General features: G+C 40.2%; 6 protein-coding genes and 1 pseudogene across 11 annotated transcripts; 4 read left to right on the top strand and 3 right to left on the bottom strand.

The window, feature by feature from the left end:
• Positions 1–47311: 47311 nt before the first annotated feature.
• On the top strand, positions 47312–48344 carry LOC135933706 (aldo-keto reductase family 1 member A1-B-like; annotated as a pseudogene).
• Positions 48345–77711: 29367 nt separating this feature from the next.
• Positions 77712–81774, bottom strand: cdca8 (cell division cycle associated 8). The gene is made up of 11 exons (XM_065471842.1): positions 81700–81774; positions 81275–81367; positions 80617–80745; positions 80295–80335; positions 80103–80178; positions 79948–80015; positions 79751–79833; positions 79515–79613; positions 78760–78889; positions 78301–78387; positions 77712–78158 (listed from the first exon to the last, which is right to left on the bottom strand). The coding sequence occupies exons 2-11, from the start codon at positions 81363–81365 to the stop codon at positions 78123–78125; spliced, it is 840 nt and encodes a 279-aa protein (XP_065327914.1). The 5' UTR covers positions 81366–81367; positions 81700–81774; the 3' UTR covers positions 77712–78122.
• Positions 81775–81896: 122 nt separating this feature from the next.
• Positions 81897–84145, top strand: airim (AFG2 interacting ribosome maturation factor). The gene is made up of 4 exons (XM_065470555.1): positions 81897–82329; positions 82584–82763; positions 82839–82957; positions 83729–84145. Exons 1-4 carry the CDS (start codon positions 82061–82063, stop codon positions 83767–83769), a joined length of 609 nt encoding a protein of 202 aa, XP_065326627.1. The 5' UTR covers positions 81897–82060; the 3' UTR covers positions 83770–84145.
• A 1797-nt stretch (positions 84146–85942) lies between these two features.
• cldn35 (claudin 35) lies at positions 85943–86679 on the bottom strand. The gene has a single exon (XM_065471840.1). It carries the CDS (start codon positions 86636–86638, stop codon positions 85949–85951), a length of 690 nt encoding a protein of 229 aa, XP_065327912.1. The 5' UTR covers positions 86639–86679; the 3' UTR covers positions 85943–85948.
• A 4392-nt stretch (positions 86680–91071) lies between these two features.
• On the bottom strand, positions 91072–114278 carry ago4 (argonaute RISC component 4). 4 transcript variants are annotated; one of them, XM_065470549.1, is made up of 19 exons: positions 114094–114278; positions 107688–107859; positions 107449–107569; positions 106546–106727; positions 106006–106142; positions 104388–104522; positions 103716–103803; positions 103398–103545; positions 103115–103234; positions 102673–102834; positions 97991–98139; positions 97233–97417; positions 96978–97137; positions 96571–96742; positions 96270–96413; positions 96020–96154; positions 95833–95934; positions 95410–95609; positions 91072–95115 (listed from the first exon to the last, which is right to left on the bottom strand). In XM_065470549.1, exons 1-19 carry the CDS (start codon positions 114110–114112, stop codon positions 95007–95009), a joined length of 2640 nt encoding a protein of 879 aa, XP_065326621.1. In that variant the 5' UTR covers positions 114113–114278; the 3' UTR covers positions 91072–95006. The 4 variants fall into 4 exon arrangements, with proteins under 4 accessions (XP_065326621.1, XP_065326622.1, XP_065326623.1 ...); XM_065470550.1 differs by having other exon boundaries at positions 97991–98124; XM_065470551.1 differs by having other exon boundaries at positions 102706–102834.
• Positions 114279–116637: 2359 nt separating this feature from the next.
• Positions 116638–131845, top strand: LOC135933702 (claspin). Its single transcript, XM_065471839.1, has 24 exons — positions 116638–116745; positions 117497–117614; positions 118713–119146; positions 119968–120111; positions 120378–120434; positions 120514–120586; positions 121122–121224; positions 121386–121981; positions 122479–122667; positions 122860–123023; positions 123108–123307; positions 123428–123480; positions 123601–123794; positions 124098–124629; positions 124749–124782; positions 124977–125073; positions 125194–125342; positions 125870–126031; positions 126174–126295; positions 126684–126814; positions 127041–127167; positions 127994–128079; positions 128400–128558; positions 131290–131845. The coding sequence occupies exons 1-24, from the start codon at positions 116722–116724 to the stop codon at positions 131413–131415; spliced, it is 4074 nt and encodes a 1357-aa protein (XP_065327911.1). The 5' UTR covers positions 116638–116721; the 3' UTR covers positions 131416–131845.
• A 5592-nt stretch (positions 131846–137437) lies between these two features.
• LOC135933701 (uncharacterized protein DDB_G0290685) lies at positions 137438–140644 on the top strand. 3 transcript variants are annotated; one of them, XM_065471830.1, is made up of 2 exons: positions 137438–137625; positions 139107–140644. In XM_065471830.1, exons 1-2 carry the CDS (start codon positions 137453–137455, stop codon positions 140176–140178), a joined length of 1245 nt encoding a protein of 414 aa, XP_065327902.1. In that variant the 5' UTR covers positions 137438–137452; the 3' UTR covers positions 140179–140644. The 3 variants fall into 3 exon arrangements, with proteins under 3 accessions (XP_065327902.1, XP_065327909.1, XP_065327907.1); XM_065471837.1 differs by lacking the exon at positions 137438–137625 and adding an exon at positions 137640–137759; XM_065471835.1 differs by lacking the exon at positions 137438–137625 and adding an exon at positions 137933–138067.
• Positions 140645–144179: the final 3535 nt, after the last annotated feature.

The raw sequence follows: 144179 nt of genomic DNA, 5'->3' as shown, positions 1-144179 counted from the left end.
TTCTCCGGCACGCCACATAAAAGCCTCTTCTGCTCTGATGTCGCTATCAGCAGGATTTGTTTCAGTTTTAATACAATTACACTGTTGAAAGATGAAAAGGGTTTCTGAAGTGATAGTATTAAAAGCTACGGTTGAGTTTCCATAGGACTGAAGCACAAAGGTTAGGTTTAAGAAAACATTTTACTCTTATTATTGTCAGCTTTAAACCAGGACCTGAATTTTTTTTGAAGACTCAGTCTGGTCAGGTTTGTGCAATATGTGCAGCATATCATGTAATAATGTGATAACGAAATAAAGTGTGACTGTTGTTATCATTATGCTCTATAGGTTATTTTTCCTTTGTAGTTCTTCAAGTGCATGCTACTTGTCTTTAAATACCTTTGAGTTGAGAGTTGATTTGAATATAATTTGGTCTTGAATTGCTAGTTGGGTTTTTTTGATGATGAGCGAGTCCTACACGGAGAAAATTGACTAGTGTTTTGTTGACCTATCTACTGACCCCAATCACCTCCTTATGCAGACATTGCCACTCTAAAACAAGCCAATCTGATGTCTTCCTATCAGCATTTGTATAGCAAATGTCTCATCTTTTTGCCGTCTTGACCAGTAGGTCTCCAGACTTTCTGAAGGTCTTACATCATTGCAATATATAAGCTCTTTGACCCATTTTCTGTCCAGTTCTTGTACCTGGCCTTTTTCAGAAGAATGCTTTGTTGTTTGTTTAGCCACTTAATTTTGGCCTGTTTATCATTCAAACAATGAAAAAAAGAGCCCAACTCAACAGATATACATAAAATGTGTTTACACATAACTGACAAATTAGCAAAGAACCAATTGTATCTTTGGGCACTTAAAATAACAGAGGAAACTGGACAACGCCCATTTCCAATTTTCCTAGCAAAGCATAAAGAAAGATAGGGTGGCTCAAGAGTTTTGCACAGTACTTTACTAAACTTTACTAAACAGTAGTTTGCTACTACTTAACTCACATGATCATTTCCACCTAGTAAACAGCTTAAACACCTTAATGATTAGAAAATATATTTGAAATTAGATGTGCAGTTCTCAAGTGATTGTTAATGGCACAACATCATTTACAATGACAAAGTCATACTTAACTTGATAAATGCTAGGCAGGCAGTAATCATGGTATGAAGTATGACAGGCTGTTTGGACAGACTTAGCCTGCATTGCAGAGGGGTCCCTGGGGTGATACTGGGCAGAGAAAAGTGATATGTGATGAATCCGTTGTTAAAAGGTCAATACAAAATATCAGCTGGCCAGATTGCTTGCATTGATTTGAAGGGGAATGTTTTGCAGAGAGGCATTTGGCAGCGGCCAGAGAAAGGCACTAGAGATGAAATACTTTGCTGAAAGGCCACACTGACAATGATACAGATTTTCAAGAATAAAACAGCCATAAATGAAACTTTCCGGGGAAAGAAGACTGTCACATTACATGACCATTATGTCCGCGGTATGTAATGTGACCAGCAAGGGCCCCATGTACTTTAGATCAGTGGTTTATAACCTTTTTGGCTTATAAAACAAGAGCTGTCTACTTCTGAGCTTTCATTATGGGTTTCATAACAGTTGACAATTCGACTCTAACTTTTAACTTGATCTTCGTGACTTTAAAGTCTCAGCTAAAGAGAGACATTTAAGTCAAAGTATTTAAGCATGTCTAAATATTTTTGTTTTTGTCATTTTTGTCATGTAGCTTGACCTAATCCCTTTTGATTTGCTGCTTGCTACTTGTTTTATTTCATCCTCATCATTGTGTAAGAGTAGTTTTGTTTTCAAAGCTATATTTTAACTATCACCCCCTAATGGGCTCACCGCCTGCAAAAGGCACCGTAGGAGTTGGGGCAATCTATGTCAGGCAGTAGTCAGCAGAATCTGAAACTCACTTGTGCAACATGGGAGGGCACCTCACCCTTCTCCCCCTTGAAATTTTGAGGGGTTTTTTTTTTTTCTACAGAGCATAACGGCTCGTCCTAACATCCTAACACTGCTAGTCCAGGTTAAAGAAATGCCAACATAACCCCTTCCCTAATAAACCATTATTAAATGTAGTATTTAGTGCCAGATGATAACTATAATCCATGCAGCACATACAGCATACTGCAGAAATTTATTCTATGCTGGGTATCCCATGGTAAAAGGGAAAAAAACTACCCTGCTCTTAATTTTGATTTCGGGGTTTGAGCATGTCTCAGCCGGTAGTGCTATGAATTTAAAATGGAAATTTTACTCTTGCACTGCTTTTACATGCATATAGGTTTTGATATTGGTGTATGTATGTGTCTTGGCATGCACTGAGGCATGTGTGAAAATGTGCAGGAGCATATGAGAAAGGAGAGTAAGAGAGAGAATGAATAAGAACGAATCGGTGTTGACCCCTGGACCACCAGAGCGGCTGATGAAATTTCTCTAGAGATGAATATTGTTTTGAATATAGCCAACTGTGAGATGGCTTAAAGACACACATGGCCGGGCTACTTCTCTCTCACACACACCTTCAGTGCACTTACAGGGCATACCTGTGAAAGAAACGGTCCAATCTCACATGAGAAAAATCATGAAAGCTGAATTCATAGACTAGTAAGAGAAATTCAAAGAGGAAAATTGAGAAGCTAAGAAGGGGGTAAAAGAGAGAAGCAAGTAATGTATATAAAGTGAAAAGAGAAATGTATATGAGGAGGGAAAAAATGAAACAGTCATCCAAAATGAAAAGAGAGGCAAGGACATGCACTGAAGAGGGTGAAATAGAGTGCAGCTTATTTGAATGGCTCTCAGTTTCAAGTCTTTGACTCTCTTTCCCCTGGTTCTGCTTTGACTGTGCCTGAGCCTACTAATGTATCGATCTGGGACAGGAGCTGACTGAGAAGAATATGGAGTCATTTAAAGTTTATTCTGACTCGCTCCCACGAAGTAAGCGTTAGACACGACAGCTTTAACTTAGTAGTTCTTTCCCACTCGCTGTCTGATTTTTCACAATGTTCCTTTCTTTTTCTTCCCTTCTCCTTTCTCTTTGTTTGTTTTAGATGCACTTGTCACTTCATCTTCAGTGATCTGACATTATGAGACCACAGTGGGCGTCCTGCTTTGGCCTGAAAATGTCCTTACAAGTCTCCTGCGGCTCTGTTTATTTTCAAACTGCAGGCTCTTTGCATTTTCTTCCTTTGTCTTTCCACAGCTCGTGTCTTCATATGCATTCCCACTTTGTCCACAAAAAAGAGATAAAGCCCTCAAATCAGGTCATGGAGCTCAAAAATGAGTAAATTATGTCAGTGTCGTCATGATATCACGCTTTTATCATGGAAGCTAAGCTAATTAGTCAATTAGTAGACTAATGAAATTTTTAAAGCCAAGTAATATATGATATTTCTTAATGTTAGATTTGCTGATTTCGTCATACATTAAATTAAATTGGATATCTTTTGGTTGCTGTTTCTTACTTTGGCAGCATAAGGACTGCTACAACCATCACCTTAGGCTTTGGAAAATTAGAATAGATCGTGTTTCACCCTTTTTTCTATTATTCAAGATTATAATCAGCACAGTTTGGCCCTTAGCGGCAAAAATCTCCACTTGAATAGTAAACATAACCCCTTACAAAACACTGTTACAACCCAGTGTTCCTTAAGTATTAATATCAACTTAGTGTAATCCTATTAAATGCAGCCTATTACAGCTCATGCAGTTAGACTTAAAGCTTCAGTGGGCAAGATTTTCACCCTGCATGGAAAAAAAACATCAATCAACAGGAACTAAAGCTCAATTATTTTTTTATATAAGATTTTCATTTCTAAAGCCTTTTGCTCATCCGTGACAATGTAGACAGTGCGGCAGACAACACCTGTTTTGTTGAAGCAGATTTCAGTGACTGTTTCAGGTTATAGAAATTGTATTACATGTAACTGCTAACATGTCATCCATCCAATCCATACTCTGCAGTCCATCTTGGGGACAGAAACACTCTCAGGATTTCAGAGGCATAAAGAGAACATCACAGAGACAATAGGAACCATGGCAGGGAATCATCGTTCTGTGTTTTGATGCTATCTCGGTGAACAATGAAGCATTTCCTCCCCTGAGGCTCGGTGGTGAGATACTATGAGAAACGACAGGACTAATGCCGAGAACATCCCCAAAGGATGGCGAAGAAGACAAACGTGTTGGTCTGCTAATGGAAGCGTTTTATACGACAGCACAATAACACACACACACACAACTAATAGACTTGGCTGATAAGTGGAACAATAAATGAAATAATTTCTTTCCTGCCAAATCCTAAAATAAACACGCAGAAAAAACCCATCCAGCAAACTCCTGTGTATCTAGAACAATAGTAAATGGACTGCATTTAAATAGCCCTGATTAGACAAATTGCTTTACAGATGGCTTTTAATTCACACTGAGAAACTCGTACGCTGAGGGTGGTGGTGATGTCATGCCAGGTAAACAAACATATGGACAAGGAGGATCTGGGGATTGACCAGCAATCCTGCGAGAACTGGAAAGTATGCTTTACTTTCAGAATCTTAGCCAGATACTCTTATATTACTTATAATTACAACTTATACTTATATATTACTGATACTTACAATGTAACCTTATTTAAGTAAAATGCATGATTAGTTTCTTAATGTATCCGTAATTTTTGTTAAAACAAGGGGGTAATCAGCTCTGTATTGATCGGCTGGTTCCTCTCCAGGAGTATATGATTCTTGAAATATGTTCATAGACTTTCTCTCTGTTTGAATCACGAAAAAAAAAAGGTTAATTTTTTTCCAGAAATTACGATCCACTACCTTGCCAAAGTAGTCAGCAGAATTTAATATACCAGCACATTAACTATTTCAATGAAACTTGGTAAAGCTGCAGGATTATCGTAATCATGGCGATCAGCTCTGAGATTCATTGATTTTAGCGACAAAAGTGTTTTTATTGCACTGTCATACAAAAAAAATCTCAACACTTCTTTCATATCTCATGCACATCTGTACAAATCTCTGCATCAAAATAAAATTAGTCTGCATTATTCATCTGAATTCAGTGGAGCTCTTTAACATAGACACTGGAGTTTTGCCTGAGTTTTGAGTTTTTGTATTAATGTTTGCTTTTATGTTTTGTGGTGTTTAAACAACTCAAAAGGACTTAATTTTCTTTGTTACAGACATTTCCTGGCTGGTTTCTTTACAATCACTCTCTCAGTTTAATCGTTAGGATTAATTTTAGCCATTCCACCTTTTGCAATCTAGTTTCTGTTTGTGGTTAGAGTTTATCTTTAACTCCTAGAGTTTCACTTTATCCTGCCTCCCGTGTGTCCCTTTGTATCTTATTGTTAAGTCTGTCTTTATTTTATGTTTTCTTGCTGTGTCTTATTTTGAAAGCTGTTGTCTTCTGTGTCTTGTTCCTGATTTTACTTCTTCTGTGATTAATTTCAGCTGTCTTTAGTTCCCCATCTGTTTCCTCTTCCCTCGTTAGCACTTTTTTATTTAAACTTTCAGTTTGCTTCTTTTCTTTGTTGTGTTGTACCACTTATTTGTTTCCTGTTCCTTCCCATCATGCATACCTTGTGCCTTGTTTAGTTTTTGCTTCACTGCATTTGGGTTCACAGACTTTCACTCTCCAAAAGATGACACTATTCGAAGAAAAATGTTTTTACATTTACATTGCACTACATCCTGTTAATTAAGCTTTAGAAATGAATCTTTGCAAACTAAATGTATCTCCAGAAGCAACATAACATATTTTGCTCTATTTATTCTACCTGCATGATGGATATGAATAAAACTTAGCAAAAGCAGTCTCAGCTGTGCGATCCCTTTCTTTTTTCCCTATGATCTTTGCATACAGTGTAGGTATTTCCACTTTGGAAAAATAAATGTGTGAGGGAATCGCATATCTTTCCTCCATTAAGCTGACCATTTTCCTGAAACTTTCATTACTTAGCATGTTTATCAGACACGCGTTTGGCCAAATGGATTGCATCTGCGTTGGTGATTTCAGTGCATATTTGTGAGCTGGATGGATTCACTGATGTGCCGTACAGGCTCACTTTTATGGAGGTGTCTAAATAAGTCAGTTATATTGCTTTGCAGTGAATGTCACAGCACTACATGCGATTTTTTCTTAATTAACATGAGCCCTAAATCCAAAGTATTCCCAAACAATGGATGATGATCCGCTTCGAGGGAAAAGCTCCTTCTGGGCATCTATATTGAATATCTTTTAAGGTAATGTTTTTGTCCAATGTAATCAATGAAACTTTTACAATTTATTCCTGTATGTTGAACTGGACAGCTATCACTGGGACATGACATGCAGGTGCGACACCAGGCAGCAACTTTGGGAGCGCTTGATTTGCTTGTGCTTTGGGTTTTAGTAGCGAGTATGCACTTAATAATCACAACCTGCACAATATATAATGCTCAAGATTATTTTGGTCAATGTTTGCTTCTATGAATACACACTGACTTTTGAAACATCGTACACTTGCTGAAAATCTTTTCCCTTATAATTTTAACGCTGGTTTGTGTTGTTACTTCTCGCACCCTTTGAAGCATGTGTGTTTCAATACAGCTGAATTGCTTTTACCTTTCTTATTGCCTTTCTTTCATCTTGGTTTTGACTTGAATCTGCATGCCACGTGGTTTAGGAGGAGGGTGAAGGCCCACACACTTGTAAAACTAAGGGATGTCCTGGATTCATATCACAAGAGAAAATAAGATCATCAATGCAAAACAGTATGCAGCACAATAATCTTCTGTCACAATTATTCTGCTGTTAGTGAGAATAAACAAAGCCAAAATAAGAAGCCAAACACGCCAGCGGTGTGCAAAATGCAGAATCAGGTCTTTTTGTCCCCTTGATGAATATGTAGTACCACTAAAAAAATGACACTCCTGACACATGTTTCATTCATCCCGCATCTATGGCACTGATACAATACATCAAGTCAAGTCTTATCTCAGCTTTATATTGCCTGCATGCCGCTACATGCATCCTGTACTTCACTGTTTAACTGCTAAAGCTGTGAACACTACCACTTTTGTCCTGTTAGTCTTCCTCCTTGTGTGTCACTGCTGGCAGGAGATAAAGTGGAAGTGACACTTGTGTGGGTAAGATGATATTTATGTAGTATGTGGGGGTCATTTATTAAAAGAAAAATGGCTTATTACTGGCCCTGTATGATGACTTGATTTATCCTCTCCTCAGCTTTTTACCTGTAAAAATCCTCTCCCTGTAAAACAACTGGGATTCACGCTTGTTTCTATTCCCCACGTAATAAATCTATACATTTTTTCAGACTTTCACCTCCCTCAGACACGCCGCTGATTAACTCAGAGGACAAATTACAGCCTTGTATCTATTAGTGCCGTCCAGGTGCTCTGCCCTATTGAGCGATCAGAACTAAAAAGGTCTGCAAAATACACCACACCGCCAAGCCCCTTAGATTTAGATGGAGTTTCTTTATGCACCAGAGGACAAAGGAGCATGACTGACTGGAGATTACATCATTTTGGTTTCGCACCAGCTATCTGCCCTGCACTCAGGTTCGACGGCAGATTTACGATCTATTCATATTATTCTGACTGGTCGCTCTCTCTGTCCTTCTAAAATAAATTATTGTACACAGGGAGTTCATTTAATTTGTGCCATGCTGAGTCCCCAGTCAAATTAAACGGAGTGTTTACTAAGGATAAATGCAAAATGGCCCCTACACAAAAGACCTACAAACTGTAGGAGCTTTGGCAGCAAATTAATCTAAAAGGAAACAGTGTGAACTCCACTTCCTCTCAGTTGGGGATTTGTTAGGACAAAACAGTTACTTTCTCTTTCTCTGATGAAAGAAATAGAAAGACTGCTATCCAATATGATGCCACAAACAGTACACATAATAGCTGAAACATTTAACAACTCTGTCCTACTGATCTCTTAAGCAAGATCCTCTCATTTAAACAATAAATTGCATCACTTGTAGCTGCCCTTGAAAGACGCACATCAGTATGTTCTGGTCTTCTATCAGCAGCACATCATTTGGCACTGCTGAGAAAAACTATAAAACATTACACTTTCTGAAGAGCACACATTGTGACCGAGGTCATCATCACAGTAAAAAGAAAGCAAAAGTTCAAAGACAAAACAGCCAACTCATTGTCAAAGTCCAGCCTTTTTATGTTGTATAGCAATCTCATCCCTTTTACTCTCTTATTCCCTACAGACAAAAATTAGGATTCTTCCGGCTGCTGGAGAGCTTTGTCTCTTGAACTTCAACAAAAGTCATGTTATTGGTCATTTGCTGAAATGAATAATGTCATTTTTCCTGGAAGAACAATTTCCCCTCGGGGGAGAGTGATCTATGTAGCATCTCCTATTAAAGCATACATTTTAAACTATGAATGAAAAAAAAAGTCAAGGTGGTTGCCTTGACTTACAAAACTACTTTTGTAAAAACACATTAAAGCACAGGATGCTGCAAACCATTCTAACAATATGTGGGCTAAAAAAGATGATGGCTAGAAGTCCATTCACCATCTGTTCGATTTCATTGTCCTCCATCTCTTTGGTCTGAGCTGGAAAGGGGCTTTTCAAGATGGAGTTATATAACTTTAGGAGTATGTCTAGCAGACTGTCAGGCTGTGCAGTGAAGGGAGACAGAGCTCCTGATTTCAGGTAAGGTATTTGAACTTGTGATTTAACAGTGACATTGAGTTATCATTTTACACTGAATTGTTTGCAGTAAGCCAGTGACTACAATGCTTGAAAATTAGGCATTTTATTACACAGTTATGCATACATGTAATATTTATATTACACTGTACAACCGCAGATAATGTACAGTCCTGTGAAAACTCTCTTTTAAGGTACATTCTTACTACTTCCACAGGAATTAAGAGGGTAAGTTGATTAAATGATAATCAGCATGTGTGACGGCTATGTTAAATGTTCATGATGGCACAATTAGAAAAAAAAACAGTGTGGCAAGGTTGACAGGGAAAAGCATATTCTCTTTAAAATAAACAAATCACAAAACTTCTGGTTCTTCCCCAGTGACAGATGAGAGCACAGTGGAGATGTTTGGCCAAAATGCACAGTGTCAAACCAAACACAGCATATCAGCACAAAAACCTCATACCAACTGTGGGGGTGATGGTTCCAGCTTGTTTTGCAGCCACAGGACCTGGGCACATTGGAGTCAGTGAGTCGACCACAAACCCCTCTGTTTACCAAAGTAAACTAGAGTCAAATGTGAGGCCATCTGTCCAAAAGCTAATGCTTGGCCAAAACTGGCTCATGCAACAGGACAACCGAACCAGAATCAGAATACTTGATCGGTCCCAGGGGGGAATTGTTTTCCCACAGATGTTCAGTTAAAATACAAATATAAAAGATAGAAATTTTAACCTCTCTATTTTAAAATAAATGAAATTAAGGCACTCAAAGTGCAATGTTATATTAAATATTCCAGTGTTAAACAAAACTATGTATAATGTGGACAAATTACTATTGCAAGTAAAAATGTATCACTGGGAGGAGTTTTAAAGTTTGACTTCCACAGGTAGGAATGATTTCCTGTGGTGTGGGGCATCGTGGTGGAATGAGTCTTTTGTTGAACGTGCTCCTGTGGCTGTCCAGCATGAGATGAAAAGGGTGTGAAGGATTGTCCAATATTGTCCGTAACTTGGACAGAATCCTTCTTTCCGAAACCTCTGTCAGCGACTCAAGCTGATCTAACACTACATTACTGCCCTTGCAGATCAGTTTATTACATTTTTTGGTATCTGCTACCCTTAGTTTGCTGCCCGAGCACACCACAGTGATGATGACCATCATCTTCCAGGTATTAAAGGACAATGCAAATCTACCAGGCTGGAACAGAAAAGATTCAAGTTGTTGCAAAGGCCCAGTTAAAGTCCAGAAGTCAACAAAATTAAAATGCTGTGGTGGTACCTTAAGAGATCTTTGGATAAATGAATCCCCACAAACCCTCAATGAACTGAAGCAGGGATTTAAAAAAGAGCAAGGCACAATTCCTCCACAGTGATGGGAGAGACTGATAAAGTTCTCTCACATGTTGAGCTCAAAGTTTGCTGTTGTGTCAGTCCTGTATCCAAAGATGACCATTTAATGAATTCTGTCATGTCAACAACTAATACTAATGCAGTATGAAATGATGTCATAATAAATTCTTACTACCATTACTTTATATCAAAAACACATGCACACATATAGAATTGATGGAGGTGAACTTGCAAAACAGATCTTTTGGCATTTAAAAAAATGTAGTTGACGTTCAGCAGAAGAAAGCTTGTTATCATGGCCAGATATTGAAACGGCAGAATTGCAGCCAACAATTCATCATCATCGTCATACAGCTTATTTATCCTTCATTAGATTCATGCTACACAGTCTGCCTTGGATAAACTTAAAAGACTGGTGAACTTTTATAGCACATCCTAATAACCTTGTACAATAAATTTACTAAAATTTGAATACTTAATAAGATGGTGAATGGACTTGACTTCCATAGAACTTTTTAAGTCTTAGTTTTCAAAGTTCTTTACATACAGTTTTTCTCTCTTGTTCACATGATCACACACCACTGGTGACAAAGCTTCCACGCAGAGTGCTCAAGTACCCGCAGGATAAAATTGGTTCTATTCAGATATTAAAGGGAAAATCATATTTATTAAGTGTAACTATTTTGGGTGGCATCTTCTAATTAAATTGGTCACAAGGAGACACGGATCAAGATGTGTTTACCATCTCAACACAGTAGTTTCTGGAAAAAGCTAAAAGTACCTGACAATCATATTAAGAGTAATCGAAGTGTCTGACCTCACAGTTTGAGTTTTCTTGGCACAAGCAGTGCTACTTACGATTGGCTTACATTTTTAATTACATAAACCTACTAATTAAATAAACCTACTAACTCCTTTCCGAGAAAAAGTTTTTGAAGCTGGCAGAGAAGGACAAATCATAAAGATATTCACATTAAGAACATGACATTTACACAGGCATCTCACACACACACACACACCATATAAAACATAATTAAATATTTGAGTTCATTCACCTGAATGTCACATGAGCTAATGAACACATCACAAAAAGTATAAAATCCAATTAGATGGAAGATATCTTCATGAGTACTATCAAACTAAATCACAGACCTCAAGCAACACACTCTCACGCCTATTACACATGAAATCACTATTATTTAAAACACACACAGACACAGACAAGGTTGTTAAAACCCCAATAAATATGACATGAAACATCTAATGCTAGTCAGTAATTGGTGACTTTGGGGCGTTTTACAGCATCTGACTTACACTATTGCCTGCTTTTGGTTTTAATAATCAGCTAATATCCACAGTCTATGCTGTTCCAGATCCGAAACAATTTCCTTCCCTCCACTGAGTCCCAAATTAAATAAAATGTTCAAGGCTGGTCTCCTGGTCTAACCTCTACAGACCTCTCCTTGCTTCTTTGTACTTCCTGCATGATGCAGCCTTCCCTGCCATCTGCTCCAACTCACTACTAGATGGTAATCAGCTGACAGCTCCTCTCGCTACCTGAATTTCCAAGACATACGGTCACAGGTCAGATAATAAGACAACAAAAGGTTGATCATTTGACTTTGTTCTAAGATTATCTGGTACCTTGCAGATTTATGACCCACCTAATGCTTAAACGTGATATTTGTTACATACAAGCCATGTCTGCCACAGAAGTCCAATAAGAAAAGACTGCTCTGGTTTAGTTCAGTGCAGTAAGCTATTCCTCCCATCCAACCCTCCCCACGTTTCTCCATAGTATCCCATGTGAGCACTGATGTTTTACAGGAGAACTATAGAGTCCCCTTCCAGGATCCTACCCAGAGGTCCCAAGAAGGGCAGGTATTCTGATAACAGTCAGAGATTTATCTTCTGTGACTCAGTCATAGAGGTGGCTATCTGGCTCTCAGAGTAAAGATCAAATCACAAGGGCACATAAATTCATAAAGGTGGAGGCTGGCAGCCATTAAATTTTAAAAATTCTGATGGTTCTCACATTGCTGAAAATAAGGACCTGGCAACAAGTAGATGTCATTTATCAATTTAAAAAACCTCTGAAAAGCCTGTGGCTGGATGTTGCCATTGAAAGGAGGCCACACACAGAGAGCAAGAAGGCCACCAGCTCCTCAAGGATCTGTAGGCAAAAAGGTCAATAATGTACCTCAACTTGCATTAATATAAAGTGAAAGTTGACAAACTCAGCGAGGTTGCAGCATCTTAGAAAGATAACCATGACAAGCTGACTGTACTGCTCAAGACAGAAAGGGAAAAAAAATGAACTAGCGGGTGGATCAGGTCTATTTAGATGCTTTGAAAAAGTCCAGCGACTTCTAGCAGGAGGTGAACAACCTGAGTAGTTGAAGGATCAGCTCAGGCAGAGAGACAACAAGCCTGAAGCCAGAGAAGAGGAGTCTCTATGCCAATCTCATTGAAAAGCTTCAAACTGACGAGGCCTTGATGAACAAATACAGCAAAACAGCACACTGGAGGAGATTCTGAAAGTGGTGGCCCAGAAAGAGAAACCTGAGCAACAAAAGAAAGCTCTGAAGGAAGAAAATAAAAAACTGACGAGACAAAAGAAAGAAACCATGAAAAAACTGCAGGAAGAAAACAAAGACCTAAAAAAGGAAAATAAAGAACTGAAGGAGGGAAAGAAAGACCTACACACAGAGGTATCTGATAAGGATAAAGAAAGTCCGGAAAAGCAAGAAACCGAACAGTCAAATAAAGAATCAAAGGAAGTGCGAAAAGAACTGAAAGAAAAGAAGAAACAAATGGAAGACGCAAAAATAGAGGAAAACACGAAACTCTTGAAGAAAGAGTTTTTGAAGTCTGAACAATCGGAGGAAACAGTGCAAAAAAGTACAGAAAGAGCTGAAAAAGCAAAAAAAGGAGGAAAGAAGGTGAAAGAGTAGATAGAGAAAGTGAAAAAGAAGAGGGGCCTCTTGCGTTGGCTACAAAAGAACAAATGTGCCCATAACAGAAAGCTGGAGTTCATCACTTCTCTCACACTTTTACCTCCTTTTTCTTTTCTTGCTTTCCTCTTTTTCTTCCTCTCTTTCATCGACATTCCTTTAACCTCCCACCAACCCTCCTGCTCCCCGACCCAGCTGTTACCCTTCTTCCTCCTCAATCTTCCATTACCCCTCTACCCTCCCCTCGCACCCCCGCTCCTTTCTGTCACCCCATAAAGTCAAATAAAATCATAATAATAATACTTAACATAAAACAATAATAAAAACAAATCACTCAAAATCATTTGAAATTATTACATATTTAATAAACAGACAATTAATATCTGCATGTGTTTGCCTCCCTGATTAAACAGAATTAACACTGTGGCCGTTGGTGGTTGTGGAAAATGCTGGTGGTTATGATTTAAAAAGGAGTAAAGGTCTGGAAGTCATTACTGTACAAAATAAATATATAAATTGTGGCAATCAAACAATTAATCACTTGCTTATTTCACTGGATGAATTTTTTTGAGTGGATAGAATATTTTTTTACCTTGCTGACTTGAGTTCATGTGGTGGGAAAAGAAAAACAGACCAGTCATCCATATTTGAGGAGCGGAGATACAACGATGACTTTCACTGTTAAAGGTTTATTAAAGGCCAGATGAAGCAGCACCCTCTCCCAAATCCAAAACACATCTACAGAATCAGATTAAACTACTGCATCTAGAGTTCAAATGATGATAGCGCACGTGCAGGTGCTATTTCATTGGTGGCGAAACAGCAGGGAGCTAACATTTGTTAAGCTAGCAACTGGATATTAAGAACGTGATGAAGAATTCATCAATGTGAAAAAGTGAATGAATACTTGGACCTGCATTAGGTAAGACCAATTTTTCAGGTTCTGCCACCAAACAGTCAGCATAAATGATCATTAGCCTGTTTTTACTGGTAAGTTGATGATATGACGCCCTTGCTCTTCCCGTGAATATAGCAGCGGTTATGCTCTCAAGATATTTTATAATCAGCATAGCTGCGCTTGTAGTGTTTGTGTACTTTGTGCTATCAGATCGCTGTTGGCTTTATCCAGAAAAAAACCTGTTTGACAGACGTTTGCTAAAGACTAAGGTGAAGGTGTGGTGTTGTCATTGCTGTCAGCTTTGATAGTAAATTTCTACACTTGTCGTTTTATTGTTAACATTTATTGTGTGGCTTTGAGAGCTCAGTCACTGGATATGTGTGTAACCTCTATTTTTCTGTATATTTTCTTTGAAGATTGCTCTTTCAGAGACCAATATTATTCTTAATGTATTTTACTCATCTTTAAGACCACAATTTTTAAATGATGCACTTAACATTTTATAGCGGATACAATTTATACAGTTCTTAATTATATGGCTACTGAGGATGCTATCCAGCTTATAGTGCCATTTTCACAGCACCGTGTGTGTAAAACTAATTCTCACAGCTATGTTGTTATTATATGAAAGAACAAAGAACGTGATGGTGAAGTGTAAACTGCACCAAAGCCAAAAGCATCTATAAGGTGTTACTAACGCCACCTCAACTTATGGCAACAGAAAGCTAGTATCAAAAACCCAGTTATGTTAAAGCTGAGTGTATGTAAAGTTCTATGTAAGCTGGATTTTAACTTTGTTGTTGACTATGTGTTCATACTTAAAAACGGTTTGCCTCATCGTTCTGGGCTACATAGACAGAAGCCACAAGCCGAAACACCTTGTTCAGTTAATAAGGTTGGTTCTGTTTACCTTTAAGTGTTGCTGGAGTTCATGCATTCCTACTGGACAGAAGACCACTTCTCCTTCGAGGTTTGACCTCTTGTGCATTCTGTGAAAGATGCTGTGTGACCTCACTGACATAAAACTATAAGTTGGTGTCACAGCTGGGATGGGCGGTGTGTTTGAGAAGCAGACCCAAAAGCACGAGGGACAGAATTGAAGTTAAACAAAAAGCAGGCCTTTTATTCTGGCTGTTAGAAAACGTAGGTACAAAATGGCAATGGTGAAAACTAAATTATAACCTAAACTGGGAATGCTAAAGCTAGACATGGAAAACATACAATCATAAACATGAACCTGAGAAACCTAAGACTTGAGATGAAATGATTTTAAAGAACATGAGGTGCACTAAACAGACTACCTGACAATTAACAGAGGAAGACAGAGGACAAATACACAGAAGGGTAATGAGGGTAGTAGAAACACCTGGGAAAACACAGCTGACACAAATGAACCTGACGCCACAGGGGAAGCAAAACTAAACACACTGAACATAGAAACACAAGACTTTCAAAATAAAACAGGAAACACGAAGAGACGTAGACATGATAACACAATCTTGACAATATGAAACATGCAGACAAGAAACACATGACAGACTGGGGAGACACGGAACACAGGGAGAGACACATGAGAACAGATAAGGGATAATTAAACATTAAACAAAGAGGACAAGATAGACTAACACAGAAGACAGGAAAAGACCCGCAAACACGGAGACATAGGTGAAACATAAACTAGACGAAAACTCAGCTAAACTCTAACTAAATAATAGCACAGCAACTTACCATTACTGCAATGCCACCTGGTATGGTCTTCTGCTACTATAGCCCATGTGCTTCAGGATTTGTAATGCTGTTCATTAAGAGATGCTCTTCTGCATACCAAGGCTGCAACAAGTGTTTATTTAAATTAAATTACTATTTCCTTTCCGTTTGCTCAAAGCTGCCTGGCTGTTCTCCTCTGCCCACTGGCATCAACAAGGCTTTTTTACCCACCAGTCTGGCTGATTAGATATTTTGATTAAAAAAAGGAAAAAGGAAACAAACATGTTATCTGCCTCGAAAACCACTGTGCTCTACATGTTTTGCATAAATGGTAGAAAAATACAGACCAGCTGGCCAAATCAGATCTTTCATCAAGTGAAATATTTTATGCCAAAATATTGAAATAATGTCTCATAAATATACTTCAGGTAACAAAATACTGCATACACACACACACTGACATCCCTCCATGCATTCACAAAGTTCTACTGCTTCATTGCTTATTAATGCTTTCAGACAACCTTAGTAACTGGAGAGCTATTTCGGGGGCAGAATGATCTTCAAATCATCTGCCAGCGAGCCAATCTCTCCCTGTGCTCATCACTCTCCTACCCGATTCTCATCACTTTTTCTCCCCCTGCTCATCACTTCTTTCCTGAGAGCAGGAGGCTGGCTACAGCCAGGGCACGACAGGTTGGAGGCCGTGTGTGTGTGTAAGAAAGAGATAGAGACACAGAAAGAGTGCACTGTGTGGTTAGATAATGCCAGGTCATGCTTTTCTGACACTGTGCAGTCAAAGGGCGTCCTCTATAGGTCACTCGGCTAACTACATCCTGCTAAGGGTCAAAAAGGTCAAAGAAAATCATACAGATTTAAAAAAAAATCTGCAAATTGTCCAGTCTGACTCCTGCATTTCTGCCTATATATATCTTCCAGTTAGAGATTTATTTTGGGAGATAGATCCTCTGTGGAACAATATAACTGTCCAATGCCCATTTTCTCCCTCTTTTACCTTGTACTTGGTTATTATTCACAAAAATCTTTTTCATTTTAGACAGCTCCTCAAAGGAAAGATTTAACGTTTCCTTCCTGCATCTACTGATCATCTTTGAGACACTGATCCTGACACTAATCCTTATGACTGACAGTGAAAATGAGGCAAAAAAGGGAACATAAACAGATGGATATGTAAAAATTGCATTCAAAAGGCATAGAAACAGAAGGATGAGGTGCAGCAGTGATAGAGAAATGAAATGAGCTGGATGAAAAGAGAGGAATTAGACGTTTGTTTTTCAGGACACTTCTGCTGTTGCATAAGCTATTCTGTCAAATCACATAAACAAGCTAAAACGAGGAAAGACGTAAAGGACAAAAGAAGGTATATAAAGCTGGACTAGAAAGAAATGGAAGAAATAAAGTAGCTTAAAGGGGGGAAGGCGAAGAGCAAACCAAAGAGTGTTTAATGAAAGTCAAATTCGATCCGTTTCAAAGAACACCGTTCCCTTAAGTTTCGTTTACACCTCCCTGCAGCTACTGTACCACTGCACCACCAACACCGCATCATCATCGCACAGTCCCTATCTTTCAGTCACACACACACACAAACTCATAACTGTCAAGCTGCTTACCTGCTGAGCCTTTCACAATGAGAAACTATAGCGCTGCAACAAAAACAAAAATACCGACGAGCATATGATTCCATCCCATCCTGCTTGAGTTCGTTTTTACCCTCCCTTGATTTGTGAAATAGAGTTTACCCGACTTTGAAGTGACAGTAAAAAAACTTTTCACAGTATCTTGCAAGATACTGAAAGTTCATAAAGAGCTACATGTAATTTCAGTAACATCATGTTTGTATTTGTTATGCGTCGTTATTTTAAATTAATGACATCACACTACAAAGTTCACAGTGCTTTCATACAATGTAATAGAGACTGAGCTCATACAGTACTGTGGAGAATTCTTTAGCCACCCCTCATTTCTTTATATTTTGCTTCCAAGGAACAAGATCTAATGTGTCATTTCTTTAAATAGTTCTTAAGTCTTTCTGAAGGATTTTGTTTTTTATGATGCAGAAACAATCTTTTGCTCCCATTTCTTCTGGAAAAAATGAATCTATAAAAAAGAGGTGACACAGATTAACAGGCATTGAAATAGTATTTATGCACCAACAAAGTGATTCCCAAAGAGTTTGGCATATCTCAGCATGGTGTCCACCATATCCTTAAAAAAATCAGAGTAAACCATATAAGTAGAAGAAAAAATAAGAGGTTATAGGCCTACAAAACTATCTGTAGTATCTGAATGTCATGTACTTAAGCAAAAAACTGAAACAAGGTCTAAGTACATCTGGTCGTTCAGTTGATCCATCTACTGTTCACTGAAGACTCATCAGAAAGGAGCTCAGTGGAAGGGTGGCTGTCAAGAAGCTGTTCTTATGGAAGGGAAATGGGGATAAAAACCCGAGGTATGACAAAATACACAAGAAAAGAAAAGAAAATGTAGAAGAAACATCTGTTGGAGATGTTGGGGACACTAGCAGTCATGGATTGACCTCTCCAGAGACTTCAAAACTGTATGAGATCATCTTGACACAAAACAAAACAAAAAGCAGCCAACATCCAATGAAGAGCTTTGAATGTCCTTCAGGTAGCCTGGAGAACTACTCTAACATAAAGAAATTACAGGGCAGCCATGCTAAGTGCAACTTTCAACCCATTAGAATTGGACAATCCCTGTTTTCTAGCAAAATAAGAAAAGTGGGGTGACTTGAGACTTTTGCATAGTAATGAAAACTCATATGATAGTACTATTCATACTTCTTAAATAATCACTTCTAAATAAGATGAAAAAATAGCAGATTTTGTTGGAAGAAGTGAGTATTCATTTGAATGAAGTGAATAACATTTTTAATAGTTTACGGAAAGAATATGCTGCCGGTAAAAGCTGAAACAGCACTAAACTCTAATGTGAATTTTGCCTCTCAGAAAATGCAAGCGCAACAGAATAGTTTAAAAATGAAGACAGCAGAATCCTACAGAAGCCAAAAAGTGACTGATATCCCATGGGACAAGCAGCAACACTTATTCTTTGCCCACCTGTAGCCTAGGTTGCACTGGCCTGTCATGTTTGATGCAATGCAGAAAAATTGGGGAAGCTGAAGTACCGATCGCTGTGTCAGAATCAGCTACAATGCTCATCAAATGAAGTGGCAATCATAATCTTTTGTGAGAAAGAAAGCCTCACCATCTTCATGATTAGCCCCAATCATCCAGGCCAAAGTACAGGAGCACTCATAGCTATTTGACAATAACCTCCAGTGATTACTGAGATAAAAGTTGACTTTGGTGGCCATGAGACAGATCTTTGGTCCTTCAATGCAAGTTTTTTTGTCACGCAAGTCAGAGAAAAACTTTTCTGTGGGTATGTGGTGAGGGTCACACTGATTTAAAATAAAAGAACATAAGAATTCAGCATACTATTTTACATATTTAGTCTGCAGCAAAGAACAGCATCAGCAGATTCAGCTCCACTGGAAGGCAAAGTTACTGAGATGCATTTTAGCCCCTGCCTATGTTGACGATCTCAGGACAGCAGAACTCGTGAAAAAAGCATGTGGTGTGATTGCAGTGCCTGAGTCCAGCTGAACTGCAAATCTCTCCACCTTTTCAAGCAGGCATGGACACAGTTTATTAAACAGCACCCAGGCTCAGCACACAGCAATCAAACTAATCACAGAAACTTGACTTTGAAGGTCAATTACACTGAGTAAGAGTACAGTGATAGTGTACTGTTAGTAGGGCCTCAGAGAGAGGGTGAAGAGTTCATACACCCATTGGGAGCTTGGAGTAGAACCACTCTTCCTTGTGGTGAAAAGAAGCCAGCTGAGGTGGTTCGGGCATCCAGATGCCTTCTGGGTGCCTCATCTTGGAAATATTCTGCCAAGCTGGGAAAAGAGCCCGAGGCAGAGCCAGAACTCAGTGGAGAGATTATACAGTATGTCTCATATGTCCTGGGAGAAGCCTAGGATATCCTAGGATGAACTGCAAAATGTTGCTTGGAAAAAGAACAACTGGAATACCCTGTTTAGCCTGCTGCCACCACATCCACCATGACTTCAGATAAGTGGAAGAAAAGAAATCGATGGATATACATCATATGATGCACACTGAAAGTATTAGGAAGAATGATTCTCTTCTGTCTGCTGGGAAACTCCTATATATTATAGTAAATTGTGTTGGCGATGTATAAGACTGGGCCCATTTGAATTTTTCTGTGGCTTAACTGCATTGTCTTGATTTATGTTTACAGTTTTTTTGTTTTTCTTCTTGTAAATCATCGTGAGAACACTGCAGACATAAAACGAAACTGTTTATGCTCTATTGAATCACATCATTCCACATTATGTCACATAACATACAGAAACTGAGTAGTAGTATCGCTTCAGTTTAAATTGTCATTTTTCTGTCTATCATGTGTATCATGACATCCTCACAAGGAAAGGCACTTGAATGCATTCTGTAATAGGAAAAAACAGAAGCTAGTTTTAGCTAGTACCATTGCTGTACAAAGCCTGCAGCTCAAACACACACATACACAAACTTACTTCGCTCTGACCATAAAATTCTTAAATATGCAACAAGTACAAGCATGTAAAGCCCAATTAGCTTTCTACATGAAGTAGAAAAAAGATCTCACTAACGACCTAATTAGACCGTGGGGTTGTGGGTCACGTTAAAAAAGAAAAATCCTAGTTAATTACAAGTACATCTTCTGTGTAGCATGATCTGAGTGGAGTCCTGGAAGCCCTTCTAATGCTATCAATGCTGACCTGCTAACCTGCTATTCTTTAGAAGACTACATTACAGCACATCTAGTAAAGAGGGTGTTAATTTGCCAAGCATGACTGTTTTCCCTCACCCTATGCCCTTTTGTTTTGTAGCATTAAAAGTAGAAACCAAAATCTGAACAAGTCAAGCAGAAAAACATGGTTATTTTAGAAACATAGCCATAATTTTGTTATGTACTGCATTTTTTTTATTTCACTATAGCTCTTAATTCAATATTGAAGATCCCTTTAGTCTTATTATTTCATTTGAAAGACTGAAATGCCAACTGAAAGCAGCTTTTTCAGTTTTAACAATGACTTTGCCTTGCGAAAATATTTGAGCTGATAAATTCTGTCAGAAGAATTAAAAATCAATTTCCATTCATCTGGAAAGAAAATTACAATTTGAATCATTGCTTGAATCAACTCCATACTTGTCACGAGGGAACAATGAAGTGAAGTTTAACAAGAGTTGCTATGGTATCTAAAGTTGCAGCGCATAAAGTAAGGTCAAATATAGTAAAACAGAAGTGGGGCCTCACTACAGGTTTGAACAACAAGAGACTTCTAACTGACATCACAGAGAGCTCTGACTAAAGCAGCACCGTCTACAAAAAGTGTTTAGAGCAATCTGAAGCCTGACCTTATTACTCACAGGGTTCATTTGTACATACACCAGATTTATTTTAGCCTTGTTTATTTAAAAATCATCGCTGTAACAGTATATATGACACAAATTAAAATTGAAAGTATAACAAATGCTATGTTAAAATAGTTTTAGTATTGAAGTTTGAGCTTGAGTAAACCAGGTGGAAACTATCACATGCCTCAGTCTCACAGTGACACTCATGAGCAGTCACAATCAATTTACAAACAGGCCTTCAGCCCTTCGCTCACTGTCAGCGCGACACAAGAGGTATGAAAGCACTGCTGACTACCTGTTGCTTTTCTCTTTCTTCATCCCGCTCTTCCTCCTGACTTCTTCCTCATCAAACCCAATTCACAGGAAATTGGTCATTCCAGTGCTACCTTTTCAAGCCTGTGATTAACAAGCTATTTGGCCTCCAGTCAGAGAGAAAGAATGGGACAAGGGGAAGAATCAGAGAGGCAAAAGCACATCAGAGATTTCTGATATATGTCTGCCTATGGCTCACTTCAGTCACATTTCTACAGATTTACAATGTCTTAGCTCTATGAGGGCAAGACCTCTGGTATTTAGTTTTGTTCGCTAGAAGGCAGCTTCACTGCCAGATCTAAAAGGGCACTGCAGGGCAACAATAATCCAGAGCAAGAGAGCGAGCTGTGCTGTGAAAGAGTGGACAAAATGAAAAACAAGAGCAAGGCTCTCAAAAGACAGGGACAAAAGAGCTTTCCCCCTGCTGCCTGTTCCTCTGACACGACTAATAAATCACCTTTACACCATCCATCAAGTGCGAGACTCACATGATCGATCAGGATGCCTTCAAACTGAGGTAAAACATGGACTAGATACAGAGGTCAGGCTCTGTCATGTATGCAGCAGAGCACATAAGCAGAACGTATACATATAGACAACAGTTTAAAAGCACATGACAGCTACCACTCTGGATACTACATCTGAGCTATCTAAACGTACCTGGCCCTATGTGAAAAAGAAATTGCCCCCTAAACTTAACAACTGGTTGTGAAATTGAGCTGAGTTCAATGTCAACATCCACACTCACGCCTGATTATTGCCAGACCTGTTGAACCAAGAAGTCACTTAAATAGAACCTCACCACCAAAGTGAAGCAGGTTAAGAAATCTAAAACAGCAACACATCATGTTACAATCTACAGAAACTCAAGAACTGCTGAGAAACAAAGTCATCTGTCAGCCTGGAAAGGGTTACAAAGTCATTTCTAAGGTTATGGGATGCCAGCAAGGCAGAGTGAGAGCCATTATCCTCAAGAAGAGAAAACTTGTAACAGGGGTCAACCTTCCCAAGAGTGCCCAGCTGTCCAAAATTACTCCAAGAGTGACTCAGCGACTCATCCAAGAGGTCACAAAAGAACCAAGAATAACACCGAAGAACTGCAGGCCTCACTTGCCTCAGTTAAGGTCAGAGTTCATGATTCAACAAAAATAAAGAGACTGGGCAAAAATGGCATCTATGGGAGATGCCATTTTTGACCAAAAAGAACCAAAAAGAACAGAAATGCTCGTCTCACATTTGCAAAAACATCTTGATGATTCTGAAGACTTTTGGGAAAATATTCTGTTGACTGAGGAGACAAAATTCAAACATTTTAAAAGGTTTGAGTATCATTACAGCTGTGATGGTGTGAGGCAGCTTTGTTGCTTCATGATCTGAATAACTTGCTGTAATTGATGGAAACATGAATTCTGATCTCTAAAGAAGAATGTCCATCAGTTCATGCTCTGAAGCTCAAGAGCACTTGAGCACACTTGAAAATGATCTGATTTGGAGTGGCCTAGTCAAAGTCCGGACTTAAATCAAATTGAGATGCTTTGGCATGACCTTAAATAGGCCAATAATCCTCAAAAACCCTCAATGTGGCTAAAACAATTCTCCAAAGAGTGGGCCAAAATTCCTCCACAGCGATATGAAAGACTCATTCATTCAATCATTGTGAACACTTGACTGCAGTTTTGCTGCCAAGAGCAACACAACCAGTTGCCGGATTCATAATGCAATTATTTCTCACATAGGGCCAGGTAGGTTTGGATAGATTTTTTTCCCCTTAATGACTTAAATCATTATTTAAAAACTGCACTTCATATTTACTCAGGGTTATCTTTGTTTGATGATTTAAAAAATTAAGTGTGACAAATATTTCCCCCCAAAAAAGAAAGAAATAGAGATGAAACACAGTACTGCAAGTCTTTTTCATGAGATTTTTAGCATAAGAAAAGTTCTGCTCTTTGTCATTCTGGGTCCCACTGAGTCTTTTTTTAATATTGTGCTTGAGAAGACAATACTCACCACCTCTGCTGCAACAATTTGGGGAACGCACACTTGGGAAGCAAACATCAATCAAAGGGAAAAAAATCTTTGATTCAAAAGCAAAATACTCAAACAAAGTACTCTCCTTATAGCAACATCTCTGGTGTCTCTTTATCACAAAGCACAAGACACAAGCACCAGAGTCTTTTCCTGTTTTCTGACATTTACTATTCTTATGCTGTCCTGGTGGCCAAGAGGTTCTAACACAGAGATAACAGTCAATCTAGATTTACTCTTGTTGAAATGTTAATATAAACTCTCAGTGCCCCCGAGTTCCCTTATATTGCTTATACATTCAAATGAAACCAATCCTTATGTTACCAAAAAACAGTCAATTGCATTCTATAAACAGATGCAGTCTGTATCCACAAACACATGTGACTAGAAAACTGGGAAGCAACTGTGATACACGTGTGTTATAGCTTTTTGAATATCTAACATATCAGCAAAGTCCAATCAAAAAAAGCAGCTTTGGCCCCATTATTTATGATATAGTTATTACAATATAAAATGTTAACCCTAATAACCCAAATCCTATCATAGCAGCTAGGCTAGTGATAGCCTAAACTAAAACTAAAGCATAACTAAAGTTAGTTAAAGCAGAGGTTGGTAAGCAGTATTTCAGTGATGCAAGGTGATGTTTTCTTCAGTGCATATGTAAATTACCTTAAGATAAAAAAATCAGTGGTTAAAATTAATAGTTATCATTATTCCAGCTCCAACTTTTCCCCTTTATTGCCTTTCATTCTTTTTCAAATAAATGCTTCCTGAACCAGAAACAGTGAAATGCTTGATTTGTGCAAAGCTACGCCCGAAGCTCAGCTAACTGGATAGTGACATCATTGTTTTTAAATGGTTCTGGAAATCGACTGTAGGCCTACATCTTGAACAGCATTTACAAATGGCTGGAAAAAAAAACATATTTTTCCGCTAATAATTTCTTTTTGACATGTTTAACTCCAAAATGAGTGACAACAAAACTTTTTCCTGATGAAGAAACTGAAACAGCCACAGCTTTAGACAAACAAGAGCTGGTTTAGCCTCAGTAAATATGATACACTGAGATAAAAAAATAAAATAAAATACAGCATGACAAGGACAGAAAGTGGCTGCAGAGGACACTTTTTATTGTTTTTAATACTCAGGTTGACTTCAGCTCTTTGTATGGTAGAACTTTGAGCTTCTCCCCAGATGGCGGATGGACCAACAACAGCATGAGCAAGAGCAGCGTGCAGACAGGTTGTACCACATATTTTGTACACTGTCTCCGTCAAGAACCAGCCTCTCGGCAGGTAGATGGGTAGTGTGTGACTGCCCTCAGAGTGCCTTTGCATTAAACAAACATAAGCTGTGACACTGAAGGGCAAATGCAACCAACTTCTGTAAATACTTAAATATTTATTAAATACACAATATTTAACTAACCTGGCCTGAAGTGAAAAGAGACAGAAACTATTCGTTTTATTTATTTTATTTTTTACAAAAAGCTTTAGAAGGGTCTGACTCACTGTGACTATTATTTTAAATTACTCCAATACTTTTAAGGCAGTAAAAAACTGTGGGTTCAATGAATCTGTTGTTGCAAGCGGTGCTGGCTGTAGTAACTTGTACAAAGTAAATCATACAAAAACATCAGATTACATTTTTCTGTAACACAGTATTGTAATGTAACTACATTCATAAAGTTTGGAAATTAATCATGAAAGGAGACAAATGTAACACTAAAGTGCCTGAAACAAACCCTGTAGCTAGCAAAACATGAACTCTTTGCAAGCATCTGTAAACCCATGCATGCTAACGCAAAGCTAGTAGCGATGAACCCCAGACCCAGAGAGATGTCAAGTAGCCATATCTTGATTTTTGGCACGTAATAAAAGCAGAGACAAACAGTCAAGTTTGTAGCATTGAAGCCTCCACTTCACCTGTTTCTACAGGAGAATCTCACTGGCCACAACATTTATCTGTGTGCTCTTTAGATTGTTAATACTGATGCACTAAAACAATAGACGTCTCACTTGCTGTCAGATATGATCGAAATTCCTTTCCTCGCGGCGATACGTATTCACTTTGAGACTACCCCCTTAAAAAAAATGTGGACTTTTTTTTCCCAATTGTGACCTTTTTGATTTTCTAATGAAAACCAACCGAACATTCTCTGTGAAATGAAGCTCCTCTCAAGCATCATTCTCCCTGCGGCAAAAGGATAAGAGAAGGTTGAGCAGAAGGAGAAGACGGAGCGACACTTTGGTGGCCTCGATGGATGTCGCCTTCAAATGCCACATATAGCCATCGAGGCAAAAGTGCTGAGAAACATGAGAGACTTTTATTTTTAACGCAGCCTTCCCTAATCTAATTACCTCAGCAATTAGACTGCAGTGACATGAAAATGAACTCGCAGAAGGCAATGCGGGAGTTGTGACATGCTCTGTTTGCCTTGGCCAGCCCAAAGACGGGGGAAAAAAAGCTTCTGAGAGTTGGCATAAAATTTCATCAGTTTTTCTGCCTGTGGCAAGTGTGTGGCCAGTGCCTGTGTCCATGCCAGTAAGTGTCTGCTAAAAAAAGGACATATCGGGGTGTCTTTATGTTCATGTCTCCTCTCTGGTATTTGAGATGAGTGATCTGCTATGAGCTAAAAAGAGTAATGTTCTTCCAGCGCAAGTGACAGTTTTTGGCTCGGTTTCACAGCTAGTCACAGTCTCCATCAGGAGACATCGAGTCACATTGTGCCGTCATAAACAAGGCTTTTAGGAACAGATCCATACCTCCTCAGTGTTGTGAGTCACATGGTTGGACACTAGCCTGTGCTTGTTGGCAAAAGAAAGAGTCACACACAGATGGAGAGATGAGAGGCAGCACACGGATCGGTTTAAGTACAGGCGTGGACAAACAAGGTAGAGCAATGAGCAGCAAAGATTGGAGAGAAAATAAGAAAGAACTAGAAAAAAATAGATATCGACTTCAAACCCAAACAAAATATAGAAATACTGCATTTCTTTCATCTTCTGCCGCATGTATATGTATGCGTTTGCATGTGTGTAAGTGTGCATCGGCCCATCTCTTTACCACCCAGTCTCTCAGAGTGTGTCTCACTTCAAAGTCAAACCAAAACTGATTTATTAAGTACTTCAGCTGACAGGATATTATAGCTGCTCGTTAGCATAATGGTAAAGATCCAGATCACACACACACACATATATATATGTATATATACACATACACACAAAGACGTGCATATAAAAAAGAACAACTGATTTGTTGTTCAGTTGACAACATTGGCTGTCAAACAACTTAAAAGACATTCTCCCTGATGGATGTGTTGTGTTGAGGCAAAAATGAAGTTATTTTCAGATACAGTGGGCTGTTCACCAATTAGAAGGTAGGTGGTTTAATCCCCAGTTCCTCCAGTCCTTATGTCCATCCACATGTCCCGATTCATCATCATCTCATTGGCATGAGATGGTAGTAGACACGAGCGCTGCATGCATAGAATAATGTATGAGTGAATGTGTGTGTTAGGCTAATTGGAGATCCTATTTGACCATAGGTGTGATTGTGAGCGTAAATTGTTGGCTGTCTCTCTGTGTTGGCCCTGAAGAACTACCCAGGGTGTACCCTGGCAGCTGGGATAGTTTCCAGCCCCCCGTCGACAATGAATTGGATAAGCAGTTAAGAAAATAGATGAACGTGTGTGTGATTGGGTGAATGTGGTGTACAGTGCAAAAAGCAGTTTAAGTTGCCAAGAAAGTAAAATACTTTAGTGTCAATTTACCATTTACACAGTAATCACCAAACATACAATACACACAATGCACATACAGAGTACAGTATGTATGCACTGTGTTAGATCACAACTACTGACAAGACGTGAAAAATACTAAAAGCTGCAAAACTCTCTGTACAGCACATAGCTTTCACGCTGTGCTATCACGCTGTGTTACACTGAATCTTCTCTATGAGGTAAATGTAAATTCAAATACACAAAACAGCAAATTGCTTACAAAAGGCATAATTTGCAGTCTCACCTGCCCATTTGTTGTTCTTAGGAAATTTGGTGGCTATCATGACACTCAGTGCTCAGTATATGTCTACATAAAACACACACACACGTTTTGGTCTACAGTAGTATTTTTTTAGACTGCAGAAACCTTGATAACAGATACTGTCGGCATTTGCACATGGACTGTGTGCACATCGCAAAAGGGTTACTGCTGACTTTAAGCAAGGAAGACATATTGCGGGAATATCAAGGAAGATCTTAATATAAGGAACTCATTGTACTTGCAAAACCGAGGTATGGAGAGCACAAAAACTCTTTGTTGTCAGTCAGTAAATAACATATTCATGCGGAAAGAAAATGCTTAAAATATGCACACACTCACCCTTTTTCTTTAGATTTTCCTTTTTTTAAGAAGATCACATATCTTATCAGTATTGTTCCTCCTTTGGCACACTATAGGTAAACAGGTGGTTAAGCAGACATTTTCTGTACTGTCTTTTTAAAGGGATATACAGCATGTAATCTGTAGGGCTAAAATTCATCTTTTTATTCCATCTTATCTCATCTGCAACCGTTGACAGTGGGCTATATATCAAAGATTTGACGCCACGCTAAAATATGCAAACTACACCATTATTTCAAACTGCATGTGGAGACATAAAAACTCATCTGAGGATAAAATCTAAAAAAAAAAAAAAAAACCTAAACTCTGTGTTTCATGCTGGCAGATGTCCAGGTTCTGACTGAACATTGGCTTCTAGGTATTGTAAATGCTGGGGCAATTTTTCATCAGCCCGAAATGAATTCCACTGGCCTGACTACAAAGCAATAAAAGGATGTTAAACTTAGATTCTCTGTCGGTCTGCACCATCAAACATGAGCAGACACAGCAACAACAAAAGATTAGAGATCAAAACTGGTACCAGAGCAATAAATCAGCTGGAAAACTCCTTTACCTGGCATACCGGAGGAACAAATGTCCCCTGAAAACAGCACTCTTGGCCTTGATAGGTTACTGTGCTTTCCCACAAAATGTTACTGCGCCACAGCCCCGCGTGCCGCGTACTGTTTCATATTCAATGAGTCTGTGGTGAGTTTTCTCAAATGCATTCCATCACCTCAATCACTGCTTCCTCCATCTTTTAATTAAATCAATGTCACCCTCCTTCTCTCTACCTCTGTCTGTCTGTCTCCTCTTCTTTCGTTCTCATTCTTTTCCATCTCTCTCGCTCTCTCTCTCCCGCTCTCAATCTCTCTCGCCCGCTCTCTGGCCCGTGTTACTCCCCTGCCGCAGTTGATTGATGATGAGAAAAATCTCCCAAGGACAGGCGCCTTGTTAAAGACAGGCCAGTGTGTTCTGTCTGTGGGCGCCAACAGAGATGGGTGAGGGGAGGGAGAGTTGAGGGGATTACTAAGACAGGATCGCCCTGATATCCAGCTGCTCCACTTCTGCTTTTCCTTTCGTTTCCCGATTTTATCTTTCGCCATAAATTCTCACTTCCTGCTCTTCCTTGTATTTTCTTTTATGGTCTCATCTTGATTTTATACCCTACAACTCTGCGGCTTCACCGCAAGGTCCTTTTTTTGGGGAACTCCACTGAGAAGAGGATAGTCACCAGAGGGGCTGCTGGATGGGGGTGATAGCCGTCAGGTGGAGGAGGATGGAAATGGAGTAAAACAGGAAGATGGTGGTGAGGGGTGGGGAGTCTGAGCCCCCTTTGAGGTCCCCAAGAGGGGGGGGCATTCCAGAGAGAGACAAGCGGCGGTCTGATTAATGACAGGGAAGTCGTCGAATTCATCACTGCCCTACATCAGCCCAGAGAGAATAGCTGTTTGTTGCCAAGACTGGTGGTTTTTCTGCCTCTAGATGTTTTTTTTCCCTCTCTCTAGTTTTTCTGAAATTAATGTACAATGAGACAAACAGAACCAGAATACATTGAGGAAAATAGCAAATGAATGAAAAAGAAAAGAAAACGAATAAATCCAATTCCTGAAAGTTTTTTTTTTTTATTGGCTCCGTATAAAACAAAAGGACAGATAACAACAGAGGGAGATGGAGGAGGAAAGATAAAGGCACAGGGAAGGAAAAATGAAACCAGGGCCCAAACGTTTAGCTGACTGATTGGCTTGTATCTGAAAATAATCTGCATCTATTGTGAAAAATTATTTACTCAACTGTGTTTCTTTTCTAAGCTTCTAAATTTGCTGTTTTTGCTGCTTCCATGCCTGCCTAGGGAGAGAATGAATATGTTTAATCGACAATGAAAATCAACTGATTACTGCCTCGGACCAAAGCAAGAAAGCATCAAAAGCATCAACTGCATTGGAAACAAGAGCACTCAGAGAGCGTGACTCCCGCTGAAGGACAAGGACTAAACTAAACAGTTTATTACAACATGCTGATGTCAGCCTGTTTTTATTTTCTAATTCATGTGACCCTGACCTTTGACCTATGACCTTGATGTATCACATACTAAAATCTCTTGTTTTTTTTATCTTTATGATTTCAGCTGAATTGACTGAATCCTTTAGCTTCTATAAGTTATAAAAACGTAAGATTTTAAGATATATTTGTGCAGTGTGTGATTTTGCAAAACTTTATGGCTTCATTGTGATGTGATACGGTAATAAGAAAATAAGATGTGCTGTACAGCTCTCTGCATGTCCTTTCATATGATATTTTACATGACTTTTGAACTTGGGTGCTAATCAACATGGTCCCTGAAACCTAATAATGTTTTGAAGTTTGAAGATGATCCATAAATAAATGTGGGCAATATCAAGTTTTTATTGATTTTCACACTTGGTGTGACCTTGACCTTGCCCCTATTTTCACAAAAACTAAATCAACTGTCACACAAAATTTGAAAATGATATCCTGAAAACTGTAGATGCTACATTGCTAACAACCAGACAGACAGACAGACAGACAAACAAACAGAACTGATTACATTCGCGCTCCTTCCAGGGCTTAAACATGAAATACGGGAATATCATAGAGCCAATGAGATGTTTCTGTCAACAAATTGTTGGGTCCCCAAAAAACACATTACCAGATTTGCAAGCAGGTGTTTATCCAGACAGATTTCAGGGATTCTCCAAATATATTACACTTCCAGGAAGAAAAGCAGTGACCGCTCGGTGCCAGGTTTCCAGCACTTGAGCAAATTATGATAAAGTGGTGGCTTCCGTGGAAAACCACAGGGCTTGTTGTGAAATCCATGAGCTGAGAGTAAAAAGCTTTGTTTTCATTTACAGGCAGAATTCAGTGACTCTCTGAATAAACCTGCAGCACTCAGTTTACATGGTCAAGAGAGGCAGATCATTATCTTACCTTATGCATGTAAAGGCAAGGTTTCTCAAGTACAAGCAATCATTACAGTAGTCTACAGCTGAAAGACACTGTGACTGTTACTGTTTGGATCCTTCTACACATTTCCATAATGAGTGTGAAAAAAGGTAATTATGAACTGAGATTAAGATCAGTCAGAAGTCCTTTAATCCCACAGAACTGTTGTTACAGCGTATGCTCCCTAGAATTGCTGAGGACATTAAAAGTACTGTGAATTCAGTAAAAAAAGAAAAACTTCCTGGCCTTGAATTTGTTCAGCCATGTGTATTCCTCTCTACTGCAACCACTGCCATCTAGTTTACAGTTGTTCCCTATCCTCCTACTCTTTTCCTCCCTCTTCCTCTTCATTTTCAATCCTCTTTTTCTCTACTTCCTCTCCTCTTCCTCCCTCCCCAAGCCCTCCACAGACTCATACAACATTTATGACTGTCTGGAACATACGCTTGCAGCAGAAAACTGAAGGGCATATATCGCTGTCTTCATACCAATACTAACACCGCCTAACAGCCTTTTTGTTGTCTGATTTTCTTTTTCACCGGACAGAATTACACCAACTCTCTGGAGGCAGTGACCTGCTTCAAACTCGTGCTGGAGAAAATGTAGTTTGGAGTCGGAGACAAATTTTCCTGCTTCCCATGTAAATGTAAGCCTGAATGCTTTTTATTTGCCGTGAATCCCAGATAGAAGAAAAAACATGACGGGCAGCAGCGCAGCACATCAGTGCAATCTCTAACCGTACTTTTTATTAGTTTGCTCTTATTTTTTGCATCCCCAGTAAAGTTTGAATTCTCAGAGACTCGTTAAAGAAGGGATGGGCATTTCAAGCAAACACAGTTCAATTTTACTTTGAACTATTCAACTATAAAACTGACCTCAAACAACCGTGCACAGTAGTAGACGTGTGACGTACTAGTTTTACCTAAAGCAGGCTTAACACACACAGGATATCTTCCTGTTAGCTGGTTTTCTTTAGCCTAACATCAGCAGGCTGTAGGTCACAAGAAGGTGTTTATCAACTCGATAATTAAAACAAGGTTCATCAAACTAGGTGCTAGCACATTCAGATGAAAAGGGTGGCATTTGCAACATCGACCAGTCACAAACATAACTGTAGGATGTCTACTGGCAGCAGAACGGCTGATAAAACTAAGACATTGGAGAAATGTCTTAGTTTTATCTTAGAAATATCTTAGAAATTGAAGAGGTTAAACATATAATGCAGACTGAAAACAACGCAGTGTGAGTGTGTGTGTGAGAGGAAAAGTGTAACGTTAAACATGCTGTACAAATGTATGTGTGCTATACATGCTTTGGCACCGCTGATTAAACCATTAAAAGTGAGAAAACAGCATTTAATGATTTATGGCATTACATATGATACACTAGCTTTACATAATTATTGCTGTAGTTTTCGGTTTTTGTTCACACTGGTAAACACCAGTTTCCACCACAAGAAAAGAAAAAAGTGAGTATTACAGGATGTATGGCCCTCTAAAAATCTTTAAAGAGACGTCTTCATTACCCAACAGACAAGCTGCCCGAAAGAATTCAAAAAAAGGTAAAAAAAAAAAAAAACTGTTTTAGAATTTCATTCAGAATAATACAATAAACATGCCTTGAGCAGCTATTTATGCAACAAAAGAAGAGTTGTTTTAGTTATACATTTATTTGTTTGCATAGCAATCAAAATAGCCATAGGCTGAGAAGATGTGCACTGAATCATTTTCATAAAAGAAGATTGAGACTGAAGCCGTGCTTTTTTTTTTCCTAGCAGAAAAGGCTTTTGTCACTCGCATCACATCCCTGCGCTGTTTCCTGGAAATTCCTGCATATACTTGTAAAAGTCAAACTCTGAAAACTACAAGCAGCCCGAGAGGCAGTTACAGAATGCAAATGTATTGAATCAGTTAGATCAAAACTGAAGTCTGATAGATTTCTTCAACTTTAAACACTATGAAGATATTGAAGGCCTGTGGTACCACAGGGCACCAGGTGTGCGAGAGAACGGCTGAGCAGCTTTAGCTCCTTGCAGAAGTGTGGAAAGACTGAAGTAACTAACCTCAGTGGGCAATTTTTACAACGACCATTTTATTGGACCTCACACTCTTTTTATGTGGTGCAGAGCCATAATAGACCACTACTGAAGTCCTAAGTGAGCGCACTGGTGGTGCCGAAATGGAGTTTAAGGAGATTCCACCAGTTCATATTTCAGAGCTTCTTTTGATTTCACGCCTTTGCTCTGCCCATTACCTTCAATCATCTGCGTTAATAATGAAATAGGTGGTTTTCTTTTGTTGCTAATCTATCTTATTTGCTATTCAGCCACTTAAGGCCATTTCACTAGAACTCATATTAGAATACTGGGCCCAGTGGGCATTAATATTGGATGAAGTGGGAATATAATAATGTGAGCTCCCCTCACTGGAGGCAAATCATTCTCAGTGCCTTTCTCTCCTTCTCTGCGGCAATATATATGGAGGAATATTAATTACTGTCGAAGCATTATGGTTATTATTATGATTTCACATTATGCAGCTTCTAGGGGCAATCTGTGGTGCGATGCTAAACAGGTACAAGCTACTTAAGATGATGAGAGGAAATGAAAACGGGTTACAAAAAAAGAAAAAGCTCTTTCTAAGACCTGCTACTTTTCTTTCTCACACTTTCTCTGGTTGTTTTACTTACATCCATGTTCTCCACTTCCTGTCCTCCTTCTCTGCAGCTTGCTTCTTGGACCTACTGGCAACATTGTTTTTTTTCCTCCTCGACCTCTTCCCGCCTCTCACTCTTTGACCATCCCTCTCTCACTCCCTCTTTCCCAAAGGCACAGTGGATCAGAGGGTTTTAGGTGATAAATACCCTGGACCAAGGGCTCACCAGCCACCGATTCCTGCCACTTTACTGTGTCACATTGTGGCCGAGGCCTCATTAAAAAGGCATTAGCCTCCTCTTGGTCCCATGATGGAGGCTGGCTCTGCCACTGCCGCAGGGATCTATTTAAAAGTGGCAGCAGGAACGGATAAGGACGAGAGCGATAGGGAAACCGAGAGCGAGACACAGAGAAAGAGAGATGGCAATGTAATGAAGGGAGGATTTGCCTATAGAGAGGGAGCAAGAGGCATCAATCCCGTGTCTTAGGATGAGCCGAGGTCCAGGAGTCCGAGTAGGCGAAAGAGGAGGAAGCAGAGATAACTAGCTGGAACAAGTCCACTTACTTGTCCCCTGTGACTTCGTGTGCTTTCAGAATTTAATTGATACTGGCCAATTAAAGCTGCTCAGTTTTCACCTTGAGGAGGTCAAGAGAGGTGAAGTCAGGGGTTGAGAACAGGATGAAGGGGGTGTCGGGGGATGATGACAATGAGAGGAGTGAGGTGAAGAGTGCAGAGCGAAAACACAGGAGTAAGCGTTTGCTGAACATCATTAGTAAATAAGTAGTCTAGAGGTGAAGATGGAGAGGGAGGGAAAGTGGGAAAAGAGGGCAGGAAAGGAAGACGAATAAGGAAAACTGTGCCGGTGGATATAAAAAGAATGTTTGGGAATTAGGATAAATCGAGGGCGCTATAGGGAAAACCATCAGACATTACATCATCTACATATATCAAATATTGCAAAACAGATTTAGTGTGAGGTGTGCAAATATTCCTGAATTCCCTCATTCGGATAAGGTACTCTCTAATCTCTAGCCTACAGCTCAGCTTTCTGACCTTCAGACTGTGCAGATACAAGTCGACATAATATAGACGGATGTCAAAGAAAGACTTCAAGGCCACCCATTATGTTACAGAGCAATGCTCCTCTCCTCTTCTAATCCTTTCTCTAAAGTTCAATAAACCATAAATGACACCGTGACCACATGAGTGATGCTATGAGAGACATTTTAACAGCCCCTGCTGTAGCCTTTACAATCAGTAACCTAAACACAGCAATTTGTTTGATTGTACCCCATTATAGGTGGAGAGAGCTACCCGGCGGATTAAATACAAGGCAAGAAAGTCAAATAGAAGACTTTTGGCCTTAGAAGTACATTTCTGGGGGGTTTTTCTTTTCTTTTTTCATTTGGCACATCATAAAACTACTAGACTTGTGCCTGACTATGCTAACTGCAGCACTGCAGAACCACTGTGCATGTTTTTACACCGACTCCTACTCAAGGAGGTGCTCACAATGATGAACCCAGAGAGAATCAGTGTCTGAGGCTGAAGTTCCTCTTGGCAATACTAAGCCTTGCACTGTAGGCTTTTCGCATTTCTCTGTTTTGTGCCTCTTCATCTCATCTCCTCTCCATTCCCCTGTATCTGAGCTGGAAATGTATCTCAGTAAAGCATCTTGTAGGATGTCTCAATCCCTAAAATGCTCTCTCGGAAGGAGAGCGAAGCCTTGCCTGTTAAAACACACTTCTGCAATACAGAACTCTTTGACAGGAGAACGACTACAAATAAGAGTTTCCTTTTTATTGTTTTATTAGTTATATTAAAGTTGTATTAAGACTATATTAAATATGATCAAATGCATGAACAAAAACTTCTGTATACCATTTGTGAGTGTATGTATGCATGACTTCCTTTGGTTTATTAATGTTATGCTCCGTTTTGTGTCGGTAGTACTAATAATAGTGATACTATTATGTGATTTGTGTCGTAATGTCACATGTGATCCTCATGTAGGGGCATTCATGTACATTTAGGGAAGTCCACTTAAACTAGTTAGTGAGAACTGTATGTGGTGACCTATAGTTAAACACTCATGGTGTCCTGTGGTGACTCAAGCTTGTTTGCAAGGTTGCCTCTTGCTTCAGCTGCTGATTGGTCTGTTGGGGAAACTTGATTTGTGGCTGCTGCACGCCACACTTGTTTTGCAGCTTTTCTCATTTTGTTTTTCAGCTCTGGGAGATCAAGGACCAGAAAAGACTCAAGAGGGGCTTATTCTTAATTTATTTCGGGCTCCTAGAGGAACACTTTTGAGGTGGGAGGTGTTATTCCCTCTCTATAACCCCTACTCTCCTCACAGTGGCAGTGCAAAAGTTTTTGGGTGTTGTTTGGACTTAATTGTCGATTGTCTGTTTCAGCTTAGAAGTGAGACACAGGATCTTGCCAGACCACATCATGCTCTCCTGGCTGTCATTCTGTGAGTTGAAAATATTTTAAAAACGTAAAATAAAAATGTCACTTTACTGCCGTAACAGGTGTTAGTTATTAAAAGCAAAGGAAAGAAGACACGACCAAATAGAAAATAACATTAACTGTATAATGCACCAGACCATAAGGGAAAAATGGCACAAATATAAGGAATTACAACACCATTAGACAACAATGCCGTACCTTTTTGAGGTTAAAGTAAAAATTGCCTTAATGAGATAGTTGTGTCACAGAAGTATGGCTGAAGTGGGCTTGCAGATTAAGACTGACATTGGAAGGTTTCATTAAAAAGCATAAATGAAGCCACATTCATGCCAATTTAGCTCAGTTTACCATATTCCTTGTTTAACGCCCTTTACCTTAAACTCACTTTGTTGTAACGCCTCCTGGCTGACAGCTTCTTGATTCCTTTAATTTGAATTATTTTCTTGATATAATTACTATCACTTGTTAAAAATTCAGACAACAATTTACCACAAATCCACTTTGTCAATTATTTATTGAGGTTTCAGGGTACAGCTTAGCTAAACAGGTCAAGAAGGCACTGAGTCCACTCTGGGCCATTTGTTGAGCGTCTTCCCCTCTCCTGTCTCCCTGCCTACCTGCCATGTCCTCAGCTGTTCCCATCATGATTAAGGTGAAAAAGTCATGTGCACATTGCTCAAGCGTTGTCACTACCACGCTAGTGACCAAAGGAATCTTAAGGAGGTTTTTGCCAGCCTGTTGTGGAATACATGTTTTTCCCTAGCAATGGGTATTTGCCAGGGGGTCACTGACCAGTCTTTTAGCCCGTGTGCTGGGACTTTACAAGTCATTTTTGGTTGTTGCCAGATAGTCGCAGACTCTTATTCACTTGATCCTACATTGTCACCATGACTGTCACTCATCCAAAAGGCAGACAAGTTAGCGTCACATATCTACACATATCTGCAAAAGCTTAATAGAAGTTGTCATAACTCTGTTATATTCATCTGACAGAGATCATAAAATACCAGGTTTAACTGACCTTGCTTCAATTATTCGCTTGGACTGATAAAAGTCCCAAAAATATGAAATATTTTGACAAGCAGATAAGCAGATCAAACTTCAGGTGGACTGCAGCAAACAGAGAGAAAGTAACAGACAGGCAATCCAACAGTATGCCTCCTTATGTATTGACAGAGCAGATTCCTATCAAATTGCCCTCTGCCCTCTGTATGGAAGGAAGAATAAATGAGCAGATAGCTGTCACCACCAACACCTGCGTGTCTGTCCATCCACTGACAGGCTGAATAAGAAAGATGTGGTGTGTATGTGTGTGTTTGCATGTGTAGGCAGCTCAATGAAAGAGGATGGGGTCAGACAGGCAAGCATTACTCAGATGCAGAAGAATGTAATAGCTCTAAAGGAATACTGGGTAAAATAGCCACAGACAGAAAGGTAGGAAGTCGTTCGTGGAAAGTCGAGCCACAGGTGAGGAGTTTGTCTAGTAGCCAGACAGAGAGAAAGAGATCATACTGCAAGCAGCTAAAAGGGGAGACAACCATTGCTCTTGTAACGATGCAGATCAAAAGGAGAAGGTCAGATAGAGAGGATTCAGGTGGAAGGAAGTGGATAAAGCTGTGATTTTTTTTTTAGTATCATTTTCTTCTTTTGAACTGTAACAGACAGATGGGCCGTCTGAGGTAATTTAGCAGGAAATAAAGTCTTTGTTCAGATGAAGAAGAAGACAATCTGACGTGAGGAAGGCTGCGTTGAGCCTTGTAGGGTACTGGACTGCTGTACAATGATAACCAATATGCTTGAATAATTCAGAGGATGGACAGGCAGCAAAGTTAAAGAAATAACAAAACTCAGCAGTCAAACGGAAAGAATATACTTTGTAATGATACAAATCAATACAGTGGAAAGACAGACTTTTGTTGTTTCTCCTCTCTAAGCCCTTTTGTGATGTTAGGCAGTTTGTTTACTTGTTCTTGTTCTGGTATGTATGGTCTTGTTTTTGTGGCAGTTGTCTTGTTTTTGTGTTTTATGACAGTTAATGAGTCTTCAAGCATTTGGTGCCTATTGTTTTTCCAGATACTGTCATAAAAGAGGCAAAAGCAGAGATGAGATGGTATATTTTTTCTGTATCTGTGCACAGTGGAAACCCCTTGAGAAAACGATTTCCTGCAATTCACATCTGTTGTTTACCAAGTCGCATTAGTATAATGAAGTTAAAGTTTTATTATTGTACAAAAAATGTAACTATAGCAATGAATCTTCATACTTTGGTTGCAAATTTTCATGCAACTCCCACAATCTGTTATGCTTTCTCGAGGAACTCCAACAACCCATGCTTTGTGCTTGTACTCTGTGCTCCTGACTGACTAATACTTTGAACTGGGGATGTCATGCTCTTAAGGATCTAGGCCAGATCAGTTCACACAGTCCTTTGTGTCTATGTAGTTTAAGTATTTGGTTGAGGTCTGGGCTGCCTCTCTTTATAAAAATACAAGACTTATAAATCTGTGCAACAACAAAAAACGTCAGCATATGGATCAGTAATCATTATGAGCCAAAACTCAGACTACAAACTGCTTTGCCCACACACTTCCTTTATGATTTCAAAAGATAACTAAGATAGTCATTTCAGGCACACAGCTGTGTCCCTGTGAGCAGAAACTCCAGCCACCCACTGTTCAAAGTACTGTTTATGAGGGGCAGCCAATCAGAAAAAAGCTGGCTTACACTGAGAGGAGCTAAAACTGTTTGTTTCAGGATAAAAGGAGGAGGATGAACCAAGGGGCTTCACCGATGTCCAGACTGATAAATAAAGGTTATTAAGAATGAGTTTCAGATCGAGAAAGAACTGAGGGATTGCTCTAATGCCCAATATAAAGTGAATAAAGATTATTCTCAACTGTGAATCATGCAAAGCTACTGTAAATACGCTAGTAGAGTCCAAGTGTCGTGATTTGTGTGGATGTGGACCCCAACTCCAGACTCAAACACTGACAAGCAAATTTAAATAAAAGCAAACCTTTAAAAGAACTTCCAGGAAACCACAAGAGCCAATAATAAATGCACTTCTCACAGGGTGGAAGTAAATTAAATTTTTCTGTTAGTCTTATTAGTTTGGTTTTACTGTTGCGTGTTTTTACGTTTCTTGCATGCCTTTATTTTGAAAAGTCCTTGCCTCCTACCCACGTTCTTCTAATCTAGAAAATTTTTGACACCTGCTCACTCACTGTATAAACAGAGCAGACAGAACAGAGCAGAACAGAGCAGGGACACAGCAGAGTTTCAGCAGAGCAAGTGGAAGCAACAAGATGGCCGTTACAGACAGATGCCAAGAATCCTGTGATTGGCCCAAGGAATTGCTTTGAAACTAGAGTTGGATGTGGAGGAGGAACCTGGCCCAGTAAAAGGGCTTTCCCAGTGAAAGACTGACTGCCATGATGGTTGGTTTTAGAGCATTTTTTGGAAGACTGAAGGTTTTACTGCTAGCCTGGTTTTAGTTTTTTTATTAAATGTCCCAGACCGAAGCAATTAACATGAAGCAATTAACAAAACGACTTGGGTCAATGACCCAGGACATAAATGGGAATATGGAGCAGGAAATGGGCAAACGTTAGTAAACCTGTGGGTTCAAGAGCTCAGGGAACACACTGGGGCCAGGTGGCCTTCGAGACAGGCCAGCTAATTTAGAATTTATTAGTTGCACGGTTCAGTACAAACACACCGACTGTGTGTGGCTGTGTGATTTTAAAACATTTAGGAACTCCAAGCACCATTCCTCTGCAGTGTAATACAACAGTTGTCCTAAAATTCCTGTAATAAGTTAAGTAAACTCCTCCGTATGACAATGCAAAATGGCAACTAATCACATGCTAGCAGTTTGATCCTCAAGCTGTCCATGCATTTAGATTTTCATTAAAGGCATTAAATCCCAAACTACTCATGATGTGAGACAAACATAAGTCAGTTTGGATAAATGTTCCTGCCCAAAGACACGTCAAACACCAACAACCTCAAAGCACACAAGTGGGATTTACATGCGATAATACAACTTCTCAGAAACATTTGCAGCACACCAGATCAATTTATGTTAATGTCACAAAGCATCAGTTCATTCATCAAACTACTTTTATCTGTTTTCCCAGCACACCAAAATCTCCCCTAAAGGCCTGATTAAAGTTACATTTTCATTATAATACTCATATTTTAAAGGAAGACGTAGATGTAAAAGAAGGAACTGCCAGAGTTTCATATTTTCCAGCAAGTAATAAAAACATTTTAAACAATATAATATGTACAATATGCAGTTTTTTCAGACCAAAAGCCACAAGTGTTTTACTGAGAAAGGAAAGTCCAATACTGAAACAAAACCAGCAGGCAAACAGGCGGAGGGTGAAATGTACTTAGTTTAGCTGACACTGGAGCACATTCTCCACCTGTATGTGGGTGAATTAAACCATTTCCATATCTCAAAATATCCCACAGGAAGCTGATGGCAGTGAAACAGTTTGCTGAAAAATGTGTTACTGAAAAACAAGGGAATTAACTCAGTGTTTCAGTGAAATTATGTGAAATTATACTGAAATAACTTTTTATTTCTTTGTTAGAATACAGATCTTTAATTTCTCACAGTGTCACAGTGGACTGCAGGTGGCTGCGTTTGATGATTGTTTTTTAATTAACTTCACCTGGATTCCCCTCACAGATTACAGGAAAATCAGCCATTAAAATGAGGAGTGCTGTGTCACACATTTGAAGACATCATTGAAAGCCATGCATTAGATAAAAGATGGGTTATATCTTTTAGCATTTTTTGCATACTTGTGACTTAGTTTTCTTTGATTCTTGAGAGAAAAAAGGGGCAAAATGGTCAGGACTTCTTGAGCAAGTCAGGGGGTTGGAGAGTGAATGAATAGTGGAATTGTAAAGCGCTTTGAGGGTCTCGAAAAGTGCTATATAAATGCAATCCATTATTATGATTATTAACAAGGTCGCCCACTATGGACCACCACTAGAATACCCTAGTGCCCCAGATGCCTCTGTCTAATACAAGAGCTCTGCAACAATAATTAATAACTCTTTTATGAGCTCCTCACCCAATCTCCCTTAGAGAAAGGGTGAGGAGTTTGGTCATTCAAGAGGGACTTGGAGTAGAGCTGCTCCTCCTCCACATAAAAAGGAGTCAGCTGAGGAAGTTCGGACGTCTGACTAGGATGCCACATGGATGCCTCCTAGGTGAAGTACCCTAACGGGATGATACCCCGGGGCACACCCATGACTCGCTGGAGAGATTACATGTCTCAGCTGGCTTGGTGTCCTCCTGAATGAGCTGCAGGACACTTGGATGGATTTCTTCATAAAAGATTTAAAGTTCACCTTTTAATTGCCCCTACTCCGAAAGGTGTTTAGCTGGTTCATTGGGAGGCTGTATAGTTTGTGGCGCTACTGAGTTGTGTCATACTAAGAGGGAATTCTAATAGCATTTTCCAAACCATATTATATTATTGAAATTTTATAATGGCCATAAAGTTGTAGCAGGAATGTTGTAATTAACTGCATTAGCTTTACCTATCTGTACCCGATAAACTGGCGAAGTACACCTCTAAAGACATTTCTCCAGAGTTAATTTAACAACTCTGTTACAGAGTCCAAGCTAAAAAAAAAAAAAAAAAAAAAGGTCATTAAAAGTTTCACTTGCAAGGCTGCATTTTATTGCTCGAGTATTAATGATGATACTGCACATCTAACCTGTGTGGATTATTCTCACTGGCATGGAAGACAAGCCTCTACTCTATCACCTGTTCTTATTAGAGATGAATGAGTTAATTTAGTGGTTAATGTAGAAAATAGTGAGAACTATCCATCATTGGATATGTGCACTGTGCTGGATATTGATACCCAGTAAGTTAAAAATGATGAACATTTTTTACTTGATAAATACTAATTATAAAAAATGTTCCTAATTAATTTTATTTTTGCTTATTTTCATCCGATCTGTGTTATTCATAAAATGCCCATTCCCAATAGCATGAATGTCAGGGTAGCACATTGTTGTATTAAGTTAATAGGTCTCGAGCTGAATGATTTATAGCAGGCAGTCAACATTTTGTTTGATGAACCAATCACATTAGAGATCCCACCCCCAATCCCCCGTTCCCATTAGGCTGAATGACACACAGTTTCACACCACACAGGGTTACTGTCATTCTCAGAGGTTAGTTGTAGTCACAAAAGTAAGTCAGAAAATGAAGAAAGTCCCTAGAGCTGTTTTAAAATACCCTGACATGCCCGCCAGATTCATGGACTTTTAGATAATTCAGAATTATTTACATCATGTTTACCCCCTCACAGCATTTTTGAGTCAGTATCTTAAGAAAGATTTTCTTCCCTGTTGTAAGGTAAAGACCTTATAATAATACAGAAGCTCAACAATGTCCATGGATCGAGTACTTGGGGACAGTAACTGTTCAGTCGATATTAATGCCTTCTCTTTTTCTTTATTTTACATATTTTTATTACTTTTCATATGAAGTGTACAGTCTGCCTACGTTCAAAAAGGAAGATCTGTAATCACACATCTGCCTGCTTCCCAGGTGTTTGGTGTCTAATCTATGCTTTACATCCCATGCTGTCAAGCTCATTGCTGACATAACTGGTCTAGTCCAATCATCTTTCTGCCTGCCTTCTTCAGACCAATCAGCTTCCACTCCACATACTTTAAATCTGACTGCTCATCTGTCATTCTCCCTTGCGACCACATTCTTGCACCTCCTCCCCATTTCCACCTCTCACATGTTGCTCAGGCTCCATCCAAGCCTCCAATTTTATCTCCACCACCAGCATCTGGACTGTGGATGGTGGACTGTGGATCACCACTGGGATCCCAATACTGTCTGCTATCAGAGTCTAATCACCAAATAACTTAATTGAATTGTGTATGTCAATAAACCATGTTCGATTCCTTCTAATTATCTCTCCTTACTGAAAAGATTTTAAAACTGCTTCTTTTAAAGATACTTCCATTCTTATGTCAAGTTTTTATCTGATTACATTCAGTCTTAACACATCTAATCTTCTCAGATTTCCTAGAATAATGCACATGCATGTACACGTTTATGAATGTGACTTTTCCCCTGCTTCAGATCAACTACAGAATCTTTTCAAGTATGATAAGCAGATTGCTTATCAGGTTTATCACAGGAGACTAGTGTGTGTTTTAATCAGCCTTAGTGCCCTCAACAACTCTGAATGCTAAGTGAGAAGTTTTCAGAAAAACTTTGTTGTAATTTATTCTAGTTTCGGTGAGCCATCGTTTTAATCTTCTCCAGTAAACTTAGTAAAAGCAGTAAAAGAAGTAAGAGAACACGATGAAACTTTCCAGCATCTGGAGGAAGTTGCTGAAATAGCTGGACAGTAATGAGACGACAACATAGACATTTTGCTGAGGCAGGTAGGAATCTTCACACCAATTAATAATAAAATCACACACGCACACACCTACACACCCAACCCTGCATATCCCATGCTCTTCTTATTATGAAACTGATTTTAATTCATGCTCAGAGGGTGTTGAGCTCTCATAAGAAAACCTACAACAGTTGCCAAAAAAAGGTCAAAGAAACTTGAAAGGGCATCAGTCCCCAACCTTATCCACTCACACATGATTTAGTTCCTGTGTCTGCATGCAGGGGCTACTCCACAGATCAAAGTGGGACAAGGGTAAAGGTCCTGTGGCAATAAAGTCAGATTGGTAGTTTACTAGAATAATAAATGACCTGAGGTCAGTGAAAGGGGACACGTTAATGATATGCAGCGCATAGAGTCCATGTAGGAGAAAAATCTGTGTAGGAAGTTTGTACGCAAATGTGTGCGTTTGTATATATTTTGCATTTATTAAAATTTCATCAGTATAGGATCCTGTGTCCTGAAGGCTGAATAGTTCTGATTTATTTTGAAAATTTACAACTATTTGGTTTTACTGTTTTATTAAAGAAGCTCCGCACGTGTGCACATGTACAGGCACCATTTAGAGGTATAAGATGAAAAGATGAAAGCCTGTAAAGTATTAAAAAAAATACCCACTACCATTTTTGTCTGGATTTATTTAAAGCCACGTGAAAAATAAAGTTTTCAAGGGCTCTCTGTAGTCCTCCAACTAAGTACACCCTATGATTCAATAGCTTGTAGAACCACCTTTAGCAGCTATAACTTGAAGTAATCATCTTTTCTGTGACTTTATCATCTCTCACTGCTCTTCTTTACCATGTTGCATCAATTCATTTAAGTTTTTCATTTCATTTGTTTATGCACAGCTGTCCTAAGATTAAAAGAAAATAAAAGGCTTGCTGCTAATTATTTAAGGCTCATTATTCTACAAACAGGAGACAATAAAGAAATTGAGAATCCTTTAATATGTGCATTATTATAGGAAAATTGAATATGCACTTATTTGCGTTCTCGCTGAGAGCAGGCTAAGAAGACCAATATCGTGAATTGTAGGTATTTACATTTTATATAAAACTAATGCCAGCAGCTGTTTACCTTCAATAACCTTGAACATAGGAAGATGAAAAACACAAGGCTGTTGTTGGCTGTTTGCAGTGGTAACAGTTATTCTTGTAGGAGTGCACGCCAAACTTTTTCCTGGAGTCTTCTCATCAAATTGAGGTTGCAGATATCAAGCAGGTGCAGGTGACTAGGTCTAGCCAAGAAGTATTCCAGCACATAATCACCATTATAATAATGATTTTTTGGGTTTGCACAGCCAACATATTCCCACAACATCCAGTCTATGTTAAGCCTGGAAAGGGGTAAGCTCCTCGCCTAATTTTCAGCAAGAAAGTAAATGAGTGTAAAAAGAGCTTTATCAGCTCATATAACTCTAATAGGAAAAAATCGATGATTTGATGACGTAACAACCAGATTGTGTGTACAGAGGCTATAATATATGCTTTTCTTCAACTTTTTATCTGCTACCATTATCAAGATTCCTTTAACAGATGCAATGTTTACCTTCTGCGAAAGACCTGCAGGGAAAGTGAAATTCATTTAGAAGCACCAACATTTACAACTGCTGACTTTACTGAATTTATTAAGCTAATTTACTTCGCATGGCTGCTTTGTACTATATTCAGTTTTTCACATAGTACTTTCATGGTACTGTTTGTTTTCATAGTATTGTTTGTTGATGTATATTTATAGAGCACTTTTATTCAATTTTTTCAATTTAACACATTTTTTTCCTTAAAACACTTTTAGTTCTAAACTATATAATTTAATCCTTTATAAAATCCGTAAATCTTAAGAGGAAGTGGTGCCAGAAGATATTGCTTCTTTCTGGTTGTAGTGTGAACACCTGAATGGCGTACAAGGAGAAATGGTCAGAGACCACATACTCTGCAAGCGGAGGTCAAAGAGCAGTGTGTGTGTGTGTGTGTGTGTGTGTGTGTGTGTGTGTGTGTGTGTGTGTGTGTGTGTGTGTGTGTGTGTGTGTGTGAGGCTTGGTGAACAGACGTTTAGAAAGACAGGAATTACTGAGAGTATTTGTAACATTAGAGGTGAGAAGAGGTTATACAGCCTAGCGAGCAGCAGTTTTGAGTAATGAACAGTGAACTGGTTTAGGTCAAAGGTTACTAGCTCTGGGCAAAGTAACCTCGAACCTGTTCTCTAGCAGATTTGTGGCTTTGCAGAGCGGTAAAAACCCCACCCCGCTAAATCTTTAATACCTGCTGCCTCATAGAATCAGAGGTATGATAGATTGGACTAGTGCTGAGTAGGTGACTGCCATCTGGGAGTGTGTGATACAGAGAGGAGTGATTGACTGGAATTTAGAGGAAACTGGCCCGACTGTGTGGTCTGACAGGGACTGATAGCCTTTGTAACATCATTCTGGGTCACAGCAGGGGAGGTCTACACTCTGCCTGGGAGGTCAGGAGGGAAGTACAGCAGCAGTGCGGGTGAAGGGATATAGATGGCTGTTCTGAGAGGATTATAGAGAAGTTTTTATTAACGGAGTTTTGGCGCATTTATAGAGGTGAAAAACATTTCAAGTGCAGAGTGCGAGCAGCTTATCACAGATAGGTTTCATCAGATTTGAGACCATCATCAACAAAAACGTGGACTTTAACTTCAGAGACTGCTGTTTCTACCCTGATACTGAATGTTTAGTTTAACTCTCATTGTTCTACAGTCCTAACCACAAGTGCATACAAAAACCTTAGCATTGTATCCAAATTTTTTGACTCTGTTTATGTCCTGCTCTTCATGAGATCACATTATTAGCTAAATGTTTGGAAGGAAAATGTGCAACGTCAAATCTCAGTTGAGGACTTGAAATCATCTGGTGCTTGAGCTCATACTCGGATTAACAGATTATAATTGGTTAATACAAATGTATTTCAATCTCACAAGCTACCACAGAACAATATAAATACACCAGAGTGCACAGTGAAGTTAGAAAGATTTTGTAAAGAGGACTGTCAAGTGGAGGCCAAGAAATCCCTAAACACAGAACATGCTATCATTAACCCCAACACTCCAAGGTAGCTGTTGCTTCTTTTGCCTCTGGCTCTCTTCAGTGGTCCAGCTGACTGATCACTCAGGTTGCATTACCACCAATCACAGCAGTGAACACTGGAACATCCACAGGTTGTTCAGTCTTACTCAAATGTCAACCCGTTGATAATTCAGTTGCTTTGGATTCCAACGTCAGAGTTCATGTTAAGATTCTGGTTTTGACTTTTAGAGCTGCACGGACAAGCAGTTTGTACATCAATGAACTTTTACATCCGTACATCCCCAGGAGGTCCCTGAGCTCTTGTGCCTGCAGCTGGCTGTGCAACTTACAAGGCTGAGAACTAAAAGGAGAAAGGGCAAGTGTGGCTCCCAGACCCTGAGACTCTCCCACTGAGCCTGAGATCTTCGAACTTGAAATTTTGCTTTTGGCTCATTTTTTGATGCTCAAGCATTTTTGTTGTGAAGCACTTTGGGATATTTATCTTGAAAGGTGCTATATAAATACAAATGTTACTTACACTGTACACACCTGTTTTTCATCTTCCCACTTACATGCTGTACTTAAAGTCTTTTCTGTCCACTTTCCCCAGATCATTTCAGCTGCCAAAGTGATAATGTCAGGCTTCTTAGGATTTCGCCTCATTCATCCACGTGTATTAGATTACTTACCTTTCGTCTTGTCTGTGCTCCTTATGACCCCTCCAGTGTGTGTGATTGCTGCTTTGTAGCCTGTCTCACTGTAATTCAGTAAGAGGAAAAAGATGTTCATGAAAATGTTAGCTCACATGCCTATGCAAGTACATTATAAATACTACTTTGTTGCACATCCCCCTTTATTATAATAAACCTATGATAATTTTACAGCATGCAGTCACTGAAGTGTCAGCTACTAAAGCAGACGCTGTGTCGTTTGTGTGTCGGTTTCGGCAGCAGGGTGCTTCTGAGAGGCATGAATGACTTTGCAGTTCTTAACACAGAGCGCAAGATGCCCCTCATTGGACTGGGAACATGGAAGAGTGAGCCTGGAAAGGTGAAACAAGGAGTTATTTGGGCACTGGAAGCTGGGTATCGCCACATTGACTGTGCATCCATCTATGGCAATGAGGCTGAGATTGGAGAAGCCCTGCAGGAAAAGCTCGGACCCGAAAAGTCCCTAAGAAGAGAGGATGTGTTCATCACATCCAAGCTGTGCAACATCAAGCACCATGCAGATGATGTCGAGCCAGCCCTCCTGAAGACCCTGAAGGACATGAAGCTTGAATACCTGGACCTCTACCTCATCCACTGGCCTTACGCCTTTCTACGAGGAGACGTTCCTTTCCCCAGAAAGGAGGATGGCACCTTGCTATATGATGACACAGACTACAAGCTGACCTGGTCTGCCATGGAGAAGCTGGTGGGAAAGGGTCTTGTCCGAGCCATTGGCTTGTCCAACTTCAACAGCAGGCATGATGACATCCTGTCGGTTGCCAGTGTCAAACCAACTGTCCTTCAGGTAGAGTGCCACCCCTATCTGGCCCAGGTAGAGCTGTTGGCCCACTGTCGGGATCAGGGCCTGGTGATGACGGCCTACAGTCCAGTGGGGTCTGCTGATCGAGCCTGGAAACATCCGAACTAACCCGTCCTACTGGAGGAGCCTGTAATCTCTTCCCTTGCTGAGAAATGTAAAAAGTCTCCAGCTCAGATTCTCCTGAGGTGGCAGACACAACGTAGAGTCGTAACAATCCCTAAGAGTGTGACCGAGTCCCGCATCAAAGAAAACATACAGGTGTTCGACTTTACCCTTGAAGCAGAAGAAATGAAAAATATTGCAGCACTGACCAGAGGCTGGCGCTACATCGTACCAATGATCGAAGTGGAGGGAAAGTGCGTTCCCAGGGATGCCGGATATCCCTTCTACCCTTTCAATGACCCATATTGACAACTCACACTACAGCCTGAATTTGTGCCTTCAACAACCCCATCAACTCACCTTCCCACATCACTGATAAATGTTCCTGGGTCCTGCCATCGAAGTTTGTCTTTAGATTTTGTTCAATTCTGCACTTGCTGTTAGAGTAATTCAAGTTACTATTGGTGGTTGAGACTGAAAAACTGGTAACTGTGAACACACCGTACAGTATGTCTTAATTTTTTAATAAACATTGTTACTTCCCTTGCAAAAAATAAAAAATAAAAAAAAATAATAATAATAATGAACCTATGAAATTGTGTCCGTCTGGTTTAGGGGTCTTTCTGTCTCGGTGTCAGCATACGCAGTGAGTACAGTCCATTTATATCAGCTGTTTTGCTTGTGCACTACAGCGAGGTCACATGTGATACCACAGAAGGTAAAGATGAGTATAACTTGATTTATTTGTTTTGGTTTACCACCTCTCTTCCACACTGCTCTTGGCTTTCCTTTGGTTAGGACCCAGGAACTGCCACACCATTCAAGGCCCCTACAGACTCCTTTTGAGGTCAGTGTCCTGTACAGGCTTGCCAAGTGTCAAATGAAAGAGGGAGAGACTTGATGTTTAGAAGGATGCATTGATTTTAAACGGTTTAAGGTATCTTAATTTTTAATAAGACTTGGATATGACTTTTTTTTCCGCTGTTAGCCTAACAGTTGGCTCTAAGCACCGCTAAGTTAACTGAGTACTCAATTGTTATTTCCTGGAGTGAAATGAGCTATAGAGGCAGGAGATGTTGCTCCTCTCAAGATTCTTTGTGTACCAGGTAATGCTGATGAGCAGGCCACAGTGGCTGTACTGCCAGAAGCCCAAATTAAATGTGATGTAACGCGATCCAGAGTTGTTTCCTCAGGTGTTACATTTTGTTTTGGATTGTCATTTTTAAGTTGGAGTTTCCGGGTTGTTTCTCATTGTTATTTAGTTTTCACTCTTGTGGTTTCTCTTGAGGTTATCTTCATTATTTACCAAACTCACCTGCAGAGTAAATATGCTACATCAGTCCACTGCTGTAAAAGAGCTAAAAACATTTCTCTGAATATAGTCAGGTACAATGTAAAAGAAAAAGAGAAAAGAAAAAGAAGCTAAAGACAGTTTAACAGCCCTGCATTTCTGCCTTCAACACTCAGGTATTCTTCACAAGGACAGCATGCCACACGAGAAGATTATGTCGAGAGAAATTTTAGTAGATTAAACCTGGATTATTCTCAGGTTGAAATGAATTATAATAACCCTGAACAGTGTAAGTGTCATGGATTTGGGGAAAAAATCATGCACTAAATGTTGCATGCTAGATAAAACTTTTCACTAAAGTCGCTATAAATCATTGTCTTGTAAGCTAGTAAAGTGGAAAAATGTTGTTAATGGGAGTGATAACATTCTGTGTGCTACACAAGAATCGAGGATATGGATTGCCATGTGTCAAATGCGAGTTATCTCTTTCTATAATCATGGCCAATGAAAAAAGCATAAAGACTATATAAAAATGCTTTTGGAAACACGAAAAGCAAATAACCATTTGTTACAACCAGTAACAAATGCCAGTGCATTAGCATGCGGTGGGGACAGGCTCACCGAAATTGGACACTGGAAAAACACTGTGTGATGTGATGGGTTTCGATTTCTGCGGAGACATTCAGATGATTGGGTTAGAATTTGGCCTAAACAACAATAAAGCGTCAACAAAGATTCCTGCTTTGTATCAGCAAGTCAGGCTGGAGGTGATAGCATAAAGGAGTGGGGCAGATTTTCTTTGGCAAACTTTGAGCCCCAATTCAGCAACAACTAATGTTCTTGATTGTCCCTGAGTTAAAATTTTGTATAACCACCTTTACTCTTCAACGCAGGCAAGCTTTCTTGTCATTTCTTAAAGCAGTCTTTAGGAATAGTTCTTCAGACTTCTTGAAGGACATTCAAAGTTCTTCTTTGGATATTGGCTGGTTTTTAATCTGTTCTCTGTAAAGGTGATCCCATGTTGCTTCAACATTGTCAAGCTCTGGGTGCTCTTCTTCTGTCCTCCACTTGTCCAGTTTCCTCAAATTTAGTAAGGCCGCACTACCGAGATGTTTTCAGCTAGAAGTTCTTTACAAATAACCTTTTCTCTGCAAAAACTACTATTGTGTCTGTCAAGCTGTTATCTCTGGTAGATTCAACAAAAGAATTTGGAACAAATTATGTGTTTATATGTGCTAAAAATAATATTTAAAACTTTACTAAATTGTCTGGTATGTGTATACAAAACATTGGTTCATCCCTTGAGTTTGGTGTCTTTTTATGCTTGAATGATTTATAAATCAGTTTTAAGTCGTTTTAAGTTGATTAAAGAACAAAAGATAACGCTAAAGAAAAGCTTCAAAAAATCCAAAGAACTATTGGTGAAGAGCACTTTGAATATTTCTGAAGCTGAGATTCAAACAGGGGTTTTCAACTCTTTCTTTTTGCAGGTTTAAGGGCAGAACCTGCAGGTCAGTGTCAATAGGTCGGGTAAGGACAGATTAGCAACCAAGCAAACAACATATCAAAGGTAAGAGACCCGAATTACTCTAACCCTGTAGTCTGGTAAGGACTGCTGGTGACAATAGATGTGCCAGAGGAAATTGGGGCAGCCACACCTAATCCTGGGTGGATGTGAACATAGTTAATCACTCACACATTCACATGTGCAGAGGTAGAGAGAGAGAGTGGCAGTAAACACCTGAGAGGACAGGAGGACCATGACAGTTATATCCAATATTGAGCCATCAAACTTCTCCCTAAACAGCCAACTCATTGCATAAAGTGAAAGTTTCCTCATTAGTATCACTGGCTGCATATAATATCTAAATGAACAAACCAGGCAGATAATGTTAATCATCATAAGCCTATTAGTGCATTTAAGCCAATATGCAATTAAAAGCTGCAAGTGATGTTGTGATGCAATGAAAGAAATCAATCCAACATTACCAATTAAATTGTGTGAATATGATGTCATTGGGACATTTTGCACTAATTTACGGCCATGCCCTTTCAGTCTGAGATGTTAATCCATTTGTAATAAAGCTAATCAACAACGCAGTAATGAATGAGTGGTTATTGTAGTCTCTCGTGTGGGAATAAAAAAATTGTCTCTATTTCCTCTCTCTCGTTCTTTAAGCCCACTTCCTTTTTTTTCTTTTCTTACCTACATCTGCATTCCTACTCTCTACTCCTTCAGTCTCCCTCTCTCCTCCACACCCACCGCGTAAAGCTTATAAATCACATAGTGAAAGACTGACCCCTTTGGGAATGTCTCAACCTGAGGCTCGGAGCAAGGGTAGCTCACCAGAGATGCTAGTCTTTGTTCTGAAAGCACATCACCAGGGAATATTTACATGAAGGGCACAGATCCCTATCATCCCAACTTGAAAGAAGGGAAGAAAGGGCTATACTCAGAGAAATAGTCCAAGGACAATAAAAGGCTACAATAACAGATATTTTCAAGGGACCAAATTGCAGGTTATATTCAGACTGAGACCTCTGGAGGGACAGAACACAACGATTGTCTCTATTTATATTTCAGCTGTGTGACTTCACTGCCATTGAGGCAAATTGTGTGTCTTCGTTCAAGAGGAGTAACTCAGAAAGTGAAGCACATTGCTGCTGTTTGAAAGCCGAACTAGAAGAATATGAGCCTGATCTGTTATAAGTGGCTTATTAACAAGGAGCAAGACACTCTAAGCATCGATGTTTTGCTGACAAGGGCTCAGGTTAACTCCTGTTTCACACAGTAAATTTGACACTTCAGTTTCAAATGACCTTCATCCCAACACGCTGCCTCACTGCTTTCTCTTGCCAGCGATCCACCACGGTAAGCTTGCGAAAATGACACGCTGCGAGGGGCTCGCACCATCCATCACACCTCGCAGGAAACAGTGCGGTAGCTGTCACACAATCCTAGACACACGTTTTACTTTTAATGCATTTATCTCTGTACGGGAATGCCAAAAGCAACAAGGTGACCTCAAGTCATCAACACAATTTGCCAAAAGCTCCCTCTGCCATAAGTCACTCATCCCAGAATTTCAGCACAGGCGTCCTCTCTCAGTAGGATTAAATATTTATACAACGCAGCAGGGGTTCACAGTGAGCACAGGAGGAGCAGCACAGTTTAACACAATGTCAGGCAGTGTTATCACCTTATTGTTAATGACTATAGACCTTATAGACATCCAGGCGACAGAAGTTGCCACACAGAAGCACAGTCAGGTGCCTTGTAGGATGCAGCCAAGTTTCTTTGCAAAACTGCCAGTCTTTGTTGGATATTTATGCCTGGCTCCTGCTGTTTTTCCTACAGTATTCCCCCCCTTAAAAAGTCTAAGAAGTTACTACTGTTGTTAATATTTTCGCCATTCAAAGCAAAATTGGCGACTGTTCCATCATTATTGAACAGACCTAAAGAAAAAACACATATTGTACAATTTGAATTGGGATTGTAAAATCATATTTAAGTGGTCTTGACTATGTTTTGTATATAAAACATATAGCCATTAAATTGTGGACTGGAGTTACTTGCATCTTGGTTTTTTAAGCAGGATAAAAACACGTTTGGAAAAAGAGGGTTTCATCCTCATGGTGAGCTTTCTGTTAATGGTACTGCCATAGAGGATATAGAAACTGGACATAGCAACTGCTTTCTGAAGTTGCGTTCTGAAGTCTTGAAATTAGTATTTCTGTGATGCCATCTTGTGTCATGGTTGTCCAGTCCTCCTGTGCATCTCTCTCCTCTTTTGTTTACCTCTTTTTCATTATGAGTGTGTGGGTGTGTTTGTTTGTGTGCCTCTAACCAACCCCTTAACTTGCAGGGGTGGGATACTTCTGGGATTTCCGCCCTCCGCTCCAGCACACCTGAAGTAATCAAGCTCCCCTGTTTGTCATCTACTGATTTGCCTGCCACTACTTATGCTGGGAGAAAATCTTCAGTCTTTGCCTGACCGTTGAACTAACCACGTTAGTGAGACAGTCTCCAGTCTGTACGTTCTGTTGCCTGATGACCTCACTGATCATTTACCTGTTCCCCTCTTCTGTGCACTGTCATTTCCTTGGTGAGAGAAAACTGTGAGAGAGAGCGGTGGAGGAGAATTTGTTCTGTTCATGTGCAATTGAAGCTCAGGGCTCATTAATAGACTTTCTTCTCCAAAGGACCTTGCAAATAGTGGATTTGTCTCTTTATCAAGATTTGGTGAATTGTTACTTTTCAGAAGCACTGTAAATAAAAGCACTGAATCTGATCTCCTGAGACCCGCATTTTGAATCTGACCTACTTCAATGGTTATGACATCTTGATTGCAGAATAAAACGGAGGCATGAGTCTGACCGATAATGACAAGGATTGCGCGGTCTCATACCATAAATAGTCCTCCATTCTGAAACATGGTGTGACCAGGATGTCGACCGTTCATAAACTAGTTTGTTTAATAAGGAAGATCCTTATCACATCACTGTGATATTTAATGGGATGCTAACTAGGTGTGACGGCCAAACCCATGGCCACACTATCAAGTCGGTAACTCCTGTGTATTTTCATTTCTTCATTTGAACACAGTAACACACTTTAGTTTCGATAAGTTTATTGATTGGTTTGGATACACTTGTTCTATTTGTAAGCGCGCACATTTAGTTTACTTATGTATGCATACCAGTTCATTACTTTGATTTTTGACTAACCGTTGTTTCTTTTACTTCTTACCTGCAATGATCCCATGTGAGTTGCCAGACAAAAGGTGTTGACCGCACCACCACTTCCTGCTGAAGGGGAGAATGTGTGTTTTCTTTAATTAAGGAACAAAGTATTTGTACTTAGTTAATTATTGAGTTTAGGGTTTAGTAGTTTTGATTTTCTTCTTTGATCTTTACATTATTAACAAACCAGACTGTACTACATTGTTTGTTTACGATTGTGTTTTGTTTAGTTACCCCCTCATGTGTCATAGTGGTCTGATCAGCCATTATACCCTTGTGTGTCATTTCATGTTCAGGTCAGTTATCTCTTTTTGGGCAGTCATTTGGTTTGTTAAGTTTCTAGTTCTTTGCCTGAGTTCAGTTTTGTTTCTTTGACCTCTTTTATGAGCTCAAAATTATTACTTTTGTAAATATAATTTTTGGGTTAAATAAATGGTAACCCTTTTTTTCTAATAATTCCTGTGACTCCTCCTGCTTTTCTTTAACTCGGCCCATCACACTAGGTATAGCAAAAAACAGCACTAGAAAAATTTAATAATTGAGTCCTTAGATCAGGGGTGGTCCCCATTTTTCTCAGGGACATAGATACATTTTAAAAAGTCCACAATTTGAGCAACTGAAAGCATAGCGTTAAACTTTGGTAGACATAACAATTAAGAGAAAATCTTTGTTTTAAAAAATAAAAACCTTCTGTTTAAAAAGCTCTATCCACTCTTTGGAGTGAAGGTGTTGTTCATCAAAGAAAACTTGTTGAAATCATGTGAAATACAATATTTTTTATTCGAGGGAAGTTCAGGTTGTTGGACTTTAGGGGCCCGACCATATTTTGCTCATGTGTGCCTTTGACCCCATATGGAAAAGAAATAGAAAAAACTTATAAAAGACTTGCATCAGATTTGTCCTACTTCATATAGTGAATCATATAAGGCTTATATGATTTACTCATGAAAGTTGCCACTTTCATATATTGTTTCAGTAAGTATCCAAAACATACAAGTTTCATTTATATAATTTTTCAAGGGATCTTATATCTGTTTTCACTCTTGTATACTTTTCATACAAGTTTCACACAAGACAGATACAAACTTAAAAAGATTTACATATATCTTTTCCATATGGGACTCTATATAAAAGAGAAATATGAGTTGAAGTCACACCTCTCACTCAAAGTGAGTGGCTGAGCTATATAAAAAAAAAACACCCCTTACAGAGCTGTCACCAAGCAAGACATGCTACAGAAACCTTGACTGATTTGCTTGGGCAGCAAGCCTCAAGTGGCAATTTAAGGAAGTGCAGCTGTTAGCATTTCCTCAAAGATTTCATTTTTGATTCGCAAGGGTTGCCACCAGGTGTGTCTCAGTATTTAGCCCCTCTAGACGCAGGGCTCTATAGATGGCTGTGCTGATTAGTCAGCAGTCGCATAACCTCTTCGGTCCAGATTAAAATTAGTCAGACATCCGTAAGATGTTCCTTACAGACTTTGCACAGCTGTCACAAAGTCACAGAGCGCCCCAAGCATGGCCGTAGATTATTAGACAGTAAGGTTTCTAGCTGCAGGAAAACATCAACACAGAGTGGCTTTGCAATATCCAGGGTTACATTTGGTTTACAGATTTCAAGTTTATGGAACATATATGCCTCTGTGCAGACATATTTGTTTGTCAATATCCTTTTGAAGTTTGAGCAAATGTCTCTCGTTTATATGGCCAATCAACGGCCCGACTTTTAGCTTGCATCTGGAGAAATATAAACATTGCACAAAGATGCTTTGAAGAAACCTATAAAAACTGACACTGAAGAGGGTGGAACTATAAATTAGAAGTCACTTGCTCAAAACTGCCCTTGACAACATGCATTAGGCTTCCAAGACTACTGGGGTCTCAGATAAATAAAAAGAAACAAACTTCCTTGCTAAGCCTGCCTGCAATTGCTTTTCTTTATTAAGTGGTCAAAGGCAAGACCTCATTTAAAAGCCTGAAGTTCCATTCTTCCTTTCCTCAGTTCCCTCCCTCCATTAGCTCCAACATCTCTTGGGAGAAAGAAATCTGGTGCAATAATGTACAATGCACGGTGACAAGAAATAGGATTTTTAATAAACAAAAATAAGAAGAAAATCCTGCCAGGAGACAGGACCTGCAACCTTTCACAGGCTGTCTGTTGAAAGTGTCCTGATCTGTATTATACTGTAGAGTTTTCAGGGGGTCTGCTCCAGATAAGGGTAAATAAAGCCTTTTATTGCCTTGATTTCTTCAAAGATAGACTCAGCTGTGTAATATAGCGACTGAGATACCAGGGGATTGAAGCCAAATAAGAATAGCAGCAAGGTAAGGAATATATTATATGAAGATTTTTTTATTATTATTTTTCTTGTGATGATATTGATGCAAAGAATAGCTTGGCAGCAATATTGGAGTATTTCTTTTACTATCCCAAGGCCAAAAAAATCACCTAAAAATCATGTTTTCTTCTGTTATGTAATACACAGGTTTTATTAAGAAATGCACAGGTATAAAAATACACTTGTATAAACTCTGTGTTCGACTGATTATCTGAACATTACATTAAAAGTGTATTTTGGCTAAAATATAAGTTTATCCCCTGCTGGCTGTGCCAAATTTAACAATTACACCTTATCTCATAACCTGCAGCCATGCTGACCTATCTGAACTTGGCTTGGTAATAAGGTCATACTGTATCTGACAGCAGCTTCCTTTCATTACCTCCATCTGTCACTTTAAGCACTGGTTCACATACAGTAGCTCCAACACATATCGATTCGGTATTGAAACCACCATAGGACTCAGCTGCAGATCAATACACAAATACTCTAACAGCTCTAAGATAATTCCTTTTCGGTAATATGAGGTCCTCAAGTGGTTCAAATACCTTCTGTTGGCGCAGGTGAATGTGCACCAAAATTCCTCTTTTATTTATGTCTTATTACCAGTTATGTAGTCATATGGCCTGATTTATTTCTCAACTTGGACTCGCTACTTATTGATATTTTCTGACAGAGCGCCTTGTGCAGCAACTGTCATGAGGAAGGTCACTGAGAAGTCAATGTTTGTGTCAGTTTAGTGGCTCGCTTGATGTGCAAGCTGCTGTGTCATATGGATGACTGATGGGTGCTCCCCCTCTCCTTTAACTAACATGGCAGCTGGTCTGCAAACTTTCAAAGTGTTTGGGCAAGCAGACATTGATGGTAATTTCCTCACAGACCTTTTTGAAAGGAGACGAAGCAACCGGAGAAACACATCATATTTCAGCACTACGCTCATCACGAGGCACCAGAGGCGCAACCGTAAGAGTGGAGGTTAAATTTTAGGTGACTTTCAAAAGAGAAATGATGGTTCTTCACAGAGTCACATCCAAGATGTAATAATAAGGGGGATGTTTACATTTGTTCTCCTGGTTGTTCAGTATGAGACGTTTTAAGTGAAAATACTCTGATGTAGTTTTGTGTTTCATGTTTAATTGAAATAATAAATTATTCAGTAGACACTATACTGCTGAAAGTATTTGCTTGTCTGACTTCATACGCACATGAACTTGAGTGATGTCAGCCTACTTTGCAACTATAACAGCTTCAACTCTTCTGGGAAGGTTTTCTCTGGGATGGCTTTCCCTGACGTTTAGGAATGTGTTTCTGGGAATTTCTGATCATTTTTCCAGAAGCATTTATGAGGTCAGATGTTGGACGAGAAGGCCAGTCAACTTCTTCCACACTAAACTCATTCATCCATATCTTTATGGGCCTTGCTTTGTGCACAGAGAACACGTCTCCACTGCTCTAGAGTCCAGTGGTAGCATGCTTTATGCCACTGTATCTGATAGTTTGCGTTGTGCTTGGTGATGTGAGGCTTGGTTGCAGCTGCTCGGCCATAAGAACCCATTCTGTGAAGCTCTATGCACTGTTCTTGAACTAATCTGAAGGCCACGTGAAGTTTGAACGTCTGTAGCATTTAAGTCTGCAGAAAGTTGTGCTTGATTTTAAGTCTAAGGAGTTTGGATAGAAAAAAGCATCTGGACTTCTTTAAGTTGCTTGAAGACATTTCATCTCTCATCCAAGAAGCTTCTTCAGTTCTAGGGTAAAATGGTGGAGAGTCCCAGATTTAAGCCCTGTGGGAGTATCCCTCCAAGAGGGACATGGGACCCCCTAATGATCCTCTACCTAATCACACAAGCCAAGGTGTGAAAACGGGTGTAGTTCACAATCAGCCAAGGTTTCGGGTGAGCTCATTGTGCAACCTAGTCACACCCTATCATGTGATTTCCTGAGGTCAGAAGGCCCAGGATGTGAGTGGGCATTAAAAAGTGGATTATAGATGGCAGATAGTTGGTGTCGTAAGTCACCACCTCTGTTCAAAGATGGTCGTTCACAATGGACATAAATGGCTTCTTTCACTCCTCTTTCAAACCATCTGTCTTCTCTGTCCAAAATGTGAACATTGGCATCCTCGAAAGAGTGACCTTTGTCCTTTAGATGCAGATGGACTGCTGAGTCTTGTCCCGTGGAGGTGGCTCTTCTATGTTGTGCCATGTGCTTGTGAAGTGGCTGTTTGGTCTCTCCAATGTAGAGGTCGGGGCATTCCTCGCTACACTGTACAGCATACACTACATTGTTAAGTTTGTGTTTAAGAGTTTTGTCTTTGGGATGAACCAGTTCCTGTCTGAGTGTGTTGCTGATTCTGAAGTAAACTGGGGTGTCAGGCTTGGAGAAGACTCTCCTGAGTTTTTCCGATACACCAGCTACATAGGGGATGACAATGTTGTTGCGTTTGTCTTTCTTATCCTCCCTAGCTGGTGTCTGATCTTCTTTCTGTGCATCTTAGCTGACTTGATGAAAGCCCAATTATTATTTTTTCTTTCCAAACTCCTTAGACTACGATGACCTGAATGACTGAGAACCTTCAGAGACATGCCTGATTTTAAACACCTATGGCCATGGAGGTGATTGGGACACCTGAATTCAATGATTTGTGAATACTTTTGGCAATATAGTGAGTCTGTTGAGTAAATATGAAAATTAGGTTTTTCTGTGTTCATGAAGTTTTTCTATTTATATGCTATTGTGTGAAATAGCAATAATTCAGTAACGAAATATTTTTCTACAAGTGTTTAGTTAGCAGTTCACTGTGACCGTGATACTGTGTCTAAGTTGCTTATCAAAATTAACCAAGATCATTCTGATTGGTAGTTGAAGTGTGAGGCAGAGGAAGATGTGCAGGGAACAGGAGAGTAAAAAGTAATAAAGTAAAAGATACTAGATAAAAGTCTTGGATTTTCTGAGTTCTGTATGCTTCCTTACGCTGCATGAGAATAAAGAAATGTAAAAAGGATGATAAAAGACTCCCCCAAGCCTGCAGCAAAGACTTTTCTGCTGTGCCTGCAAAGGCACTTGGTGCCAAGTGGCCTCCATGGGGGTCACAGCCTGAGGACCTTTTTCCTCCTCCATGGGACACCTGAGGACATCTGCACTTCAGCTCATCTTTCATCCAGCTTTGCTGCACAAAATCTCAGGAGATCGTGAGTGGAGCAGGATGAGATGAACTGGGACTAGGGGTTGATTCACTTTTACTGATTTCATTTATGACTATTGAGGGATTTTTTTTATTGATTATTGCTGTTACTTTTTGCAAGAATTAATAAATGCTTGGAGTTAAACATTTCTGTATGTACTGTTTATTTGGGTTTCTTCAAATGTGACTAGTGTGTGTCTATGCCAGATCCTTAGTTGAAGGTTCTAAGAGGTGGACTCTGGACTCTGAAATTAACATCTCATTAGCAGTAAATGCATCTTCACAGTAAACCACACTGTTTTCAAAGGCATTCCTGGGTTAAGCAGTAGGGTTAGTGATGAAACAGGGAGGCTTTGAGAAGAAGACAGTTGGCAGCTGGATGGAACTCCTTTAACTCAGTCTTTTTCTATATTAAAGACTGTACATGTAACATATAATGTAATTGTAAGGAGGTATTTTGGTAGTCTATCGATTACTATACGATTATTATACGATAAAGATTCAATCAATCAATCAATCAATCTTGCACTGTTGCGTAGTCAAGTAAGCATTTTGGTATGAAGGCTGAACTGGGCCCATGTACTGAGCTGCTGGGGTAACAAACAAAACATTCCAGTCAAATGTATTTCTGACAGAATTCAACTGAGAAATAAGAAATGTGTTAGATATAAAGACTAGTTTTAAAGTTTTTTCTAGAGTTTCCATGGAGTTTTCACTAGATGCCCCTGATTTGCATAAAGTAGCCTTCCAGACTTTATGCAAATAAGAAACAGGCGACTGAATACCTTAGCAGCCCTGTTTGAAACACAGTGCAACATTACCTGCTTCTGCTTAGAGAATAAATGGAAAACATAAGCAATCTGTATGTATGTTGGCTTGTTGTGTTGAATCTAAATGCATTTGGCAGCCTAAAGGTGACTTTTATAATGTAATGTTATCAGGGCCAACCAGGGTTTAGAAATTAGTGAGGTCCAGCATTTTTATGTCTTGATGTATCATATTTATATGTCCTTTCTGAAAAGACCAAGTCCTAAAGTTACAAAACAATCAGAAGCAGAAATTGAAACTATAACAGACATTATTTTTCCCAGCTGTGCATCACATATGTATGCCATTATGTAAAGACTCTAGCATACTGAACCACAGGTAACATCATCATCATCATCACACATCCATTTATGCTTGTCTTTATGGGGGCAGCTAGTCGCTACAGTATTCTCCTGAACCACAGGTGTCATCACTCAGACGGTACCTTCACATCAGCGTTGGTGTAGGAGGAGAAGAGGTCAAAACCAGAAGCAAAGAAAAATTTTGTAACCCTAAAGTCTCATCTTTTCAAACTGTTAGAACATCTCCCTTTGTATAACTTTGTATAATCTGTAAAACGCTGAGCTTCTGTGCTGATATATCAGGCACAAATTCCAAATGTATCTTAACAGTAGATTGGACTGGTCAGAAAACACTCATGCTCTGTACAAGAAGGGCAAAGTCGGCTGTATCTGCTGGGCAGGCTGAGGTCTTTTATGACACAGTGATGGCTTCTGCAATCTATTAGGCAGTCTGCTGGGGAGGTGGCAGCGTGACAGGAAGCGACTTAATAGACTGGTGAAGAGGGCCAGCTCTGTCCTGGTCAGTCCCCTAGACTCCACTGAGGAGTTGGGTGAGAGGAGGATGTTAGCAAAGCTAATGTACATAAGGGATGACATCTTTTAACCTGCTGCATGAGACTTTGGAGGCCCTGAGCTGCTCTTTCAGCAGGAGACTGTTAGAGCCACTGTGTAAATGGTGCACTATCGTAAGTCCTTCATCCCAACAGCAGTCAGACCTGCTTATGTGTATGAAAATAAATATTTATGTATATATGTATATGTTATCACTTGCTTTTTGTACACTATTTTGTCTCCCCCCCAAAGGGAGAGAGTATGTAATCAGCAGTCTAGATATCATTTTAAAATTTTGAGTGTTTGTAGATACTAATAACAGCTAGAGCGCATTAAATTTTGATATTAATCGGGTCAAGGTCAAGCTCAAGGTCACACCAAATTTCAAACTCAGTACAAACTTTTTATTACTGCCAATTTGTTTATGGATTGTCTTCAAACTTCACAACAATATACTAGGCCTCGGGAGTCATGAGTTCTTAGGTTGGCCAAGCATTTGACCTTGATCTTCATTGTAAACCCTAAAGGTCAAAGTTGAAACCATATTGAGTAATATATCATATAAAAGAGCGTGAAGAAAGCTGCACAACTGACTTTTTTTTTTTCAATACGACGCCTATGTGACATTAACTTTGTCATACGGTAGCAACTTGCCAGGCGCCGCACAAGCCCTACCACCAAGTCAGTATGCATTTTCTCACTCATTTCTTATTTTTCACTTTAATACCAGTTATTATTAAACCTTTCATTTTTTTCATCTTCAGTCTTGAACTTACAGCAGCTGAAAGTAAAGCAACCAGTCCTAACAGTTGGAGAAATAAGACGTGGCTTTAGTTACAGCAGCTGCCACATAAAGAGCCAACTGAGAAGGACAGAGAGATGGTGTGTTACACAGTGATTCATTTATGGCATAATATATTTGCAGATGGCCATATGACACTGCATATGGGACCATCACTCTACTTTTATATATGGAGTCGCTGAAACAAGCACACGACACACTGCAAGCAACTGTAGAATGAATCCACTTTATTCACGAGGTTTTAACCATGAGATAAGCATCATCAGCACTTTTTTCCTCCGAGTTTGTTAATTTAATAAAATTTGAGAACACGTTACGATGAAATACACCAAAATAAAATGGATTAAGGTTGAGCATTCAGTTTACTGCTGAGTGAGAGTGATGAACAGACTCAGAGCAGGAGCCACCTGAGACTCCACACTACCCTCAGTCAATTTAAATCACATCGGCGTTCTACAGAATCTGTCTTTCCGAGCGCTAAATTGAAATAAAGATTATTTAAACTTTTTTTCCCACAGTGTTTTTATTCTTTTGGGTTCTTCTGCAAGAATGTAGAACTTGTTTTACATGTAACGGACCGTGTCAACTGTCACTACTTGAAAAAGGAGTACAAGACGGGGGGGCGAAGAGAGAGAAAAGTGTCTTTTCAGCAGGATACCAGCAATAATCTGTGTTAAACCTGCTGAGCCGCTGTATTACTGAGGCTTTTGGCAGGTGCAACCACAATGTAGCCTTGCTCAGTCAGTTTGAATAAGCTCTGAGATGATCACCGTGAAACTATAGATTAGCATGACTGGCGCACAGACGTGCCAGGGGAAGGCTGGATCTGCCTCTCTTGCCGCTGCGATATCAGAAGAAAAGCAATCACAATGCAAATATGACGGCGTGGTTTTTTTGCAGCGCTGGAATCTGCAGTGGTATTGTTTTTACCGGAGCAGGTGGGACACGTGGAAGGGGAGGGGATATTCAGAGGCATTAACATGAGCTAAGCGTGTTGTTTAAACCTGAAGTCCTTACTTTGAACTCATTTATTCCCATCATTCAAATGAGATTTCCATAATCTGTTCCATCAGCAGTGGCTGTCCTTCTTAGAGGCCGCACGGTAGATTACACTCAAATTAATGCACCCCACTCGCCGCTGTTAATGTGATCTACTGATTATGCAGGAGGGAGAAAAACAGCAATTCAGCAGCTCACTATAGCAGCCATAAAATGCTTCTCAGGCTTTTTAATGTTGTGTTAAACATTAAAAACCCTATTTCCAGGGAAATCATCAAGAAGACGGGCACCTGCTACTAGAGACTTGAGACCCAAGCACTTAAAAACACTTTGCACATTTTTTTGCGGCTGACCAGTCAGAAACAGGGGTCTAAGGGGTCGACAGCTTTGTGATGCATGACACTGGAACAGGGTTTTCTGCTAACAGCACGTCAGTGTTACTTACAGCGAGGTCAGCATTTTACTCACTTCCCTCTGCACACAATCTCAGGATTTCTGCTCCAAGACCTCAGACACACATCAGCAGGCTGATGGGCCAGCAGTCTGTCTTCACTCACTCGGGCGTGTGTTCATGTGTCTAGGTTGTTACTCACACTGCGTGTCCATATGGTCGTACATTTGTTGTTGATGATTAGCAACTTGTAGAGAAGAAGGAAAGTAAGATACACTACGTAATATTTTATATTAATAACTGATCAACTTTCCCTAATTTATCTAAAAAGAATTAAGAAGTTATGAGCACATAAACAGTTATCGCCTAATTCTGCAGGTTTTCTGAGTTCGGGGGACAATTTTAGGCCCTTTCCGATAATTGTTTTGATTTTCCGACCTTTAAGGAAGCATGCTTTTTCATTTGTTTCTAATGGGAGTGACAAGCAGCTGGGTTTCTTTCCCGTTATGAGGACTGAAAAATGTTCCGCTTCAGGGAAAACTGTGCACCCATTTCTTTCACTTCGGGATAGATGCTACATCAACCAGCCATCACATCCTACTTGTACAAGTGGTAAACACCAGTGGAGGAAAAGTTACTACTAAATGAAATTCCAAAATTACCACAGTTTCTTCAGTTAAGCAACAGTTAGCTAGAGTCACTAAACATCAAAGCATTTCTACTGATAAAATCCTGCCAAGTGGGCGTTTTCCTGCTGTTTTCAGCTGAGCTTAAAAAATAAAAAATAACATACAAATATTTTCTAAGTGGGAGAACTTGCAAAATCGCAGGGTGTTCAAATACTTATGTTCCTCACTGTACATGTGAAGGGCCAGATATTTCTTTTGACAATTAGTGTGATGTAAACACAGCTTGTACTGGAGTAAACACTGGTCTTGAATTCTTCAGGTTGACATCAACTTTGAGCATCCTGAACAGGACAGTATCTACACCCATCTTTAGTCCTATCTATGCCCCCAGTTTGTCTTCCTCTACTGTCTACTCTTTCGGGAAGCCATAAAATCCCTGAAAATATTGTGAACATTAAACTTGTATTGTCTATGAAAAGAATCAACTGATGCACTGTGATTTTAGTGGCCCTGGTTTTTAAATATCTAATCTAATACAGTGAAGGAGAATGAAAACTAATTGTCTAATTACTTAGTTACAGAAAACCAAAGACAGCCTGTGGATCATGCAGGGGAAAAACCCATCCAAGGTGTTCAATCGCACTGGAGTGGAGGCGTTTTTTTAAGATAAGGCCAAACCTTTTGTGTGGATAAATATCACAGGGTGGAAAAATGTGTCTGGTATTTGGGTGGTGAAACAAGCTGAGCAATGTTGTTTATAAAAACTTCTTTTGACAATCCTCAATACTGACTCATTCCCTCTTTGAAAGGCAACTATTAGAAAGGAAGAGACTGGATCAATGAGTTCACAATGTTCAGCTAAAAAGTTAAAAAGTCCAACATCTCCTTTCATGGGGAGAGATTTATTGATGGAAGACGTGTACCATAAAACTACTTTCCAAAGGGAGGTAAAAAGGAGTTTTCAAAGTTGCCTGATGCCATCCTTCAGAGGCAGAACTGTTGTCAGCCTTTCCTCTGTTTTTGGCTTTATTTGATCTCTTTCTATAGAGTGTAACTGCTTAATGAAAAAGGCTCTGATGTTCCCCGGTGACTCAATCTAGTGGTACAAATGCAATGTACTCTCAATTACATGGAATTAGATGCTGGCTTAATGGTGCTTTATTATCTCACTTCTTAAGTTTGCACTCTCTGCCTCCTGTCTGTATAGAAATGCAGTGTAGCTCATTTAAGTAAATGAATGTCACAGTGAAATTAAAATTTTTGCTTTGATTAGAAATCAATAAAGTAAGCACCCACTTACATTAGTGTTCTTCAAAGGGAATGAGGTTTTGGTTCCAACTAATAAAGTCAGTACTGTAATTTGACTGGTAATATCTTGTATTGGCACTAAATATATTTGTAGCTCCAGTTCCAACAAATATTGCAGTTAAGAAAAACCACACTAACTTTTCTATCAACTCTGGAAGCGCTGAGATAAATATTTTATATGCAATATCCGTAAATGATATTAAAAATTGAGATTGCTACCAAACTGTGCCCAGTGTCACCCATTGGGTTTTGTCTCATTCAAAGCGACAGTGTTTACCAATTGATGAGCTTGGTTAGCAAGGTGACTGCGTGGGTGCATCACAAATACCTGCTAATTAGTGCTAACATATTTTTAAAAATTAATTATAATTAACAGTTAACCACAACATAAGATTTTTTAGATACTTGCATTAAAGCATTGCATAAGGCATCAGTTGTCATGATATCTGGTAATGGGTATGTCTTTCTTTAAGTTTTGAAATGTGAACCTTTGGTCTGGGTTTCTGTTTAGCTTTTTCTGTATTCTTGAAGCTTTGATTTATGTATTTGGTATGTTGAGTTTTGGAATCCTGTTTTGTATATCCTAAGTTTTTCAACATTCACCAGCCACTTTATTAGTTAGTGCTGGCTTAGACCCTTAGATTTTCCATTCAGAACTGGCTTATTTCTCCCTGATATCGATTCAACAAGGTGCTGGGAACATTCCTCAGAGATTTTGGTCAATATTAATGTGATAGCATTCATCCACATCCATGATGTGAATCTCTCACATCCCAAAGGTGCTCTACTGAATTAAGATTTAGTGACAGTAGAGGTCATTTGAGTACAGTGAACTCATTGTTATGTTAAAAAAAAAAACAGTTTGAGATTATCTGAGCTTTGGCCTGCCTAAATCAGCCATCAGAGGATGAGTACACTGTTCTCATGAAGGGATGGCCATTGCCAGAGACAACTCAGGTAGGCTGTGGCACTTAAATGATCCTGAGGGGTCCATACTGTGCCAAAAATTATTCACCAATCAATTACTACACCACCACCTTTTTGTTCTCTTTTCATGAATCTATTGTCAGATTTTGGATAAAGTTTTACTTTGTGTCCAGTTTGCGTTTGGGTCTACCTTTGACACTAGTTACTTTCAGGAGGTCCATTTCATTGACTCAAATTAGCTGAGCTGAAGCCTGTTAGATAGCATAGGGTTAAACCTACGTATGTCTCTACCTGGCTCAAAGCAGCCATATCGCTAATAATGCATAACGCTAAGCTTTATGGAAATTACACAATAACAAAAAAAGAGCAATAACAAAAACAGATATCACCCTGTATACAGTTGTTAGAAAGCAGGAAACTGTTTTTTGTTGGGGGGTTGTTGTATGAGACTGTAAACATGTATATTTCTGCTGTAAAGTTGGGTATTTTAACACTGGACTCTATGACAGTGGTCCCCAACCCCCTGGCCACAGACCAGTACTGGTATGTGAGTCGTTTGGTACCGTGCCGCGAGAGTTGAGGCTCAGGTGTGAAATGCATGGTTTTCTGGGGTTTAATCAGTTTTTATCATTATTTTTTTATCGTTTTTAACGTTAACTCGATTTCCCTGGGTCTTTTCCCGTGTGTTATGAATAAATCTTCTGGTTTTTTGGTACCGGTACTGGTTTTATTTTGTTGTATTTATCCGCGACACCTTGAAGGCCGGTCTGTGAAAATATTGTCGGACATAAACCGGTCCGTGGAGCAAAAAAGGTTGGGGACTGCTGGTCTATGAGGACTCACTTTTGGAGTTATCCTTAAGTGGTGATCAGAGGAACTGCATTTTTTGGCACTTTAGCATCAGCTTAATTCCTTAGCAGCAGAATTAATTGTCGCTGCTTGAATTTATCACATAACTGTCTCATCCATACATTTAACTGGTAATGAAAAAACACCTTCAATAGATCATTGTTACGACCGGTCTAGGAAACCCGACCACAACACGGAAGAGTGATCCATCCCCTGCTCCACCCCAAGCAGCACATCACACCATAACTTAAGCATAAAACAGTTTTATTTACAAATACACCAAAGAAAAGAGATCACAGGAGTCACTCAGGCTTCGGGGTGGACCCACGCCAAAATAACAAACAAAAAGGGAAACTAACTCAAGGGAGCTTGTACTTACCTAGCCCCAAAATAACATAACAAAACAACAGTCACTTACCTCCCTAACTAACTTAAACATGAGAAAACTGTACCCAACAGAAAAGGCGGTCCACCCCTACTTCCTCCTGGACCAGCAAAACCACATAGGGCATGTCGCAGCCCCTGCCGGTTGGTGTAAAACCGAGGATGGATGACTGCCGTCTTCAATCGTGCCGCCTTATATTTCACCTCCAGGGCAGCATCCAATCCTGGCGGACCGTCCTCAGGATCCACCACTCCCGGAGGCGCACCTGCACAGTCACATTTGCATATCATAATATCCACCACTCCCTCATAATCTCAACCCACGGCGACAGCCGTAACATCATTCAAAAGCAAATATTTATTTGTATCCAACTCAAAGAGAGAAAGGAATTTGAACCAGTAAAGATAGGCTATAGTGGTTGTTGTTGTTGGTAGGAAAATTTGCAAGCTGTGTTCTTCCATGTGTTTGTGTGTTGTGAAAAATGGAAATCAGCAGGGCACATGTGCAGTAGCTCTTGAAGCAGACCCCTTAATCATATCACCCATCACTGCATCTAATAAAAAGACAGCCTAGAAATGAAGACAAATTGATCCCCCTACTTATTTTATAATGTAGGTCTGGTGCTGTGAGTCCAAGAGAGACAGGTGTTTCTCAAACGATCCAAGAACCACTGTGTGTGTGTGTGTGTGTGTGTGTGTGTGTGTGTGTGTGTGTGTGTGTGTGTGTGTGTGTGTGTGTGTGTGTGTGTGTGTGTGTGTGGCACACATTATAATCAGCACTGACTTCATCTCAGCATTGTTTCTGCATCCACTACACACCCGGTCAGAAGATGCCACCACAACTGTCTGCATGTGGTGAGCAAACAAGACACAGTGTGGTTTTTCTCTAGGGCTGACCAACTTGGCAACTGCTAGAATAAAAAGACTTTTGTCTTTGGTGGGTGTTATAAAATAAGCATACACCACATATGGTTTATTTAGGGGAGACATAGTGGTTGTAAGTGCATCTAATAAAATCACCCATAAGGGACCAGTTAGAGGAATACCGCAGAGCAAAACTCATAGCTGAGCAGCAATCTCAAGGCCTCTGTGACAGCAGCACTTTGGGAAAATCTTTTAGACGTAACCTGAAGTAATAACAGAAATGAAATCTCTGAACCCAGCCCTGCATCAAAGTTGAAAACCATCCAAACAGAGTGTCAGCTCCATTCCTTTTGCTGTTCTGTCTCTAAAAATGCAGCTGAGTGTCCCCAAAAACTCAATAAGAAACTGTCAGCTTGGCTTTTCATTTATTTTCCCACCGTTTGATGCACCGCACAGTGTTTCTCCTAACCTCAAAATATGAGTTAAGATGTAGAAGGGGGTAAAAATGTTTGACTTTTGGCTGAAACTGCCCGATCTTTGTTTTTTTTCCTGCTTGTTTTCTCACAAAAGAGGTTTCAGGACATTTTCTCTTCATTCCATTGAAGTCCTATTTTTTCCTGTGAATCGACTTCTCTGTGCACCTACAAGACAATATGAAAAATTATGTATGTGGCTCCATCGTGTTGTAACAACTGAAAGCAATCAGAGAATGGAGAGAGCAGAGAATGTGTTCATAAAAAAAACTACTGGTCTCAAAACATAATGTGAAGCTTGAAAGGTAGTCCAGAAAGAATGGCCCCCTACAGAGCTGTTGTCCAAAATTGTAACTTTCATGGAATAGAAAAAAAAATTTCATTATGTTTTAAATAGGAGTCCAGACAATAGATCAGGTTTCATTTTATAAAAATGGAAACTTCACAAGCTGTTTTCCAGCATTTCAGTTTTCCACTTGCAGTTTTCCTTTTCTGATAGTGATCCCAAGCAACATGATTCAAAGACCCAACTCTAGTGCAACAGAGCCTGCCACCTCCTGAATTGGATAAGCATAAGAAAATAATAGGATGGATGGGTGGATGGATGAAAGGTGTATGGATGCTACGATTCCTTCTTTGGGAAACAAGGATGTCTGTAGCAAATTTCATTACATTCCATCCAATAATTATTCACACATTTAATCCCAAATAAGTATTGAAACCGCTCAACAACCATTGTATCAAACCTGGAGGCTTATTGTATTGAATCAAAGTTTAAAGGCTTTCTGTCTACTAAATGTTAGATATAGAGGAAATGTCAAAACATAAAAATATAAACATAAAAAAGGAACTTTCCATGAGGTACTCTCTGTCTCACTGCACCCACTTCAGTTCACCAACTTGAGAAGTTATTTAGTTTAGATTTAACAACTTTTATAACAGATGTCCTTTCAGAAAGGCAATAGTTTGACACTAAATCTAAGACATCCCAGTGAAAGACATTTGCCTATACTGCCTCAGCCATAGACTGTACATGAAAGACAGACCTAGAAACCTTGGCCTCACCTATTGATTAATGAAGCATCGCTCTGAGCATTTCAGTCTTTGCCATGTTGGACTTTTGAAACTGGGCAAACAACAATCTGACTGAGATGCCAAGAGATACTGTTGACTCTAAGGTAAGGCATCAATTTATCAATCACAAGGGAGACTCGTCCTAAAGCAAACCCTGCTTTTTTCTTATTACTTACAGTAATGAGGGCCATATTTAACAAAAAATTAAGTAGTGAGACCATAAAACTGCTTTCTTCTTGTTTCTAGAGGAGACACACCCCCTGCTGGTCACTATAAAAATGCAGGTTTAAGACACTTCCACATTTGCTTTTGTTCCCACCTGGAAGCTACATCATTTATTTACAGTCTATGGTCTCTGCTGACAGTATACATCATATGTCATCACTATCCTGTGATGTGACCTTTATTTGTTGTTAACATTATGTGCTGTTCTGAGCAGAGTGACTGAAGCTATTTGTATCCAGTTTGATTAATATTCATCTAACAGTATTGTTTTGCACTAACATATAAGATCAAACTCCTCAGTCTTCTCACTCATCATCTGTTAGTGCAACCTGTTCTCCCAAACAATATATATGAGTCATACTAACTGATAAAATAAGCATTCAAACACAGCCTGTGACAAGGTGAACAGTAAGGCATCTGAACTTAAAGTAGGATTTTCTGTTGGAGGACAGAAACGGACCCTTTGTCTCCTCCCCAGTCTCCTAATAAATTGGTTTTAGTCTGTTTTGGAGCAAATTATCCTTCCCTCTCCCCCTAATTTTCCAATTTGCTGTGTCATTTATACCTAATTGAGGACCGCACTGGGCTGCATTACTCTCACAAATTGGGTGATATAGTTTATTGAAGGTCTGCTTTATACAGAGGGGCTGGTAAACCAAACATCAATTGTAGACCATACAGAAGATGGGGATTTTTCCTGCAGGCTGGGGAGCATTGCAAAGAGGCTTTAATTATTTCTCAAAGGCAATCCTGGCCATTGCTCCACCACTCATTTTATGGTCACTTTCTTTTTCTTTCTTTGATGGAGGTAATGAATGGGGTGAGAATTCACTTTATTTCATCCCTGCTCTGTCGCCCTTCCTGGTATTTGCATCTCATATTCTTCTAACCAAATAAGAAAAGCTTGTTTTCAACCTGCTCAGGCCAGGTCCAGCATAGGAATGAACGAAAGAATAAAGCACAGGTTAGTGCCTCCTCCATTAGCGTGTGACTCCTCCTAATAAGGAGATGTAGGTTTGTGCCCTTGACTGTCAAACTATTTACTCAAAGAAATTCCCAACAAAGTTTTGTATTTATTTGCAATACAGAAACACAATTTATTGGTACACTAAAGTGAAAATGTAGGAACATAATAAACAAAAATGTGGTTATTAGTTAAATTCATGTGATGATAAAGGAAATACTTCAACAATTTTAGATCCCTTTTTTCACTTTTAAAGATGTCACAGAAAGAAAAAACGAGTTAACAGCAGATAAATACATATTGTATCTCCTGCAGGTTTTCCAATCAAGCTTAGTTGACTCAAGTCAAGTACAACATCCGCACAGAAAACTGTAATGGTTTTGAATAGCTAATCAGCTAGCATCATGTCTTATTCTTCAACTGACATCTCAGCCTTTTTCAGTACTAACCAAATATTCAGCTGCTGACTTTCTATATATAAAGCACCACGAGACGTGTGAACTATTCAGAGTGCACGGCTTGACAAATGACAGTTTGACTGCTCTTATCTCTTACACAAAGTGTCTACATAAACACGTCTCCAATGTAGACTTTACTCTTCAGCTGACAGTTCAACCTCCTTCTGAGCTTCGACATTACCTGGCACTTTAGCTGTTTACACTTAGGCGTTTGCTTTTTTAACTCCAGTTGTTACAAAGTGACAGCTCCACTTCCCACAGCACTTAAACTGAAATCTGACAGACTTTATGTTATTACACTTCTGCTCATTAGCAGCTCTGATAGTGTAAAGGCATTCACTTCTTGAGAGTCTCTGAGTGCGTCGGTGTTTTAGAATGGCAAACTGCAATCCTGGAGGCATCTTCTGTAGCAGGAGCTATACCACAAAGGCAGTTTTGTGATTTTTGTCTGTATGCTGGTTGCTAGAGTGGTGCAAGATACCATCACAAATCTTTGACCTTCTGATCTACACATCTGTAAAATTGGAAACATCAGAAGCTTTTAACCGTGAGTATTAATAACATAACTACTGAGTAGCTACTTAGGGGGTAACATCGACATAGTGTGATCCCATTTCTCCTTCCAGCTGCTTTCAACTCACATTTGAAGTTCAAGATGGTTTTTCCCCTTCGTTCAGTTTTCATACTTTAAGTGAAAATATCTGATATTTCACTTGCTTTTATGGCGTAGACAGTGATTGCTATTATATTTTAGACTTCAACAGACATGTTAACTGCTTACAGAGCTACTCTACTGTGACATAAAATTATGGTGAAAACCGCTCCTGCAGGGCTTCAAAGTGAAATTCCACATGGTTCCAGAGGCCACGGTTCAATTGTTTTGATCTGTTTTCAGCTCTAATACTTGAAATCATTGCCAGGGGTTCAACTACTGCCCTTCTGACATTTTACATATAAATACAAGCTGTCCTGTGGCTTTGCTGACTGTCCCAACTGATCTATTACAAAAAAAGATACAGGTCACGCTCTCACCCTGTCAAATATGGACATTTGTAATGAACCCATTGGCACCACATTTAAACCCACCGGACAAGTGTCATTTTTCAAAAGCATGATTATCACCCTAATACATGATCTTTTGCTCAATGTTACTAACTAGTTTTATGTCTAAACCTAACCAACTAGGAAATGTGAAATTAAAAAGTGACTGAAAACAAAGCTCGAAAAGTGCAAAATAAAGCTTGGTCGAATTACAATCTCTTACAAACTTGTGGTTTAAATGCCACTCTTTAACCTCCTGAGGGTTACAGGTGAGAACCCTGTTTTGTACTGAAGAAAACAGTCACTGCAGCAGTCACCTCAAGGCACTTTATATTCTAAGGCAAAGACCTACAATAATGCAAAGAAAACCCAACAATCATACGAGCAACTTTGGGCAAGCACTTGGCAACAGTGGGAAGGAAAAACTCCCTTTTAATAGAGAGAAACACTCAGTACATCATGGGAATCCCCTATCAGCCCAGACCTATTGCAACTACAAGATTTATAAAAACGGAAAGTTTTAAGCCTAATCTTAAAGTAGAGAAAGTGTCCATCTCTCAGGTGCAAACTGGGAGCTGGTTCCACAGATGAAGGGCCTGAAAACTGAAGGCTCGGCCTCCCATTCTACTTTTAAATTCCCTATGAAAAACATCATGTGGTTTTCCTGGTCAAAAACAAATCATTTGATAAAATGAAAAAGAAAACAATGAAGGATAAATGTGATATTCTGATTGCGTAGAGTTAGGGTTAGAGTTGGAGCTGGCACTGATGAGTTAAATAGCACAGTCACTGTCCAATAATGCCACTACTAGTGTGCCAGGGCATCCATGCCAAAGCACACCTCTGCAACACCAGAACAGCAGTATCTGACACCCTAGCATGAGAAAGCACTTGATAACTATACAAGTAAAAATGTTTTCTATCTCTAAGTGGCAGAATGGGTTTAATGCTTAGGTCTTGTTTTCGTATTTAGTGCAAATAGATATCTGAATTTCAAAGCCATCAAGAGGCTTCTCAAGCAAAAGTTTGTCTCTGTGCAATCAGCAAACAGTATTAACTTCCCGCCTCTCCTCAGGGTATCCTGTTATTTTCTTTCCACAGGAATTTTTTCTTTTTTTTTTGGCAGCAGATGTTCCTCTCCACCCTGCCCATCGTTGCGGGCGCCTGAGTGACGGAGAGGCCGCCCATCAAAATGCCATCAGGACCCTGCTGGCCACCAGATGAACGCATGCCCAGAATGCATCATGTGGGGGCTGTTAAGTCCCATTTACCTCTTCCTCCCGTCTGCCACTTCCCTTTACCATCAGCTTGTGTCCTCGTAACTCTCCATCACCGAAGCAGACATAACAAAGCATTCAGCGACACTTTTTCTGGTTTGTGCTGACAAACCAACTTAACAAAAGATGAGTCTCGACCCCTGGCTGGCTCAGTATAAAAGACCGCGGCAGACGGAGGTGTGGGCATGTGAATAAATCGATTAGCAGAGCGCTTGACGGATGGGATTTACAGGAGGTCTCGACGCACCAGAGAATTAATTTTGCTGGGAGAACATGGTTCTGCCAGGTTCATTCGTCTTGGCGGGGAATTTGGCAGTTTCCCCAGGTCTGGGGGCTCAATTAACGAACGGCTGCAGCGGTTGGGGGAGGAAACAGCTTTGTTGAGGAATATGCCACATCCATGTGTCAGGCACATTTTAACGATAACAGATTTTGGGAATGCAAAATGAGAAAGGGAAAGGGGAGGTTAGGTGGGTGAGGTTAAGCTTTCAATGCTGGATTGGTGGGGGATGGGGTTTTAAGAGGAACTACAGGACAAAGAGAGAGGTAAAAACATCTTGTGGAACATTAAGCCAGCACGACGTGTACGTGTTATGAAACAGCTGGCTAATTTACACAGCATTACACCATGGACACAACAAATACACTGTACTGCAAAAAGCATTTGCTTGTCTGCCTTCATATTGCCTTCCGCAGCATCCCATTCTTAGTCCATAGGGTTTAATGTGATGTCAGCCCACCGTTTGCAGCTATAGCAGGTTCAACTCTCTGGGATGGTTTTCCCTGAGGTTTAGGAGTGTGTTTATGGGAATTTTAGGAGCATATTTGTGAGGTCAGACACTGATGATGACAGTGATGAAAGCCTGGCTCGCAGTCACAGCTCTAATTCATCCCAAAAGATGTTCTATCAGGTTGAGGTCAGGACTCTGTGCAGACCAGTCAAGTTCTTCCACACCAGACTCACTCATCCATGTCTTTATGGGCCTTGCTTTGTGCACTGGTGAGAAGGGGCCATCCCCAAACTGTTCTCACAAAGTTGGGAACATCAAATTGTCCAAAGTCTCTTGTTATGCTGAAGCATTAAGAATTCCTTTCACTGGAACTAAGAGACCAACTCCAACTCCTGAAAAGCAACCCCATGCTATATAAATTGGCGACCTGTGTGTACTATGCGCCTCAGCATCTGCTGACCCCGCTTTTACGTGGCCTGCCACGTTGTGGCTGACTTGCTGTCATTGCCAATTGTTTCCACTTTGTTATAATACCACTAACAGCTGACTGTGGAATATTTAGCAGTGAGGAAATTTCAGGAATGGACTTGTTGCACAGGTGGCATCTCATCAAAGGACCACTCTGGAATTTAGTGAGCTCCTGAGAGCAACCCATTCTTTCACAAGTGTTTGTAGAAGCAGTCTCCACGCTTCTGTACTTGATTTTATGCACCTGTGACCATGGAAGTGATTGAAACACCTAAATTCAGTGATTTGGATGGGTGAGTGAATACTTCTAGCAATATAGCATATAAGGCAAATACTCATTTTACTTGTGATGCTGTCTCCACCACCTCTACACTCATACAGCATGTCAGTCGCAGAGTAGTTCACTGTAAAGCGTCCAGTGTTTTCTCATCCTTTTGCTGTAAATGGAACCATAATGAGAAGATGGAAATGCAGATTTAAGCAACTTAAAACAAAAGATGGGGTTTTTCTTCTTCATCTTCTTTATACAGTCAGTTATTTATGCAGTAATATTATCAGCTTTGTCTTTCAAAAAAAAAAAAGGTTTTCCATATGAAATTTGCACAAATGTTACTTTAACAGGATGTGGTCTGTTCATTTCAAGATGAGTATTTTCAGTGCATGGGCTCTGCAGAGTAGCTTTGGATGATTAAAAGGTCAAAATAATCTTCATTTACTGGGCCTTCAGTTAATCCACTGTCTAAAACAAGCGGTTTCAGCACCTCTGCCTTCAGCCAACTTTCTTCTGACTGGAGGAGTTAATTGAAAAAGACTCTGTGGTGACCAAAGCAACATGCTTTAGTTGACCAGATTGGGAATATCTGCTGTCTTTGACATCATACAGACAACCGAAATCAAGCTTCTAAAGCAGCCTCAGATAGCCTGAAAGAAGGGATTCTTTTTATTATTTGAAGCTGCGTTTGAACATGTTTATGCATCCACCATTGTTAAAGTAAATATATATATGTATATATGACAGAAACTAAGGATAAATATGATGGGCCTGCTTTAAATTCTTAAGTACCTTTCTTTGGAAGTAAAAGGCAGGTGAATCTAGACTTCCACAGCCTGAGCATTAATGCAGAGTTGCTTGTTGTGTTGAAGCATCTTTGCACTCACTCTTCCCTTCCCACTATCTCAGGTTCCAATCCCTCAACCTGAACATTTCAGTGGATGATTTATGTAGTAGTGTTGCTCTGTGACCTCAAAATCCGCCCCATCCATACCGCACCTGTCACTGCGCCACTGCCTGCATGCTTACTGAAAAGCAAGCCATCCATGCAAAATGGCAATTTTCTACTCACCTAGAGAATAAAAAAAGGATCCAATCCATTCAGAGGCAAAACAAGGAAAATTCTATGATATATAGAGCAGGTGCGCGAGGCCTTGGCCCACTGCTAACGAGGGAGCTGAACTGCACGCACCGTTGACCACAACATCTGTCGTTTTCACTGATGCAGAGTTTGGTTTTACCTTTGCAGCACAGTTTGCACGGCAAGAGACAGGAGATGATAAAGTACATAAGATGGATACAGATGGAAGAGACCCGGCCCGATTTCAGTTGGGGGGCACAAAGTTCCCATGCTGTGCCTTGGTAGCATATGATGCATGAGAATCCACCACGAGCAGCAAAGAGTTATGCTTGTCTGCCTGGGCCCAAGGTGAGGCCCGGCCTGACCCAGTTCACCATCCCAGGTGGAAACCCTAATGAGCTCATCAGGCCTAACGAAGCTTAACAAGCTTCTAATTGGCAGCGTTATGATGTCCCCGAAGGTCAGAGTGCAGGTTCCTGTGCCAAGAGCAGGAAAGGCTTTCACTTCCTGCCAAGAGCAATCATGTGACTGACTAATATCCCTTTGTGTAAACAAAGTCGGGAAAGGGCAAGAGGAACTTCTTACATAAGCAAAAAGTGGAGTGTGGTAGCTTACAGATAAAAAGTTGTGGTGAGGTTTGAAAACAACGCTGCAGCCTCACAACTGGAAAACAAAGACGTAAAAAAAAAAAATATCACCGGTATAAATCATGCTTGACAGTGTAATCTAATACAAGAGAGAATACCGTCACCTATAACTTTACAGATTATAAAATAAAAATCAACAAACATATAAAAATTTGCTACCAGTAAATAACAAGCAGTTATAAAAGTTTGATGGGATACAGAAATCTTTTTTTTCCTTTATCAACAACAACAACAAAAAAAAGAGCAGAGGCTGTTCAGGTGCCTGACAAACATTTCTGTGGTGAAATGCTGCCACCTACTGGTCACTATGCACAGATACAACTTCAAAAAAATCTGTCCACTGAAAGAAAGAAAAAGCGAATTTCCACATTATGGCATAATTAAGATAAAATTAAAACGTGCCATCTGCTATATTTAAGAATACAAAACCCCAATAAACCAGAAAATAACCACATCACACAGTTATGAAGACAGAGTGCACGATGTACATGACATATATATTTTAACTAATGATGTAACTACAAGGTTAGTGATAGAAACATGGAGGGGGTTTATTGCAGCAATGACAAACCACAAATACTATCACAAAATGTACTTTAAAAAAAAAAAAAAAAAAAAGAATAAAGAGAAAGTTGTATCTGATAAGCACATACTGCATGTTTCTGTTGGATATTATCATGCAAGTCCTATTAAAATCCATTAAATCCAGACTGGCCAGGAATAAAAGACTGGAATAGCACTAAAATCTATCGAATTTCCCCTGCAACAAAAAAAAGCATCTAAAACTACATAAAATTACATTTTAAAGTAAAGGGATAATTTAGAAGAATGTGAATACAATGATCTCAAGAAAACAGTGTCCAGCACAACAAATATTAACCTTACACTGTATCCTAAAGTATTCGTTAAAGTATAATCTGTATAAAGGGAAAAAAAGAAGAAAAAAACATGCCACATTGTAGGAGAATAATGAAAGCTTTACAATAGAGATAAACTTGTGTTTAAAAAAAAAAAAAAGTATAGTACAAGTCCGCAGCAGACTGTTTGGTCACTCTGATGTCCCACACAATGTTGTGAGTCGATTCTGTTGGGAAAAATAAAAAGAAATGATGAGAATCAAAGCATATGCAAATATTTCACATCAAAATTTGGCTAAAGCTGCAACAAAACAGTGATGAAAAGCTGATGAAACTGCAAGTAACGCTGTCCTGCTGGAGTTAATTTACCTGCAGCTGCCGAATGCTCCTCATGGCGGTTTCGTCCAGCAGTGACAGATCCACTGAGTCCATCTGACTGGCCAGCAGTTGAATGCTCTGGATCAATATGTTATGGACACTTGTGTTAGTGATTTAGTTTTTGAGAATTAGCCTTCTAATCCAGAGTTTTGTTAGACAATTAATTACTCAAAAGCCATGAAGTCATCAAATGTAACTAAACAGTCATCAATAAACACAGTATAAAATCAACATGAAAGCAGAAGACTTGAAGGCTGATTTAGTGCATCTTTAAGCTCATTTTCAATAAACCGTATATAACAAAGTATTCAATGTTTTATCTTCCTGAATAGACATCTAAATTTCTTTAGTAAATATTGTTTCCTCTGCTGCCTTGTTAAAATCCATTTCTTAAACAACTGACTGATCAATAGTACCTGAAGCTCTGAGCCTGACTAAATGTGCACTCACCTCTCCATTCCCAACGGGAACATTGATGACAATATCCTCATTTCCTGCTGCAATGGGAGAGCCGTTGACTGAAATGCTATAGACCCTCTCCTTGTGGCGGGGAACTCTCACTGCGGGGGTCTTGGGAAGCCTGAGGTGAAGTGAGTAATATGAAGCCTTCTTTGTAGGGAATGTCAACATTACAGAGTAAATAGCACAGGTTGCCAGATTACAGCAAGTCTCCAGTCCCCACACACTCAAAGACATTAGATCCACTTACAGCTCTATGAGAGAGATTTTGCTTTAAAGAGAAGCCTGAGCTTTAATACAATACTTTGAGCATTTGTTTGTCTGTTTGCCCATGTTTTCACAGAATCACTATCTATTCAGCATGAACTGTAAATGCATTTGTGCTAGTAAAAATGTCTCAGTACTATGTCTCAGTAATAAAACACTGAATATAAAGACACAACACTGCAGAAGTCTTCAGTGAGCTGCACTGAACAACCACATTCAGCACAGGTGTAGATGTCAACCTGTGAGGACGACTGGTGCACTGCTAATGTTATCCACACACAGCAAACTAACCTGACCAGTATGGGAGTCTAGTATCTTACGCACAATATAAATCTGACCCGTCTTCATCTGTGCTCAATTTTGAATCTTTTTTAACCATTTTATAAATACGTTTTCTCCCTTCTCAATCAACTAGAACACTAATTGCCATTGCCAGAAACACCATCTTTAGAGTGACACAGTATAATTCTAAGGTGTACCTTGGGTCAAAGCGGGGTGTAATAAGAGGAGTGGGTCCCATCATCAAAGAAGAATCCAGCAAGCTTCTGGCAGGAGTAATCAGGGGGTTCCTGTTCGATCTGAATCCAAACAATGACAATGTGTTAGCATCACATTTCTTAGCTACCAAACTTGCTTCCAAAAGTTTTTAGAAAGGGGGGAAAGAAGAAGAAAAGAAAGAAAGAAAAAGAACAATACAAAAAGTAAAAGAGCTTACCGTCTGATGGTGGAGCTCTGCTTGCTGATCGACAGCGCCTTTGCCCTCTTTGTTTTAGTCGGGGGCTTTCTGGTAGTTCTCCCCTAAATTATAAACAAGCATTTAAAACACCACAAAAGAAGCAAACAGAGGATCCTGTATAACAACAGCTGTATGTAGTTGCTCTCATGTATGACTGTGTGAAAAGCAGTCATTACCTTTTTTGTTGTGCTTGGGACGTTTTCATCCTCAGAGCTCAATGTAGCCCCACCTTTCTTCTTTGATGCTGTGGATTAGACAAAACGAATTGCATTGGCTACAGGGAAATGGTTTTCTTGTTTCAAGGGAAATGTATAAACTACTTTTAACTCACTTTTCTCAATTGTTTTTAGAAGAGATGTATGATCCTTAGCCACAACACTTTCCACGAGTGCAGCTTCCTCTTTTCTCTATAAATGCAAATATAACTGAGTGTTTATGCAGAACAGAGCATCCTTGCACAAGCATGAAACTTATATATACTTAACGTATATTAAGTATAATTTGAGAAGGCTAATCAACTGACCTTTGCATTATCGAGTTCTGGTGTTTGTGGTTTCTCAGACTCTGCAGAGATGTAAATATTCTTTATTTAATGCTGTTTAAAAACCAAACCCATATACACTATATACAGAGCAGCAGTGCAGATAATACTTTTTAGTAATAAGCTATATATAGCCTGTCAAGACTAATGAAATTTATTCAAGATCAAATGCACAGATTTTTGAAAATGTACCATTAGCTTTTTAAAAAATAGGAAGCAGAATGCTGTAAAAGTCTCTATGGCTCAAGAGCATTTCTTCTTTATAGATTTGGGATTTGTTAGTCAATAAACTATGTTTACTTACTCCAATGCTCCAACCAGTTCATTTGTCTGACAGCCTTGGGGAGCTTAATTATTGCCATGTTGTAGCTGTTGTCAACATCTTTCAACAGCTGGTTTATCTTCTCTTTCAGCTGTCCAACTCTAGTCTTCACTGCAGAAACACAAGTGTTGAGTTCCGCTTCAGTTATACAGTGTCAGTTCAGCTTAAGTTATACAGTGTCAGGGTGGGGTGGATGGATGTTAGCATCAGTGGTGATTTGTGGCAGTAGGTTAGCAGCAAGAGTGAAGGTAAGATTTCCATTGGTAGTGACCAGAAAGGACAGATTAGAAATTAGTACATGTGAAGGATGGTTGAGGTTGAGGTTGAGTGGTTTGGAGACAAAGTTAGAGAGGCAGGGCTCAGATGACATAAACATGTGCAAAGGAGGGATAGTGGAAATACTGGACAAAGGATGTTGAATATTGAGCTCCAAAGCTAGAGGAAAAGTAGAAAAGGTTCATGGATGCAGTGAAGGAGGACGCTCAGAGGGTTGGTAAGACAGAGGAGGATGCTAAGGATATAGTGAGCTGGAAGAAAAATGTTCCCCTGTGGCGACTCCTAAAGTGAGCAACCGAAAAAAGAACAGGGAGTATTTCTGTAGCATTTCTATGGTGAGTTAAAAAATAGTAATAATAATCACCCTCGCTGTCAAAATCCTCCAGAAAAGCTTCCAGTTTTGCCGTCTTGGGGTTATTCTTGCGTTGTTTGGTGGTCCTTTTCCTGGGAGCCATTTCTGACGGACACGGAGTGTATTAGTATATTACAATATAGCCTAGTACAGTACAGTGTAGTGCAGTATAGTGTGGTATATTAACACCCGATAGACACCATGAAATATTAACACTGTGACCTTAATCGGGAACACAAGAAAGCAAAAAAAAATCAGCCTACATGCGGCTAACTGTTAGTGAAGCTAACGTTAGCGAGTAGCTTTAGCTGAGTTAACGCTTATTTTCTGACCTTATTTTCGACAGCTGTGTTTACACCTACCGATATGTGTTATAGTCTTTTAAATAACTGTCCCGAGATGTATTTACATGCTTTATTTAAAGTATATATAATTACCTAAATGTGTTTTTCCTGTTCGTCCTCGACACTCGCCTTCCTTCCTTCACAAAGCCGTTTTCAAATCTTCGCGCGGGGAGGGGCCAACACTCCAGATCAGCCAATTAGGACGCGCATGTGCCTTGCGTCGCAACAACTTTGTTTTCAGCCTATCGTAGCACCGAACGTCAGTGTTTACATCAAGAGAACGGAAATGGTTCAGACAACATGGTAGAAATGTGATGTTCTGTAGCTGCGGGAAGAATCATTTAAAAGTCATTTTTTCATAAAGTCGCCTTCATGGAAAATAAGACATAAAGCTGACTTAATGTATTTCGTATTTTTCCCTTTGGACACCTAAGTACTAAAATCGTTTGCTGAAATGTCCACGCTTGCGGTAGCTACGCTTCATCAGGCTCTGAGGAAAAACTTCGCGACACTTGAAAGCAACCAAAAAGTATGGAAGAGTGTTTTAGCCGAGTGCAGCCCTCTGATGGTGTCTCTCGGGAATTTGGCGGAGCAGTCGAGAGCACTGTCCAACGTGCAGATCTCCAACACACCGCTCAGAGGTTTTCCTGACCTGGAGGAGAGACTCCGCTTTAAGCTCCTTGAAGCAACGGATATAGTGCTGGGAAAACTCAACGAGAAGATGTGAGTAAATCGGCTTTTATATCTGATAAGGATGATGCGTTATTGGTATACACATCAAACTATGCATGTTTGATGGGAAAGGAGTACAGCTACACCCTTTTTAGTAATAAAAGATCAATTTATATTTTAGTAACTAAATGGATCTTTGGAGAAGAACCTAATTAGTACCAGTTTGCAGAAGCTGCTCAGAGTATGCTTAAAGTAACTTTAATTTTTATCTCACCCTCCCTTCTTTCCTTTCCTCTTTCTTTCAGGTCTTCCCTCCAGTCTGCGAGGGATGCTATCAGTAACCAGGTTGCTGCAATCCTTCATCTGTACGAGCAGAACGCACACAGTTTAGATCTGCTTGCAGTAACTGAGCGATCAACCACGACCCCGTCGGTCGCTGACATGCTCGAGTGGCTTCAGGATGCTGAGCGTCACTATCGGCAACAGTATCCTTTTCTCTCTTCAGTTTTGGATGTTTATGTTATATTCTGGTATTTTTTCCCCTCAACTCTTGTGTTCAGATTCCTGAGGAGGAAAACTCTGCTTCAAACACTGAGAGCAGATGATCTCTCTCTTCTGGAATCTGCTCCCCAAAGGTGGAACTCCTTGGAGTCTCCCAGTGCAGAGGACCACATCACAGGTAAAATGTATATGACTAGTATGTCTGTGAAGGTTCTCAGTCATCCAGGTCATTGTAGTCTAAGGAGCTTGGAAAGAAAAACGTCTGCTCCCCAAGGCACACTTCTTTAAGTTGCTTTGCCCCTCTTTGGGGGGATACTCCCACTGGGTTTAAATCTGGGACTCTCCACCATTTGACCCTTAGAACTGAAGAAGCTTCTTGGATGAGAGGTGAAACGTCTTCAAGCAACTTAAAGAAGTCCAGACGATTTTCTTTCCAAGCTCCTTAGATTATATGACTAGTACTTCACCATACCATTCAGTTCACATCTGTAATTAATGCTGTATGATGGACTAGTTCTTTCAACATAGAAAGAAGCTGAAGATGTTTATAAATGTACTTAAATCCAGAACAACACAAGTACTGACAGACTGTCATCTAGCATACATCTAAAGTCATGTAAAGATTTGAAAACAATAGATTAGAAAACAACTGTAAAAACATAATTCAGGGAAATATTATGTCACGGCTTAAACTTAATCTTTTTTCCCCTTACACTACAGGGCGTCTTTAAATATTCTTTTTCTATCACTTATAATCAATCATAAAGGGACCTACCTTTATGGCCAGTATTCATAAAACTTTTAAAATTCAGCTCAAGTAGCAAAACTTAATTTGATATAATTTCACTTTTAATAATTGAGTACACATTGGCCAGAGACCAGTGCTCTGATGGATCTAGAAGTGACTGTTATTTATTAAACTAATTATCTTTCTCTCTTTTCTTTTCAGATACACTTTGCAAAGTGTCTTTCTTTGTGGAGTATCAGTGAAGCTGGTTAAGGACTCACCTAATCGTGAATATAACTGCATTTTAATGAAGACAATGAGAAGAAAGAGATCCAGAAGAATGACTGAATCTAACTCCACATTGACTTGAACTGATACACACAAATGTCGCTTGGAAGGACAAAGGTGCAGTGAATGCTCCTGGTTCAAACCTCCTGGTCAACTGTTGGTTTTTGTGTGGAGCTTGCATGTTATTCCTGAGCCTGCAGGGGTTCCATTGGCTTATTCCCACAGTCCAAAAACACAAACTTCTATGTAAATTGGATGCCTGGATGTGAAAGTATGAATAGTTCTGTCTCCCCTGATGAACTGTTAAGCCCAGATACGATCAGCAATTAAAAATGGATGAGTGGACTTAAACTGCTTCTAGATCTATTTTGAAGGGAAACCAGGGTGGCCTAAAAACTACAAACAAGTATTTACAAATAATGGGGCCAATGTAAAGTATTGATTTATCTTGAATTCAGTTTGGATGGATTGAAATGTTTAATCCAGTACCTATGAGAATTTTGAGCACACATACATCTATATATTTATTGCACAGAACATGCTTGACTCTTATTGGTACTACAGTTCAGAAGAGCATATCAGCAGGTGTCCAAATCATAGTTAGCCTAGTTCAAATACAGCAGTGCAAGTAGTACTGCTCATTCTTACCTGAACTTCACTTTCACTGTGTAGTTCTCTCACAAGTTTGGTCTTAAATTTCGTTTTTAAAGGTCTCATAAACCTAAGATTAGTGTTAGGGATGGGTTTTACTTTAGTCAGAGGCTAAATAGACCTGAGAGGTCAACAAGGATTGGTGGCTTGACAAATCTAAAACTCCACTTGGAAATAATGGTTATCTCTGGTTCCGGGGTCATGTGACTCTTCTTCAGTACCAAATTAATACATGTACATTCCCATGAGTATATAGCGCTTAATTTAGTGGTTTTAGTAAGGTACGGCTTAACAACTTACACATATAAAAAGTATTCTCCTAGAAACTTAAAACATAGTCTAATTTATAGATAAGCAAAAACATACTTTCTTTTAAACCAGTATACATACTTCATTATTGTACTTAAGTAGAACTTTGAGGCATCTGTGCTTTTCTTACAACTTTTTACTTTTACTCACTACATTTTTAAACAGATATATTTTCGAATTTGGATTAACGGATCTGACGGGAGTTATTATTTCACAGTATTTCATCATCTAGCTAGCCCTACAGAAAACAAGCAGGTAATTTTAAATTCAGAGTTTCTATCAGCTCAGCAAACACACAAACCGTTTGTGTCTCCAGTTTGTGGCACAGTGTGTTGCTAGCTAAAGGTCCAGCTGCTGTATTTGATGGAGAGAAAAGAAAGAAAGCTAACTTCGCTCAGAGATGGATAAAGATAAGAAAGATGACATGAGAGGAAGAAAAGAGGTTAGAGTTAAAGGTAAGGAATGCTCAGTGGGGTTTGATACACTGGAAATGTAAAGCTTACATGTAAGTCCTCATGTTTTTAAATCAGATATTGGGTCTGTACATGTGGCATTGTGTGTTTTTCGTATTGTGAAACATGCTGCAAAACAAACGGAGGTAGACTGTGTTATTTAAGGTTCAGTCAGCTTTGCATAAGAATAGCTGGTAGAAATATTCCTTAAGGAGCTGGTACTTTTTCACTTTTAGAAGTTTTTAGAAGTTTAATCTATGCTTCAACTTTTACGGGAGTTTTTTTCCGCACTAGTAGGTGTACTTCTACTTAAATACAGAATGTCTGTACTTTTTTTGGGTTTGTCATATGCATGTCGAAAGAGTGACCCTGAATAGAACAAAAGTCCAGCACACACAAAGAAAAACGACTACTTCAAAATACTTTAAGCACACTTTGCCAGATTTTTTTTGTTTTTAATTTCACAATTTTCTGACTTAAGTAATCACTGCAATCTTCAAAACACAAGCCATCATTAAAGCCATCATCAAGTCATACTGTTACAGCAAAGACTAAAGGCTTTCTTCAGGCACTGCTATGAATCAGAGAGCAGAAAACATCAAATCTCAACGTACTGAAGACAAACATGACAAAGAGATATACAAAATACGTATTCATAAATATATGTTTGAATTTATACCTTAAAATTCATGATCTTTGTACCATTTTTAAGAGTATCAGCTCTTCTTCCCTTCTTCCTTTACTACACATACTCCTTCAGTGGTAAATTATTAGAAGTGATAGGCTTTGGGAAATCTGGTGCTGTAGCAGGTGAATTTGCAAAACTCCGCCCTATGTAGCCCCTCCGGTACCTGCCGCCCCTCTCCATGAGCGGGCAGGTGCTGCTCAACACAGCTCCGCTGATCATGAGAATAACCGCAGCCGCCCAGCCCAAATAAATAGCCTGGCCCAGCTCTCTTTTGTGCATCACAGGCACGTTGGGGTTGTAGAAATCCTGGATGACTGTATTGGCAGTCCAGGAAACTGGAATTAATACGCACAGGCCTGTCAAAATGAAGAGAACTCCACCTGAGAGCGCTATACCCGCCTTGGCCTGGCGATCGTCCCCGGCACAAGTGGTGCACTTCATGCCACAGCAGGACACGGTGCAGGAGAGCCAGCCCATGAAGATGGCCAGACACATAAGAGCACGGGCTGCCTGGATGTCGGGAGGCAAAGCCAGCATGGAGTCATAAGTCTTACACTGCATGTGACCCGTGGTCTGGTAGATGCAGTTCATCCAGATCCCTTCCCACTTGATCTCTGAGGTCAGGATGTTGCTGCCTATGAAGGCTGAGACCTTCCACTGAGGCAAGGCTGTGACAGCGATCGCCATGATCCAGCCGGTCACCGCACAGGTGAAGCTGATCAGCTGCATCCCGGTGTTCACCATGATGAAAAAACTGGATGTGAAGCTACTTCAAAATGTTTAATTTGCTCTCTGTCTTTAGCTTCTTTGACAAGATCTTTTCCTTATTATCAGTCTTCCAAGTCGTTTTTTGTTTAAGTGTTCTTCAGTTTTCCTTTTGTTGTTTGGCCAAGCGTCTTATGGTCTTTGCCCTAATGTCACTTTGTCAAAGTCATGTTCTTCTCTTTTTCTTTTCCTTCTCAACATCTGCTCACAGTTTCCACTTCCACGCGTCTCAGTGCGCTGCGTTATCCAGAAGTAATCGCTTGCTTTCCCTCAACAGACACCCAGCTTTTCAGGGGATCAGAGGCTCGCACACTTTCTCCTCCTTTTCAAGTTTGAGTCGATGCATTATTGAGTAGCCAATACCTGTGCAGCCACCCGTGGCAGCCTGCAGATGTGGGATCAATCAGGCTTTATAATGCAGGAACGGTGGAAGAGAGAGAGATCTCTGCCAGGAGGTTTTTTTTTCTTTTCAGTGGAAGTGCTTCTTTTTTCCTTTAACTCGGGACTGCTGAGCTGCTGTTTACTTCAGTGTCACTCTTGGTTTTGGTGTAGCCTTACCTAGATGGACCAGACTGATATAACCTGATACCTGGATCCGAGGCTACTGATGATGCTATGAGTGTATCCTTTCACAGGAGGTTGAATATAGTGACTCTCGATTACACAGAATAAAACAGCGTAGCTTTTTACCTCCTGGTCATCGAAAGCCAGTGTCTACTCCTTATGCTTCCAGAAGGATGGACAAAATATGATCCGTGATCAACCTAAAGAGGGTACTCCAGCCTCCTTTTCCCTCCAAAGAATCCCAAATCCACATTAAGCCTCAAGGCAATGGGTTTTTGTAATCTTCGTCCTCTGAAAGAACAGCTTTCCTGTAGAAAACAACCTGCAGAATTTATCTTCAGACACCGCTGCTGTTGCCAGCTGAAGTGTCTCTTAGCTGACAATATATGGCGCTGGGGTCCAAGCCTCGATGAGGCCACTTCAGGCTTCAGCTGCTGCACAGCTTCACCCTCCCCCAGCCACGTCCTTTAGTAGCAGTGCAGCCCAGATTGGTCAGTCCAGATCTAACAAGGGTATAAATAAGAAATCAGGCCTGCAAAGTCAGACTTCTGGGTAAGTGGAGCATAAGATCCCTCCCCCTTACCTTCATCCCCTCTGATGTCCAACCTGTGGAAAGCACCACTGAACCCCAGAAAAAAAAAAAACACAATAAAACAGGCGAGTGGGAGGGAGAGGGCGAAAGAGGGTGAGACAACAAAAGGGAGGGAGGCATGGGCAAACTCAGGATGGAGCGGTGTCTGTAGGTGGATCAGCTAACACAAAGACAACATGGAGCGGGCTCCTACAATGGGGATTACAAACTCTATTGCTCCATACCACACGTAATTACGTGAATTTTAAAGAAGACAACACAAAAATAGCTTTCACTTGCCTCTTTTTGTCTGCAGTGAAAGGGCGAAGCAACTTTTCATAGTTTTATTTTTTTGACTGTGGATAAAATGTTGTGAGGCTACACAAAAAATAAATAAATAAAAAAGAGATCACAATTTGTTTGGGGTTTATTTTCAAATTCACTTAACTGCAATTTCTTGCTAAACACTTTCATGTTTTTCACTTAGATAGACACAGACTACTGAAACATTAACAAGCTGAAATACCAACTGCAGTTATTATGGTGAATTGTTTGGCACATAAATAGCTGGGGGCGGTGTAACAGAAGGATCTGACAGCAGGTCTTTGTTTTCATTTCAACATATTTTCCACCCAAGAAAGAATCCTTATTCCCTCTGCATTTGGCCTTAGTGTTGTGTTTTGCTGATGAATTAAATATCGTGGCATCAAGATCTGTGGTTCAGGTTTCCTTTCTTCTGTAGCCTCCGCTCGCCTTGGTAACAGTGGTCATGACAACCAGCCAGGACACAGGAAATGCAGAGGAGACAGATGATACACAAAGGGGGGCAGAGGAAGGTGGCGCATACCGCTAATGGCGAGTCAGAGTGAACAGATAAACAGACAGATGTAAGTGTGTGTGTGAGTTTTCCTTTAAGAGGGCAGGCGGCAGTGAAATTACTCTAAACTTAAATCTTAAATACACAAAGGAAAGACAAATACTTTAGAGCTTACATTTTTAAAATATGGTCTAATGGTGGAATGCTTCAAGTCCTAGCTTAGGACTTTATAAGCAACCAATTCACTATCCCAAGTTGATTGCTTGCGTTACAGGTTGCATTTGCTGACTGCTGACCTCTTTACCTGAGGTGCACAAACATATTTGGCCAATTCCTTCTTAATAAATGTTGTGTTGTTGTTTTTTCAGTATATAGTAATGCATCTTAAAAAAATCTGAATATCATGAAAAAGTTTAATTCTTTCAACAATTTTCTTAAAAAAGGCAAACACTGATATAGTCTTTATTCATTGCATGTCTTTTAAGCCTGCTAAGGTGTTGTTGAAGGTTGATTTGATAGCTGCCTTCAGCTCATCTGTATTTTTCTCATCTTCCTCTTGACAGTATTCCATAGACTCTCTGTGTGGGTTGGTCAGGTGAGTCAACCACAGTAATAACTTGAGATTTATAATAGTTGTCACTGTGGGCAGGTGCTAGGTCCTGCTGGAAAAGGAAATCAGCATTCCCATAAAGCTTGACAGCAGGTGGAAGCATAAAGTGCTATAAAATCTCCTGGTAGACAACTGCATTGACTTTGGATTTGATAAAACACAGTGGACCAATCAACCACCAAAACCCACCAGCACTTGATACACAGACCGCACTCTCCACTTTTCCTCCAGAAAAGTGTGGGCAATCGTGGCTCAAGAGTTGGCAGTTCATCTTGTAATCGGAAGGTTGCCGGTTTGAGCCCCGGCTCGGACAGTCTCGGTCGTTGTGTCCTTGGGCAAGACACTTCACCTACTGCCTACTGGTGTTGGCCAGAGGAGCCGATGGCGCGATATGGCAGCCTCGCTTCTGTCAGTCTGCCCCAGGGCAGCTGTGGCTACAACTGTAGCTTGCCTCCACCAGTGTGTGAGAGTGAATGAATAGTGGAATTGTAAAGCACTTTGAGGGTCTCAAAAAGCGCTATATAAATGCACTCCATTATTATTAGAAAAGGACTTGATTTCCAAATGTAGTTCAAAACGTACTTTTATCTGCAAAGAGGACCACAGAGCAGTAGTCCACTACTTTTTCCACTTAGCATAAAACACTTCTAAAGTCTCTGGTTCAGGGTGGTTTGACAGCAGTAGTAAAGCAACAGTTTTACCCCCTGTCATGAAGACGTCTATATACACTGACACCAGCCTCCGTTCACTCCTTGTGAAGTTCTTGAATCAACTTTTCCTGACAGTCCTCTCAAGACTGTGGCCATGCTCTTTGTCTCCCTCATACTTTTCCCTTCAGCCAACTTTATTATTTACAAACCTCCATACAGCCAGCCTTTTCAGCAAGACCTGTGGCTTATCCTCCTATTAGAGAACATCAATGATAGACATCTGGACAACCATCAAGTAACCAGTCTTCCCTCTGATTGTGGTTGCAGGTATTGAATTAGACCAAGGCATAAATATTTACTGTGTGAATAGTTTGTTCTTTAAATTTAAACTGGATTTCTGATTTTCATGAGCTATAGGCATAGTCATCACAACAACAAAAAAGTCATGATAATGCTTGCATCATGTATAATGAATATAAAATATGGTTAAGTTTGTAAAGGTTTTATAGTTAAAAAAACAAAAAAACAAAACTGTATTTACAATAAAGGACAAAGTGTCAAATTTTTTGACAATGAAATCATTAAGAGAAAATATCCTATTTATACTGTTAAATATGCCCCCACAACAATTTCCATTAATTTTTGGACCCTTTTCTGTATTGTACAGCATGTATTTTTGTTTTTGTTGTTGAGAAAAATAAAAATTTATCCCATTACTTGCACTACATTATTAAACTTTCAATTTCCAAAACTGCATTCTATTAAAAAATTAAACAAAAATCCAATTTTCTTTGACTACTCAGCTAACATTTCAAGTCACCGTTCACATACAGGACCCCATCCCTACACTCTTGCCAGGACTACTAACTTAACACCTGTTTTACTAAAGCTTGATTGAAAAAAATATTTAATGTTTTCAGATTTCTTCAGGCTACTTAAGACAGAAGATATCTGATATTGTTACACTATTCAGCTGTTCTTAGAATGCATCCAAGGACAGGAACAGCTTACCTCATTAATATTTTACCAAGTGCCATCATCCTGTAATCTGATTTACTCTGGTAAAGAATGCCATCTAGTGACAATAAATGCATATGTAGGCTTTGGTGTCAAGTGCAGATCTACCTCTGTGTGGGCATAAATTCACCTTTTAATCAATATTACAGGCTAAATGTCAATGACGAGCGCACACAGTTATGTTATAGGCATGAAATACCCATTTATTACTTTGCACATTAACACAAGAATTCCCTGCAGGCGAACAAAAACAACAAAAACCAATTCAACATGTCACATAATAGCAATAACAGCAAGTGAATGGCCTTCTGAGGGCAGGGACAGAACGAGCCCTGCCCCTTGACAACTTAAAGGATTCCGTTCATTCACAGAATCGGAACCACCAGATTCCCAGAATCGGATCGCTCAGATTCTGTGATTCTATTGCTATTAGACAATCACACAGTTTCAGAGACCACTAGCAGGAAAAAAAATAAAAATAAAAAAAAATAAAGCAGAGCTATAACAAACCTAAAAAAGAAAAAAAAAGTGGGAAAAAGGGTAACAAAAAAGGGGAAAAAAGACATAATACACAATGTCAAATTACAAATCTGTCAAGATATAATATATCAAAGTGAGAGGAATTTAAAAATAATTCATGCTCTTTCCATTGGGGCACAGAAAGAATTATGGATCTTGTTTTAAAAAGGTTAAAAAGAGGTAATCCTGCTCCGTCAATGCCTTGGGGACCTCTACACAAAAGAGGAAGTATATCTGTGAAGGGTCAGCGGAGTTGCCATGGAAACAGGAGAGCGCCCACCAATAGGCGTGGCAATAGGTACAAACCAGGAGCGAGAAGACGAAATGGATGCTCTCTACAGTAACCTGGCTCAGAGGAAAGGAGTTCGGTCTTTAACGGGTCCACGTTTGAAGAAAGTACCTCGTTTGATTTGGAACACGACGCAAAGCACAGAAGCCCTCACCTCAAAAAACAGCTTGTACCTCCCAAATTACTGACATTTGTGTAGGAATCTTTAAAATACATCTTAAAGATAGAGACAGACAAATATTGCTAGCCTAAAACAGTCCCACTAAATTGATAAACATTTACCCCGCCCCCAAAAAGGAAGTTTATATTTTTTTCTCTCATAATAAATATGACTCCAAAAAGGTTTTCAGTTTTTTTGTTTTTTGTCGTTTTGTTTTTTTTAAAGGACAATACTCTGGCATGCAGGCGAGCAAAGTCTACATTTTGTTACTTGAAAGAAAGAGTCTAAAGCCTACACAACTACTCCACCAAATGCACATTCCCACTGATTGATACAAGCAAATCATGTTTACAAAAAAAAAAAAAAAAAAAAAAAAAAAAAAAAAAAAAAAAAAAAAAAAAAAAGTACAGAGATTTGATAGCGAGAGTAGACCAACAATCACAATGAGTAGAATTATAGCTTTGTTTTTAACCATATTTGAAAAGTTGGGTTAATATTGCTTTGTAATATGTTATAAACAGGGAGTGAGCCTTTATCCGACTGCATTTTAATGACCAAATATTGTGATTTAAACATTCCCCCTTGGAGATCCCAGATGAATATTTAATCCAATCTGCTAACAGAACTGCACACTGTAAAAACTAATCTGCATCATTTAAAACTTATTGCAAGCAACGCCTGGAAAACATCCTCCCCAGTCCCCCTTCTGCTACTCAACTCCTGCTTCTCCACTTGATGCCCACGCCCACATCAAGACGGAGCTCAAACTCATTCATAGTAAACCTGCTGCTTTACGGGTGGTTTATTACAAAAGGGTTTTCACTGAGCTGTCCCTCTCGATGAGGCGTGCACATTTCCCCCAAAGCCTGCTGTCCTGCATTATTATCCAAAAGCAACATTAGGGGGAGCCAATTGTACGTCTGTCACCATTAGTTTCCATGTTAGAAAAGGGAGGGGGGGGTTCCCAAGGGCAGCGCTTATATTTACCGTCAATTTAATCCAGTGTTAAAATGCATAAAAAGCACAAAAAAATACTGTTAAATAGAGAATTGTAAGATGGGTATAACTGACATACATGCCGAGTAAAATTGTTTTTAAAAAAAAACAATTAAATTCAACTCATTGCCTACCATAACAACATTTCCCGATTGTCTCCATCTATCGGATCAAAACCAGCCAACGCCCGGTGCGTGACGTACACCACCATGGCAGACCTGTTACACCAGTCTGACTGCTACAAAACAACTAGAGTCGGCCACCGTTACATCAGAACCTGCAGAAGAGGCGCGAATTCATCCATCCTGAGAACTACCTCTCACCAGAATGCTACACACACACACAAAAAAAAAAAAAAAAAAAAAGAAAAAAAAGAAAAAAAAAGGAATAGAAAATAAATTCCAATCTGAAAACTCAACCCCTCAACCTGCAGCTCAACAACTGAAGTCTATTCCTGAAATCACACTAGTAGCTATATAACTGGCTTCGCTGCCGACCTTAAAAATTTGATCACAATAGTAACAACAGTGACAACAACAAGATCAACAACAGTAAACTACTAGGTCTAAAACAGTTTAAGATAACCACAAAACATCTTATATTAAACTTTTACAAATCTGCTTTGTTGATTCGTATGTATAAATGCATAAAGGTAAGAGATTGACAGTGCCCTCTGGTTCCTGCTTAGCATCCCTGGTCAGTGCAATGAGTTGGCCAACATTAGCAAAGGAGACCTTCAAAATCAAAATTAAGTTGGTTCCAGGTTCCTTGAAAACACAAATTTAAAAATGTCCAGCAGTGTCATAACCCTTCTTAAAAACCAGGCCCAAAAGAAGTTTTAAAAATTGGATACCACTTTTCACACAGAAAGCAAGACTGATAAAAACATACTGTGTTTAATGCCTTCAGCTTTTTAAACAGGTCCCAATGCTGAACCAGTCACAGGCCAGACCATGGTTGCTACTGCTACACATCAGTCCTGGCTTCAGTTACTACTTGAAATGGACTCTGGGATTCAAGGGTGTTTAGAGGCACAAGAAAGCAGCCATCTCCCAAAGGTGCAAATCCCTATCCAGCCTGTGCTAGCAGCAGGCTAACACAACCACTCTAAATGTAATAAAGCATTTCATTTAATAAGTGACCCAGGACTGCTACAAATACCCACACGTGCCTCTATGAGGCCTGTTTAAGTCATATGTCTCAAAGTTGCTCTATAGATGTAAATATATGCTTATATGTACTGTATGTGTGAATATAAAAAACAACAAATCTGAGGCATTTACAGCAGTTATCTCCTTGATTTCCCTTTACAATTCAGTGGCCTGCCATGAAACACACACAAACACTCTCATACAGCAGTAAATGTATATACAGAGATGCACGCACACACACAGACACACAGACTTGCGTATTCTTCGCTAAGATGGGAGGAAAGTCGCAATGGGTATGGACACCCAGGTCACCTCGCTTGTAAAAGACCGAAAAAGGAGAAAAAGTTAAAACACACGCTCATAAAAAGGAAAATATATATAGATATAGATATCATTCTCAAAAGGTCAACTCCCCTCCATCTCTGTTCATGTAGAGTTCCCTCCCCACCACCCGATAAACCCAAGACCTTGTGACAGATTTTGCCCAAAAGGGCTTTGAGGTAAAAGTAGATAAGAGTCCTGCTTAGCTGGGAGAGCTAAAGAGCTGTGCGGACACAGTTTGCGCCTGCCCACTCTCTCGCTCAGTGTATCTTACAAACACATGAGTACAGACATTCAAATAGAAAAAACAAAAACAAACGCAAAATAATGGCTCAACTCGTAGATGTGTGTATGGTTTGTTTTTGTTTTTTCGCGTTTTTCTCTTTTGTGCATTGTAAACCCCTGTGGGTTCGCAGTGCTGGATTGCTGGTTAAAAGGGCGGCTCGATTGGGAACGCTGGTTGGAAATTGTTCCATGAAACAGAGCCTGCTGGACGTTGGGATGTAGATGAATCCCCCTCCACGAGCCGCTTTGGTGCAGATTCAGAAAATGTAGAGTGAGTATGAAGAAAAGACTACAAGGAGAGAGGGAAGAAGGAAAACGGGGAATGGGGCAGATGGATTTAAAAAGAAAAAAAATATATACGGGGTAGATCCACAAGTGGACTGGCTGACAGGCTAGTTCAGGCAAAGTACATGGTGTGCTGGGTATCATAGTGGATTTGAACTGCCTTTGCCAATGCCTGGGGGTCTCGGCCATTACTCTGGCCTGAGACGTGGCTGCCTTCGGCGCTGCAAGACAAAAAAGGACAAGAAAAGTAGTGTCAGAACAGTTTTCCTTTCTGTACCATTAACACCGATTAGAAAGCCATTTAATAATTTAGCTTTTAGATGCTTTAGAGTTTTAAACTAATAGGTTAAAGTGAGTTGATGCACAGACTTCTATATTAAAAACCAATAAAAAAAAGTTTTACATTAGAACTTAAACAATGTGGTTAATTTGAAAGGTTTTAGAAACATCTTAAACACTCATTTATGTTTTATCTGATAATGACATTGTTCTAGTTACATATGAGGCTCCCTTACCTGTCATGGTCTTTGTCCACCAGGTGGTAGCGGGCTCGGAAAGCCACCAACCTGGCATAGTAGGCTGGGGCCGGGATGGAAACTGAGCGTGTGCAGCGAACATAGGTGTGGCACAGCTGGTAGGTAAGGAGCTGCAGTTCATCGGCCGTGAAACAGTTGTCATCCCACAGGACGTGGTAGTGGGAGGGGCGACTGGTTCCCTGAAAGAGAAAGCAATGCAACAATGTCAATACTGCATTACAATTTCATGAAATGACTTCCTGCTTTATTCCATCTCACTCACAACCACCAATTTGCCTGAAATCTGTTTGTTGCTCTAATCTTTGTCCACCCTCCCAATGCTCTGGAAGCTATTCCACTGCAAAAAGTTAATAACCTGGACACAAATTTCACTCAATTTCCTTTATTATCATGTAAGCTCACCTGGATCCCAGCATGGCTGCAAAGGTAGAAATCAAATTCGGACGGGTGTGTGATGGTGCTGTCCACTGTGGTGCCAGCTGGAACGTTACCACTCTTCCCAACCTGCAAGGGGTAATAAAGTCAGACTTAGGGAACAGATTGACCAATAGATATCTCTTAAATGCACACATCTGGGTGAACTGCTAACCCTCTCAGCTTTGTCAGAGCAGAAGAGACGAGTATGGTGACGTTTCTGGACCACAATGTAGGTAATGCCAGGCCTGTAATCCTCCTCCAGGCTGATGCAGGCCTTCCTGATGGCTATCAGCTCGGGCCATGCTACCTGAAATACCAAAAATAATTTAATGAATTTACACAAAACTCAAAGGTGTTTGATTTTACATGTCATCATTCTGTTAACTTTATGGTTTGTAATTTCTACATGCTGCCAGTATTACCTGTTTCATTTGTCCCTCTGACACACCACCACGATAATAGATGATGCGTGTGGGCTTGAAGCGTGTTGACTTGTAAAACTGGATTAGCAGTTCTCTGACCATGTTGGTAAGGTCTTGGATAACTTCCTGGCTGAAGAGCTGCTCCTGAAGATGCAAAACAAATCTCGAGTTAGTACAGAAAAGTATTAAAAGTGAGCAAACTTTGGTTTAATGGACATGAGCTGGGTCATACTGAGGTAAAACATTAGACCACTGTTTTATAAAGACCATCTGTGTCAGTTTCAAGCACATCTGTAGTTACCTGGGACATGTCTTGTCGAGACGTCTGGACTCGCACCGTGGCGCAGTACCGGCTTGGGTGGCCATCCATGCTTCCCACCACAGCTGCAATGGACGGCTTTTTCCCGTCACCCGCTGGAGGATGTGTGACATCAGCACCCAGGAAGATGACAGGCTGCTGGAACACGGAGGGCCTGAAAAAAACAAAAAGGAGTATGCTTCATTTTTAATTTCATACTGCATAAAAAGCACTAATACCATAACACAACAGTATAATTAATAATCCTCACATGTTTGCTAAAAACATGAAAGAGTCTTTCTGTCCCACATGATTACCAAGGAAGCATTCATTTCCAGAGGACATTTAAACAATCTTCACCATTCAAGAAGAAATTGCATCTCTGTGACAAAATTAGAATTCTTTCTGACCTCTGATGAGGCACCAAGACATTGTTGATGCCTCCTAGCTTGGCGTTAATCTTGAGGCAGAGGTTGGAGAGGGTCTGAGGGGAAGTCTTCACCACGTTCTTCACTTGCACGCACTGGGTGGCCATACCGAGGAGGGTGTCTCCCACCCGCTTTACCTCAGCTGCACAAGACAACCAACATGACCAAGATTACAGTCACAATATTGTTTAATCCATATAAGAAAGAAGAAAATAAAAATGAAGAAAAGCTTCTTACCATAGACGGGTGTTTTGCCAGGAAGGATGACCACAATCAGCTGCAGACCAACGTAAGACATCTTAAGGTGTTTAAACATGGGCTCCACGCTATCAGCTCCTTGGGCATATTTACAGAAACAAGGCTGGCCTTGAATGGGCATCCCGGCATCCTTTGAAATTTTTCGCAGCTGGTCAGTGAAGCTCCTGTTAAAACCCAAGAGTTTATTATAAATCAGTTAGGAGGTATGATCGCACACAAATCATTACCAGGAGAGAGCTTTAACCTGATCACACAAACACTCAGGTGTTAAAACTGTGGTGTACAGCAGTAAGTATCCAAATAATTGTGGGCAATTCCCATCTACTGCTGTGAAAAACCACATGCGTATAAATATTCTCGATTTGTAGTTTAGAGCTAGTAGTAATGCCAACATGTTATATTAATGATTGTATGTCTATATGATGTTAACTAAGCTTTAATATCGTTGCACTCTTCAGAATCTGGGTTTTCTAATGCTGCACCCAAACAGTGATGATGCTGTTGGGGGGGGGGGGGGGGGGGGGGGGGGGGGGGGGGAATTGAGCAGCTTAGTCTAAAGAGTTCAGTCTCAGTTTGAAGGAGTATTAAGAGTGAGTTCTCATTCACAGAACAGGTTTCATATTTTTGTGCGCAGAAATAAAATCCATAAAGGCAGACATTTAACTGTAGCATTGAGTGTTTTATATAAGCGTAAATGTTAGTGCAACATTTTAAAGTAACAGCCGTTAAAAGCTTACTTGAGCAGGTCCTCACGACATTGTTTTTGTGGAGCGAAGCAGGCCACAGCCCAGACCTTGATCTCTATGCCGGCGTAGAACTGCTTGCCCCTCATGTCCCACACGCCCTGATTGGGCGTCGCCACTGTTTTATTCTGCGGAGAGAGCCCCTACACTCTTAGTCAACCCTGCAGTTGGACGAGCCAATACAAAAGCTGCAACAATTACAAGCAAACAAAGCATTAACCCTCTGAAGTCCAATCATCCTTAAGGTTAACCCTAACCCTATGTTGAAGAGGGGAAAAAAAATAGGACTTTGTTTTGTAAAATGTGTAAAAAAGTTTTTGTGTGTGTGAGAATTTTGTCCACTGGTTGCCAAAACATGTGAAAAAAAACTTTTTTTAATCCAAAAATGTAAAAATGAGATAGGGTTAGAGTTGCACACTGACCACTCAAAAAAAATAAGGGAACACTTCAAAATTACACATTGGCACTCGAATTACATTTCAGAGCCAAAATCTTTCACTGTGTAAGTTGCTGAGAACCATGGAGAACCACTGATTTTCACAGTCAATAGTCAGTGAAAAATATAATTTATTCCCTTTAAGGGCTTAGATGGATCAAATTTAAGATTTTCAAAGTGTTCCCTTAATTTTCTTTATCCACATCCTTTGACCTCAGAGGGTTAACACACAGCTGAACATGCCTGTAAACACTGTACATTGGCTAGGAACACTGTACACGTGTTAAAAGGCTGAAATGTTTGATACCTCAATACCAGTTTTACCATTGCTTATAGAGGGGGGAAAAAAAAAAAAAAAAAAAAAAAAAAAAGGGTGTTAACACATGACATTTATTTTGGCATCACCAGACTTGTGTAAGAAAAAAAAAGTCTCAGTTTTGAAGGCTGCAGTCAACCAAACAAAGTCCTGGCCGACTGAAGTATACCTACTCTTCAACCAAGTGTTTGGGGCAGTGGGTGTGGTGGGATACGCTTTACCTCTACATTTAGTAAGTCTGCCACAGCTGCTTGCATTTTATCCTAAATGAATTTGAAACAGACATAGAAAGTCATTATTTGCAACATATTCACTCTGTAATGGTTCACTTTTAGCTAAAATCTGGGAAACTGTCAGTTTAGATGGGAGCAGGATGCCCATCCAAATTGGTCTGGGTCCATCCTTGCCGCCTCTGACAGATGATGGGGTTGTTGAAACAGTGGTCAAGTACACATACATAGTTAAATAACTTCCTTCTGTTATGCTAAAGCTCAATGTGTTAAAGACAAATGTTGAGACACTGTAGTACAGACTAGCTAACCATTTCTAAAGATATCATGCTGTTGAGCTGTGACATGCAAATTACTGACAAATTTAATGAGTTTTACTTAATGTGGCTACAACTATAACAACATCAGTTGGTTTGCTGTCAACTTTCAGTACAAGTTCAACAAGTTGATTCACCAATTAAAGAAAGCAGTATCTAGGTTTGCCTTGAAGTCACCAGGGCTGGGCGAGTCCATAGTTGTGGTGGGGGGGGGGGTGTTTTCCAAGGTAGATGGTTACCCTGCTGCCAAAAATAATGACTTGGTCCCTCAAAGGCTAGTGCCAATTTGTTCAGTCATGTAAACGTATTGCGCGCAAAAAAATAAATAGATAAATTTGGGGGAAAAAAAAAAAATATCAGACTTTTGATTCTTTTTAAACTGCCAGGAAATAACCTGTTTTCTCATATTGTTTCATATCAGGGGTCCTAATGAGTAATATGAGTATAATGAGTATTGCATCCACTTAAAGAGACACTGAGCACTTCCAGTTTCAGTTGGGTTGCGAATGGAAATTCAAAGGGAAGCTTTCAATTAAGTTAATAAGATTTGCCAAAGGCCATTAGGAGCTTTGTTCTTCAAACTGAGTGGCCACGTGGAACAACTTCAGTCGAATGCCAAAAGTTTAGTGCTTCTCCATCTCTTTTCAACACAGCCTGAAAAATTTATTAAAAAAAATTATAAAAATACATATTTACAGGTTGTTCAGACGAATAAAAACTTCAGCGCATATTACACAGAAAAAAAGACGGCAAGATTATATCACACTGAATAGAATGAAATGTGCGCATTTCATTCATACAACGTGATCACAGAAATGGGAAAAAAAAAAAAAGCTTTCTGTATGCATTAAGGGCACTTACGCTAGAAGCTGATTAGACTCAATATCCCAGCAGGCAAATGGCCAAATCATTCAGTGTTCTTTCAGGATCTTGGGTTTATGAAGCAATGTATAGTTGAGGCAGTCAGAAGTGGATTTAAGCTTGGCACTGGTACTTCCCCCCTCCCAAATGAGAATATGCCTCTTATAATAACAAAATAAAAAGGTAAAAAAAGGCGCCAGAGAACTCTAAGAGAAAGCTGGCCAAAGACTGAGCCAATATTTCCCCACAGGGATCATTAAAATTTAATCTTATCTTAGCAGAATCATTGCGCACTGCCAGTGAGTGGGGAGTTTTAATCCAGCCCCTGTAGTACTTATATTAACCTTCTAATTTTCAGACGAGAAATTGAGTCACATTCACTCCACAGGCACAAACAGTGGAAGTGAGGACTAATTTTACTTTATTCCTGCATGGATAAGAGTCTTATCGTCTTCCGGTTGGAAATGGCAGCATTTCCATTACCCCCCACCTTTACACACAATCCTTGAATCCCAATTCAGCCTCACATGCCTTACCAGGCAATAGTCAAGATATCAAAGGCGAATAACTTATTGCTACATGGCTATTTATTAAATTCCCTATTTTAGCTAGGTAGATGCAAGTGATGCCATCCAGCATCACAGCTCCTAACAGGGCGGTAAACAACTTGAACATATCCAGGCTTTCATTGCATTAGCTGACTTGACACAACCTAAAACACCAGTCAGAGATAACAAGTATCCCCGACGGTGGGTATAAACTTTGTTAACTCAGGGTTTTTGCGCCTCACATAAAAGGGGTCGTTTGATGGGTCATTTGACTCTTCTTCTGCACAAAGTGGATCAGCTGACGCACTGTCTGAAATCTATAAAGAACAAAAGAAATAAGTGAAATGACACACTTGCTACACATGACAGTTATGCTGGACAAAACTGCTAACCTTGTGATGTGATCACCACAAGTGCACAGAGTGCTAAAATGTATAACCTCAAGTTAATTATTTTAACCACTCAGTGTATTGTTACTGCTGCCATTTACTTCTAAAACGGCAGCTGCACATTAGAGTTCAGAAACTTTAACGTGCATACATCTAAAAACAGCCACGTCTGACTGTCTCAGCCTAAAAAAATAAATAAATCAAATCAAATCACTCTGATTTGTGAAATCAAAGTGAAATTGAAACAACTGAATGTTCTGTGATTAACAGCCTACAAATGTGGCTGATTATTTTAACTACTCCAATAGCAGCTAATGGAACAGATTCATTCAGTGGTGTTGGTTAAGGCACAGCTTAAAGCGTAATTTATGGTCGAGCAAATATGTCCGTCTGTGTAGACGTTACCATTCGTACAGTGGGGGAGAGGGGCTTTCACCCACTGCAGATGGGCTCCCATGCAGTTCTCCAAAATTCAACTGCACGTCGCTGGAAGCAGATGCTGTATGCCACTGCCAATGCTAACTGCTTGACAAGTGAGCCGGAATAGAGAAGTGAGCGACAGCGGAGTTCACCGGGAAAAACCGCAAAACAACAACATTTTGCTCTGTATTCATGCTGTACTTTTTTAAAGATACAGCATGAAGAGTACCGACAGTGGCTGCAGTGGACACTTCATGTTTAACACTCCGTTTCACTTTAGCAGTTTGTATGTTGTAACTTCGCTCTTCTCCACTACTGGCTGACGGACCAACAACAGCACAAGCAAGAGTGGCCCGCAGACCGGCTGTACCACATACTTTGTACACTGCTTCCATACGCAGAGCCCTCTGCAGGCAGATGGGCCATCCCCAGACCGCCCGCGGTCTGCGAACACGCTCTCCCTGCTGAACCATAAATTCTGCTTCAGTTGCTTATATACACTGTGTTCCTCCAGGAAACAATCAGTTACAGGATACAGCAAAAATGACAAAATGAAGATTTAAAACCAAAACTAAATGCTTCTAGCCAAGTCTAGCCAGGTCAAAAGAGCCACCTTCGTGACACTAAAAACTCTGACTTTAGGCTTTTCAACTTTAGATCCTCAAATGGCTGATTTGAAATTCAGTGGGCGTATCTCAGTGGTCCACAGGCTCCTCGTCTCATTTCTTCAACTTACAGAAGCAGTCAATGCAATATCATTGAGATATTTACATCCTTAAGCTGTCTTAGTGAGGGGAAGAATATGCAAAAGGAGACACTTAATAGACATCTGAGATGCACCACAGGATTATAACATGGGAAAGGTCCAGGTCTTACAAGTGTGCATATAAAGCCGACTACTGTATCACCTATACTTCAAGTTTAATGTATATGTAATGGGTATACTATTCAGCATGTACTCAAGTCATTAATCACTTTGGATATTTTAATTTAACTGTATTTAAAAGATTATAAGCATCTCAATCCTTAGCTGTAAAACCTCTGCAAACCTGGAACATCCCCATGTCACAGTATTCACTCTGAAGCCCGCCCCACGCCCGCCCTGTGCATTCCCAACGGGCTTGCGCCCTGAGAATGCAGCCCCCTGCCCAGTACTCACCCTGCCACAGTCCCTCCCTGTGTCTGTACTCACCCGGCCCCCATACTGTAGCATGGGCGCTGGGAGGACACGCCCTGTCACCTCTGTCATGTCATTATGCACAACAATGCCAAATTCCTTCAGGTAAGGGTCGGGGCCCCCGACCATGCTGTTACTTTTGACCTAAGAAAGGGAAAGGAAGACAAGTTCACAGGAATCACAATACAATCAACCTGCCAGGGACTGGCATTTGAAAATGTACAGATAAATCTAGCATACTGACAATGACAACTGTGTTCATTGTCCCTTTTAAATAAATACACTCAAGTCAGACACTGAAATTTCTAATTTTCCTTTAGTCATGGTTGGGTTTGATGCAGTTGCTATAACTAAGCAAACAATGAAAAATACAGCATGATGATCCAGCCCCCAATGCCTCCTCAAACAGGGAACCAACTCTCACCAATCTGCTGATCTCTTCCTGTCTGTCGGGGGCTGAACGAGCTGTAGCTTTAATCATGGTTGATGTCTGGTTGTCGGTCAGTTTCTTGATACAGCGCTGGCCTGCTACTATGTTACAGACCTGCAGGAGGAGGAATGGGCATTTCATTAATTAAACAAAAATCAGATAAGAGGAGCAGCAGTGGGCAATCTGAAAAGGAAAAATGTCACAACTTGTTATTAAAGGTATTCTGTGTGAGAACATTTTCTATCCCCCCCCTCCAAAAAAAAGGGGGTTTTCTCACCTCTAGGGGAAGGTAGGTGTGCTTCTGTTCCTGTCCTACTTGCAAACAGGGTAAGTGTGGATACTTGAGCTGTAGATTGTACTTCTGCTTGAAATACTGAGCTACTGTGCACTCCATGGCCTGGCCGTTCTCAAGCTGTAAGGGGAACCTGTGCATAAATGGAAAATGTGGGCAAGCCCAATTGAAGTCTCCGTGAGTATGAATAAAAAAAGAAAATGTTTGCCTAGTTTAATTCTACATTTACAAGGCTTATAAGGGTATGACTTTGGTACACTTTACTACAGTGCTTTTGCTGATGAGTGCAGGATTGCTACTTACGTCTGGTGGCTGGCAGGTCGGCGCGTGACATTGCAAACTCGATACTTCCTCTTCATCTGACCACAGTGTGTGACCTCAACTTTCAAACCTGTTTAAAAACACACCAAGAATAATTGCAATGTCTGGATAAAAAATTTAAAACACATTACTGTGTTTGCCTTTAGCAGGTTTAGCGGTCTGGTTTTTTGAGGCCATAAGAAATATCAATGCTAACAACCCAGCTAGCTATGCCTTTTCAGACAGAAAAGTGTGCTTATACAAGCCCCACAGAGGCTAGAGAACGCTTACAAGTGAAGAAAAAAAAAAAAGTTTATTTTCAAGTTTAATTATCTGGTTCTGAATTTCAACAAAAACATGTCGGTAGCTTCTGCTCTTTGTTGTGCAACTACCAGTTACAACATGTGAGGCTAAAGAAAGACCAAAACTGGTCAAAGAAATGTTTCTGTATTTTTGCTTAAAGAGAAAGTACTTTGATTTCCACCAGTTGATTTAGATATAGCAGGACTGCGTGACCCAGTTGCCAGAGTGGGCGTAGTTTCTTTGTAACTTTTTATGGAGTGCGGAAGAGTTAAAGAGTCAAAAGTCATTCATAACGTGATAATGTATGTCACTGACCTCCCCGGTCTGGCAGATTCTAAACTCTTAATTCAGTTGGTGGTTGTGAGTGCTCACCTCTTATTTCCTTGGTGAACTTGACACGTTGTGAGTCAGTCAGTGGTTTGGTCTGTTCATTGATGTTTTGTATATCAAGCACCTCGCACATGAACTCGATCACAGGCTGAGCACGGTAGAAAGCAGTAGCTGATACTGTTAAGAAAAAAAAGGAAAAAAGAAAGTTATTCAACTGGTTTTATAAATCAGTAACTGAGGAAAAATGTCAATAGCAGTCAATACAGAAAAGCCAAGATGAACCAACCAATTACTAATCTGGACCTGACAGAAATTTCTATGTCAACTTAGCTATTTCAGGACCAAACACATAAGAGCTTTGTGTGCTTCTACTGTGAACCAATACCTTGAGCTGTACTTTACAGGTGCAAAAGTTCAATGGAGATACTTGTGTTTAGGGCACCTTTCACTTTTACCCTTAATTATCTACCTTTATTTACTTTTCAGATTCATATTATAAACACAACATGATTTGTAATGCATCTTATGAAGCAATATAATATATTATGATGCTTTGCTAATATACTGAAACTTCATATGAATTGCATGAATTGCATTGTAATACTTACAACTGTTTCCGCCCAATCATTTCTTTACAAGTTTTTACTAAAGAAAGTCAGTGTTTCTAGTCTAATGGGAGTCATGACACTGTAAGAAATATGCAAAAATGTATTCTAGTTGTAAGCACTTGCTTATTTCATTAGGCACATCTTGCTAGTATTGTGATGGACCCTGTTTTTCATTCAGAACTGTTAATTCTTGGTGGCAAAGATTCAACAAGGTGCTGGAAATATTCCTGCAGCATTTTCATCCATATCGACATGATAGCATCGCACAGTTGCAATTTGTCACTGCATCACATCTTTCTATTGGGGATTGGACTGAGATCCACTAACTGAGGCCATTTGAGTACAGTCAACTCATTGTCATGTTCAAGAAATCAGTTTAATGCAAGATTCTAACTATCATTCAACTGTCATGGCAGAAATTAAGAATGATTGATCAAGCAACATTTTTCCAAGCTTTTGTACAGCTTTAGCGAACCTGTGTGAACTGCAGCCTCAGTTTCCTGCTCTCAGCTGACAAGAGTGGCACAGTGTGGTTTTTTTGGCTGCTATAGCCCATCAGCTTCAAGCTTTGAAGTGCACTTCCTGCTCTTGTTTGATAACAAGTGGTTATTTGAGTTACTGTTGCCTTCCTCAGCTCAAAGTAGTCTGGCAATTTTCCTTTTACCTCTGGTGTCAACAAGACATTTTCACCCAGAGAACTGCCATTCACTGGATATTTTCTCTTTCAGACCATTTGCTGTAAACCTAGAGATGGTTGTGTGGGAACATCAGAAATACTCAAATCAACCCGTCTGGCACCAGTAACCATGCCACGTTCACTCATGCTTGTCACTTTTCTCCATTCTGACACTGAACTTCAAGAGGTACTCTTGACCATGTGTACATGCCTAACTGCAGTGATATGCTGTCAAGATTGGCCAGTTAGATATTTGCTTCAATTGGCAGTTAACTGGGTGGCCAGTGAGCATACTTACGTCACATAAAAATCTAATTTTAGATGTTTTCAAATCAATAAAATTTCAAATCATAGCTGCAGAAAAATCTGTTCGTACCATCGATGTTGAGCATCATGTTCCACATGGCAGGACGGACAGACTGATGGAAACCAAACCACACCTCCCTGCCTCCACCAAGAGGATGGTAGTAACCCTCCGGAGGAGAGAAAAACGATCGCCCCACTGGAGTGTACCTGTGTGTAACCGAAAAACAAATTTTAGGTTTTATATTATCTAATTATTTTTGCATTTATTAACAAACCAGATGTTCACTTAACCATTAAGGTACATTTTTAAAACATGCAATTAAAAAAAAAAATCCAGATGCATTAGTCTAAATTAGTCTGAAAGACAAAAGTGGGCATATGAGCATGCTAATAACTGCTCTATTGATCTGGATATTCTTAGTACAATGAATTCTTGATATGTTTTAAGTCCTTCTCTTCTAAATACATCTGTGTTTACATTACTTAAGTTATAACAGCTTTCAGGGAAAATTTAAGCCATTATTTTGACATTAGATTACATCAACAACACTGTAGAAAAGACATGAATAAGCAGGTGATGCGTTTGTAAGTCATGGGTGAAAAGCCGTACCTCATGGAAGGCAGATGCCTTGTGATGACATCCAGAGCCTGAACGGAGTCCTCTGGCACCTCGTTAAGGTGACCCGACAGGGCTTCCAGCAGCATCTGAAGACTCACCACAGAAACCCACTGCAAGGACACCTTGAACGTCTGATCTTTCCCCTCACCAGGTAGGGTGACCTCCAGATCCACCTGAAGGCAGAAGAGGGCCAAGAATGATGAAAACAAAAGCTCAGCGAAGGGACATTGGTTGTAGAATGTGTGACAAGGGGTGATCAAGAAACCCAGAAATGCAAAACAAAGAATGTAATCATCTTTCGGATTACAAATAGATGAGCTAGAGTCACCAATGAAGAATCAAGGGGTATAAACCAGACAAAAACTGGGGGAAAGGACTTTAAGTTACCAAAATAAAGCAAATGAAATATCAGTAAGTCATAAAAATGGCACCAAAACACTTTTTTTACTGGTCATGCAGATATTAGTAACCCACTTTGTATTACTGAGATCTCATTTCCACAGATACTGGCAAGATACAAACATTATTGGAGTGAAATTTATTGTTTCCTTTAAACATAAATTTTCATCATCAGGCTTTTTTGTCAGCTTAAATTACATAGTCGATGAAATATGAATGCCTGCATACAGCATTTTCTATTAGAGGTCCTATCTAAAAGACCCCTCAGACCAGCACAGATCGCATTCCTGTTCCAGACTTTCCTAGAAATCCAGTTGGAAACCTTTCACTCAATTATGTAGTCTGCCTCCTTAAGTTGAGCCAGTAACCCATTTAATACGCCTGCCATTTCCTTCTTAAAATATGATCTACAATCACTGAGGTATGCCATTAAATACAAAACTTCTCCCTTTATGGCGCATTAGAGCTGATAGTTTATGTGCCTGAAATACCAACCCTGTCCCTCCCTATTGGCAGTGGATGTGCTGTGTACATGTTCCTCTTCCCATCATAGCCAGGCTGTCGGTCACCAAAAATCTGCATCTTGAAATGCCGGACCATGGTATCCACCACCTCCCTACAGAAGCGAGGTCCAACAGGATAGTCAGGGCACATAATCAACAATCAGAGACATTTAGGCAGTCTGGTTGCAAAAGCAACAGATCAAAACGATCAGTATCTTCATGAATCTTTACCTGTTAACCCTTCGTGGTCGTTTCTCAGGCTTGATCTCAATATCATAGTGATAGACATCAATCTTGGGAATCTGCACCTGGAAGTGGTTGGCAAGGAGCCGGATGGGTTTCCCCACCGTGCCAAGGCCGGGACGCCGTGGAGGCTGAAACAGAGAGGTAGGGGCGGGCGGGCCTGAAAGGAAAAGAGCAATAATTTGCAACACAATAAGAATAAATTGATTCCCTAACTTCCACATTTGAGACAATTCTCATTTTAAACTTCGCATACAGCACATTTGGCATTTAACTTTAATGTGTACAAAGGTGGTGACAGCTTGTTTAGCTTGCCATTAAATGTCATGTCTGATGGATGAATGTGCACCGCGCAACGCCAAGCTCATTGGAAACTCTCATTAGTGACACCTGCTTGAATGCACTAAAATGGTTTCAAACCCTGAAGGGCACATGCATGCTTTGATTGATCCGTAACTCTGGCCCCTGACCTACATGGGTCAACAAGGGGCTGGCGAAACAATGACCTCCAATTATCCTTCAACCCGCCCACTGCTCCACCCAGACACACAGGGTGCCCACCCTTTACGCCGAGACAAAGACAGCGCTCTTCTCAGACAAACAGCAGAGGGACCATATGGAGGGGTGCCATGCGGACAGTCTGGGATTACCGTTACAGTCCGCATCCAACTCCCATACGCACAGAAACGTACATATACACAATTTACGCTAGTACATGAGCCTCAATTTTAATCATAAAAGCCGCATGTAGCGAGGAACACAATATATGCACATATATGTACACAAGACCTCAAGCTTCTTGTTACAGTGAACCCGATAATGATTCATCTCTCAAATATCAACACTACTGATTTGCATCAACACGGGAGGAAGGAGGGAATGTGGTGCTTGTTCTGTCAAAATCATCAGCTGATGTGGCTAGCCAAGCATTACTTGGCACAAGAGCGCCTAAAAGGCTCAAAAATCAAATATCCTCTTAATACAACTCCCTACAGGAGGGAAAAAAAGCTTTTGAATGCTTTAGCCGAACTAAAGCATGCACAAAATTTAAGCACTTAAAAGCAAAAATATATATTTATGTGTAAATATAATAAGTGCTGGTGGCACCAAATGTTGCCTAATGCTTTTGTCTGCTGCTATGCTAAGGGACTGCGGGGGTCCTCCTAAACTCCGTGCACCCACACGCTCCAGTTAACAACTGAAGCGTGAGAGCACCGACAATTGAGACCCTCCCCATCGTTTCCTAAAAACACGCTTCCCAACATGCCCTCATCTAGCCTGCGCGCCCCAGATCACCCTCCTCCTCCCTCCTCTATTCTACCCACTCCTCCTCCATCACTTGAACAAGTCATTAGTTCTTATGAAACATTACGTTTGATGATACGTGCTCAAGAAGCCATTTGTTGCATGTCTGCTTTTCTCTGCCACGATCTGGATTGAAATACTCTGATGAGTCATTTAAATTTGTCCTACTGGCCTTGTTACCGATAGCAACAAAAGGCATACCAAATGTTCCACATTATGCTTGGAGCTACACGTCTCTGCATATGTTGTACTCATTATTTGTGTTGGCGTATGTCACAACTTACAGGCAGGATAATTTGCTTATGTAACATTTTGTCTCCAATATGGGATTTTGTCACACTTGATCCTTCAGTTCTGATGAGCAACTGACTTAACCACCACCTTTGATGCAGCTGTGTTTTACTGGGGAAGGAATAGTCCTCATTGAGGTACTTTTATTCATTGCTGCCTTATACTATCATTTGGCAGCTCCAGCTCCAACTTTTCAGATTTGCTGATGGATATATTCTAAAGTCAAACCGATGTAATAAAGTACAACTTTTGTAATTTAAAATAGAAAAATATTGATGACTTGGCGTAAAAAAACAAAACAAAACATGGATTTGGTGGTTCTTATATAGCACTTTTCTACTCTGACTCACCCAAAAACTCTATGCTCTATATAAATGCTTTCTATCTCACAATCACACACATTCACTGTACGATGGACGCATTGGAGAGCAACTTGGGTTAGCATTTTGCCCAAGGACATTTGGCATGCAGACTGGAGGGATCGAACCAACAACCTTCCAATTAGCAGATGACCTGCTCTAACACCTAAGCTACAGCCAACCCAAAGACATTGTAAGGCATGTACAATAATTCCTATAATGCAACAAGTAATAATGATACATTATGACAAACATAGCAATAGAAAATGGGCCGATTTGCCAAATTATTTTAGTGCAGGCTCAGCATGGACTAAATTTCTGCATTCAGCCATCTGCATGAATAATCCACTCTTATAACAATCCCACTTTGTGTCTATACAGCTAACAGACGACCTGCAATCAACTGCAAAAACATAACTTCTATTCTGTCTACCTTTGTGCATATGCACAGATACCTTTGCACACAGATTTCTTTTGTTTTCAGCCCACGGTGTAAAAGTAGCAGAAAGTATTTTCAGTATTGACATGATGCACAGCAACTTTGAGGGCTTCCTCTTCCACCAAAAACAGAGCTGTGTCTATATTTAGCCTCCTCAGCTGCTACATTACTACGCTTAGAAATGTGTCTCAATGTGAAATGCCTGAAGTCTTCCTTCCTCCACAACCACTCTTCTCTCCACTAACACCCCCCCCCCAAACTTGACCCAACATGAACTTTACATTGTAAAATATGAAAAGCACCCAGCACGAGATAGAAACTGATAGGTTTGTCTGACCAACTGTCTAAACCTCAGCTCTTTTCCAAGTACTTGTAATCCAATAACTAACGACTTATAGCAAATCTGAGTGTAACTGCTGGCTTTGCTGCCACAGACAAGCAAAATAAAGATCTACTTTTAAAGTTAAACATAAATTATTAAGTTAGCATTGGATGACAATCTAGGCCACTGGACATTATACAAAACTTAAGCCACACATGTGGATAACACATTTCAATTTAAAGAACTCTGAGTAAACATGGTCTTGTTTTTTGTGAATGTCACAAGCTCATTCTCAGTAACGGCACTTTCAACTGCTCCTTCATTCACAAGGGGTCGCCACAGTGGCCAGCTCCAAATGTTTGATTTGGCAGTTTTTACACCAGACGCCCTTCCTGACACAACCCCAACGGGATCCGTTTTTCCTCCTGGGATCAAACTGGGGGATCTCTCTCTTGTCTGGCAAATATGTAAACCACTACACTGTGGAGCTACGAAGCTACGAGGCTACGAGGCACAGTTTCAGTAAAAAAAATACCAATATTTAATACAGAGCCTACATATTTTAGCAAACCTGTCAGCTGCACTAACACAAGACAGCTGTGACAATCTGCACAGGTCTTTTAATTCATTTTTTCAACCAGAACATTAATGAAGTACTTAAACAGTGCTGAATACCATATAAATAGCAGCTCTCACATTTACAGCGAGCTTCCTCCATAATTTGTGCTTCTGCTCCAAATGAGACAGAGCTGCATCTACTTTGAGTCACAGAGGAAGTGAAATTAACTTTCCCCCCCTTACACAGAAAATGACAGATACACTAAAGGCAAACAAGCCTTCCTTTTCCTTATGAGCCTTTTTGAAGCTTAAATCCAAACTGACCATAAACATGGTACAAAGATTTCCGCCTGCCTATCTTACTGTAACACCCCACCCCCCACTCTTCACTGATCTAATTTAGACAAACCATTAGATCGTGTGCAGTGTACTCACACTTTCTGAGTAGGGTTTCCTACTAATGCACTGTAGAGCCTACTAATGCTATGCATGTCCCTGGTAACCACAGTGGAGCATAGACAGCTGAGCTTAAAGCTAAGCACGAGGATGATGGCTTGGCCCAGCGATGAGTCAGAGACTAAGAGCACCGAACAGGGAGTACACTTACGCCCACACCTGAAAATCACCCGGATTAAGGTACTACGCCGGACAGGAGAAAGAGGAGATACATTAAGAAAGGCTTAGTGACCATTCACAATGTAGAAATATCCACACATCAGTGTAGAGATGTGCAGAAGCTATCAGACGAGCTGACTTAAATGGTTTTAAATGCAACACATGATGTCTTACTGACCATGTTTACCATTATGAATTAATGCATTTTCCAAATGGGATCTTATACTTCAAAATTCCTACACTTCTTCTCAGTTTCACTCAGTGTCCTCCAGACTTTTGTCTTTTCACTCATCTCTGCATATTCATCATGCTGTGTGACTCCACCACAATTTCGAGACAACAACAACCCAATTCAGAATTCTGTCACTGAATAGGCCACTCACTGCTGCATTTCACACCTCTAAGAACAGACAGTTGACCGTCTGCTTTACATCTTTCCTGTGTTTGAAGAAATCCCCACCACTGAACAAGAGTATTGTTGAAGCACGACTAAACAGCAGACAACAGACACACAGAATGGGCTACAAGACATTACTGTAACTGTAATTTAAAAGAGTTAAAAACTGCAACTGAGGCCGTCACAATATTAAAGCTTTGCGTTTATTTTGGTGATAAAGAAAAGAACGTGATTAGATATTAAGCATGTATAGAGATTTTGAAAGAGACAGCAATTATGCCATCCATCCCATTGGTCAAAAGGACTTGGTTATTTGGGTGTTCTCTCCAATATTACAGGGTCTTTACCTTATAATGTTAAGTATCTTAAGGTGACATAGCTCAAACAAAACTGAATAGAACTGGTGAGTCTAACTTATTTCTAATGCATTCAGATTTACAGTTACTTCAACATCATCACCATTATGCATTCACTATTCACACCTGCACCGTGGCCAGTTTGCATTATATTAATATTATATTATTATTAATAATTCAATATTAATAAGATTAAGCACTGCCTTTGAAAAGGGCAACAAAGCTTTACAAACATGCCAAAAAGAGAAATTCTAGAGCAGTGTTCACAGATCATATTTATATTCATCACAAAAATCTCATTGTTACGTCTGCATCTATGAATGTGTAAACAAAGGCTTTGATAGAAAATCTCACTTCACACTCCACAACCTAAACACTTGCTGTAGCAAGGTACACACAGCAGGCACAATAAGCAATCACTAATGTATAATAATAAATCCTGATTACTTGGAGTCATTATTTCATTTCATTTTATTATGTGCAACAATGATCCAAACACACCCCTGTAGGATAGATAGGATGTATTGTCCCCAATAATCCTGGACCCTCACAGCTTCTTGCATCCATTGAACATTTTCTGCAGGAGCACATTTCCTGCTTAAATAACACATCTAGTGCTTCCTAATGCCACCACCTTTCTTCTGTTGCTTGCGGGGAAATGCGTGGTCAATTAGAAAGTCAAAAAATAAATAAATAAATAATAATAAACCATGTCAATGCTGTCGCATGAAGACTGTTTTTTTTTTCCTGTTGCAAGATGCTTCGTTTATGAAAAGGCGCGTTTCCCACACACACAAAAAAGAACACAATGTCTCCAGTGGGGGGGGGGAATATGACCTAAACATATTTTGCAGCTTTGTGACAATAACACTGCATATTGGACTGCTGACCGCACAGGTGCATGATCTGACTTCCCACTGCATGCCTTTATTGCATCAAAATACGTGCCTTTGTTATCATATAGGAGACTATAATGGAGCTGGCCTGCAGATCTGATCGATAAGAGCGCCATCCATCCCTGCTGTGCTCTCACGGGCGCATGGCTGCTGCCCAAGGAGAGGCGCGCAAACCGATGACCACCTCACATTAAAAAAAACCCCACAAAATCACCACATCTGCCGAGTAAACATGTGTTTTGTTGGCATTCATTTTGTCTTCCCAAACCATCGCTGTCATCTTGGACGGGCGGGGAGGGGGGTGTAAGAGACGAGCTTGCCTGCTCCTGATGGCGATGGTGCAGGCAGATTTATATGATTTAACTGAGAGGGGGATTTGGCAAAAACACGTTATATTCCGCCGTATTTCGACGCAAACGCGCGGTCCCCTTGAAGAAATCGGGTCGTAAAGGCGTGAAACGCCGAATAAATACAGCGAGAACCAAACAACGTAAACACAGCACGACGCGGAAGGAAGGAAGGTCCCAGTTAAATCCCCACTCACACAATGCCAGCCCCGACACGACGAGTAGAGCGTGCCTGACATAAATATAACCCTCGGACACGGCGGGAGAGTGGATAAAAACAACCCCCTCCGCGACTAACAGGAAAAAGAGCCCCCCTTGGTTCGATGTAAATAACGTACTACGAGTACGTACACAAACACAGGCTTGGGCCTCGGCTTGTTTTCCCGTCACAGCGAGGCCTCGCTGCAGCCACGGCCCCCAGTGAAGCGACGCATTTGCGCACACGCGCCCCACACACGGCTCGCGCTCCCAGCTCCTCGCTCCGCTCTCGCTTTCTTAAAAATCCTTACCGGGTCCGAGCGCTTCCATGGCCGAGGCCTCTCTCTCCGTCTCTGTCCCGGCCTGGCGGCTCCGTACCGACGCTGAAATTGGGGGCGGTATCTCGAAGCTTGAAAGTGGCTAAATTTAAGAAACGGGAGTATAGATAGACGCGTGGACGACTGCTGACTGGGCTGACCTGAACTGAGCTACAGCCGCTGCCGAAGCTGCTCGTTCTGAGGGTTTGGATATGCGCATGCGTCGGTTACAAGTGGCAAAATCCACCGTAGGCTACCGCAGAGATGCAAGCAGTTGTTTTTACTCGTTATACTCTAAATTTCTTTGTTTGTGATTTAAAATTAAACACAGGCTAAACAATATAGCATCAATAAGTATAACAACATTTTTACACTGTACAAATTACCCTTGTATTCATTCATTTTTCTATTATATCTCCCAATTCATTCTCTCATTCATTCGACGCGTGAACGTCTCCAGTGTGGGATTAATAAAGTAAATTTCTGTCTGTAAACCGAGTATATACTAAATATTTGTTACACCAAATAAAAAAGATCAAAGTTTCTTAATTCTTAATTGTGCTGTGATACATCAAACCATTTAAAGCAAAATCTTGTATAAGTTTTTTTTGTTTTTTCAAACTGAGAAGTTTTTTTAAGTGATACTTTCCAAGTAAGCTACACATGCCCTGCTTTATTTTACCTGAATAAAGCAGAATAAAAGGTAGTAGCTTTTCATCAGTTTGTGTTTTTGTTATTTACTTGGATTATATAATAAGAAATCTTTTTTTTGAGGGGGGGGGGGTGTTGAAGACCCGCAAACACGTTGCTGTTCGAGTTTAAGATTTAAATTTGAATGTTTTTGTTTTTCCTTTGAAGATTTAGTTGGGACTTGTAGAAACATGGTCACAAAATAAAAATAAAGAAGAGAAACCCAAGGCAAGATATAAAATCTGGGCATACGTACCTCTTCTAAATCCAAACCGGTCTTCATACCTCCTCCCTTTTCCGTTGCCTTGCTTTGGTAGCACATAACGCTCCAGGAACCGCCTTAAAATATAACCGTATTTTTTCTGCAACAACTCCCAATTCATGGTTTCTGCTGCCATGACGCTATAATTGGATGATACGCTCAATAACAGCCCCACACGATTCTCGCTCCGTGGTACCAGCTCCTTGCTCTTAGGCATTACCATTGTCGCTACTCCACCTCCTCCAGTAGGATACCTCCACACTGAAAAAAAAACCCCTGCGCTTAAACCCCTGCTATATACCTTTTTTCACCTGGACACGCATGCGCAGTTGGCTTAAGAAGTCACAGCTGAAAGTTCTAAAAAACTTGGTGTCAATAAAACTGAAACAATATTATAATGATAAAATGCTTTTTTAGATGCTGTAAATTGGAAATAAAAACCTAATGGCCAAGTATGTGCATTCAAGGAGTAGGACTCCAGTTTGGTTCTTGCTCTCTGTGCAGTGGTTCAGAGTGCAAGATGTTAAAATAAATTCGCTTATTGGTAAGTACATTTGGAGTGGAACATTGTGTTAGTGTCAGTTGTTGATTGATCATTACGAATTATCTGTTCAACTATATAGCAGAGCTGAAAAAACTGATTAAAGAATCAATGTCGCTTGTTGATTAACCTGGAGTATCAGCCTTTGGGTGGGGTGTGTGTGTGTGTGTGTGGGGGGGGGGGGGTCAGTTTCGGGGGTTAGAAAAGAAACTCGTCACAGTTATTGTTTGATCTAACAAATGAAACTGTGGGACACTGCTAAAACCGTGTGAAAGACACCATTGACAAATATGTATTAAGCTGCACAAACCTGGAAAAAATACTAATTAAGAGAAGTCAAGGTTATGCAACTAATTTTGAGAAACAGACAACTCTTAAATATGTAATTTGCATTAATTGGATTAATTAGTATCAACAAAGCGCCGACTTTAACCCTTGATTGAGGAATAGTGGGTTTGTACATAGAATTGCATAGAAAAATCTGTGTAGATGGACAAAAATGTGGAGAAAATTAATGGTTTTGAAATGTCAGGGTAGTAGGTCTGTAAAGAACAAATAAGCGATAAATGATTAAATAAAGATATCACTCCATTATGCAATGCCATTTTCCTTGCAACGGGACAATAGAATAGTTGCAAAACGGTGCATTTCCAATAACTGTGCTTTATGATTAATTAGCATTACAATAAGTGTTAAAGTTGTTCTGATATTTGGAATTTTTTCCTTTTTGTTTCTTCTCCAGCAACAATCCCCACCCGCCGGAGAGGTCCCGGGGTTTAAGCAAACGCTTTTGCAATGCAGCGTAGTCAAATTAGGCGGGACAGCTGCGCCAAACAGACCAATAGGGAAACGAGAATACTGCGATTGACGTTCCGGTGACGAAAAACTGTGGGCCAGCTGTCACGGCGCGCGAAACATCAAAATTTCTATTCGGTGTGTATGGAACAGGCGGGAGGAAGATAACTTTTCCGGCTAAACGCTAACTAAATGTCAATTAAAATACAGAAGCAGCGCTGGTCGCTTTGACGGTAACTTGTCCACGTTTTTTGTGGCTAACACGAGAGTACGAGGTACCGTCTGAGCCAGTTTATTTTGCAAAAAAAGAACGTAAACTAGCCAGCGGACAAAGATGAGCTTGCTTTCTCAACAACAGGTCAGGCAATGCTTTGGTTTGTCAGTGATTATCTTGAACCTCTGCCTAACTTTTCTAGACTTGCATATATCACTCTGTTTGATCGGGTAGTTTTTTTTTTGGTGGAGATTGGCAAGATCGAAAGAAATATGCTAACTGCACATTTTGTTAGCCACCTAGCTTCCTGGCTAGGTTAGGTTTAGCTCAGCTCTTTTGGATAGTGATAACTGGCCTGAACCTTTAAAGCGTGTCAATTTGACATTTTAATTTTAAATCCTTTTGTTAAAGTAAGACCTAGGTGACTCACGGACAGCCTTATCTGTTGCCTGAATGTGATAATTAGAAACGTTGAAAGGCAGACATGCTGCTCATTGTTTGGTTTACTTCAAGGCGCCAGTCCTGTCAACGAACAACCGTTTCGCTGCCCAAAGTGACAAAAGTGACACCCTTCCTCTGTGTTAACACCCTCTCCTCTGTGTTTTTGTCAAATGCAGAAACATGCTATCCTGTGGTACTTTTTTTTTTTTAAATGAGCTATGCAGCAATTTGGGTTGCCCTCCATTTGAAATGAATTCCTAGTGTTACTAGATTTAACAAAAGCAGTCCCACACCACATGGATCTCAATCAAGTAGCCTAAACTGAACTTCTACCCTTGCCTTAGATGAACTGTTTTTCATATGATACTTAACCTCAAGTTTTTTTTTCCACTAAGTACCTTTTACTCCCCCCATGCAGCAACAATTCATGTGTATTATGTGCTACTGTATGCAGGCTGAGGCACTCCCAGTTGTGGCCCAGACTGCAACAGAGAGTGATTCAGACAGCGGTGTGGGCTCACCAGCAGAGGAGATGGCTACAGACACCTCTAACAAAAGAGAAGGTCGTTCAGGTAAAGCAGCATAACAATGAGCCACTCTGGCTGTGTAAATGAGGTATGCATTTATGCAACTGCCTGTGACACCAGAGTAGGCAGAGAAACACTAGTTATCATAACGAGCCAGTCTGACCAAAGAATCAAAGCTGCAGTACTTGAGAAAATATACATTCAAAGGTTATAAATGAAAAACAAACCAGTATCTAAAAGATGTCCAGTTTCCAAAGGACCAAATTTATTTGAAAAATAATAAAGGCAAAGAGTAACATATCAGTCCAAGGGAAATTCTGTAGGAAATAGTATAAATACTTTAATAATGAAGTATTTCAGTCTCCCTGGACTCATATTTGTTTTGTCTGAGGTTTCTTCAGAAGGGTTTATATCAAGGTGTTCTGTATATAATTGACCTGCATATAAGAGCTCTTGGTGCTCACTGAAGATGTTTTTTCCCTTCCACCAAAGAAATTTCATCAGGGCTGTGACATAGAGCAAAAAAAACTTTTCTAAGATTCAATTTGCTCAAGTTGTCGATTTCCAAAGGTAACTTGAAAACAAATTAAACTGTTTATGTAGTAAAAACTCCATTATTTTGCCTCCAAACCACTCTCTGAGGACATATGTCGTTTTTGACTGCTTTTTCTCCTGCCTGGAAGCTCCATTTCCCCCTTTTTTTTATTTTTTGACCAATATGTCCACTCTCCCACTTTAACCACATTAAGTTTGCTTTACCTGTCTCTGAACTTTGTCTCCAAACTCCTCAACTTGCAGCTTATCTGTTTAGTCACTCTCTCAGAGGCCTGTTTCATGTTGAAAATCTCTTATTTGTAGACTTAAAATTACAAAAAGACATTACATTTTTTAAAATACCTTTTATGTTTTGGTCTTCCTTTTTTATTTTTATTTCATTTATTTATTTTTTGGTTAAACAAAAAATATGCATTAGAATAAAATTCAACTTGAATTTATTTTTCTCACTGTTTAGCGCAAACTCCAGTATTTTGTTTCATTACACATTGATATGAGCTGGGATTACCACTCTACCATTTTCTACCATTTCCATTCTACTCAATTCTAACTTTCTAAATTGGTTGGTTTTGCTGTTTTATTTATCAGATTCTGATGACGACGAAGACATCATGGTGCACAGAAAGCCTAACCGTAATGCCATTAGAGACAGTGACAGTGAGGAAGAGGCGGCAGCTGCAGATAGCAGCGTACACATGGCAGAAGCACTAGTCTTATCTGCTTCCAGTGGAGAGGAAATGGAGACTGAAAAGGTAGAAGAGAAGGACAAGAAGAAGGAAAAGGGACGGCAGAAGTGCAAGAGAATAAGCCGAGCTCCTGTTGATAGCGAGGACAGTGAGCCTGAGGAGGAGAAAAGTGGAAAAATGGAGGAGGAAGAGGGGAAAGTGGTGAAGAGGAAAGTGAAATCCACAAAAGAAGTGAAGGAAAGAGAGAAGAGCAAGAGACATCATGAGAAAAAGGAAAAGCGCAGCAAAGCGGTGGAAAAGCTGAAGAAGAAGGAGAGGTTCTCTGAAAGGGATGAGGTGAGTTCTTTAGTGTCTGAACTCTTTTTGGCTGGTGTTTGATACATCAAGGGTTCTCATTGCCCATGTCCGTTTTAAAACACATGGGCAATAATACGTCCTGTGGACTGTCTCAGCCCGGTCTGTAACACATTATAAAAAATAATAAAATCAATAAAAGGTACAATTATGTTTTTGAACCGCAAAGTGAATGATTGTCAGCAAAGTGCACTACGCTTACGTAGGTGAAGAAAGATTTTATGTCAAGTATGTTACATGTTAAAAGCTTATACCATTTAAGTAGATTTTTGTTTTTTTTATGTAATCATGTGGCCTTTCTATCACTTTATTTAAGTCAGTGTGACCAGAAAAAAGACAAAGATGGCGCACTCACAAATCCTCAAATGATTGTGTTAAATGTGTTGTCAAAATTAGTTTTTCAAACATTATTTTATCTCAAAATTGGAAACCTTTGACATTTAAAAAAAAAAAAAAAAAAAGTATTTATTTTTTTTATGTCCCAGTCAGATGATGCTTTTCAGTGCATGTCCAACTGCAAGGCCAAGTAAACAGATCTGCTTCTGGAAGAACTTTGTTGTTAGGAAGAAAAGGAAAAAAAAAACACTTCCTACCACATCAGTGTAATGATCAAACTACTGTTGTGGAAGCATTTGTGTTTTGGTTCCCCGAGCACTACAATAAGGATTAAACTGCAGATCAAACTGAACAAAGTTTTTAAATTTAGATCTTGTGTGTTGTGCTAAATGTTGAAGCCATAAAAACAGGATACAATTTTGATAATGTGTATGCAACTAAAAGCAGCTTTACTCCCATTTCCTCAGGAAATGCCTCATCCTGGGACCCTGAATGACAGTGGATGTCCGCTGGGAGACACAGAACTTTTTGACAATGGTCTGGATGATGAGGAAGAAGAGTCTCTGGATGCGATCCGTGCTGCGGTCAAGCAAAAGATGAAAAAACACAAGGTGCAAAAACATCAAGTAGTTTAAAAGAGGGGCTCTCCACCCATTTTCCATCACTATAAAAAGATAAAAAATTGGAATTGGTATCATTTATGTTTGGCCTTTGACTTTTTTCCTTAAGAAAAATTAAAACAGCTGTTGAATTTATGTCAGTGACTTGAGATAAATTTAAATCCTTCATTGTTATTGTAACACTTTGGTTTAATGTTGTGGTGAGAATAGTTGGACCATGTTGGGCATTGTGTCCTTTTGTTTCTATGTTGCTACAGGATCCCCTCTCCAATGAGGAGGAGGATGAAGAGGTGCCAGAGAAGCCCCAACGTGCGGTATGCAACATAAGAAAATAAATAAATAATTACTTTAAATTGTAAGCAGTTTGTCATTGCCACTATGTGACTCTTTCAGGAGAGAAAGGCTGCACGTGCCAGCAAAGAGGCGATGAAGCAGCTCCACAGTGAGTCTCAGAGGCTGATCAGAGGTCAGTTGATAAGACACGTTTATTTACCCCATAAAGTTTAATTGTGGGCAATCATTTGAATAGAGGATGGTATTCTAGTATTCTTTCCATACTTGCAAACACTTCTGGTTTTTCTGTTTTCCCGTACTTTAAAATCTTCTCATGGTGCCCACCCATCTTGCTGTTTCTCCTGTGTATTTACACTGCAGTGCAGACTTTATTATAAATAACTGAAGTAGATGCATCTTTAAGGTTTTAGTTTATTCTTACCCAAGTTGCCAGATCATTTATGAAGCCTACTTGTGCAATCCAGGATTGCAAATCAAAACCTCAAGGGGTGTGTATCCAGCTAATTTCATTTAAAGAAAATGGAATGAATTTCACCATCTGATGTTGACTTTGGTAAAGGTGGATAATTTTTCACTTATTCAAGCCACTAGAATCAATAACAAGTGAAACGTTGTAAATATTTTCTGTGGAGAATATTGCATAGATGTTAACAGGTGTAATTTAATGACTTATCTGCTACTAAAACTGCATTTTTCTGCCTTTTTAGAGTCTTCACTTGGCCTGCCCTACCACATCCCCGAGCGCAAGACCATCGACCAGTTCTTTAAGAAGAGAGCAAGGCCAGAGGGTCCTGCCATGGCATTGTTGAAGTAAATACTTACATGACATTTAACACATTTCAGGTCAGACACAAGTCATGTAAGGATGGCCGCTGGACCTGCTCATTTCACACAAGTGCAGATTTAAGTAACTGTACTTTGATTCTGTCAAAGTAAAATGTGTACATTTCTAAAACTCTTTCTGCTTTTAGATCTGCAAAGTACTCAGAAATGATGTTGGAGACACCGTCAGCTCCTCCACCTTCTGTAAACCCACCCAGCAAACTGCCATCCACTGAGCAGGACTGTAATTCTTCTCTGGATATCTCGCCCAATCAAATCCAGCCTTTACTTCAGCCAGCAGCTACCTCATCCCCGCAAAAGCAGAACCTCAACCAGGCCGGAGAAACTTCGGTTACCTCGGATCCTGAGCAGGAGTCAGGCCCAATGCTTTACCTCTCGGAGAGTCTGCAGGACTCAGTCACAGCTGATGCTGAAGACAAGCCTGCATCTGACTCAGGAGAGGAAACCTCAGCTGCTCCTTTACCACAAAATCCAACTGCAGCAACATCTGACTCTGAAACCCTGCAGAAAGAGACTGTATCTAGGGCTGTGGTTGATCCTGCAGCTCCTCAGTGTTTGAGTGCTGATTCGGCTACAACAGAGCCCTCGATACAGCAACCTACCAAACCGAAGAAAGACAAATTGACCAGACTAAAGGAGTTGGGACTGGATCCGCCACCTATTGCAAAATTGTGTCCAGATGATGGAGCTTTTGTACAGCTCGACCCTCCACAGCTTAACCCTGGTGAGTAACAAATATTTTCCCAATCTCAGCAAGAAGACATCGAGAATCAAGCCTTTTGATCCTTTGCCATGGTCACTGTGATAAATTAGGTGATTTGACTTCAAAATGTGCATAATCTCACGGGGGAAAGAAATACTAGCAGGCAACTTTTCCCAGGAAAAATATGTGCACGATGTTACTTCATTTCACCTAGCTACACTGGCAACATCCTTCCTCTTTGTTTTTATCATGTTTATTGTGCTGAGCAGCAGAAATCTGAACACATGGCTGAGCGCTCTATGGTTTGGGAAGGCAGAAAACAATTAGAACATACTATCCTTCTGTCAGGACCTCATGACATGTCCCAGATGCAGTTTTAAATCCTTTGAAACACGATGTGAGATCAAATGAAGTGTTGTGCACTACAAAATTTTTGTCCTCATCCAAAGCAAGGCCCGATGTCTTCTGTGTCAGGCAGGCAAAGAAAACCTCTCTTACCTCTCCTCTTCTTCAACTAGGTGTGGAGGCTCTGAAGGAGCGTTATCTGCGTCACATTATTGCACCCACACGACCCCAAGGGGAGCGCACTTTGCAGCTTGACATCATCCGTAAGGACAGCACCCCATCTGGCCAGGAGGAGCTGCACACGGAGTCTCTCACTGTGACTGTCAAAGAAGGAGCAGAGGAGCCTGTGACCACTAAACCAGGTCTGGATATGTAGAAGAGTTAGAAATTATACAATTTTAAATTGTTTAGCATTTCTGTGAGCGTCATCATTTCACTTTAGATTATATAATTTAATATAAGTAGTTATGATGGGTTTACGTTTACAATCATTAACCACAACTACACGTGGATCAGCTGGAAATGATATGACTCCCTTGCTCATCTCTGTGTAGGAGAGAAGCTGCTGACTCTGAAGCAGCGCCTGCAGGTCGCCATGGCCCAACGGAGAAAAGAGGAGAGGGCGCGCAAGGCCGAGCTGAATCGCCTAGACAACGAAGACTGTGGGGAGGACGAAGAGGAGGAGGAAGACATGACGGATGAGTCAGAGGAGGAAGAAGTACGTGGATGATTTTGTTATGCTGCACAAATTTTTGCTTTTACCCTCTTTGCGCTTGCATCAAGCTGTTCTTCTGTCCCTCAGGGTGTCGATGACTTACTGGGAGGTGGTGATTGTGAAGAAGAAGACGTGAAGGATAATGAAGATGAAGAGGAAGGCAGCATGGCTCAGAGTATGAGGAGCCCTTCTCCAGTGGCGCTGATCGGACCCTCGCCAACTCCCGACCTCATTAACACCGATGGCACTCTCATGCTATTCCCCGGAAACTCTTCCTCGCGCACCGGGTGTGTTTGCAGTTTTGTAGAAGCACCTTTAAAGTCTCTTATATTTGGCTGCAAGATGTCACCTGCAGCAGCTTGTTTAATGGATAAAATTAAAAATATTTTTGGTTTTTCTTTTTCTAGTGATGGTGTAAGAAGGTCTGGGCCTTCTGGACATGACAGTGGCAGTAAGATGGGTGGGTAAAGTGGAAGAGCTCCGTTTAGTTTGACCGTATTTCCTCTTCCTTTTTTTTTTTTTTTTTATTGAGAGAAATTGAAAGTACACTCTTTTCCTCTCCTCTCCCGCTCGTCTCCAGAAGAGGACGACTCCCTGTCCCTGGTGAAGGACAACAGCCACAACAGCAGCTTTGAGCTCCCAGGGTCCATGATTACATCATACCAACCAGTGAATAACCAGCGTGGCACAGGACGAAGTGTCCTCAACTCGTCCATTTTCCGCTCCCCTTCACCGTGCCTCTTCAGGCCGAGCTTCCTCGGCTCTGCCTCGAAGGTGAGAAGAAATGTTTTTCATTCACTCTAATTGTTGCAGCATCAGACAGATTTCATGAGGGGTTTGAATTTGGGCCAAAACATGCCCTTGGTTACATACATGCATATTTAGTTAAGTCCCAAAAAAGTGACGAATCAATAAGGCTCAGAGAAAATCCACGAATAAGACTGTATCTGCAAATAACCAAGAGCTCATGTGCAAGTGCGTTTTATACAAATAGAATAAAAGAAAATAGAAACCAAACTACACATTCAACATTAAAATGAGTACTTATATTTTACTTTTTAAAAAATTATCTTTCAGAGTTCAGGCAAGCTCTCCGAGCCTTCTCTTTGCCTCCCTGTTGAGGACTCCCAAGACCTGTACGCACCTCCTTCCCCCAGTGCAGATTCAGGCCCCCTGGATGGAGCTGCTTCTGGTCCTGGTCTAGCAGGTGACTCTCAGGGTCGTTTTTCGCTTGAAGATGATGCTCAGTCCCAGTTACTTGACGCAGATGGTTTTCTAAATGTGGGGCTGCGCCCCGGTGCAACCACCTCTCACAAGAGGCAGCTGATCTTGGGCAGCCTGGATGAAAATGCAATGGATGCACACATGGGGGAGCTGTTGGGGTTGTGTTCAGGTGGTTTTGGGTCAGCGAAGAGCAACTCCATAAGCGGAGAGGGCGTTGGAGCAACACAGGAGGATGAGCTGCTTGGGCTGTGCTCAGGAGCATTTCCACCGACACAAGCTGAAGGGGAGCAGACAAAGAAAAGGAAAGAGGGAGAAGACGATGAAGACTCTGAAAATACTATGGATCAGCTGCTGGGTCTATGTTCAGGCAAATTTTCGAGTCCAGGTAAGAGTGGTGTGCATTTCTGCTTTTTTATAAATGGCATTGCATCATTGCATTTTTTTTTCACTTCCTCTACAGCTCATGTTTTTACACAATCCTTTTTCGTTTGCTGCCAAATTTAGGTTCTACGCACACAGCTTCACCATCACAAGACGGGTACGGTACAAATATCTTCAGTATCATTTTCTGGTTTTGTTAATAATCTCTAAAGTTTGATTAGTTTCTGTGATCCTTTAAGCTGCTCCTCTCCCTCATTACCCCCAAACTGCTTTGATTAGAGGATTATAGGAATAATAACTGAAATATTTACTTGCAATGTAAGATTTTCACTTTGATTTTACACTATTAAGTAGAAAGAAGTTAGAGGCTGGAGAGCAGCAGCAGCAGGAGGAGGAAGAAGAGGAGGACTGCGAGTTCCGGCTCCTATCAGATGTTGAGAGTGAGCAGGTAAACAAAGAAACAAACAAAAAAACACTTCATGTGTAAAGTGTTTTGGATTTTTTTTTTTTTTTTGTTAAATATATATTGCAATTACTAAAGTATTAAAAATGTCTTGTGGGTGTAAAGGAGGACAACGACGATGATGATGGTAATGATGGAGAGGAGGAAAATGATGAGGAAGATGAAGCAGATGCCAGCGAAGAGGAAAACAATGAGGTGGAAGAGGAGGAACTGGAGGGTGTGTTCGCGCCACGGGTGAAGAAAAAGAAGAAAATGTAAGTGAAAGTGCTTTCATGCAACATGATCGATGGAAAGTGGCAGAGTGTTGTGGCCAAATCCTGCTGTGGGAAGATTTTTGGTGGCAGTAAAATACGTCTGTATTTGTATGTAATGCAGCAAACCTGATGCTTTGTTGAATAAAGCAGCCCTTCTTATAAATAAGTACAGAATTTAATAACACTTTACATTGTGGCCTAACTAAATGTCTGTGCAAAATTGATCTTTTGACAGCAGCAGGCTTTTTTATGCAGTTTAGAGACCAACAGATAAATGTGTTGGATGTTGTTTCTGGCTTTGAAAGTTGTTTAAACTTCACTGACTGATGGAAATGAGTGCTCTTTTTTTTTTTTTTATAAAGTTAATGCAAAGATTCTCACTTAAAATCTATTAGATTTTATTTTTGCCATTTGAATTAGGTCATTGGCTGCTAACCATCAATTTGCAAACTGTAGAAATGTGTAATTTTCACTGCTAATCCACACCTGTGACACAGCTTGAATGGTTTCTTGGATCTCCTTGGCAGGCAACTGACCGACTATGTGGACTCGGAGGCCGAGCTGTCTGGTAGTGACCTAGGCAGCGATGATGAGGACGACGACAGAGGGAGCGAGTATGAGGAAGAGGAGCTTCTGGAAGACCTTCCCTCTGACGAAGAGCTGCAAAACCAAGTCAACAAGATCCACATGTGAGCAAAGACTAATTGATTTATAAAACGATGTCTTTTGTGTGAAGTACATCAACGAGAATACTGAAGAGGGCAGCTGGAGATGAACCTGTGGCATAAAAACGATGTAAAAGTTGTTAAAATGCGTCTGTTGTTCTTACAGGAAGCAGATTTTGGATGATGACAAGCGTCGCCTGAGGCTGTATCAGGAGCGCTACCTGGCTGATGGAGACTTGCACTCTGACGGTCCTGGACGAGCGCGTCGCTTCCGATGGAAGAACATTGGTGAGCTTACAGGATGAACGATTAAATGCCTGGATTACCAAATACCGATAATGAGTGTTGGTAGGACTCAATTGGAGTAACAGCAGTAATAAAATGCGCAAATTTAAATGAATAAAAACATTATTAGCTATTTGTTTCAAGTTTTATAAGAATTTAGCAGCATTATCTGTATTCAGTTAATTGCAACTTTAACACTGTCAGGACAAAATATTTTTTTAGCATCTAGCACAAGACAGTGGACGCAATATAGAACAAAAGATAAAATAAAAGATAACTAAATTACTTATTTTAATCAAAGCATGACAAGTGAGTGATGATTTCTTCTGATTATTGGGTCTAACTGTACACATTTGTCATTGAGAGATTTGAATTGTAATTTTCGGTCCAGATAATGGTTTCAGCATGGAGAGAACTGGAGCCGAGGGCGAGGAAGACTGGGAGGAAGAGGATGATGTGGACCAGGCTGAGGTCCAAAGAAGGATAGAGAGACTGGAGAGAGAGCAGTGGCTCAGGGAACAGGTTGGTTTTATGGTTTGCAGTTTGTTTGTTTTTTACACACACACACACACATGAAGGAGGTGGCACTAATGGAAAAATATACATTTGAAAAAATTAAGTGTGATGATTTTCGCTAAGTTCTGTTAAAGGGATTTCTTAGAGCTGGGCTGTGTGCACCTTGTGAATTGGCCTCCTGTGTGAGGGTTGCTGCTGTTTTGTGTTCATTCTTTTCTCACTCTTCTCACAGTCTGAACAGAAAGCCAAAAAAGGAGAGGATTTGGAATTGGATGCAGATGATGAGAAGATTGCAGAGGAAGACAGTCAATTCATGAAACTTGCCAAAAAACTGACTGCCAAGACTCTGCAAAGAAAAGGTTAGTTTGATAAAAGTCCCCATGAGTAGAATCCCATCTACTTAAAAACACCCAGAGGAGCTTTTGTCCAGCAGTTATTGGCACAACTGTCTTGCATAGCAGGAAAAATAAAAGATTAAAAAAGAAAAATATGTGAATTAATTAATGGTAGTAGTTAAGACACACAGTCAAACTGTAGAATAAAGACAACAACAAGAGGCCAATCTGAGGACTTTAGGACCTGTAAAGAATACAGAGGGTTTAAATCATAAAGTCAAGAAAGGTTTTAAAGTTCGTATTTTAAACTATTTCAAAAAGGATAATTTAAGGACCCCCAAGATTAGTGTAGTTTTTCAGTTTGTTGCTGAATTGTTATTAGAAAATATAAGAAACATACATTTTCATCTACTCTGTGTTGAAAGTTGGGAGTACAGTTGGATAGATGGGTAGATTCAGATAATGTGCTACATGGCTGTAGAAATGCACATACAGACGGCACTAAAAACACCAACATGTGTCCCAGCAAACAAAACTTGACCATTCGCAGAAACAGCTACAGAAATTCACGTTCTGTAAAAAAAAAAAAAAAAGAATATAATCAGTAGCTAGATCTTTCATTTATTTAACTGGCTGCTTCATATCGTCACAAAACAAGGTTCTACAATGAGATATGAATCACATTTAAAGGGTGTTTGAACTGTTTGCACTTAAAAGTATGAAGTTTTTCTGTACTTAATTCAACATGAAAACACTTAAGGAATTCATATGCAACACATGCACAACCACGTCATTCTTGTTAAATAAACTGGTGGTTTACTTAAGCTAACTGTGTAACTGTTTAAACCAGAGCTGCCTGTGGCACCACAACCAGAGAAGAAGACAGCAGCAGCAGCAGCTCTCAATCCCTTCCAGAGACCCTCTCAGCCTTTACAGGTAATTCAAACACCCTGTGAATAACTTTTCTTTCTTTTATTTTATTTTTTTAAAGTCTAAATAATACCTGCTTTTTGTTGTCTGTGTAACAATGTACAAAGCATTCAACATTAATCATGGCGTGAACAGTGTTGGAGTCTGCCCCACTCTGTCACTGCTTTCTTCTCTTCTCCATGCTGTCCTATAAATAAAAGGCTAAATGGCAAATAGATGTTTAGTTGTTGCTTTTTACTAAATAAAACAAATATTTTAAACTGTCACACAGTGGGTGTTTGTCCATAATCTGCACAAGGCCGGTCTAAGATTTGTGTTTCTCCCAGGTGAGGAGAGGTTCTCTCCTGAGTCAGCCTCAGTCCGTCCTCCAGAAGCTGGCTTCCATCTCAGAGGGAAATCCTCTGGCCCCCAGAAACAGCCGTGGATTCCTGTTCCAAACGCTCTCTCCTGAGAAGGTTAACTCATCAGATGCTCCACAGAAACAGGTGAGTCAGAATTATGCTAAAAAAAAACTATTAATAAAACCCATTTCATGAGTACATGTGACAGAAGTTCAGCAGAATGTTCAAAGAGTGCTTCACTTTACACTCCCAAACACTCAGTCCCACTCTTCATGTACACTGAATAGGCTCAGTTGTGTTATGTAAGTTAATATGACTGCAGTTTTACTGCTGTAGTTTTTTTTTTTTGTGATTTTTTTTTTATTATTATTTTTTTTTAATAATCATGGATCAGTCATGAATAAAATTTTCTGTAAAATGCCCCCCAAACTGTTAAAATGAGAATCTGTAGCCCTCGGTGAAGCCTTCAAACTGCTTGTTTTGTTTGATTTTTAATCAAGTTTAAACAAAACCGCAGAGGTCAGTACATGAATAAAAACAACTGTTTAAATAGTTGAAAATTCAGGTTGAACCAAGGTTATACTTGTAAATTAGAACTAGAGCTGAACTCAAAATCTCATTTAACAAAAGGAACTAATACTTAAAAAAATCCTCAAGTTCATTCAGATCAAAGTTTAAATTGATCAAGGGCACCGAACTCTTTAAACTGCCACTGATGGTCAAGTCCGCACTGTCTTCATCCATTAAAACTGTTAGGACCATTTTTTAAATGGATAAAAAAAAAAACCCAAAATGTAAAGCACTTATTCAGATTAAGTATAAAAGTGTATGTCTCCACTATATGCACTGTTATGAAGTGTTGCTGCAAAAACAATGAAACTCTGGGAACCAGTCCTGTCCTGTGTGACCATTTAATGAACATCTGTCTTACTGATGAATATTCTGCCTGGCGTCAAGGATCAGTGGCCCACAGCAGCAGCATGCAATGACCCTCACTGCTAATTTGTAAAACAATAGTCCAGCATTCCTACAGGCCCCTCTGGCTTCAATCAGTTCAGTCTTAAAATGCAAAATAAGGCTTGAATTGCTCTTTGCAATGATTAAGTACTTAAATCAACCCTTAAACTGCCTTTAAAAATAAAACAAACAGAAATGAAACACAGAAGACACTTTTCTTGCATTGTGAAATCTTGTTAATAACCATGAAAGTCACATGACCTCCAGTCGATGTCTTTTTCATGAGACATTAGTGACTCCCGAGGGAAAATGTTGTAAATGTACTAAGTGGAAACTGGAAAAACAGTGGATTAACCTCTCCAAAAGTTGATTCTGTTCATCTGGACGTAGCGTTTTGTGGGAGAAACGTTTCGTCACTCATCCAAGTGACTTCTTCAGTCTCAGCTGACTGCAGGTTTTCCCAATCTTATAAACAGTACATTTGCATAATGACTGAAACCAGCCCACTGAAGGAACAATGGGCTGGGAGGTCAGTTCCTTAATCTTAACTCTATCAAGATTAAGGAACTGACCTCCCAGCCCAGTTCCTGATGAACAGACAACAAAGATGAACAGAATCAACTTTTACTTACCTGGATGACATAGCATGCATCAAGAATTCGATTAACCTCTTTAAACCACTTTAACTCACAGGCTGATTAATGTAACATACAACTAATTATAACAATAACAAAGGTGGTGCTCTTTTTTTTTTTTTTTTTTAAATAGTATTAAATTTAAATGACATCGTGCATTTCAATTTCCAGAGTTCAGAAAACTTTATAAACTGCTAATTTTTATCAGTAATCATAAAAAACAAAAAATGCAAGTTGAATTAAACTAAATCAGTATGACGACATCAGCAGATTCAGTCAATATTTTCCCACTGGTCCTACACGGCCCACAGTTTTAGAACCACTCCTCGATTAGCTGTAAGGATCCTAAAGAAGGCGTGCATCTTTAACCTTTAGAGCAGGGGTGGGGAACTGCGGGTTTTAGATCTCACCCTAGGTCAACACACCTGAATCAAATGATTAGTTCATTACCAGGCCTCTGGAGAACTTCAACACATGTTGAGGAGGTAATTTAGCCATTTATATCAGCTGTGTTGGGTCAAGGCTTACTCAGCCTTTAAAAGCTTTGGGGAGGCCACCAAAGGTTTACATGGATGGACAGGAAATTGTATTGCAGCAGGAATCACATCACTGTGGAGGAATTTTGTCCCACTCTTCTTTGCAAAATTGTTTTAATTCAAGAAATCGGGAAAGGCAGCAAATGCGTTATTACCTCAAGGAGTTCAAAAGATTTCACGATAAGCGATCTAAGTGCGACTGGTCTAAAGTCGTTGGTGCCTGAAAGTCTAGGGGAACTTCAGAAGAGGAACAATTATGGACACATTTCAAATAATTCTTATTGTGTGATGGTTTAAAAAAAAATCTAGAAATTTCAGTTTTTTAAAAAGGTGCTTTTATGTCTTCTTTTAATAGTCACACAACAGCAAACTTTCCCATCTCCTAACAAGCACAGGTGGCCTTAGAAATCAGGCTGCTCTCCTTGAAGTGTCATTTCCCAACTCTGTCTGCTTGTCTCTTCAGTGAGGTCTCGCTGTTCTAAAATAAATGCAGAAACAAAATGTTTTCCACAGAGCTCGGGGCTTCTCTCAAGTATGAGAGTCATGTGAATGTGCTGGGTGAAGTCATGGTTTCTGGTGTATTCTCAATATTGGACACTATGTGGCGGCAAAGCCCACATTTCTAACAGTAGATTAAAGGCTGACTTTTACACTGTCAGTCCCAGTGCACACGCAGTCACTAGCCGGTATATTGTTTTATTTTGTACAACAGTTTTGTAAAAAGACAAACTGATGTTTGTTCCTCAGACGATGAAGAAGAGGGGGCAGATGGGGGCAGCGAATCCAGCAGCAAAGAGGGTCTGCAGAGAGAACAAACCTGCAGGACAGACCAAAGGGTCTCAGAGGAGCATCTTCAACTTCCTGGACCACTGATGATGCAGCGCACTAACTGGATGAGGATGAAAAGCTGGCTGGGAGTCCAAGTTTTTCTCCCAGCTGCTACAGAGGCAGTGAGGAGGCAGAACTGACCTTTAACTTTCAGTGTTTCACTTCACAATAAGACTGAGAAAAACGAAGCTAGTGGCAAAACTCTGGGTGATTTCAGGATTATGAGACGTCTCCCCACCTGTGCCCATTTTGTGGTTGAACATAAACCACCAGCAAAACACACCACTGAAGATCCTGCTACTCTTTTACTCGATGACTTGCACACTTAATCTTCCCTTGTTCAGCTCGTGTGTTCAAATATTTAATCCGTTATGCCACTAGCGACATTCATCTGATCTGACTTGATCTAATTTGGACCACATGATTGAGGTCTATCTAGAAATGTTTTATCATGTACATATGGTTTTTCTTTTTAAGAAGTAGGGAGTTTATTTGTGTGATGTTTTAAATGTATTTGTTTTACAGTGTAAATAAAATATTTTAAGACATAAATCTGATTCTTTTCTTGTCTCGTTAGACCAGATTCTAGTTTTCAGTATGTTTTGAACGTCCTAAGAAGATTAAAGGAATTGCAAAGATGTGCATGTTAGGTTACTTGATTTATCTAAACAGGCCGTAGGTGTGGCTCAATGCATGGCTCTATGATAGACTGCTCACTTGTCCAGATTGTACCCCACATCTTGCTCTACAGCAGCTGGGATAGACTCCAAAATTGGAGGAGCTGATTCTGATCTGCGGGGGCCAAACATTGGTAAATTTCTTGGAGAAGCCCCTCCAGTGTGCTAACATCAGTGCCAACAACTTTGGACCAATCGGCTTCATTGTAGCATGCTGTTTCCAGCTTTTTAAATGTATCTATGTAGTGGAAATCAGTTCTACTTGGATATTGACACTGTCTGTGATATCTGCTCCCAAGTTCAGTATTTGGGAGGCCTTTTTTTTAGACTTGTGCTACATAAAGTTGTTAGTAGGACTTGTCTGGGTTTACATATTTACAAAAATGTTTCATGATTATTTAAAATGTGTCCATGCACAGCATCAATTGCCTAAAAACAGCAGCTTTATCATCTCGCAAAAGTACTGGCATGAGATGCGTAAGAAGCAGGGTGGGTGATTCGCCTTTCCTCGAATGTTCAAATCCATTTAAGCTGAACATTGAACTAAAAGGTGGAACACACTGTATGTCATATCTGTCCGTGGCAGTTCCAGTCAAGGACTCTTTTGACTCTTCTTTTCACTTTTTCCTCCTATTTTAAAGCGTAATTGCAGTTTAGAGACTAATGATTTGGTAAGTGGCTAATAATAGGCTGGCATTAAAGGGATGGTCTTCTAACGAGCCCTTTCATGTCTCTCCATCTCATTAGTAGCCACGGTGATTAGCAGGAGGTCCTGGGGTTAGGATCGGTCGCAGGAGGCCCCATTACACATCATTAGGGGCCAACGCCAGGAGGGTCTGGAATGAGCCCCATGGAGGGCCCCCGCCTGCAAAGAGCTGCTGTATACCTGCAGGCAGGCTGGCTTAATCCTGGTGTTGTTATGGCAGAGAAGGCATCTTTTCTCTTTTTTTAGCTTTTGTCAAAACATTAATGGTAAGTTTGAATGTTAAAATTTAAAGGGCAGAGAATCACTGGATATATTTTCAGCAGTGAGCCGCATCCATCATCATTTCCGTGTCATTTATATGCAATTAACTGACATAAAGACTTGACTCCAAGTCCTGAGGCCCGATGAGCGGGGTCAAGAAATCAATTTTAATTAGAATTTAATAGGAATAATGTCTGCAAGTCCTTTCTTCTTTTTGCATCAACACCATAGCCTCCTCTCCAAACTGAATTTCACAACTTTGTTTAACCCCCGAGAGGGAATTACGAGGTCAGTGCAGTGAAGCCAACCCCCCCTCCCCTCCACCCTGAACTCCACATTCACTCTACACTTGAAAGAGGAGGAAGGTTACATGTTTTGGCATGGAGGCCCAGCTTCTAAATATCTAGAGGACACGGATCTGGCGTTATTCAGATTATGAGGAGGAGAAAGGGCAGAGGGTGGAATAATTGAAGAGAAACATGAGCTGTAGCACCCAAGGGTTTGTGTGCTTGTGTCAGCACTGTACGTGTATATGTGCGTACTCGTATTTAAAGTAAAAGTGTATAATTAGAGTGCAAAGCGACCTCTGTGCTGGATTAGTGGTTCAATTTAGCACGTCTTGGGTGATTTGGCTGATTTTAAAGAGTGCTGGCTGTGAGCTGGAGGTCCAGCAAGCTTCTCTTTGCAGATTCTCTTTGCATCTCAGGACCAGGGATCTGACAGCGTAGCCCATGGGTGCTGCCGGCTGCCCTCGGCCACTGTCACAGCCGAGACTGGTGCCGGAGCAGATGTGGAGCTGAACTGAGGGAAGTGGGTCACGGTGCTGCAGGCTGTGTACAATTCAAACAAGGCCTTATTATGCACAAGGTAAGTCATGCTCATTTTTTACTCTTTTCGTGTGTCTGTGTGTGTGTGTGTGTGTGTTTGTGTGTCAAATGAAGGCATGGCTGCTGTGTTAACATTACTATAATCTTTCTTCCCCCAGGAGGCCTCGCAGACGACCCTCAGTCAGCCGAGTTCAGTCTATCGCTCTTTCCATCAGTGTCCTCTGCAGTTGTCTTTTGTAACTTGGGTTTTTTCTTTCTTTTCGAGAGAGGGGAGATGGAAGAAGAGATTATTTTGCGTGTGACGAGGCCTTGGGCGCACGGCTGTGTTTGATGTATTTTTTATGTGCTTAGGCTACTGGTGAACGATGGGGAGGGTGAGGGATGGGGAGGGAGTGAGAGAGGACGCCTGGAGCTGATGCAGTTGAATGGGGATGTTGTTGAAGGAGAAAAGGGAGGGAGGAAAGAGATAGAAGTGTGCGTGTGTGTGTGTGTGTGTGTGTGTGTGTGTGTGTGTGTGTGTGTGTGTGTAGGGGAGGGAGGTTGAGTTTTTGTTTTTTTTTTATTTCTGCCGGCAGCAACATTATGTCAGGGGGATGAGTGCAGGGAGGAGAGAGACAGCGAACACTTGTTAAGTCTGTCTGATGTAGCCTCTCTATACCAGACACACACCTCCAGAAAACACACTTACACATGCACACACACACACACATATTCAGACACACAGAAACCACTGCCATGCCCCTCTGATCTGACAGTTCCAAAAACATTCAGTCACCAGCTTGGAGAAAATATCACATTGCAACAAATCCTGCAGTCCTCCCTTTTGTGAGGACCGGGGGTATGATGCCGCCTGTCGGTGTTGCATTCTTGGTAACATTTTGCCTTAAACACACCTGAGACTGTAAATGATGAAGTGTGTTGTCCTAAGACTAAAACATCCCCTGTTAGCTTTATATAATATGCACTCTTATCAGCCCTGATGATGACGGTGTGTTTGGTGACTAACTGGAGGATTTGGGATTTACTGACGTGATTCTGCTTACCTTAAATTCGCTTGAGTGATTTCCTCCATTTCCCAGAAAGTATTTTAACAACCACCAGAAGATGGGCATGGCTTTTTTCTTGTTGAATCCAACAAAAGGGAGATAAACTGATTATACAGTTATCACACTGAAAGCATCACATGATGATTTGTGTGTGTTTTTGGTGAATTTAAATCCCCGAAGCCACACAGGGAAAAAAGTTGTGATTGCGTTGATATGTACGGTCACAAGTAAAAGTAATTAGCACTAAAATATACTCAATAAATCAGCTCCGTCATAGTATATTCAAGATAATTGTGATTTATGCACATTATTGTTGCAGTGGGTGGTTTTGGTGTAGCTGATTACATTATATTGACTCTCACTTGGGGAAAACCAACCACAGCATATCAGCACATATACCTCATACTAGCTGTCAAACACGGTGGAGGAGGGATGATGATTTAGACTCGTTTTAAAGCCACAGATTTGGGCACTTTGGACTCATGATGAACTCCTCTATATACTAAAGTATTCTAGGCTCCACCGTGTCTGCCAGTTAAAGCTAGACCCAAACTGGGTCGTGCAACAGGACAATGACACCAAGCAGAACAGCAAATCTACAACAGATTGGCTGAAAAAGAGAAGAATCAAAGAGTTGCTATAATCCAGGTAAAGTCCAGACCTCAACCCAGTTGAAATCGTGTGGCAGGACCTTAAGAGAACTGTGCATAAATCAATTCCAAAAAACTTCAATAAACTGAAGACGAGTAGTCCAAAAAGTGTTTTTTCAGATGGTGAAAGGTCTGCCCTGCAGGTCAGTTTAGCACCCAGACTCTTCTACTACAAAGTCCTGCTGTTGTAATAGCCATAGTATGCAGCTGTTCTTTGTTTTGCTGAAATATGCAAGACCTTCCCTGGAAATGTCATCTAATGGAAGTATGTGAGATGTATATGTGATGATGTCTTTCCAGATGTACAAGCTGCCAATTCCAATAGGCACTAATGCACCCCCATACCATCAGAGATGCAGGCTTTTGAACTAAGCACCGATAACAAGCCAGATAGTCCCTCTCATCTGTAGTCCAGAGGATGCAGGGTCCATTGTATTTTCAAAAACAGTGTCAAATATTAAAATTATACTGTTTTGAGATTCCCACATGACCCTTCAAAGGATAGCAGCAAGTGCCTGAGTCTGTGGGAAGCTGAGTAAATGTGTTGGTGACACAGAGAGTTCTCATGACGTTGTCAAGGTCCCCCTTGACTTCTGTTACCACAAGCTTAAAATGAATCTAAAATCCATCTCAGTAGATGCATGTCATATCTGACAGAGAACAGGATGTGTGCACAAACATTTAAACAAAAGTATTAAATTTTCATTTTTGTGTGTTTTAGGCATTTCTGGCAACACATTAGGGAAAAAAGAATAACATTTATGGTAATTTTACTGCTGTCCAATGTCAAAAGAGGTAAAATGTGACCTTAACGCTGTGCAAAGGTTATGTATGAGTGCAATTTTGGTGTCAGTCACTGATCCAGTTTGCATCTGTCCTGCAAAACAAGACGATATGGAAACTTAGAACATCCAGCATGTCGAGAACTGACTTTTTAAAGTTTAGTATGAGACACAGATTTGTCACGGGGAGAGATTAAATGTATTTGCAAGACTTAATGAATACATAACTGTTATACCATGAAATTCCACCAGGCCTACAACTGTAAATTACATCAGTGTTAAATTTCTTACACACTTTATTGTTTTTGTGGTTTTAATTTTGACTGAATAAAACTGTCCCTTTCTCATATACTAAAAAACTAAAAATAAAACAGTGAAAGAGAGCTAGATGTTCTCTAACAATTAAAACCCCCATATCTCTTATTTTATATCTCACATATGCATAGCTATATATTGTGACTCATGTAGACGTTATGTATTTGCAGGGTGACACCGCTATTAAAAATATCTAAAATGAAGTCATGTGGTAACCCCCCCCCCCCCCCCCCCCTCCCACCAGCCAACCTCGCAAAAGTAAAGTGACATCATAACATAAGGGAGTTTAAACCATGATCTAAAACAGTTATAACATGTAGCATAATAATATTTCAGCTAATAGTGCAGTTTGACCAGCTTCACATTGACATGATCTCATTAAAATGTCATTAGAACAAGGGCCATAAAGGTAAAACCACAGACTCCAGCTGCAGCCAGATGTAGAAAGAGGGAGTGAATGGCACTACAGTAAAACCGTGTTGGTTATATTAAAGAGATCCTTTTTAAACTTCTACATTTTGTTTATGAATGAGGATTCCCATAAAGGTACCCAAGAATTATTATTATTTTTTGCCCATTTTGAGCTGCTTTTATTTCTTTTTATTTGTTCATTTAGTTTACTTGCTGGATTTCCTCTATGGAAATAAGTTCGGTAGCTACCACCCACAGAGTTACAATCCATTGTAATAAAAAGACGCTCGTTTCTGGGAATTCAGACCTGCTGTTGAATAAACAATAAACACAACAGGCTTTCTGTCCTCGCACCGATTCATTCTCCACTGTTTCCTTTTTCCTTCAGTCCCAGCCCAGTTTAGGAAATGCTTTTAGTCGCCCAGCGTTTTCTTTTTTCTAAGAGCTACCGCGGTAGGCTGAGAGGAGGAGGAGAGAGGAAGAGGAAGATAAACATCACACAGAGGAGGGTCAGAGGAGGGGAAAAATTGGGAGGGCGCAGTGTCCAGCTTGTCTATCGAGCAACAAACCGGCAAAATAGGTAAGAAAAAACTGGAACCTCGTGCAAATAGATTCACATGTCTGACTTATGCAAGCGGTGAAAGGGAGATGAAGGGCAGGCTCTGAGGTTGTTTTATATGAGAAGGGCTAGAGTGGAGACTGCACAGATATGGGGTGAGCGTTACATAACGCAGCGCAGATTAAATATCCCTGCTTTTTCCTCTACATTTCTGAGTATATATTTATTATTATTATTATTGTTTTAGGATGAAACTCTGAGGCGTTTTTGAGCTTTAGCAAAGAGCAGTGCTCGGATGAGGAAGAAGAACTGTCGCGTTTTAGGCTTTCTTATCCTGATATTCTTCAATAAGCCGTAAAATGCAGCCACTGGGCGCCATTGGACGCCTTTTTCACGTTTTCTACAGAGCCAGGCGTCTTCGTTTCAAGATTATAGGCATCCACCCAGCAGCAGGACTGCTTAGGTATTATTTTCCTTTATTTTCATCGCGCTTACGACAACAAATATGGTGTTTTTGCACTCAGAGCGAAAAAATACAAACCACTCGTTATCAACATGAGAATTATTTTATTCTCCCATTTCAAGCGCCAGCATTGCGGCCAAAAACGCGTCGATTTCGGGCGGTTTGTCCTCATTTCTCTCGCCGTGGTTAGAGCTTCATCATGCGCGCTCGCGACACCGCCACCATCGCTGTCCTTCAGCACCACGTGAGCGCGCGTGCATAGGAAGAGGAGAGGGGACTGATTGACAGCAGCCTGGAGTCAGGATTAGAGAGATTTCCATTCTGAGGAGACATGTAAATATTTGACGCTAATAGAAATGGAGTGCGCAGACCAGCCTGTAGTTATAGACGTTATAAACAAGGAAAGTGTGTGTGTGTGTGTGTGTGTGTGTGTGTGTGTGTGTGTGTGTGTGTGTGTGTGTGTGTGTGTGTGTTTGGCCCCAGTGGGCTAGGCATTGGATTTTCCTCTGTTTTTGTTCTTGTTGCTTTAGCTCACGACTGCATTTTAGCTGTTTTGATCTTTTTTAATCCTCCTCCTTTCGCCCATGAAGAACTTTTCTTTGTTGCTTTGTTGTGCTGCCATGTGATGACAGGTTTAAGCAGCTACACACTGTGCAGGCCTGCGACACAGATTTATTTATTGTTTCACTGTGATTTGGCTTGACTTTCTTTTGTTAGAGCATATTTCACATTTCTCAATGCAACTTCTGATTAATGTTCTGTTTCTTTAATACACTAAGATGTTTTTCTGCAAGGGAAGCCAAAAACCTTAAATGTTATAGACTGAAGTATTAAGCACTAGAAACTTAACTATGGATCTCAAGTAAGTCAAGTCAAGTAGATTTTCATCTTCTATCTAAATTTTTGGCTCCAGGAAGTTGAGAAACATTCTAAGTGATGTACATAGTGGGCAAATGTCCAGCGGTGCTGTGTGTAAAGGTTATTTGAAGTAAAGAATGGCACTACCAGTACTTTGATGTTATGTTCCTTGTCATTTCAGTGAGAATCAGTCGAGGCCAGTGATGCTTCATCATCAGGACCAGCCTCTGAACTCAGCCTACGGAGGCTCCAACAATAGTTCTTCGTTCCAAAACAGGAAGTGCGACAAAGACGGCAACTTCAACTTCCTGCCAGGGAAAGATGATGAGGACTACACGGGCAATGTAGAAGGAGGAGGAGATGAGAACCGAAACCAGGTGCGGCCCCGAAACTTGGGCCCACTTGGGCGTGACCCCCCAAACTCAGGGGTTCTGTCGCCGCGCTCCCGCATGTCCTGCTGGAGCCGCCTTGAGCCTCTGCCTGAAATCGAAGGTGGGGACGATGGTTATGGTAGAGTGCCCCCTGATGGAGCGGAGGAGAGGAGGATGGAGGAAGAGGAGGGAAGGATGATGATGAACCAGGATGATGAGAAGCAGAGAGAGAAGAGGGAGCAGCAGAGGAGGAAGGGCAGCACAGACTTCAGAGGAAGACAGGAAGAGGATTATGATGCACTGCTGGACGACGAATGGGGAGACAGTGACTCCGAGTCTGAGTACAGCTACCGGTCTGGCGGCAGCATGTCTTCCCTCAACATAGAAAGCGGGGGAGAGGGGATGGTCATGGGAGGCCTGGACCGCATCGGTGTCGGGGAACCAAAATCGAGTCATCCGGAAAGCGGCCCAGCAGGAAACAGAGACCCCGCCACGAGACAAAGAAGCTTTAGCCGCAAGTCCCTCCCAGGAAGCAACCTGGGAAATCTGGAGGAAGGAGCGGAAGATCAAGACGATGATGATGATCAGTCCTCCGACTCAGACGGCGATATGCCAGAGCTGATGGACACCGTGTGGACGCTGCGGGACCGTGAGCGCTTCAAGGCTCAGGAAATGGAGAAGCACCAGGTGCAGCTGACCATGTATCGCCGCCTGGCGCTGATCCGCTGGGTCCGCACCCTTCAGGGCCGCGTCCAGGAACAGCAGAACCGCCTTCAGTCCAGCTTTGATGTCATCCTCACTCACAGGAAGGAGCTGCTGCGAATGGGCGCCGCCGCTGCCATAGCCAACACTGCTCCCACTGCTGCTGTCAGCCAATCGTGAGAGGAAACAAGTGTTTATAAAACTGCACTTTTGCTCATAAATTTCCCCTGGAAAAAGGAAAAAGAATCTCCCATCATCCCGTCAGACATTTTTAAGCTTTATGTTGCTTATTGTTGATCATCTTCCCTGTTTTCCCATACAGAGCATCAGTTACTATATCAAACTCATCTTTGGGCTGCTGAAGACTGGCGTTAACTTCAGCTTCTACACAAAAACCAAACTGTCACATGACTTAGGATGTATTCTCATTAAAGCAATGACTATATGAACTCTTGAGTGTTGTTATAATATGATGTTTATATCAGAAATGCCCTACATGCTGTTGTTACTTGTCTTGACCTCTGCGTAAAAAAAACCCAAATCCCTAAAAGTGTTGGAAAACATCCATGTGTTAGAGACGATTTCTACCAGGAGATGCTGTATATAATTATGATCGATTAAAAGAATAAAGTATCCTTCTATCTAATGTTTTTGTGCGGATGTTTTTTTAATGTAACTTTTAAACAGCTTAATCTAGATTGAGCTCATTTCTAATAGACACATCTGAGAGAAAGACTAAGGCTGATAACTCCACTTTAAGAGCACAGAGGCTTCTTTTGATTCCTGAGGAACATTTTAAGAAGCTGGTTTATCAAAGTTCCCTCAGAACAGATATGACTAAAGAAGGCCAGTTTTTATCTTCTGTAGCTGTACTTGCTGTACTTGGAGCCTTGGGCCAATGCCCTTTGAGCTCACAATTGCCTCTTTGTCAGCTGAACAAAGTTGTTTTGTATCTGCTCATCACACGGGGCTGGGAGCGTGTGTTCTGCAGGCAGTGTGATAGCCGTGTGAGGGCTCAAGCCTCAATCTTTACGGGCTGCTCTTCCGCCGCAGGCACTCCGAGATCATCTCACCTCTTTCTACGTGTGTGTGTGTGTGTGTGTGTTCAGAAAGATACCAGCCACGCTGCCACCCTGTAATCTCCGTCCTGGGCGAGTCGATGGGAGTCGCTGGAAGCCCTCGGGGAGCTTCAGTCTGCGCCCCGAGCCAATGCGGGTCCTATCCGGCCGCGGTGAACAGACGCCGGTCCGGTTGCGCGCAGGAGCCAAACCCCGGGGCAAGTTTGGGATAATCCCCAGCTATGCCTCCTAACCAATTCCCGTTTATTTATTTTTTTCCTAGCTTATCGCTTTTCTTGGACGCGCAGGCACCGCACAGAAAGTCTGAGTCCATTTCCATATTGATCCGCTGTTCGTTGTGTTTGCGAGGCGACAAATCTGAGCGGATAACATGTTTACAGCAGAGCAGTGACTTGTATACAACGTGATACAGAAAACATCCTCAAAAAAGGGACATCTGGGAACAAACGTGCCTTTGATGAGGATTTTGTAAACCGCGGAGACTTGATTTCAAGGTAGTTAGAGGTTATAAATGAAGTGAGACAAAGCTCACGAAGATAAATGAAGCTGCAGGGGCGCGAAGGGGAAAAAAAAAGCACGGCTGATCAGTTTTTACCTCGGGATAAAGGAAGGTTCCAGTGTCTTTAGTGCATATGACAATATTTTAGATGTGTGGTTCAGTATTAAAATATCCGCTGGTGCTAAGCTTATTAACTGTTTCCTCCATTAAAAAAGAGGAGGCTTTGTGTAGATTCAAATGTAACTAGTGACTTTATTAATGGTTAATAAATGACTTATTATGCTTTTATAAATGCGTTGTAAGCAGTGATTAGCACGAGACAGGTTTATCTTGTCGGCCTATACAACGTTTCAATAACAACTCAAAGACGTTAAGGATTAATAAAAACGTTATTTAATGACGTCATTTTAACAGTAAGTTAACCAATAAAGATTTTTAAACTGTTTTTAATAGTTAGTGTTGAAATCTATCTATGACTTGTTTTTATTGTTAAACTGCTAAAAACTTGGTTTAAAAAACTGCTTTAAAAAAGTTTGTGACACATAGATTTAGACTCGCATGTTCTCATTCAGTATTTTTCCAGAAGTTTAGAGGTTAAAGTGTTCAATGAGATCGCCAATGAGACCATTCGAGTGTCCACGGCGGGAGGAGAATAAAGGCCACAAAGCGCGAAAACTCCGTAAATTGTTTATTAGAGACAATGAGGGCTTTATTTTCGAGTTTTCAACCGCTGTAAATAGTGGCATCATGCAATATTTCCAGGATAATGACTATTTATATCCAACTTTCATGAAAAACACTATGTAAAGTATGCAGGGTTTTTTTTTTTTTTTTAACTTACATTCCTTAGAATGAATACGGGCTTCGGCGTGACCGTCGGGGCCCTGCTGCGGGCGCATTGCGCACAACATCTTCTGCAAACCTGGTAAATCAGTCGGTTACTAAAAATAAAATAAAAAAAATACAAAAAAAACCCCTACAAAAAAACTAAACCCTGGAATGACAGGTATGGGGTTAGATGACTTTTTTTCAGAGCAAAGCTTCCCGGGGAGCAGAGAGGTGCGCACAGCTGGGCCTTGTGGCACATCCCCAAGGCGAGTGGGAGCGCCAAGAGGCTCATCTGCATTTTTCTGTTTTGTAACGCACTGCACTTTTTTTCAAACAACCAGAGCACCCAAATCCAAACGTTTTAATGTCTGATGGAAGGTTTCAGGGTCTTTACTTTGCGATATATTTAACCCACAGAGAAAGGGTTGTAACACTTCTCCTTCCGGGCTGAAGTTTAAGATGCTTAATCTCGAGTGTTGTTAAAAGAATTATACTGTTTTCTTCTAAATTGTATTTTGGTGGTATCATCATGTATTCTAATAGCAGACATGTGGTTACCTATAAAATACTGACTGTGAAAACTGATTTATTTTTTTTAAATGAGCTTTTTTACGCTTACATTTAAAGACGAATGTGCACTAAAAGACAAATCTATCGATTGTTAAAATATATATTTAAAATATCAATTTTGCGGCCTGATTTTCATGCCCTTTGGTGATATATTCTTTCTCTTGTAGATTTTGTTAGCTGTGCATGTTATGCCATCGGTCAGTGGTTGCAAACCTGGAATTAACTGATTTATTTGTTGATACTTGTGTATTTTTTTTTAATCGATGCTTTGTAGAAAACATATCCAAGGTTGCCAGGTTTGCTACACTACCTTGTGACGTTTATTCCCTTCGAGCAATGGGCACTCAAAGTCTTTATAGCTTACACAGTGAGATTCTTCACACCTGCATATTTTTTGTGATGAATCATTTACAGGAAACAGAGCCGCATGTAACCATTCACAAATGTATTAGATTAGCCAACTTCTCAGCACAAAACGTGTTAGAACCTGTTAAAAATAGTATCTAATCATCAAGATGGCGCAGGGACGGAGGAAAACATCCTCCCTACCAGACTATGAAAGAAAATAGAGCTACATATACTGGGGGGGAAATAATTTTTGAAGGTCAGTTTAAAGATGCTCTCTAATGTGATTAACTTCAGCTTTGAGGGAAGATTATTTTAATGAAGTACAGCAGATAAAAGATGTGTGATGATGAGTCATCAGCCAGTATTAGGATAACCGGAACACTACAGACTAAATGTAGGGATAATGTGAGACACGTTACTAATAAATGTGCGACTTTACAAACAACCTATGTGGGCTAAATGTTCGACATGTTTTTATTGTGTTCTGTGTGTCTTTATATGCTTGTGTGTTCATCTTTTCTATCGTAATAATTGTTAAGACTGTTTTTTCAGGTTCAGCTAAACATCTTTGGGTTTCACTAACGATCTTTCTTGAAGGTGTTAACTTCATTTTTTTTAAAGGAGGGGACACAGGGGACAATATTAATACTTAAACCCCAAACTAAGTGTACATGCTACTGTGTGGTGTGAGGGAGTGATGGAAACTGTGCATCATTCTATTAAATCCAGAAGTAATTAGAAGGAAGAAATGGAACAGCAGAAGAAGGGGAAACAGTACATGTAGTACAAGACAGAGCTAAGTATAGAAGTAATTCACTACAGGGGACCATGGCAGGTCACGAGGGCAAGGTTTCACA

Source organism: Pelmatolapia mariae, linkage group LG22, assembly GCF_036321145.2.
Source record: "Pelmatolapia mariae isolate MD_Pm_ZW linkage group LG22, Pm_UMD_F_2, whole genome shotgun sequence".
Lineage (NCBI taxonomy): Eukaryota > Metazoa > Chordata > Actinopteri > Cichliformes > Cichlidae > Pelmatolapia > Pelmatolapia mariae.
Note: the sequence above shows the minus strand (reverse complement) of the source record. Positions and strands in the feature narration are given on the sequence as shown.

Bases quoted from the DNA above. Each gene is read 5' to 3' on its own strand.
- cdca8 (XM_065471842.1), bottom strand. From the start codon at position 81,365: ATGGCTCCCAGGAAAAGGACCACCAAACAACGCAAGAATAACCCCAAG. The intron at 79,614-79,750 runs GTAAGCTCTTTT...GTTTGGATTCAG, and splicing joins CAGAGCTCCACCATCAGACG to ATCGAACAGGAACCCCCTGA. The intron at 78,159-78,300 runs GTAAATTAACTC...TTTTCCCAACAG, and splicing joins GGAGCATTCGGCAGCTGCAG to AATCGACTCACAACATTGTG.
- cldn35 (XM_065471840.1), bottom strand. From the start codon at position 86,638: ATGGTGAACACCGGGATGCAGCTGATCAGCTTCACCTGTGCGGTGACC.
- ago4 (XM_065470549.1), bottom strand. The intron at 102,835-103,114 runs GTGAGAGTTGGT...TCCCTTTCTTAG, and splicing joins AGGAAGAGATCAGCAGATTG to GTCAAAAGTAACAGCATGGT. The intron at 97,418-97,990 runs GTAAGCTTTTAA...GGGTTTTAACAG, and splicing joins TGTCGTGAGGACCTGCTCAA to GAGCTTCACTGACCAGCTGC.
- airim (XM_065470555.1), top strand. From the start codon at position 82,061: ATGTCCACGCTTGCGGTAGCTACGCTTCATCAGGCTCTGAGGAAAAAC. The intron at 82,330-82,583 runs GTGAGTAAATCG...TCTTTCTTTCAG, and splicing joins GGAAAACTCAACGAGAAGAT to GTCTTCCCTCCAGTCTGCGA. The intron at 82,958-83,728 runs GTAAAATGTATA...TTTTCTTTTCAG, and splicing joins TGCAGAGGACCACATCACAG to ATACACTTTGCAAAGTGTCT.
- LOC135933702 (XM_065471839.1), top strand. From the start codon at position 116,722: ATGAGCTTGCTTTCTCAACAACAG. The intron at 122,668-122,859 runs GTCTGGATATGT...ATCTCTGTGTAG, and splicing joins GCCTGTGACCACTAAACCAG to GAGAGAAGCTGCTGACTCTG. The intron at 125,074-125,193 runs GTAAACAAAGAA...GTGGGTGTAAAG, and splicing joins CAGATGTTGAGAGTGAGCAG to GAGGACAACGACGATGATGA.
- LOC135933701 (XM_065471830.1), top strand. From the start codon at position 137,453: ATGCTTTTAGTCGCCCAGCGTTTTCTTTTTTCTAAGAGCTACCGCGGT. The intron at 137,626-139,106 runs GTAAGAAAAAAC...TTGTCATTTCAG, and splicing joins GCAACAAACCGGCAAAATAG to TGAGAATCAGTCGAGGCCAG.